Source organism: Carassius gibelio, chromosome B23 (assembly GCF_023724105.1).
Source record: "Carassius gibelio isolate Cgi1373 ecotype wild population from Czech Republic chromosome B23, carGib1.2-hapl.c, whole genome shotgun sequence".
In the NCBI taxonomy this organism is placed as follows: domain Eukaryota; kingdom Metazoa; phylum Chordata; class Actinopteri; order Cypriniformes; family Cyprinidae; genus Carassius; species Carassius gibelio.
In genome coordinates, this window is record NC_068418.1 from 17,768,288 (window position 1) to 17,912,466 (window position 144,179).

Sequence of the window (144,179 nt, forward strand, 5' to 3'; positions counted from 1 at the left end):
CAGCTGAAGTGCTCATAAGTGAAATGTGCACTAGTTGGAAAATATAGGCAAAAATGTTCCGCCTCAAATCTAAGGTCAACTGGTTTCTTTTTCAGGTTATAAGTTTAGAGGTAAAGGCTACAGTAAACCAGCAATATAAATAAATAAACATTGCGTATATAAGAGGTCATCACTAATGTAGCTTCTAAGTTTTCTACTGGATGTGTTTGTGCTAAAACAGGTGAGGGAATATCACACATATGGGATGTTTCACACATTCCCCCTGCTGACACTAAAGATGTTTAATTGCTTCATGTTGTGTAAACACACACTACCAGCCACAGGTTTGGACACACTTGACTGACTTCAAGGTTCTCATGAATAAATAAATTAAAAAATACTGTAGGATATCATTTTGTTTGTATATGAATTCCTTCAAGAATGTATAATTTTAAATAAAATATGTAATAATAAATATTCTTTCTTATGAAAGAAAAGCGGACAACAGGTGTTCAGCATGATATTCATTTAATACTGTTTAAAAGTTGACTTGAGAAGCCAAGTGTATGCAGAGCTACAATCTAGGTAAAGGGTGGCTATGTTTATGAAGCTAAAATCGAAGTAGTTGGAATTTGTGTTTTTATATTGTAAGGTTAAAAATAGTACAAATAAAGAATGAGTAGGTGTGTCCCAACGGTTGACTGGTGGTGTATGTTTTTCATCAGAATAATTACATGACAGTACATGACAAGCAGACTACCTTTTAAAGTGGTTGTTCTGGACAGTGTTTTCTTTCTGTTTTGCTTTGTGAAGCTCCTTTGTGAGGCTTGCCTGAGGATTCAACGCTGATTAAAACAATATGTGCTTGTCCATGCTTATGTGTGTGTGACTGGTTAGTGGCCCCACTATGCAAATAAAGCTTTATTTGTTCTGCTTACAGAACACATAACCTTTGAGTGCAGTTTGGTCTCCTTGTCAGAGCTGATGCTTTAGGGTTTTATCTGTTTTTACTGAGGCAGATTTCACACATCAAATACCACTTTCAAGTTAACGTGATTCATTTACAACCATAAGCTTATTTTTTTTAATCGGACTCATAAACAGACAATAGTCAAATATAAACACATTTATTTTTCCCCCCTGATTGTGGGAAACCTTTTGCACTGACAACAACCAGATGTTGAAAAATCTATTTACTACCCAAGTTTTCATTTACAATACAGATTTTCATGATTTAAATGAAAACTACCACCTTTTGTGAGAGGGTCTGACCATCCAACAATCAAATAAACATGTACCAGGCTTCCTACAGTAATGGAAAAATGGAAATATCCAGGAAATACAGATTTGCCGGCCTGGGAAACATGCAGATTATTTTCTTTACATGGCATTTTTATAGTAAATATGCCTTTCTCCTTATTTTCCGTGTTTACATGTTAAAATTCAGTAGGCAACATTTGAAGTGGATCAAATAAGTTCATCAGAGTTGTCCTAAGATAAGAACGCATTTTGGTTTTAGGTTTAAGGACAACATTGATAAAGGTTTTGATCCACTTAAAGTGTTGACTAGTGTATAATAATGCTATTGAATAATATAATATAATTTTGTGAGTGAAATCTATGTAGGATAAGAATTGCTTGGTCAAAAGATGAGGGAAACTTAAAATATATTGTTCCTCAGTGTCCTATGACATTACAAGTACAAAATGATAAGACAGATAACAATAATTAGAGACAAAGTCCAAAATGTGTAAAATCATTCTAATACTCTGCAATATAAACATATGATAAAACTAAAAAAAAAAAACCACTCTGCATGTTTGAATGTGCAAATACTCCAAAATGTCACTTTAAATAAACACTTCCTCCCATAACAGTAAAGTAGCAACCACCCAGCTCAATAACTGCTCACACAAACACACACCACTTTACCTTTCAAATAAACCTTTAGCCCACTTTTACAACAAGAATGAAAATATTTTCAAATATGAACTTTGAGTTATAGGAGCTGGGCTTGGGCCTTCCACACCAGCTCCCACACTAGTTTCCCTGCACTTTATTTTCCTCTGACTCCTGCTTCAAGCACATTTACCTTCTGCAAGCCTGTGTTCTGACTCGATTCTGTCTGAAGTTTTAATTTCCTGTCTTAAATCTTCAGCAGCCCCAAGCAAAGCATGGAATTGGAGGTCAGAGGAAAAACTACACTTGTCTTTCTACAGATTCTATCGATGACAAAACATCAGCTTTAAAATAGTCTTATTCCAGTGTTTTATGTGTAGTTTGTCTCTGTTTTGCTTCAGTAGTCTAGTTGACATTTAATGGATTTGTCCTATAATAACCACACATCTTATCACATGCCTCCTCTCACCCAGTTGTGCTGCTATTAAATAGTCAATGGTTGTCTCTTACTGTTGATTTTTCCAATAATTAATGCCACACTGTGATAGCACACTATGTTCATCCAACAATATTTTACATCTATAAAGATGATAAATCGGCATTCCATGGGGAAAATGCAGCAAAGGGAATGCAGTTTAATTTAGCAGATCTGATAATACATCATTATTAAATTTAACAGGAAACAAAACTTTTATAATAAAGTTATAGACTTATACCACATTGAATAATACATGGCATTTTTAAGGCAGAACATATGAAGTAGTATTTATTGTAGAACTTCAATAATCTTTGTTTCATTTTCCACCTTTTTTTTATTTTTATTTATTTATTTATTTTTACATTTTTTGCAGTGTACTGCCATCTAGGGGTTAATAAAAATCCTACAGCTTCCCCATTTAGATTACTAAAACTTCAGATTTGTCGAAATTCACTATATAATTATTATTTACAGTTTGCTCCTCTCAGGTTAAACGTAGTGTGTTTTATACATAAGTAGGATTGGATTCATTTAACCGATTCATTTTTTTTTTCATAATTTGATTGAGTGCTTGCGAATTTGATTTGAGTTTTCCCACAAGTTTCATGAAGCCTTTATTCGAGAAGCACAAACAAATAATAGTACAGAGTTTGAGGTTATTACTTATATGCAAATAAATAAATAAATGAAATGGCTCTCCATTTAATTCTAATAATTAATCTATATCGATTTTATGTCGTATTAATTGCACATTTGCAGTGTTTTAAAATGTTCGCCAGAGGGCAGCAATAACTAAATCTTCCCTGGTGTTCATGGCGTCATGAAAAATCCGTTCTCGCTTACCCTGATTTCATTAAAAGAGAGTTTTCCTCACATAATACAGTATGTTCCAAATGTGCACAAATCTCATCTATTATGTTTTAGGAACATGACATTCTGTACATATTACAAAATATGTAAATATGTAAAATATATGTAGGCTGCAGGATTTATTTTATTTTATTTTTGTCATACAAATCCACCTGAAAATTGGTAAGAGGAATAGAGTGTGTATGTGTGTGAGAGCGACAGCTTATAAAACTCCTTTGTCTATTTGACATTGATATAACCTCCTTCAGAAGTCAATAGTTCAATCTAAAATAGACAGCACTGCAAGTCGTGATCCTATCCAAAGTGCCAGATCAGTGAAAAAGGAGAGGAGCTACAGGATCCTTGTGCCTGCACAACCAAAGATACTTACTCTATCTGTCACTGAAGCATCATGGGAAACAGACTGCAAGAGGTTGTTAATTATTGCTCTTTGTTCTTTTGTAGCACAAAATGTGAGTGATGCCTCGTAGTACCATCAGAGAGAGGCTCAAAATCACTTTCCAGAACATTCTCATTCACTATTCCTGGCTGGTGGAATGATCTTCCCACCCCTATCCGAAATACTGAATCCCTGACAATTTTCAAGCACCAGCTGAATACTCATCTCTTTCGAAGCTACATGACTTTATCATAAAAAAAAAAAAAATTGAAAAAACGATTTTTATTTTTTCCTTCTATTTCCAGCTTGTACTTATTTGAACAATATCTAAAACTTAATAATTTGCTTGTAATGTTAAACTTAGACAAATTTAATGTTACATCGCTTGTTTATCAATGGATCCTCTGCAGTGAATGGGTGCCATCAAAATGAGGGTCCAAACAGTTGATAAAAACATCACAATAATCCACAATTAATCCACACATCTACAGTCTGTCATTTGCTTAAGCAAAAAAAGCTGCATGTTTGTAAGGAACAGTTCCAATCCTTAAGATATTTTTGACTTAAAACTGCTATTTTCAGATAATATCCACTATATCCATTATATAGTCCTATCCAAAATATTGCTTTCTCTAGTAAAAGATAAATAAAAATAATAATAATTTTCTTAATGCACTGTCCAAGCATCATTTACAAGCAAAAACAGCCCAAAATCTCTCTTAACCAATATGACCGTGGGTAATGGACTGTTCTGATGAAGAACCAAACTTGTCTGCATGGATGGCCTGAAGAAATGTTACTTTTGGGTTAACTTTTCCTTTAATAAATGTGTACCTTGAAAAATGTGAATGTCTATGTTATTTGTTAACTATAATTTTGCTTCTAGACCTACTACACACTTGACGACTATTTTCTAGATTGACAGACAATCTTAACTCCGCAAATACCGGTTGAAAGGCACCTGTTTCAGTGTAGTGACGCACATTCGCACATTTTTCAAATCGTGTACACGTTCATGAATTGCACTGGGCCTTGTTCGTTAGTTAGTGTGTGTGTGGGGCGTGAAATGCTGAAAACTGCGAAAATGAAGTCTCAAAATCCAAATGAACCGAACAAGATCGATTCGAACTAGACTTCAATTAATGCACGCGTCAGCGTCACCCGATCCACATATGCTGCCATGGATTCCTTTTTGCATGTGCAATTTATGATATGTTAATGCAGAACAGAACATTTTTATTCGCAAACATGTATGTATATGTACAAATTGCTGCACAATCATTTAATCCCGCATCAAATTGAAAGGCATTTGTTTGTGGTTCGTAAAATACATGCATAAAATTGATGTAGTACATTGATATTTTTGCGTGCATCTATTAATCATTTTGCGTCTAATTTCATCCCATAGATAGATAGATAGATAGATAGATAGATAGATAGATAGATAGATAGATAGATAGATAGATAGATAGATAGATAGATAGATAGATAGATAGTTGAACTGAATCAGCTCATATTAGATCGAACCATCTTTATCTCTATGAGTCCTAAAGGACAAAGTGAAAAGTGCTGTTCCATTATTTATGAGGAATAGGGTAATCTAATCCTTCCTTTCACCAGTGCATTGTGTTTGCTGTCAATGATGAATTCACACGAGTCTGATTCAAACCTGTAACATTAAAAATGCAGTCTATGGGCGTTTATTCAGAAAGAATGGATGCATGGCCATGATGCTTGCAATGCAATTAAACAAAGTAAAAGTCGCAAGTGATGTTCAAAAATGGAGTCTATGTAGGCCAGTGGCTAGAGATACAGCCGAGCTGTTTAGTAGTGAAGTTTGATGATTTTTATCACTAAAAATCCTTGTCTGTTTATCGATCTTTTTGTCAGCATCCCCATCATCACACTTCCAGTTTTGTCCAGACACTGTTAGTCCCTCATCCATAAGAAGTGAGTGTTTAGAACCTGAACAGTGTTAAGTTGTAGAGGCTTTATGCAATTAAGATCAGTCTACCTTCCACTGAGAAAGAACAGTCCAGCCGTTGCTTTTTTGTGTAGTGTTCTCTGTTAATTCCCAACTGTTTACCATGTGTTTGCTCCCTTGAGAGACAGTAGAACAACACAAACACGTTATGCAACACAGACTCAGTCCACATTATGTCTTCTGCTTCTTTGTAGAGTTTATGTTAGTTTAGACAGCAGCGTTTCTCTTGATATTACTATAAAGAGTAAAATATACATTTTCCTGTTCATTTTCTATAGTTTGAGACTGCAGAACAGATGATTCTCTTTATATTACTCTCTCTCTCTATGTATGCTATTTGAGACAACAACATGAATAGCATGTTTTTTTTCTATTGCTCAAACCCTTTTTCTGATTTGCCATTCATTCATTCATTCATTTTTCAGAATCATTTTAAATGGAAATATGAAGGTTTTCCTCCCTGGGATCTTTGTGGTCTTATGGCTTTTATAATGACTAAGGAGAACAGTTACCACAGCCCGCAGTTTCGAAAAAGTTTTAAACTCCAAACTCAAGCTCTTAAGAGGTTTCATACATAATGCATGCCAGAGGGTTCAACCCAGTGAGCAAGTCCATGGGACAGACTTTAGGGCAGAGCTTATAGGGCTGCCAACATCCTGCCAGAAATTTAGCCTTCTCTCTCTTTCCGTCTCTGCTCTGATAACATTGTGGATTTCAAGCCTCTATTCATGTTTTATTCACATGCACCACTCATATGGAACTCAAATTGATGGGCCCCCTCCTTGGCTCTCCATGCCTGACTGTTCAGAGCAACATGTCCTCATCTATTATGGATCTTAGATCTACTGGACAGTGGAAATTAAAAGTTATATGAGAACCACCATCTGCTATCTACTGCTTCTCGTTATACTGTAGGTCACTGTTGTCATTGTATAAGTTTATATATTTGTTTATATAGGTATGTTTTTTATTATATATAAAGTACATATATATATTATATATATATACATACATATTATATATGGTTAATTTTATATAGACTTATGCTTCATTATCCCTCCTTTAAAATTAGCTTACAATATTTCAGTATTTTTAACAATCATGATAGAATATTATAACAGTATTATCAGAATCATTACTTATAAATTGGATCATTACATTGTTTGAAATTCTTCAAAAAACTACATTTTCTGTTTATTTTCAGATTTAATAACACAATGTCCTGTAAGTCATTTTTGTATTTATTGACCAGGACAATGATGTGACTTTTTGTAACTGCAGTGCTTGTCTAACTCTTTTCCAAACCTGTGCATGTGTGTGTGTGTGTGTTTGTGTTACAGTGTATTCCCGAGCTGTGTATTTGTGATTCCTCTGCTTTCTGAGTATTGCTTTGGAGCCACAGTTTGATCAGAATTGTTCTGCCATGCATTTCTTGGCTCAGCAGCGCAGAGAGCATTTAAGACATCCCCGTCTCACTGCAATAGACCACACATGGGACATGTTCACATCTTTGACATAAACACAGAAAAAAAGAGACACCTGACAGCCCAGCATTCTCTCCCAAACCACAGCACTGTCACTGGATCAAACCTGTTTTCCAGAAAAAAAAAAATCTTATAAATTTACTGAAAGCAGAATTTCTTATGACAGTAATATTTTTAGGAAAACATTTTTCCTATACCATTGATTTTTCCTGCAACCACACACACACACACACAAATCAATGTACTGTATTCATTTGAAGGGATATTCCATATTGATTTTTACAGGTATTTTACCTGTATTTTTTATTTTACACTGCTCTGAAATTTCAGTAAAATGCCAAATTAGCAGTTACTTTTTAAATACAGTATGTTTTGTTGATGTTAGAAACATTTACTCTATTCCTATGTACATTATGTGCAAATTTTTTTTATTTCTAAACAAGATAAATATTAAGAAAATTATTATTTCACAGCTAAATTGGCATATTGTACATTTAAATAAATAAGAATGTTTATCTAAGAAGTTTCAACATATGTTGGAGGATGAATGTTAATATGTAAATTTAATGTAGCTACATGAATATGACTTTCCATATCAAAAATGAAATTTTAATAGCTTCGCAATATGATTATTTTATGATCTCTATTCACCAAGGCGTTCTTGGCCTTAAAAAGGTTGAAGACACTTGCTATAGAGCTACAAAATGACTGTGTTCTTGGATATATTATATATATATATATATATATATCTTTATATATATATATATATATATATATATATATATATATATCTTTATATATATATATATATATATATATATATATATATATATATATATATATATATATATATATATATATATATATGATATTATATATATGATTTTTAATTATAAACTTTAATATCTCTGGGAATCCTAAAATAAACAATAGCATAGATCTGATATATAACCTTCATAACATGAATGAACTCTGAGTCAGTGTGGTGCGAGAAACATGAGAGAACACAGAGGCATAAAGTGGGGTGAAAGAGAGAGAGAGAAGGGGAGGGAGCTGTGAAAGGAATAAGACAGAGAAAATATGAGATAGATACTGCCTAATGTGCAGGGGGAGGGGGAATAAGAGAGGGAACTGGAGTTTGATGCTACAGTAGACTTGACTTGTACACACCGAGCGCATCATGACCAGCTAGCTGTGAGAGTATGCACTCTCTCCACACCTCCAACTGAGTGAGTACAGCCACTTCTCTAACCTTCAGCACAACCAGAAACGCTTAAAGTGTGTGTTTAGTGGATGTTTCACAGACTTTGAGATGAATGTTCAGTTTGGTGTAGCAGTGTGGTCTGAAAAAAATCTTAAAATATGAAATATTCAATGCAATAAAAACTGGTGGGAAAATAACAGCTTGTTTTAGCAGAAATAAAGCAGCTTGACGTCACTTATTGAGGCCAGAATGTTATTTTGACTCTGCTGAGGTTGTCACTCTTTCTCTCAGTCTCTCCATCCAAAGAAAATATGTTTGTTATGCAGAACATATTTTAGATTCATGTGGAGGATGCATAGGTTTCTGTTTTATGGTGGTGTCTGTGGAGCTGTTGGCATACTTGCAGGCACTCCTGGTGTTTCTTTTGTGTTGGGGGAAGGAGTGCATTTGGAACCGCTGGGCTTCCTGTGTGGGGTCAATTAAATACTGCATGAGACTAGAGCACTAAAAGCCTGTCCCGTGAGGAGAGGAGTGCTTGTGTGTGTGTGTGTGTGTGTGTGTGTGTGTGTGTGTGTGTGTGTGTGTGTGTGCAGTGGAGCATCAACGCGCAAAGCCTTGATTAAATTTGATAAACCAGCAAAGTTTTTAAAGGTGAAGACATTATTTATTATTATTATTATTATTATTTAACAGGAAGCAGGAATCAAAGTTAGAATGAAGTTGCATGGAATAATGTAGTAGTGTTGTTTGCTACCGTACTGTACAATATGCAGTTTAAATTTGTATAATATTTTCTTAAGTCTGTTATTATCAGACAAATTATGTATGTACTAGACATTTCTGTTTTTATTATTATGGGTTTATCTGTATAGCGACAATACAAAAACATAATTTTAATTTACAAGCATTTAACACAGAGATTATGTGAAACTCTGGCCTCCAGAAAGGCTTTAAATAAATAATAAATTGTCTTTAATAATAATATAGTAAATAAAATAAAAAAAATTTGTAAACACATTTGTAAACAAAAATGTAATTATCAGCTACACATTGTTAAGAATGCTAAAAGTGATTTTGTGTTTGTTTTTTTGTTTTTTTTTGGTGGGGGGGTTGGTTGTTGTGAAATCTGTTTTCTTTTTTTCCCTTTTTTGACCAGCACTTAATCGTTGTTACTTTGTGACTTCAAATCATTATATAAGAATAATCATCATCATCATCATCATAATATATAATATTAATAATAATAATATAATTATTATTATTATTTTAATCTTACGGAAATTCTTGATCTAAACCTCACCCTCTGAACTTCTCCACAATCAAAAGCTGAAGTTGGTTGCTTGCATTTACATTTGTTTTTTTTTTTTACTTATATACTTACACATACATACAGAGCTTATATATATATATATATATATATATATATATATATATATATATATATATATACACACACACACACACACACACACACACACACACACACACACACACACAGACACACACATTATATCAGTTCATGCATCCTCAGTGAAACAAAGTCATTGCTAGCACCCTGCTTTTCTGTTTTTGCACTTATAAATGAACTCATTTAGCCTCATTTCATTACAAATCTTTCTCCACTCTTCAGCACATACAGTACTGTACTCTTATGCTTTACCGCTGTGCAATTCTAACACTCCTTTGAAATTTGGTAAGGGTGGCCTATATAGACTACAGCATCTGCTAAATGAATAAATGCAAATGTAAGCATGGGTACTGTAGATCAGTTTTTCTTTTATTACCTTTCTTGCCATCTTGATACAGTTGCTCAGTCATGTCATTTGATCAGTAGGCGTCAATGCCATGGTGCTGCTATTCTGTGTGTTGTGTGGCCAAAGTACATCTATAACTCTCATATGCTTCTGTCATCTCATTTTGGTGACTTGCATCATTCTGGTGTCCATATTCCACTTTCACTGCTTGCGGTTGAAATACAAGATGCTGTTTCTATTTTTATCACCTTGCGCAGATATCAGCAGGAACTCATCTTCGATAGGATTCGTGTCCTTGGTACAATAACAAGGCGTGTGGGAATTCAGGATATACTGTGTAATTAAGAGAGAGAGAGTAAGATAAGCTGTGAGCTCTTTTTTTAAAAAAGAAAGACGAAACTTTGCAAGATAACACGAGGACAGGAAGGTCTCACCTGGATAGGATGAGGTATCAGTCTATTTGCTGCTGGTATTGATTTATCCAGTTGTAATCTAACGAGAGGTTACCAAATTTAAGTCCTCTCTGGAACTGGTTTTCACGAAGTATCATCAAACACACGTGAAGTCATTTCAGCTGCTATAGTGAGCTTACAGGGATAGTTCACCCCAAGTTGTTCCTGACCTGTAAAGAAGATATTTTGAAGGATGTTCATAACCAAATAGCTGACAGTGGCCATTGACTACTATAGTATGGAACAATTGGGTACCATCGGCTGCTTTGTTACCAAAAATAGCTTCTTTTGTGTTCAGCAGAAAAAAGAAAACCCAAAAAGGTTTGGTAAAACTTCAGGGTGTGTAAATGAACTGAGTTTAGTCAAAGGATATTGTCAAGGATGTTTGGATACAGTAGCAGAGTTTAGCCCCTGAGAGTGCTTCTACCTTACCCAGCCCACCCTTCTGTTCCTCGTGGGTCATCTCTCTACATCCAGGCTGCTTTCTGTATGCACCCAGCAGAAGAAAAGCAAGTAGAGTGGAAGAAAAGCTATATTTAGATCAACAGCACACACACAAAAACATGTACCGTCTTTCTCCATTGCTTAGGCAGAGATGGAGTGAGATCCTCACTTTCTGTCCCTCCACTGACCCTCATGATTTTCTTCACCTCAAGCTCTATCGCTTTTTTCCTCTCACTTTTTTCTCCCTCTAAGCTGTTCTCTTGTTCAGGCGATACCTGATTTACTTCTGATATCTATAAGCTGCTTTTACTTAGATGGAACTTAAATATATGAAAATAATATGAACCAGTATTAATTAATTCGGCTCGATTATAATATTTTTTTAATATATATATTTAATTTTATTTAATTCTTACATTTTATTTTTGTTTTGTTTTTGAATTTTTAAATAGATGGGTTTTTTTTTAAGTTATGGCCTTTATTTTTGTTTTAGTTGTTTTAGTAGGTTAACATAAATTAAAACTGAGAAATATTTTCCTCGCAACAGCTGAAATAAAATATGTTTAGATTTTATAGTTTTACAGTTTATATCCCTAAAGGGCACCATAACTCTGAAACTGGAAAATTGCTCTGTTAAAAAAATAATCTAATTAAGCCAATTTCCCCCCATAATAAATGATACAATTTCTTAACTTGATATTTCCGTGTTTTTTTTTGTGTGTGTGTGTGTCAGACCTGTGTGAAACAGGTGATAATGCTCCTGTATTTTTTGCATTTTTCAAAATCATAAAAACATTTATTACTGTAAATATCTGCTCTATATTGTAATTTTTTAAACCCTAGATCACTGCTCCGGGTGTGTGTGTTGTTCACTACTCACTGTGTGTGCACTTGAATGGAGGGAATGCAGAACACAGATTCTGGGTCTGGGACACCATACTTTATTACACGTCACATTTTTTCCTTTCCTTAAAATTATAAGAGCTGAGGTATGCCAGTGGCTTTCTGTTTGTTTTCAAGCTCACCTACTTGCAAGCATGTGTATAAAGTGTATAAAAGAAAGCACAGCAGTAACATAGCCTCAAGATACACAGCTCTAAAAGCCACAGCGGACAAAGTTGAATTAAGAAAGAGCACAAGCTTCCAGTAGCTATAACGGAGTCCAGAAAGAGGTCCAAACAACCTGGGGCAGCCTCAGGCCTCTGTTAGCCTGCTGATTTAATACAACCTGAAGAGGAAAAGGGTCCGTATTCATGATTCATTTTCGGTGGTACCGCCCCATTATGAGTGTGTGTGCAGGCTGACTCACCTTGTGTTCGTGGGGTGTTCTGCATCATGCTATTGTCAGGACAGTAACGCTGCTGTGAAGGCATCCATCCCCAACCTCATTGGGCGGAACAGATTTACTCTCAGTTGGATCAGGCCTGGAGAGATTAGCAGACTGAGAGTGGTTTTTGAGATCAAGACTCCCAGGGAGTTTGTGTGAAAATCTCACAGTGCTGTGAGGGATACAATACAATGCAATCGTAACGGACCGCTAAATCCTTTTAGTGCCATAACAAAAGCAATACAGTGTGAATTCAATAACCAATAGAATCAACTGTATAATTAGGGTGACTATATTTTAGTTTTCCAAAAAGAGGACAGTGAGTGTGATTTTTTTTGGGGGGGGGGTGATTAAGAAATTGCATTATTTAAGGTCCAAAAAGAGGACATGTCCAGGGTAAAGAGGACGTATAGTCACCCTAGTTATGATGTCATGAGAAACGAACAGTACAATAAACGAAGTGAACATTAAATAACATAGATTCTGATTGTTACTGATTATATAACACACAAAATCAATGTTCTGAATGAATCGGTTGACTGAATGATTCAAAGATTCTCTGCCACTTACTTGCTCTATAAAATCTATTGCTAGGTTAGTGTTGCAAAACCATGGGTATAGTTTTAGATTATCATGGTTTAACATCGATAACCTTTTTACAGTAAAACATGGGAGATTTCTGTAAGGGAATTTTAAAAAATCTAACTGGAACCATTGCATTTGAGTGGTCTCTGCTGTTTCTACAATAATTTATTGATGCTGGGGTCAAAACACTGATTGGTCTTTTTTAAGTATTATCATCCATTTACATAGGATTTAGAAAACACTTAATTCCCTGTTATAGGGCACCTAATGCATTAGTGCAATTGGTTTCCCAGCTGTTTCTCAACAGGCAGTGTTTGTTTGCATTGTTAATTCATGCACAAGTGAGCTTTCAGTGCCTGGTCCTGATTATTTGCATTAGCATTTGGAGTCTTCTGCTGGTGTCAGAGTCTTCTGCTGGTGTCAGAGTCTTCTGCTCATTGAAATAAGCAGGAAATTAAATGATTAGAATATTCAGTGAAATTCTACATGGTACATTAGTGCAGTAATCAGATTAATCCACAAAAGGTTTTGCATTAATTAAGTGATTTAACAATGGTGAAGCAAAGTGTCCGTGCATTTAAAAACTATGATCACTGAGTGGTGCACATTAACAGACTGTTTGGCATATTCAAACTTCTTGAAAAAATAAAAAAAGAACTGGCATGGAATCCAGTTAGTATGACAGAGCAGACATACAGATTAATTATATTATTAATATTTTTTTTATGTACATCATATATAGAGAAGATCAAATTTGCATATTTAAATTCACTTGGAATACATTTTTCTGGAAAAATTAGATGGGTCTTTTAAAACTGACCAGCATAAATTTGAGGTCCAAAACAAAGATGCTGTAATTGTGGATAGCTGGATATTTTAAAGAAGATCAAATTTATTAAAATAATTAAACAATTTCTTTGGCATACAGAATGGTTAGTAAAATATTTTATTTTATATTTTTAAATATAGCTTTTTTTATATTGATTATTGTATCAATATATAATAGATACCAAATATATGGGTAGATATAAAAAATAAATCAATAAAAATGTATTTAACAATTTACATTTGTGACTTTTGGACCACAAAAACAGTCATAAGTAGCACTGGTATATTTATAACAATAGCCACAAATACATTGTATGGGTCAAACTTATAGAGTTTTCTTTTATGCCAAAAATCAGGATAGGATATTAAGAAAAGATCATGTTCTGTGAAGATATTTTGTAAACTTATCACTGTAAATATTAAAACTAAATTTTTTATTAATAATATGAATAGACAAAAACTTCATGTGGACAACTTTAAAGCCAGTTTTCTCAATATTTTGAATATTTCAGATATGGTTGACGCAAACCAACTTACAAATGAGGAATATCATAATTTTATCCTTCAAGACAATAGCCAACAATACTAACAAAATATTCTGCCTGTCCTTAATAGTTTACCAAATATGTTGCAGAATGCTTTGTTAACATATTTAACATGAATATTATCTACCAGTTTTTACTGAGATGTACAAGGAATAAGAGAGAGAGGTCATGCCAGAGCATGTAAAATAAATTCAATTTAATTTAAAACTTAATAATGTTTTTCAGTTAGTTTTACATTTCCAGTCCTGCTTTCCACAATAAAGTGACGGATCCGGGAGTTTGACTCCACACATCATCACACTTGCATAGCACCTGTTCTTCCTGCTGCATGAGAATGAGATGTGAGCGCGTGTAAACATCTCCTCCCCCGCTGCACTGGCTGCAGAACCGCATCTCCAGTGTGTGGAGCGGGACAAAATGGACCCTGATTGAACGTGAGAGCAGGCGGAAGAAAGGCAGCAGCGGCAGAGGGAGGGCGTTTGCTCTCAGTGAACAGCACAACTCAGCTGCTGCAGTCAGGGCATCAATTTTGTATAGGCGTTGAGTGCGGTACCAGAGCGTTCCCCTCTCTTTACCGCTGAGCATGGAGAGCAGCTCGCGCCTCGCTCGACCACAGAGAGAGTGATGGAGGGCGATACGAGCCGTCTATATAGGCATGTCCGCGTCCGATTCTAGCGCAGCCCTGCTCAGCTGCAAGGTAGGGATAGTTTGCTCTCTCTCTCTCTCTCTCTCTCTCTCTCTCTCTCTCTCTCTCGCACTGATTTTTCCCCCGCGCGCTCCCTCTATTACATTTTCACTCCGTGTGATTCTGTAATCAATCAGCGCTGCTTTGGTGGAGTGAATGAATTTTGCATGCATTCTGCCTGGGTCATACTCTATTAATATACTCGTGTAAGCCTTTTTTATGAATAAATTATTCTCAGTCGAGATGCACGTCTTGGCTTTTCAACAAGCAGACTCATCAGATGCATTCAGCTGCATTGATTGTTTAATTGACAATGTGTAGGCCTATTGCCCGACTAAGATTGTTAATATCTCTTTCACTTTCTCATATCTTTCTGGGTGTAAGTATCGTTTCAGATAGAATTGCAAGTTGTTGATATGTCATCTGTATTAGGGGGGAAAAGGCATATGGATTGGTTGTGTTGCAATAGTCAGAAAAGGCTGGAGTAATTTTTTATAACCAGCCAACAACCATGGTCAGAATTTCACTGGTTTCAGGAAAAAATACCACTGAAAAGTGACACGCACACACAAACAATGCACAGATATTTATATAAATGTATATGTTTATATTCAAGAGTGTAATGAGCTATGTATCTTTACATATATTCAGGCCTATATTTTTAAGTCATATGTTCTTGATTTTATCAATTCATAATTATATTTCAGGACATTTATAGGTCTTTATAGGTTTTGGACACTATTCAGTTGACATAAACAGGGCAAAAGTATTATATTATATAAAACTACCCCATACTAAAAATCCATTTGAAAATCTTCCTTTTGAAAATATATAATTGCACCCAGTATAGTTCAACCTTCTTTCTGATACTGATTACTGATTTAATATAATGCAAAATTTGCACCAGTGCATGTGTTTATTTTATATTCTAGATGTGTGGCATGTTGTTGATTCCTATGGTCTCTGATCCTTGTCTTCGTCAGGACAAGTTTTGCCATGGTGAGCATCAAATCCATGCTGCTCTATACAGGAGACTGGGAATCAGATTCTGACAATCTGAATGAAAATAGGGCACAACACTGAGTGAAATATAGGTGAAAGAATGACTGTTACCTAACAAGCCTTGTGGATGTAGAGAGGTTCGCCCCCTGTTGGCTGTGCTGCTTATTGCACAACAAAATTGTGAATCTCACAATTCTGAGTTTATATCTCAGGTTTCTGACATTTTTCTCATTGTGAGAAAATTCTAATTCAGATGGCCAAATTCCTGCTTCCATTTGAAGCTCAAGATGGATCATTCTTAAATCATTCTGGAGAACATTAGTTTTATGCAAACTTGCGGAGTTTAACACAGCTCTAACACTGCTGTCATTAAAGCAAAAGGAAGATAAACAGAATAATAAGACTTAAATTCTATAAAAAACCTATTAAAGCTTTATTTAAGCTACATACTGTAAACATTCTACCCAGCCTTTTCTGGGAATGTCTGATGGTTATAATGTGTGTTGTAAGTGGAATATGGGGTGAGGTGTTGTGGAAACACTCTTAGCGGATGAGGTTGTGATGCATTGTGTCTTTTAAAGGATTACATTACTCTATCGATCCAGGTACTGAGCGAAAAATTGCTTAGTCTGTCGGATCATCTGAAAACGACTCTTAAGTTAATGCACACTGCATGGATGAAACACAAAATGTGTGTCACAGCCTGTCACAGCCACAGTGATGTTTATGTGGGCGACCCTGCATCACTATTACCTCCTACTGATAAAAGTGGCATCAGTAAAAAAATAAAAAGAAACCTTTGATATAGAGTGTTGTTGTACTTCAATGCCCTACCCTATCTTACTTTTCATTTATTTCTAAGCCGAACACATGAAAGAGATGAACACAGTGTAGATCATCCAACAGTTGGTTCAGGACAGCTCTGTGATGGAGATGCCTCCCATAGCAGGGCTGGCTTTTAATTAACACGTTCATTTAGATGAGAGATATGTTTTAATCGCACATAAGAATCTTATCTTAGTCAGCGTCTGCATAATTATGCTTCATCTCTTTCGACGGTAGGTGTCGCGCCCTGCGGCTGCCTTTGATATTTAAATCATATCCTCAGTGTGTTCCGGATTTTGGAGGGAAAAAAGACAGAGGGAAAGGCTAGTCTGGAGGGTAGATCAGAGGACTGCAGGAGATGGTAGAGGAAAGGTTTTTGCAATGCTTGTTTACAGTCACTACGTCTTTTGTTATCAGTGCATTTGGTGATTTAGTTTTCAGTTTTAATTTTTCTTTTTTCAATTTTTGGTTTGCTGCAATTGCTGTGTGCAGTTGAAATTGTGCAAAATAGAATATCGCAAAACTACAGAAAAAAAATAAAAAACATTATTCAAAACGTTCTGGCTAATTCACAACACACGTGCACCTTCATGAATTTGATTTTAACCTCAAATAGTTGCAAATTGTAATTTGCTGAACATTTGCTCACCCTCAAGCCATCCAAGATGTAGATGATTTGATCTTATAAAAAAATGTAACATTAAAAGTTTTTTCAAACCATTGCTTCTGGCTCAGCAACCTCGAAAAATGCCAAGTGTGCCATCCTCAAAACCAGTTCAAACACAATAAATACTTTTAATACAGACCCAGATAACAGACATCTCATTAGCCAGCTGTTCAAATGTGTATATGTGACCCTGGACCACAAAACCTGTCTTAAGGGTCAATTTTTCAAAAGACAAAGTTTGGCAGAGATTCAACTATTTGAAAATCTGGAATCTGAGGGTGCAAATAAAAAATTAAATAATGAGAAAATCACTTTTAAAGTTCTTAGCTATGCATATTGTTAATAAAAAAAATATGTTTTTATATAATTAGGGTAGGAAATTTGATGTTTACTTAAAGGGTTTGTTCAGCCAAAAATGAAAATGAAGCCATAAATTACTCACCCTGAAGTCTTCCTAGGTGTATATGACTTTCTTCTTTCAGATGAATTCATTTGGAGTTATTTGAAAAATTGTCTTTGATCTTTCAAGCTGTTGGATGCAACTCAGTGGATGTTCCACTGCATCGGTCCTTGAGAACAAGCAATAGTGAGCGCAAGCTAGATTAAAGTGATTATTAGTTTTGAATATGGAAATTTTTCGTAAACCTTTGTTCACCCACCGGAGCCATGTGAGAGACTTTTTTTTTTTAAGATGTGCTTTCTATTAAACTTCTCATGGACCGATGGAGTGCAACACCAACAGCTTGAAAGATCAAATAAATGTTTTTCTAATGACTCTGACTGTATTCATCTGAAAGAAGAAAGTCATATACACCTAGGACGACTTCAATGTGAGGGATTTATGGGCTAATTTTAGTTTTGGGTAAACTAACCCTTTAATATCGATAGAAAAATTGATCATTTTGACCAATACAATGTTTTTGGGGGATTTTGCTACAAATATACCCAAGTGACTTAAGACTTGATCCAGGGTCAAATATATCTCCATATGATTTTGATATGATATGATAGTATGCAGATTCCAAGCAGAAATGTGTTGCTTAGTGAATAAGACCCACTGTAATTGACAAAGAAGTAGAAAGGACATTAAACATTCCAATGGATAAAAGTAATTATAATAAAACAAATTGAAAGAGCACCTCTCATATTGGATTCTTATCCTTTTTGCAGAGTTCTGCTGATTCCTGCACGAGTAGACCATCGGATTCCGACCTGTCCCTGGAGGAGGACAAGGAGGCGTCTCGGCGTGAGGCCGAGCGCCAGGCCCTGCTCCAGCTCGAGAGAGCCAAGGTTCATTTTCTCAGATGGATACACTGTCAATAACCTTACCTCTAAACATAATGTGATCTGGTTTCATTGTTTTCTGGTAGACCAAACCTGTGGCGTTTGCAGTGAGAACCAATGTCAGCTACTGCGGGGCTCTCGATGAAGACTGTCCGGTTCAGGGTGCCGCCATCAACTTTGAAACCAAAGATTTTCTGCACATAAAAGAGGTGGGAAGCGACTAATGAACTGAAGTTAACAGTTAGCTTATGTTTCAGTGTGATATTTTTGAGCACATTGTCTCCTGTCCTACAGAAGTATAATAATGACTGGTGGATCGGGAGGCTGGTGAAGGAGGGGGCAGATATTGCCTTCATCCCCAGCCCTGTTAAACTGGAGGCCATGCGGATCAAGCAGGAACAGAAAGCAGCTCAGAGGTCCACAGTTGCATCTCATCATATCTATATAGTTGTTCTTCAGTACTGTATTAATTAGCATTAAAAGGAACAGTTTCCCCCAAAGATGAAAATTTGCAGAAAATGTATCCACTCTCAGATGTAGATTAGTGTGTTTCTTAATCAGAAAAGATTTGGAGAAAATTAGCATTATTTTCAGGCACACCAACAGATCCTCTGCAGTGAATGGGTGCCGTCAGAATGAGAGTTCAAACAGCTGATAAATATGTCACAATAATCCACAAGTAATCCTCACGACTCCAGTCCATCAAATAACATACTGTGAAGTGAAAAATTGTGTGTTTGTAAGAAACAAATCCGTCATTAAGATGTTTTTAACTTCAAACTCTTGCTTCCATATAAAATACCATAATCCATAATAATGCTCCAGTGAAAAAGTCTGTCAACTGTTGCCCTCTCACATCAAAATACGTGTACTGGACGTGTCACTGGAGAGCAAATTATTTTAGAAAGAGGACTTGTGTATTAGGTACCTTTAATTATAGATAGAGGTATTTTTTTTCCACATACTGTTTTTTTTTTTTTTTTTGCCTGCCATATAGTAGCGAATTATGCATGTTCAATTGAACTGTGTTAGAACAAATAATTTGAATGGCATTTAAATCCCCACTATTAATACGCAGCAATACAGTGCACAAAGACAAGCAAAATGATTTTTTTGTGTGTTGTTAACAGGAAAATGGGTGGAAATGCTTCATCTGGAGGCTGGAGGTCTACTCCTCCTTCTGCAGGTGAGAGGTATTTAAATACTATCACACATTACTCTCTTATTGTAACACTAGTAATGTTGAGCCACTACCATTCAGGATTTATGCTGATTTTATATGTCAAGATTCACAATATTTCAGTATAAAATCGTTTTACCATTATGAACACCAAAAACCTGTTTAGATTTCCTCAAACACATCTCTCTTGTTTTAAACAAGCCAAACAGAAGCAGAAGCAGGTAGGTGGCTAAAGTTGCTTCTTTGCTTCCATAATGCAACACAGTCCCTCAAAAAGTGCTATTAAATATTCACAGTTTTTGTCTGGCCTCTCAGACAATTCTCTGTGAGAGATTTTAATGCTGTGTTATTGAAACTGCATCCCTTGAGGCTACTCATTAGATGTTGGGAAATGTTAGTTAAGGTTCATAGCTTGTGTGTGTGTGTGTGTGTTGTAGACAGAGCACGTTCCACCCTATGATGTAGTTCCATCCATGAGGCCTGTTGTTCTGGTCGGCCCCTCGCTGAAAGGCTATGAGGTAAATAATATTAAATTTGATCATCATGGCAGTTAAGAGACAGGCCAGTTGTTCTATGTATGCAGGGTCCAAAATTGACAACCATCAAGCACGTGAAAGTGGAGTTTGAGGAGTAAATAAACTGAATCAAATCAAGGACATGCAAACCATTTACTAAAGAAAACATCATCACTCACCCATGTGACTTTTCTGCCTTTTAATTCGCACCACTATTGGAAAAGTTACCAACAGTAATAATGTCTTTTTTCTCCAGAACTCAATGTGACAACGTATATATTCAGCTACCAAAATTTGACTAACCAGCATTTTATTTTATTATTATTTATATAATATTATAGTTTTAGTCATTTTTGAATACATTACGTTAAGTAATTTGTGTAATATTTGTATTTGTGTGTGTGTGTGTGTGTGTGTGTGTTACGGGAAAAACAAGAAGCAATATATGCAAACAATACTCAGCATCTTCAGTAGGAGCTGAGTGAATGTTATATAGTTTATGTAATAGCTTTTAGGTTAGTGTGACTTGTTACAGCTGTGTGCAATCAGTGCAATGGATGATGGGAAGTGCAGTCCAGGCATATAGGGTAGGGTAACAGTCTGTGTAGTGTGAGAGTCCATGTAGCGAGCGGGTGACCTCTGGTGGTAAGTGAACGGAAGTTCATTGACCAGATTTGTGACCCTATGATGTGATATACAAGTTATATATTTACTAAACAATATTTAGATAATTATATTTATTATAATTATATTTTATAAAATAATGCACAATACAGTTTCATGCATGGCCTAAGAAAAGTAATCACAGTCTGTAAATTCTTATAATTCACTCTCTGTGGGCAGGCATGGCAAAAAGCTCATTTTGGATCCTGTTGTATGTGACTGCTCAGGCAGTTTTGGTGTGCGAGAGGATTCACGAACATGAAATATTGAAATCCTGCTGTGGCACGGTGCTCTGGACACATTTGTCAGTCAGCTCTTTAACAGAGACACCAGAGACCAGCTTCCCCTGCTGACTCTCTACCCTCTATTTCTGGAGTCATTCATTTTTCACCCCGTGTCTAAATGAAACCACGTCACCTCATCCAAACCATATTAGCCTTATACACCACTCTTCTTCCGAATCCCCTGCTTAGGATTCCTTATTTTCCCCCACGATCCTTAGACAACAAAATCACTGGGTGGATGTTAACACTATTAATAGCTCAGGACCTAAACTACCTCAGATTGACAGGTTAATTACATATGAAACGTTTCTGGTTGAATGTAGAATAATCGTTTTCTCACAATCTTCTGATGCAGGTGACTGATATGATGCAGAAAGCCTTGTTTGACTTCCTGAAACACAGGTTTGATGGGAGGTCAGTGCAGAAACTGCTTTTTTCACTGGTTTAGAGCTTTAATGTGAAAGCGTTACTCTTAAAGGAACAGTTCACCCCAAAATAAATCATTTATCTACCTTTTTTCTTCTGTAAAGTATCATAAAAGTGGTCCATACTTCTTGTATGCTATGTTATTTTCTGTTTTGTGGTGTGGTTTCATGGCAGGATTTCTATCACACGGGTGACTGCAGATCTGTCTCTGGCCAAGAGGTCTGTACTGAACAAGAAAGCTATCATGGAGAGGTCAAACACACGTTCCAGTCTGGGTGAGTGACAGCATACAAGAGTTAAGCTAAATAGTACATTAATACAAAATATGATCAGGTATTTTTTAATGAAGGACCTAATATGGCATCATTTGTTGTCTCATTATTAATGTGGCTCTTGCTATCGTGCCTGTCTCTCTCTCAGCCGAGGTGCAGAGTGAGATTGAGAGAATATTTGAACTGGCTAAAAGCCTGCAGTTGGTGGTCTTGGATGCAGATACTATCAACCACCCCGCACAGCTTCTCAAGACCTCCCTCGCCCCCATCATTGTCTACGTCAAAGTGTCCTCTCCAAAGGTACATCAATATTTAACCAGGCAATAAATCACTTATTCTTAAAAAGCTATAAATGGGTGTTTCTCAAATTACAGATGTATATTAAAACTAACCTCACTTTTCTGTTGTTGTATGAAGGTAACATTATTGTAAAATGGCCTCGGAAACCCTTTAACTTGTATTTTTATGTTGTTTTATGTATTTTATTATTTAACTCCTGTCCCAGACTATGGATTTTCATCTAATATAGAAATCCATAATAAAAAAATAAAATGTATCTAAAATTATGAAAAGTAAATTAATCAAATTGTTATTAGAAAATTATTTATATAATTTTTAGATCAATTTTGTCCCTCTATCATTTCCACCACAACCAGAATTCTTTCTGCAGTTATTATTTAAATATTCTTCAAATATAAGTCTAAAAATAGTGTTTTAGCATGACCAATGAGTGTTTAAAATCAGAGACAACAAAATGCATTATTACAGTATTACATTTGCTGGTTAAGAAAAACTAGTTTTTCTGTGATGCATGTACAGTATGTCTACTCTTGAATATCGATGATAGACTAATTAAAAGGATAGTTCACCCAAAAATGAAAATTACTCACCCTCATGTCATTCTAAACCTGTAAGATTGTCATCACAAATTAAATTTGTTTTGATGAAATCCGAGAGCTTTCTGACCCTGCATAGACAAGCAGTGCAACTACCATGTTCAAGGCCCAGAAAGGTAGTAAGGACATTGTTAAAATAGTCCATGTGACATTTATGAAGATACAATAATATTTTTTTTCTGTCCAAAGAAAACAAAAATAACTTTATTCAACAATTCTTCTCTTCTGTGTCTTTGACACGTGGTGGTACTTTTATTAATGCATGCTGAAGACTGATACATAAGAGAAGAAATTGATGAATAAAGTCGTTATTTTTGTTTTCTTTGCACACAAAAAGTATTCTCGTAGCTTCATAAAATTATAGTTGAACCACTGATGTCACATGGACTATTTAAAAAATGTCTTTAGTATCTTTCTGGGCAGAAAGCTCTCGGATTTCATCCAGAAATGTCTCAATTTGTGTTCTGAAGACGAACAAAGGTCTTACGAGTTTGGAATGCCATTATGGTGAGTAGTTAATGACAGAAATTAATTTTTTGGGGTGAACTATCCCTTTAAATATGAATTTGAAAAGTGTTTATTTATAAGTTAAGCAGCCAAAGCCAAAAAATCTGCACACCAAATGAAATGCAAAGGTCCTGAAGTTTTACATGAAGGTGAAGACAAAAACTGCACTAATTGCACTAACAAAAAAAGTGACTGTCCACGCACACAAAAAAGCAGTGCTATTTAAAGGTCCACAGAACTAAAAGTGTTGTTGTGCTTATTTAAATGATTAAGTAATATAGGTAGGTTCACTCATTACTCATTTTACCCCAGGTTCTTCAAAGACTCATTAAGTCCAGAGGAAAATCTCAAAGCAAACATCTCAATGTGCAAATGATGGCTGGAGATAAACTAGCACAGTGCCCACCAGTGAGACCCATTACTGCACACTTTCAGCTCCTGTTAACATACTGAAGCAACACTAATACTGGCACTAATACTGTTTGTCTTCACTGCATTAATCTTGCATCAGGAAATGTTTGATGTCATACTGGATGAGAATCAGTTAGAGGATGCCTGTGAACACCTGGCTGAATACTTAGATATATACTGGCGTGCCACTCACCTGCCAGGCTCCGCCCCCTTGAACCCTCTAGTGGAGCAAAATGTAGTTACACCACCCTCAGCCAACTCTAGCCAACAGGTGAGTGTTTAAATGTTACCTGCTTGGGCTTCCCTTGATGTGATGAAGCTTAAATGATCTTAAACACTCCCTCATCTTCTTTCTCTAGTTCTCAGAGACGCATGAGCTAATTGAATGAGTACAACCACAAATTAGGGTGAGTGTTGGATTGATTTTCATCTGCCAGTTAAACGTATTATTGTGAATGTGTATTTTCTTCTCACGGCATATTGATAATAAATATTAATAATAACAATCAAAATCAAATGTGCATTTGCTTATTTCAAATGACAAATATTTAATTTAATTTAAGTTTAAGTTGGCTTTAGTAACCGTATTTTGTTACCGTATATGCTTTTGTCTGTTTTATTATATATATAAGTGTGTGTGTGTGCACCTTAAATATTGACTGACAGAAAGCTTTTGTCCCGGGTGTTTAACCATAATGATCACTCACTCTACTGCTCTCTGGTTGTTATAGAGTGACATAGAACATTCCAGAAAGACCCCCAGAATATTCCTCAAAGGCCAGCCCCTTCACTGCCCCAGAATGAGACGGGGCTCAGAGCAGCTGGCCCCCCCTGCCCCCCGATGAGAAAGAGGAGATGAAGGCCAGCGGAGAAGTGGACCAATCCCAGCCTCACTGTCAGTGACAACACACACCCTCTACTTAACCTGCACTAACACATGTGTCGTCCTTTACATCTCAGAACCACTCTGCTGCAGGCCTTCAGCCAACACACACACAGGTATACACACATTCAACTGGTCTGAAAGTCCCCACTGAGCCCCGCTGACAACAACAGGGGTCTCCCTAACCCCTTGGTGGTGCCGTCTGTCTGCAGGTTCTGCCAGCCTGACTCTGGCACTGTGATCAGAGCATCCATACCATGCCCTCACAAAGAAGGGCACCACATGCCACTCACATCCCGCTCACTCACTCTCCACCTCATGCATCACTTTTGGTTTGTTTTCAAGGCCATACCTTTTTCACAATACATTTTATTTCAATCAATCATCAAATGCAGTTCACTCATAATTAATAACCCAAATGGCTTTATGTAGCACAGCCCTCAAATCACTAATTCATATACTGAATCCACACTTGGGACTTTTTAACTGAAAACGTTTTTATTTTTGTGTTATATCCCGTTTCATTTTTCCTGTGTCTTTTTATCCACTGGAAACATTAGGTTTATGTCAACCAGGGCAAATTAACAAGTAACTCATCAGTATGTCCAAACACACTGCACTAGTATCACCCTTTCAGATTCATGAAAAGCAGACCACATGAATGTTTGTACATCTTTTTGCCTAGATCTTAGTATTGCACTAAAAAACCTAACATATTATTTATTTTGTCAGTGGTTCTCAACTGAGATCTTACAATTCTGTTCTGATTGGACAAGTGATAAACTATGCTAAATGCACGGAATAAAATGCAACTTATATTATAATTATGCATAGTAAGGATGATAAGACTTGTTCAGTTTTAAAAGGAAAAAATTATATGGCATTTTGATGCAAATTAATCTATAACAGTAAATTAGGCAGATATAAATTGTATGACATGCTCTCATCTTTAAAATCATGAACAAGCTGAGAAAATATTTCTCAAAATATATTCAACTTAATTTGTAGTTAAGTAAAAAAGGTTTGTGCCCCAATATTTTATGAACTATTTTAGTTTATTATTTATTTATAACTATATTTGAATTCATATTGTTAGGATTTTATTTTTTAATGTAAATGCATTTTAATATTTGATTTTAAGAATTTATTTTTATTTCTTTTGTGCAATAATCTTTTGTGTTCCTGTGTTGGCCAAAGTTCTATACTAATGTTTGCATTACAGTGACATCTAGTGGTTTTGTTTGAAACCACAAATGTGAGACCCTTGCAAGCCTCTTTGTTTCCACAAAAGTATAACTATACATAATCATACCATTAATTCAAAAACAACTGTGTAACGGTATGATGATGTATTGCATTTTGAGAATCACGAAACACTGATAACAGTTCCTGATAGTTTTGTTTTCATCAACACTTATTTGCATGATTAGTGATGATTTTGCTGACATATCTGCTGCTGTAATTGTTGAGTTTTACTTGCTGCTGTTCTTCCATGCAATAACAAAACCACTTACAAAGATTATCACATTTAACGGAATGACATATGTCTTATTTGCAAGACAATCTCTTCACTAAATTATCACTAATTTTAGTCTTTGCATACATGCATATGCGATCCCATTGTACATTCAAGCTAATCATGACTATGCATGACACAATCAGGCATTTGTAGAAATAAGCAGCACTGTAAACTGAATAGGGAGATGCAATGGACAGAAACCATCACAAACATCTGCTTGAGTATATACAGTTTGCACATTAAAATTCATTGCCCTCATCTATATATAAATTGCACAAACAAATGGCTTTCTGTCTATTTAAGGTGTACATAAATAATATTATTTACATATATTGAACAAAAATGTTATTTGGGACCATGTTGAATCTTCTGTCAATTTTTAAAATGACTGCATATGAAAAGCAACAAGCTAGAGAAACAGGCTTGAAAGCACAATGAGCTCTTCCCAATTGAAAACATGCTTGATATCTTTCCAGGTGATTTGTACATAGTCCATAACTATGTCTTTGGGTCTCCAAAGTATATTTTCAAGGCTAATTTTTTATTTTATTAGATATTTATGTTGTTCTCTATCACAAGATACTGTACTGTATGCAAAACTGGTGGAAGGAGGAAGACAATGGATTGGACTGGTAAATGTCTATCACTGAATAAAGGGAAAATCAATATGATTGCACTATTTTGGTTTTGTGTTTGAGGTTTTCTTTTGGTTTAAAATGCAATAAATGAACTATGTAATTGTGTAAACCCTCTTCCAGTAGTTAGCCCATCATAATGTACTAATGTGACAACACTGACCCAGCACTAAGTCTGAAAAGAAAGAAAAAATTATAAAAAGTGTACTATCTGATGCTGAGCAGAACTATTGTGCTCTGGGGAAGAAAAAGAATGTAAAAGAAAATAAAACAGAAAAAGAATGGTCTCTGCATGGTTTCTGTCGCTTTAGCTTGTGCTTTTGATGCATAATGTGTTTTTAAAACAATACTTTTTTCTGTCAAGTTTTATGAATTTATTTTAAAGTTTTATGATCTTGCGGTGTAACAATTACATTATCAAATATATTCTCTAAGTTAACATGAAGTCAGAAAAGCTACATGCACAGTTACTATAAAAGAATCAAAAGTGATGACGAATATTTTTCAAAAATACCTGTATGAAGTAACCAAACACGTAGAATGATTGAGCAATCACACAAATAAATTCCAAAATTTCCACTAGATGTCAGTGCAGGAGCAACAAAAAAGCCAAAACCAACTGCTTCTGATCTCTTAGTGTAAATGCTTTTCCTAAAACATTTTGTTATTTCCCAAGTTATTTCATATTTATAAAAGTAAAAAAGAAAGGAGTAATTGTTAATTGTTAAGGGACTATTTATGAGCCTATTTAGTGTAATTCAATTTAGTCAGGTTGATTCAGTGATATTAAATTATATTTTTGACTTTAATAGAATTACTTTTTGATTACCTGCTAAAAACCTTTATAATGACTGCGGGCCTAACTCAGATTTGTGCTATATAGCACTCAATCCATGAAGATATATGTCAGATCTCATTTCCACCATGTTGCCATGAGTTTAACAAGAATATAGCTAGCGAGAAAGTGATTTGTCTGTAAACACTGCAAGAGTGAGTGTTCTACTTAATACCAGTTTTCTGTGTCTGTCATTTAGAATAAATATCTGCTTTGATATTAATTTTTTTTCTGTCAAATTTTCAGTTCAGCAAGTTGTTCTCATACATTTATGAATATGTTTAGCTTTTTATTTTCAGTATTAAACAATGAAGAACTTTAAGTGTACATTTGTATAAGGACTCTAATTGATAGAGTCACTGAACTCTCCTGAGACTTAACTTGAGCTTTAAATGTAAGTTTAGAATCAATAAGTATCCACAGATATTAATATTGGGGCACTACCTGCAGCCTCACCCCTGACACGTAAACATCCAACTCTTTAATAATACTGTTAGATTTAGAGAAAAACATACATACTGTTTTGGACACGTTTAGTTGTAAGCAATTCTCTTTTAACTATGCTGACATATTTACCATAGAATTTTTTCATTAATTTGCAACTTGTGCTAGACTATTACCATATATATAAATTACTGTATCATCCGTATACATTTATCATATATATATATATATATATATATATATATATATATATATATATATATATATATATGTATATATATGTATATATTGTCAGACACAGATGAGGACACAGAGGATTCAGTGATAAGGTAGTTTAATGTGAATCAGAGGTTTCAGACACAGGTGAATCTTGACACGTGGATAAAATGGTGACAACACAATTTCCCATATGGAGAACGGTGATCCAGATGGTGCTCAGATGAAGACGATGGGGACAGGAAGACTGACGAGGATGAAGAGGGTTCAAGAGTTCAGGTAGGTTTAATAATGGCGTTCAGGCAAGTGAGGAGATCGGTGCAAGACCAGACGATGAGTGATGGTGACTGATGGCTTTATATGTGGTTCTGGTGATGATGCACAGGAGTTCAGAATTCGGGTGATTGGGGACGATTCCGGGAGTGTAGAAGGTGTGGCTGTGACAGTACCCCCTCCTCCACGGGCGGCTCCTGACGGCTGGGATCTTGTACGGCATCATCACCAGGTTCTGTGGATGGAGGAGACAAAGGTTCAGTGAAGGGTTTGAGGAGTGAGACATGGAATGAAGGTGAGATACGGTACTGTGCAGGGAGTTGGAGTCTATAGGTCACTTCGTTCAGTTGCCGTTCAATAGTGAATGGTCCGATGTATCGGGGACTCAGCTTACGGCAGGGCAGTCGGAGGCGGATGTCCCTCGTCGAGAGCCAGACTTGTTGTCCAGGTTGGTATTGCGGCGTGGGTCCTCGACGAGCGTCCGCTTGCTCCTTATGCCTCCGCACTGCCCGCTGGAGATGCACGTGAGCCGAGTCCCAGACCCTTTCGCTCCTGTCGGAACCAGTGATCTACCGCTGGGACCTGCGAGGGCTCACCTGACCATGGGAAGAGCGGAGGTTGGTATCCAAGGACACATTGGAAGGGGGTGAGCCCGGTGGTAGATTGCTGGAGGGAGTTCTGAGCGTATTCGGCCCAGGGTAGGTACTGGCTCCAACAGTCCTGGTTACGGTGGCAGTAAATCCTCAGGAACCTCCCCAGCTCCTGAATCTTACGCTCCGTCTGGCCGTTGGTCTGAGGATGGTATCCCGAGGAGAGACTGACGGACACCCCTAGAAGACGGAAGAAAGCTGACCAGACTCTAGAGATGAATTGGGGGCCTCTGTCGGAGACGATATCTTCTGGGATGCCAAAGTGACGGAAGACGTTGTGGAATAGTGCCTCTGCCGCTTCGAACGCAGTGGGGAGTCCTTTGAGAGGGATGAGTTTACATGATTTTGAAAACCTGCCGACCACTACCAGTACACAGGTGTAGCCTTGAGAGAGAGGGAGGTCAGTCATTAAATCAATGCCGATATGGGTCCATGGACGTTCAGGAATGGGCAGAGGCACCAGTTTACCTTCCGGGAGTCTTCTAGGGGTGTCTGCTATGGCGCAGACGGAGCATCCTTTGAGGTAGCGGACCGTATCCAGAGCCATCGATGGCCACCAGTAACGCTGTTGTAGGAGCGAGAGGGTCCGCCTCCTGCCTGGGTGTCCAGAGCCCGGAGAGGTGTGAGCTAAGTCCAGGAGGGTAATCCGATGTTGAGGGGGGACGAAGAGTTTCCCTTCTGGACCTCCCGGCGGAGCAGGGTGTTGAAGGTTTTCCTGTGCAATCAGATGATCAATACTCCACTGGATAGGACTAACTATCATGGCTGGAGGGAGGATTGGTTCTGGAGATTCGGGTTCGGGATCTGCTTGATGAAGACGGGAGAGGGCGTCGGCTCTATTGTTCTGGGAGCCAGGGCGATAGGTGACCTTGAAGTTGAATCTCGTGAAGAACAAGGCCCATCTAGCTTGGCGATGATTCAGTCTTTTGGCTTCACGGAGGTATTCCAGGTTCCGGTGGTCGGTTACCACCTCGAAAGGGAACTGGGCTCCCTCCAGCCAGTGACGCCATTCTTCCAGAGCCAGCTTAATGGCCAGTAGTTCACGGTTACCGATGTCATAATTCTGCTCCGCCGGGGATAGCTTCTTCGAGAAGAAGGCACATGGATGGAGTCGTGGTGGATTCCCCTGCCGCTGGGAGAGGACTGCTCCGACCCCGGTTGATGAGGCGTCCACTTCCACGATGAACTGGTGGCTGGGATCAGGGTGGATGAGGATTGGAGCGGTCTTGAAGGCTTGTTTGAGCAGGTGGAAAGCTTCAGTGGCCTCGGGGTTCCAGGACAGAGACTTGTGCCGGTCCTGGAGGAGAGAAGTTAGAGGGGAGCTGAGTAAACTGTAGTCCTTGATGAATCTTCGATAAAAGTTGGCAAAGCCCAGGAAGCGTTGAAGTTCTTTTATGGAGCCGGGTTGAGGCCAGTGTGTGATGGCGTCCACCTTCCCCTGGTCCATCTTCACGCCACATGGGTCGATGATGTAACCTAGGAACTGGACTGAGGGCGTATGGAACTCACATTTTTCGGATTTGAGGTAAAGGTGGTGTTCCCGGAGTTTTCGGAGTACGAGGATGACATGATGGATATGTTCTTGCTTGGATGTGGAGTAGATGAGGATGTCGTCGATGTAGACAATTACGACTTGTTAAGGTAATCTCTGAAGACTTCATTCATGTAGTTTTGGAAGACGGATGGACTGTTGGATAACCCATACGGCATGACCCGGTATTCATAGTGCCCGGAAGGAGTGATGAAAGCGGTCTTCCATTCGTCCCCCTTCCGGATGCGGATTAGGTTGTAGGCGCTCCTCAAGTCCAGTTTCGTGAAGATCCTGGCTCCGCGTAGTTGTTCCAACGCCGCTGGGACCAGGGGAAGAGGATAACTGAATTTGACGGTTTGTGAATTGAGGTGGCGATAATCGATGCACGGCCTCAAGCCTCCGTCCTTCTTGGCCACGAAGAAGAAGCTGGAAGCGGCAGGGGAAGTAGATGGTCGGATGAACTCCTGAGCGAGGGCTTCCTGTATATACTCCTCCATGGCCTTCTGCTCCGGGATGGACAGGGGATAGATTCATCCTTTAGGAAGGGTTGCTCCAGGCAGGAGGTCAATGGCGTTGAGACGAGTTAAGGTTTGACGGTTGATGAAGTTCCCCGCCGAACCGGAGTCGATGAGGGCTTGTACTGAAACAGAAGAGCAAAGGTGTCTTAGAGTAACCCAGGTCTTAGTTAGATGAGCAGTTTGAGGAGGTATATGGATGGTACTCACCGCTGGGCGTGGAGGTCGAACTGGACAGGATGGTAAGAGGTGTCCATCTCCCCCACAATAGAGACATAGCCCGGCGTTGATCCTCTGCTGACGTTCCGATGCGGACAGATGGTGAGAGTCCACTTGCATGGGTTCAGGTGCTGGAGGAGCGACAGATGGTATAGCGGGCGGAGGAAGTACAGCGGGAGTGAGCGGATGACAGGCAGTGAGTCTCTGGGCAACTCGAATGGATTTCTGAATGAGATTCTCTAGTCCTAGTGAGTCTTCGTACACAACTATCAAACTTTGTATCTTGTCATTCAATCCGTGGCGATATGCTGTAATTAAGGCAGTTTCATTCCAGCCGCTTATGTAAGCGAGAGTACGGAAGCGTATGGCATAATCACTCACAGATTCATCTCTCTGTTGGTGAATGGTAAATAATTGGTCATGGACAGACAATGCAGAAGTTTGATGGCCAAAGACGGATTTTAACTGGGAACAGAAGTTAGTGACGGATCCAAGGGCAGGTGAGTTCGAGTCCCAGAGAGATTCAGCCCATTGGAGGGCCTTACCTGAGAGTAGGTTGATGATGAAGGCTACTCGACTGCGTTCGGAGGTGAATAAATGAGAGTTGGATTCCATATAGAGGGAACACTGTAGCAGGAACCCGCTGCAATCCTCCGCCGTGCCGCTGTATGTCGCTGGTTTGGCCATGGGACTCGCAGGGGCAACTGAAGAAGTGACCGGAGTTGTAGCGGTGTTTGAGTTGTTGACAGCCGGTGAAGAAGGGGGAGTTTGTTGCATCAGTGAGGACTGTACAGCGTGAACCAGTTGCGTGAAGGGATCCGCGGTGCGGTCCTCGCCCGTGTCCGAAGAGCTCTGCATGCGGTCTGGTCTTCTGTCAGACACAGACGAGGACACAGAGGATTCAGTGATAAGGTAGTTTAATGTGAATCAGAGGACTCAGACACAGGTGAATCTTGACACGTGGATAGAACGGTGACAACACAACTTCCCTTATGGTGAACGGTGATCCAGATGGTGCTCAGATGAAGACGATGGGGACAGGAAGACTGACGAGGATGAAGAGGGTTCAAGAGTTCAGGTAGGTTTAATAATGGCGTTCAGGCAAGTGAGGAGATCGGTGCAAGACCAGACGATGAGTGATGGTGACTGATGGCTTTATATGTGGTTCTGGTGATGATGCACAGGAGTTCAGAATTCGGGTGATTGGGGATATATATATATAGCAATCAGCAATGGACCCAAGATAGATCCTTGCGGAACACCAGTTGATGTACCTAAATCATTGGATTGGTGATTTTGTACTCTAACACACTGAGATCTATATCTTTTAGATATGACTCTATCAAGTTAAGTGTATGTAATGAACAATTAAAACAAGATAACTTAAACATAAGGATTATATGATTAACAGTGTCAAATGCTTTCTTTAAATCAAGGAACACAGCTCCAACTACACAATATTTTCATATTTTCTATTAAAAAAAAAAAACGGTTTCCGTTGAGTATTTTTTTTTTTTTTTAGTCAAATTAGTTATTCGAGTAGGTCCACTAATTAAATTAAAAAATTATTTTTTACATATTTGTTAAACCTGTCATTATGTCCTGACAGTAAAATATGAGACAGATAATCTGTGAAAAAATCAAGCTCCTCTGGCTCCTCCCAGTGGTCCTATTGCCATTTGCAGAAATACATCGCTCCCGTTAAGAAACAACCAATCAGAGCTGGGGTCCGTAACTTTGTTTGTGTTCAAAATGTAGAAAAATGTATATAATAAGCAAGTACACCATGAATCCATTTTCCAGACCGTGTTTTCAGCTTGTCCTGAATCACTAGGGTGCACCTATAATAAGTATTTATATTCTGACTATTTTAGATTGCTTCAGGGGTACCGCGGCGGAGTAACCCAGTACCTTTGTGATTCTTCATAGACATAAACAGGGAGAAGTAGTTCCGGCTACGATGTTCTTCCGCAAGACGCAAGCAGTTCTGTTTATTAACCGCTAGAGCGTCAAAAGTTACCAACTGCAGCTTTAATTGTTTAAGATCAAAACTATCAGTTATCTACTTTATAAGATTTTTCCTAGTAGATTTATCTTCTAAATTAAAGTAAAAATCACCCATGATAATTACCTCTTTGTTAAAATTACATTCTTTCAATAAAGTCTTCAACTACAGTTAGAAGAAGGTGGACAATAAATTACACAGAGAGTAAACAACATTTGTGGTGATAAGACAATGTTTAAACCAATGCATTCCTGCTTTAAGTAAACCCATTAATTAATTAAAGAAAAAGTGTGTGTGTGTGTGCGCGCACCATTTGTGGACCATGTGTTTATTGCAGTATGCTAAAAAATATAAACACTACTTTCCCATATATGGAAAATGTTATTTATTATATATCAAATTCTATTTTCCAGTATACCCCCACCCCCCCACCTTTTTTTTGTAAAGGTGCAGCAAACCAGTGGCAGTGAATCGCATTACCAAACCCTTGCAGACTGTATGAATCAGATAGATTTGCAGTTCCAAAGTATGTCAGGCTTGTTTGTAAATGTGTTTACAAGCACCGTGAAGCAAACACACCATACCTCCGCACTTTTCCAACACTACTGAGTGGGTCACCCTGGCATAGGAACTCATTAACACATGCTAATTAGCTGCCTGCTGGGCCTCTGTCTGCTGCAAGTGGGCGGTTGTGGGTCAGAGGGTGTTGTTGGAGTTTTTCTCTTTCTCTCTCAGTTGGTGTTCTAGTAGCAAGAGCTGATTACTGGTGTGGCCTGATACGCTCAGTATCACATTCCCTGTCATCAGAGCATAATGGGGCTGGTAGCAAAGCTCAAAGAGAGATTTGGCTAATGAGAAAGCTGAAGAAAAACAGACAGAGGTAGTCTGGATTGGCTGACTAGGACGTAAAGTTCGACGGAGAGCAGTTCCACTGATCCTCTTGACCTCGTTGCACTATTCATCAGATCCACACATAACCTAGAACACAAATGGGATTTGCCATTTCCATATGCTGCTCCTCTGCATTTCGCTATGCTCCATTTCCCTCCTGAGAGGCTGACACTGAAAATGCTTTCATTTTTATTTGCAAATGACACAGCCATCTGTCACACGTGAGGGTTTTTCTTTATCTCTGGTGCTGTGAACAAATGCTAAACGTCCATCTACGGAAGTTACATGCATGAAATGGCACAAATATACATGAGTACATGAATGTGTTTAAACTGACGTATAACATCCCAGCACTTTTTTATGGCACAGCTGAAACAAATGTCTTTCTTTCTTGCCTTAAGAGGTAGATGGGTAATACAGATTTTTCACTGCAAAGAATCAGACTGTGGATAAGACAATAAAGGACAGTTGTTTAAACAGTTATAGATGCACCAATGCACCAAAATGAAGGCAATCACAATATTTGAAATCCTCTCAGAAGGAAATTAGGGGATTCACAGATCATTAAAGGTTCGAGTCGTTAGGAGGAGGGACGAGAATGTGTGAACAGTCCTATATTGTCCTCATTTCTGAGGCTGTTGATACTGAAAGAAAAACAGTTAAATTGATTATTTTGAACACACACACACAAGCATTTCAGAATATGCAGGAAATCTGGAAAAAGGCCTAATTAGAAGTGAAAAAGTGACATTCATTCAGCCAAGTATGGTGACCCATACTCAGATTTGTGCTCTGCATTTAACCCATCCAAAGTGCACACACAGCAGTGAACACACACACAAAGCACCTGGGGAACAGTTGGGGGTTCAGTGCCTTGCTCAAGGGCACCTAATTCATGATATTGCCGGCCCGGGACTCAAACCCACAACCCTAGGGTTAGGAGTCATAGGACTCTCTAACCACTAGGCCACGACTTCCCCGGAAGTAAAGAGACCCTGAGTATAATAAAGTAAAAGCTATTATGACCAAGTAATAAAATGTTCTTTTGTGTTCATATTCAAAATAAAACATTAGTTTGAATGTCTGCTGAGGAAAGTGATATCTTTGTCGTTATATCTTTCATCTTTTAAGGGTGATTTCTGATGACAGCGCTGCTCAGTGCATTTGTGCAATGCATATATTTAAGATGTTATTAAAAGTAAAAATTACTTCCGTGTCAGTCTCTTTCAATATATAAGTCTTTTGTCACCATCTAAAGGTGGAACAATGTCACTTGAATCACCATCACAAACACACACACACTTTCTCAATACTAAATACTAATATGAATATAAATTAGTATTTATTGAATAATAAATAAAAACAACAACAGCCATTATAAAAGTTGTTAGGCAATTCAGTCAAAAGTAAAAAGGTAGCACTCTAGTATTAAAGTTACATAATATATAACGTGACAAGGATTTGCCCTCAACTAAAACTATTTGCTCTGGAACATATAATAGATTAATGAGACCGAAGACTGGCCTTTAGAATTACCAAAAATGAATTATATCTCATGTTTAATCACTACAGAGACATCAGAGTCTGCAGTAAATTCCAGAAGATCTGGCGGAGGTGAGGCTGCTCACTGCGGGTTCAGATGTCTCTGAAAACATCAAAGAAAAGTTTCAAATAGACGTTATGAACAAACCACATATCTGAAGTACATTCTCTTCTAAAAACCTTTTGATACTTAATTCCGTGACACAAAAACAGCATTATTTTATTTCATTTTAGTGGATATGGCTGTCCGCCATGACACTTGTTGTGAGAAATATGGGAAGTGGAGTGATACAAATGGTGAATGGGCATTCCTGTAGACACAATATCTCACGGTTCGTATATATATATATATATATATATATATATATATATATATATATATATAGTAGAAGTTAATTTATTAAAGGTATTAATTATCACAGTACTTTGACATTCAACACTATTTTGTCTTGATAATTATCTGCAAAAGATGTCAAGTGACCATGAACCACGGAGGTTAAACAGTGATAGGGACCTAACTCCCACCTTATGACACCTCTTTCCTCTGTCTCCAACAGCAGCTTGTGTTGTGACACACGGGGCTGTTGATTATTCAGTTCCACCTGCTTTCCTGTGCTTTGTGTCCTGCTGTTACAGCTGGGGAATTCTCCTCTCATACATACTTCATGTGATCTACTCTTGCTGATCTACTACCAGCCTCGTCCATGATACCACTGCTTCAGTAAACTGAATTCCACATATGAAAAGATGACATGGGTTTTGAAAATATTGTAAGTACAGCACACAATTTTATCCTAAATGGTATCTGAAGTGTGACGGGACAAGCGTAGGGACAAAAGCAATTTTGGGACACAAAATAGGTCTACTTGATAAAGCTCAATGTACTGCACATTTAACATAGGCTACTGCTCTGAAAACATTCAATGATGTGAAGACGAAGAATTCCAGTTTAGAGAATAAATTAATTTGCAAGTAGGGGAGAAGAGGGAAGTGTTTACATTAGGTCTCAGTCTCTAAGGTCTTTAACATACAAATATGACCTTGATAGTGTCTCTGTGTTCCTGTTGTCTATCAGACCACTTTAGCCTTCTGAGACTCCCTGAGGGTTGAGATTTTGATCTGCCCCATCAGGCCAATAAACTTCTGACCTCCCACCCACCATTAATCAAACTACCATGTGTCCAAAACAAACAGAAATGGGGATCAAAGAGTAATTTGTCCAATAATCCAGTCAGTTAGTACTGTAAACAAACCTTTCCATGGTTTTAGTCAAGGGGATTTTTATGAGGAGTCATGCGAGACTTTACTGTAAAATGACTTCAAACCTGAAAAAAAATCAAACATGCATGCCAAAACAGATACATTAATCACCACTATGGGATTAGGGCAGAAAATGTAATAGTTTAAGATTTAGCCATTTAAATTTTGGGAGATGCATTATCTGTGGGGAGGATTTTATCATGTATGCTTTATAAAGACTTTGGGAAATGAAAGTAAAACACAAATCTTCCCCTAAAGAAAGCAGGTAATTCACAGATCATTAAAGGTGAAAGTAAAGTCACTAGGCGGAGGGACAAGGAAGTGTGAACAGCCCTATTGACCTCATGTCTGTGGCTATTGAAGGGCATATAATCTGATTAATTACTCTGGAGACAATGAAGATGCCAGAATATGCAGGAAAAGCTGGCTTGTTTGTTTGTGTCAGACAGTCAGTGTTCTAGGCTACTAAGTATAACATAATATCTCATAATGTGATTTATAATAGCCTATACATATATAAAGTCTTTTGTAATCAAATAACAAGTCTAGTGTGGACATTTTGGACAACTCGTGTATAAAATTAGCGTTTTACTGGAATTTTTTATTCGGTAAGGATGAGACAAAAGTTTCCCAAAAGGCTGAGTCGTCGGGGAATTACGTTTCTGGACGGAGAGGAAGCAACAAGAGAAAAGAAGAATGTGAAACGTCACGAGAGTCGCGCAAGCTGATTGGTTGTTATGGGTCATATATAAACCCCCAGTCCATACACACGTTCAGTCACTTGGGTTGAGGCAATTCGTGTTTTGTATGTACGGGAACGCTTGTGCTCTCGCGCATCCTCGTGTTGGTCTATTTTAGGTGTTTTTGATTTTTGGTTTCTTTTGTTCGCTTATAGGATATCGCGAAATCATGAAAGAGAGAAGAAACGCACAGCCACTGGTGGTCAGATGTAAACTGGTGCTGGTTGGGGATGTTCAATGCGGGAAAACTGCGATGTTGCAGGTTTTGGCAAAGGATTGTTATCCAGAGGTCAGTAGCTTACAGCGTCTCTGAAAGACGCCCATTTATTAAATTAATTCTAAAAGTAGAGCATTAGAGCCAATGGTTTTGCCGAATAACAAACTGTTGTTTCTCTCATACATGTTAGTTTCTTTGTAACATGCTTTGGTTACCAAACGAGTTAGTGCGTATAACTCAGTTTACTGATATAACAATAAAGCATGCATTAAATCGTTTTTCGTAGTGATAAAGAACGATATGTACGCATTTAAAGTGCCCCCCCCCCTCCACCCCCCCGGAGCATCACATGAGACATTCAGCATCACATGCGTTGATCGGTGTTAATATGTTGCATTTCCTCCACAGACGTATGTGCCCACAGTATTTGAGAACTACACAGCCTGTCTGGAGCTCGATGACCAGCGTGTTGAATTGAGTTTATGGGACACATCAGGTAAGACCAAACGGGTGATTCGGTTACTAAATACTGAAATGGATCAAAATGGATAGTAACATTTTTATTTGTGCATATTATGCAACTGGGATGGTACATTTAATGTAATAAAGCAGTATCAACAAAATTAAATGTCACGTTAAAGGGGAAGAAGACAGTATATCAGTTCTGGTATTGTATATATAAAATATTAAATTGAAATATATTAAGAATACATTTATATTCATGCAGTTTTGCGTTTCAGTGCATTCATAGTCCATTTGCAATTGTTTGGAGAATGCATTAGAAATTGGAAACCACAGTGATTGACTTTAAAAATACGCCATTGTCTTGACAATTTGTTGTCACGGCTCTGTTAGTGTTATAAATTGTGGCTGTTTTAAATTCTGTTCATGGCAACAGTCTGGCTCGTTTTGAACTGTGTTGGGGCTAATCCAGTCAGGCTGATTACTAAACAACCTGATTAGAATATTGAATTTAAATGCAAATATAATTATTTATGCAACTGCTGAAGCAGTGCAGGAAGATGCAAATGCAGAATAATTACAACAGATGTTTGCAATGAAACAATCCATAAAACAAACTTCTACATGCTTTATATTGATTTGATGTTTAAAATCAATGTCACCAATTCAAAACCGTGTCCACTGGACATAATTCAGCGTGATCAGAACTTCTGAAGTTTCAGAAGTAATAAGTACAGATGATTGTATTATTATTATTATTTTACTGTACTGCTCTGGTATCTAGTTAACTTGAATATTGAACAAATAAAAGTAAATCCTGTCATTTTCTAAATTACTTAACTAATTACCTAACATGATTTTCAGATGGATGTAAATTATGATAAAAAAAAAACTCTCTGTGCCCTTAATACCGGAAGTTGCGTAAAGTCGGCCAATAAGATTAGTGCTTGCCAAATCAACAAAGTGTTATCTAGTTTTCTGTGCAATATGCATCTGGCATATGAGACTAGACGTCTGTCTTTCTATCAGCTGCCATACATAGTCAGCAGACTAACGAGGGAGTACGTGGTCACTGAGGCAGTTCACATCTGCCCACGGCTTCCTATTGTAGCCTATTGACCTGATTACAATGTGCTATTTGTCTGCTCCACACTGCTCATTTCTGAATCCCTAGTAAATAACAGACATGATAATCTCATATCTCTTTGGATGTGTGCTTAACACACGCCAACAGAAGCATCATAATTAGCACCCAGAAACGTCTGGCCGTCCACTGACTCTGGAGTGTGGGTGATAGGACTAGGATTCTGTGACGTTTGTTTGTTTGTTTGTATGCATACAGTAGAGATTGACAGACAGTGGGTGAGAAAACAAGAGAGGATTATGATTTCATGTACAGATTGTTGAATGAAATATGTGCTGTATATTTGCCTCAGTCCTTTGCTTGTGCTTTTTGATCTGATTTAGTCTGCTTGGAGACAAGCCAACTGAAACTCAGAGTACAGTTTAAGGGGATGAGTCCCGGCTTGCATGAGGATGAGAGGGCAAACCAGAGTTTTATCCATTTTTTTTAGCCGGTAATCATGGCTAAGGCTGTAGATTTTGAACTGTATTACCATCAAGTCATACAGATATTCCAAGTCAAAGTACTCCCAAATCTAAAACGAATTTGCTGTATCCATGGGGTGATAAATGGGTTCAGTGATCGTGACAAATTGATTTAGCAAAGAAAAGTTAAAGCGATATTCTGATATTCTCACACCAAGTGAAAAATATACTGTAGCATTACATGAACGCAGAATTATTTCTATAGTGGTTCTGATTTTAAAAAATAAATAGCTTTGTGCTTTAATACATTTAAAATAAAAAATGTTCTATGGTATTTCTATTCAGATCGATAAGATCTTGAAACTCTTAGGAACTTTTTTTATAAAGCCTCTTATCCAAGGCTGCAACTATTTGATCAAAAGTAAAAATTAAAACAGTAATATTGTGAATTATTTATGACAACTTAAAACAATTGAATTATTTTTTTAGTTTAAAATGTCATTTATTCCTGTGATGGCAAAGCTGATTTTTCAGCATCATTACTCTAGTCTTCAGTGTCACATGATCATACAAAAATCATTATAATATGCTGATTTTTTGCTCAAGTAACCCTCTTTTTTTATGTTAAAAACAGTTGTGCTGACGTTTGTGGACTTTCAATATTCTTTGAATATAAAGTTCAAAAGAACAGCATTTATTTGAAATCGACATCTTCTTTAACATTATAAATGTATTTACTGTTGATTTTGATAAATTTGATGCAACCTTGCATAAAAGTAATTCTGTTAAAAAAAAAAAAATCCTGGGTCCCAAACTTTTCAGTGTGTATGTGTATATTCATAAAAAACTGCTAAATTATATTCCATTACATTCAGTGCACCGTAAAAGTTGAATTGCTGCTTTAGTTTTGTGCTTACAATCAAAACGGTGCCAAAGTCATAAACTACAGTAATGAGTTCATTGCACTTTTTCAATCACTTTGAGTTAAATTTCTACTGAAGTCAGTTTAGATCGAACAAGTAGAAATTACATTTAAATGAATGGAAACAAAGATGTTATGACATGATGAATAATTTCACAGCGTGGCAGTTGTGATATGCATGTTGTTTATGGGCTGTAAGATAGTACTCTGTAGCTGCTGGTTGGTAATGTTCTAGAATTTTCCTGTGTGCTGTTTATATCAGCTCTGTGATGCTGCTCAATGTGAATGAGGTTTCTTATTAGTCTTTTCCTCATTGACTGATCTGACCTCATCATTCGGTTTCAAATGGCATGTTTTAAGGTCCAGAAAGGCTTTACAGGTGAAAATCAATCCTCACATTTAATCACAACAGCCAATTGGACCTACAGCAGGCTCTTAGAAGATGGCCTTCTGTATTTCAAACATGGAGGCTATGTTTAATTTGCATTGAGGTATTCGCAATGGATTAGGTGGCATTTGCCGTTATACTGATGGATGTACATTTCTGCGAATATGAATTCTGCTGCTTCGGTATGAGATGACTAGACAAGATTGTGTGCATAAAAATAGTGGTCCATTAGCACATTAAAACGGCCAGTAGATTAATGGGCTCTCCAGTGGCCATTGGCAGTTGATGACAGGCACCAATGAGGAAACTCCACCGTAGCTCTGAGATGGTATTCCCTGAGGGGGTCATGGCCAGCCCCTCGCAGTGAGAGAGAGGGGGATTCTTTGTTGGGCCCCCCCATCATGCTCTGTGATGGAATCTCTGGGATCTTAAGGAAAGGGGGGAGGGGGGATATGGAGAACGCTCTAGGTTTTGTTCTCATCTCTACTGGGAAGACGGACAGGGGCTTTCATTTGCTTCTAGCTCCTTTGTGAAGGTTGACCTCTCTCAGCCCTCTGCTCACATTTACATGAGTCTGAGAGTGCTGATTAATTCCCACGGATTCCTCTGCGTTGAAGTTTACTCTAGTCAGCTTTTTCATTCCGTGCCACATTTCAAGTGTCAACTACTATGCAATATTTATGTACTGTTAAAATATTTATTATTTTGATAATTTGCTTTTATTTAATTTAATTTTATGAATAAATTTGTGTAATTTTGTGTTGATATATATTTAGCTTGGTCTTCAGTTAGTTGCCAAGTTAACGTTTTACAACTTAAGTTTTTCATTTAATTTTTGCTTTTCATTTAGTCACTGCAAATTGAGAGTAGAGTAGCGGGAAACAGTGGCATATTATTTTTGTTACATGACACCATCTTATTCACACTGATATTTTTTTGCTTTATTAATGGCAGATATGGCATTAAGCAATAATAATTGAGCGGATCTGTGATCGCTGTATTATTGAGACTGTCAGAGATGGCTTAGTCATGAGAGATGATAACTTCTTTAATAAGTACTGAATGAATCATTCTTAAATTAAAAGTAATGTTTCCACTAAAAAAAAACATGACATTGAGCACACTCATGTGCGCACCGAAATGTATGTATTTAACAATTTTATTATGTTTCAGAATGATGCAACTTGCCAGTTACACTCGTAGTTCAAAGTCATTGGTAAAACAGCTAAATTATTTGTTGAAAGAGTAAGCGGGTTCAGCAGATGGAATTCGGTGCGGTGCACAAAAGCAGCCCACTCCACCTCCATCTGTTCTCTTCACAAGACTGACTCTTCCTGCGCCCAAGGAAAAGGCCGTCTCATATCAATCACATGCACACGTTGGCCCACTTTTCAGCTAAGCTAGTTTTGCTCCAGGCATGGCGTCACAACAAAAACATTTATTCTGATTGTATCAACTCTGCTCTTTTTTTTTTTTTTCACTCTTCACAACCCCTCCGTCTGTTAATACGAAGACAGCATAACGTCCTCTTCTTGTTCAGCCGAGGAAACATGTGGCCCAGGGTTGAGAGCTGAGCTGTGGTTTGTTAACTGTGTGCAGGGTTGTTCAGTAGAGCAGTTCTGTGATCCAAGACTGCGGGTGGTACAGGATTCAAGTTAGATAATGTCCTGTTTCAGATTTCAAAGAGGACTGAGTGAGTTTTGGTAAGCTCATCATATGGAGGTCTTTGTCTCTGACTGCTGGGATGTCATTTTGTCAAGTTTAATTGAAATTGCTCCTCAGTCCCTAGGTGTACATCTACATCGATCGCTGCATTAGGATCAGCAGCAGTTGAATGCAGCCTCACGCTCCGGTTTATGTGCTCGTGATGTCTTGGTAGGAGAGAGAAAATGGGGAGTGATCTATGCTTCAGAATGAAGATGGTCTGCAGTGGTCCTTTCAGCTAGTCATCTGATTGATCAAATTGGTTTTATACATTTAAATTCATGTTGATATTAGGTTATTTAAAACTTAAAACATTACTCTTATGAGCAATTCTTTCAACAGATGTTTAAAGATGCAAGTTTGTGTGAGTTTGATGAATCCTTAACCGAATGTGATTTAAAAAAAAAAAAAAATTATTGCAAGCAACATGATATAAGTCGGTGAAGGATTCATCAGACAACTCACGAGTCTTTGTAAGTGATTAACTGAAAGAATTGTTCAAGCATCGTGTTTTAATTGGCTTAAAATCAACATGATATATAAAATGTTAAATTACTTGCTTCATTATTGTACTTAATGTTTAGGGATTGTAAATTACTTACTGCTTGTGAGAAGTTAATATTTGGAAAAAGAATTGTAATGTCATTGCCAAATAATGAGAATTTAATTAATGCATGAATTTAAACACTTCTTGCAATATGGGTGTTTAGACTCTTTAGATGCTTTGAAAGATAGCACATAACTGATCAAATGTGTTTGATTCACTAAAAAGATCCGGCAGCTCATGGGAGTCATTTGTTTGGGAATTTAGATTTTGTTAGTTGTATTGAACGTGTTAGATAAAAAAAAAAACATAATCCGCTCATAAGAATCATTTTGTTTCGGAATCATATAAACTACACCCATAAGAATAATATTTGATTCACTACAAAGAACTAGCTCATCATGGGAGTAATTTGTTCGAGAAACGGTTAGACTATACTGTTTGCTGGTCTAATAAGAATCAAGTCAGTTGTTTAGGAACCAGCCGATCTTACTGTGGGCATGCTTGATCGATTTATTATTTAGAAAAAACCTGAATCAATTCATAACCATAATTTGTTTGGGAATCACTTGGGCTACACTGAAATGCTTCTTTTGAGTAGTAATCTCCATTTTCAATGGCAAGTTAATCAATATTACTAACTTCGAGGCTTCTACAGTGCATGGCCTAACCGTTGTATCATTGACTCATGCCAAGACCTGAATACCATTACATGTGAGGTTCAGGGGGAGACTGAGGTTAAATTATTCCAGAAAAGGAGACTCCGCAATATTGAGGTGTGTGTACATATAAGGCTGTTTAAACCACCCCAGCATCTCCTCCGTACCAAGTGGGTGGGCACTGCTCTGTATCAAAAGATTGATAGGCAGTTAAAGGAGGCCTTTTGGAAGACGGCGCTCTGCAGATGGTTGACTCCAAGGCTGTTGCTGTGGAAACAGGGGGACTGGAGGTATTGGGTACGTAGGGGTGGGTGGCTTACTTAAGGATTCTGAGCAAGAGTGAGAGAAAGTGCCTACCCCAGCCCCATCGCTCCAGTTGCATAATCTACTGGAAAAAAGAAATCGAGGGAGAGCGTGAGACACATGGATCAATGAGGATTTAGAGCTCAGTTGTCATTTTCTTCTCCTTTAAAATGCCAATATGGCAAGCAGTGAGAGAAAGAGGGCTTTCACAATATGTATGCTGACTGGAAATGAAGTGATGACCAGGGGAGCTCAACCTCCGGCCTTTGTTTGATTCTGCTGCAGATTTATAATACCCATCAGATCTGCTTTTCAATTCTAGCTAGAAGACTCCTATACAAGTACTCCGTAGTCAAAGCTATGATTGATCTTTAAAATATAAATATATTTAGACTAACTTTTTTTTTTTTATAAATAAAATGTAGGCAACTTTTTAATATATTACACTATTCAAACAATATTAGATTATTGGATAATGTCAAGTTGTAACTAGGGTTTAAATTGTGTAAAATTTAGTTTCATCAGTCGTTTATTGATTGTTGTTTTTTTTTGTGTGATTTCAGAATGCAGGGTCATGATACATATTTTTAAAAGCATTTGAAATCATCTTAAATGTTCTTTTAATTTATCCAAACTAATGTATTGAAAACTAAAATTGACTATTTTGTGAATGATCCTTGTTTACAGTGAGATTTTATCAAAGAATGTTATTCTAAAAAATGCTTGCCTTCTGTAACGAGATGCGAGACGTGCGGATCCATTTGCAAGCTTTTATCGGACAGAGACGTGGTCATAACAGGCATGCGTCGAGCAATGGCAAACGGGTATAAAGAGGGCAAGACACAAGAATAATCCAGAGGGGTAATTAATAATAATATCCAGAGGGGTAGACAAGAGTGTCAATCCAGTATCAGGAGCAAACGGGTCAAAACACGAGAAAGCGGACAGGGCGAGGAAAAGACTAGACCATGAAAACAATAAAAGGACACAAGTCTATTGAAAAAAAAAAAAAAAACACGGAATGGCTTGGTATCGCAAGGAGAGGGATCTATGCAGAACAATACTCAGCCGTGTGTGAAAGGAAGTCCAATGCTTATAAAGCGTGTCTGATGATTGCGCTGTGTGTGTGTAATTGATGGCAGCTGTGTGTGATGGTAAACAGGTGAATGTGATTGGTGCAGTAGAGCATTGGGAAATGTAGTCGAGGGTGTACTGTGTAGTTTGAGAGTGTGTTGTGGATGATGACCTCTGGTGGTGAATAAACAGAAGTTCAATGACCCCTTGATCATGATGATAATGACATCTTCATAACTTTGTATTAGAATGTAACATTTATATTCCACAGCTGAAATGACATTTTGGTTTCTGCGTGTTGTGAAACCAGGTTGTTGTGTTCTCATCTGTCTTGGGCATTTTGTTATTTTAACTATGTCAAGGACACACAAACGGCACTTGAGGCTCAACAGAAAGAACATTTGATCATGTTTTCTTTTAAAGAATTGCATATTTAAAAGGAATAAAGCATTCTTCTCTCATCCCTGAATTGTGCTTTCCTATTCAGTAGCATCTCTCTCTCTCTTGTTTCAGGATCTCCATACTATGATAATGTGAGACCCCTCTGCTACAGTGACTCTGATGCAGTGCTCCTTTGTTTTGACATCAGTCGCCCAGATATCTTTGACAGTGGACTTAAGAAGGTAACTAAATATTCCTATTAATATTCAGTACCAGCACTGCTGTAATTAGTTTTGTTGGGTATCTTTAAAGTAAGTCTGTTTAATTTAGATGTTATGAATGATTCATTTGCTTTTGTTTTCTTATGGTACTTCACTTTTGGGCTGCAATATTTATCACATTATACTTGCCAGAAGTGCTTGGCACTCAAAAACCAAGATTACTATGATCGCTGTTATGCAACCCCCTAGTTATACAGAACAATATATGTTTTGCCAGAAATGATTCATCTTAGAATTGCATATTTCTGTCTTTGCAGTGGAGGGCTGAGATCCTCGACTTCTGCCCCAGTACTCGTATTCTCCTTGTTGGCTGCAAGACGGACCTTCGGACAGATGTCTGCACACTGATGGAGCTGTCCAATCAGAAACAAACACCCATCACTCATGAGCAGGTACAGCCACAAGTTGTTTTTTAGCACGGTCACATTGATCTTGCTTGCTTTAAGGCAATATTTTCAACATTGATAATAAGAAATGTTTCTTCAGCACCAAATCCAATTCTTAGAATAATTTCTGAAGGCTCATGCAACACTGGAGTCATGAATGCTAACAGTTCAGCTTTTGCCATCACAGGAACTAATTACATTTGAGAAGATATTCAAATAGAACCAGTTATTTTAAATTGTAGTAATATTTTACAATATTACTGTTTTTACTGCATGTTTGCTGAAATAAATCCAGTCTTGGTTAGCATTTTTCAAAAATATTTAATAAAAATCTAACCAACCAACCAAATGTTTGAACTGTGTGTTTATATTGAAATCTTATCATACAAATAGTTTATTATTAAAATAATATGCACATTTACTGATGGATAATATAAAAAAAAATTGCAATGGCTTCAGTACAGTGACAATTTAATACAATGTTGTTGTGATTCTGCTCAATGTTTATGCATCTCTTGTTATAAATGGTTACTTGTAAACATATAGTTGTCTTTTATATTTTATGAAGGAAGTACATCATAAATTGCTGTTTTAAATCATTAAATCAGATAATTATTTTACTTGAGGCACTGAATTAATATTTAACTGCCTATTGAAGACATGAATACAGCTTTTGAAACACTGGAGGTTTTTTAAGACTGTGAAACTATGGCAAACTGAGTTTGTGCATCTTCCATCACAGGGCTCTGCCATGGCCAAACAGTTGGGAGCTGAGGCTTATCTGGAGTGTTCAGCCTTCACCTCTGAGAAGAGCATCCACAGCGTGTTCCGCACAGCTGCGCTGGCTTGCACAAACAAGCTACAGCTGCTCGCCAAACCCAGTCCGACCCGCCGGCTGTCCAAACGCCTGCTTCACCTGCCCAGCAAGTCCGAGCTCCTCTCCTCCACCTTCAAGAAGGAGAAGGCCAAGAGCTGCTCCGTAATGTGAACGCTACACCATTCCCTGCGCTTTGGTCTGGGGAAGGGGGGTGGGCTCCGATTGCCACATCACTGACGTGTGGAATCCTTCCTCACCCCCCAAAGAAACACCTTTCAGAACAAGTGGACACCTCGCTGTCCTCCTTGTCCTGAGCTCTTCAACAGTGCATATGTATTTTCAGTTTACTTTTAAACGAGATTCGATCATCAGCCTCATCTATTCACTCCTTGTTATCAAGAGATTTGCTGTGGTGCAGGTTGAAGCTCGGAATGATTCAACTGAGTAAAACTTCAAATTAGTTTTAAGAAAAGGTTCAATGTAAGCTATTCGATGTATTAATACAGGCTCTCTAGTGCAAGTCTCAAAATAAATACCTACAGTATGCACTAAAATTGTGAAAGTGGGAGCCGCCCATATTTGAACGCCAAGATGGAGGAATAGAGGGAAACGGGCCAAAAATATTTGTAAAAAGACAATTTATGATGCTACCAAAGTAAATTTTCCCTTCTTTCCTCTACTAGAACACTGTATGATATATACACGCTTCAATTTTTAGAGGCAATAGCTATCTGAGAAATGGGATGGGTGTGACTGGGGTACATATTACAGTGATTATTCTGTATCTTAACGTCTCCTGCTGCTTTCTAGTGTAGGCAAACATGAATTTGCAAAGGAATCCCTGCACTAGTTGTGCGAGGGCTCAATCGGATCGAATTCGGCATGATGAATAAGCTTTCATTCCTGAAAATGACCTCCAGAGATACCGTAGCACTATGCTGAGGATTTCTGAAACCAAAATGTATGCAAGAAGATTTTAAAGTCACTTGGTTTGAGATGTTTAGGATCCGACCAGCTTGGGTTTAGTTGGTCATGCATCTTATGTAGCATTCTGTCATCGAGCAGCAGAATCTCCCGTCTCATTGCCTCCATGCTCATTTGCAGCACTAGCAGCTGAAATATTTGTGGGTAATATGTGTTTGGCAAAAAAACATGCTTTCTTGTGCAAAGTGCTAATCTTGAAGTCTGCTTTCCACCACAAAGCAATAATTATGGTTCAAGTGCTTATAATGCAAAGTGTTTACAGTGGCAATAATTAAAACAAAAAAGGCTATTATAGATTCATGCTACGGCTTTGTGGACATACGTATATTTATGTGGATAAACATCACCACTGCTGTAAAAACAAGCCAATATATTGTGACTCTGTTCAGACTTTGTTAAAGTAATTAGATGAAAATATGACCATTGGAGTGCAACACTTTTTTTTTTTTTCCAACCAAATAAGAATATTAGTGTTCTGTTCATGAGCATGAGGGAGGTTAATGCATGAGGAGCAGATGGACTGGAGGGAAATTCAGACTGGACCTTTTAAATCTGTGGATCAGCTGACCTGATAAGAACTTGAAAAGGAAGCCGACTTTTGGAATAAAACCGAACAGGCTGGTCCTGTTTAATGAAAGATATTTTTCCATTTGAACTGTTGTTCAAATAATTGTTTTTGCTTTGTGTATACTTGAAGTCAATATTTTTCTCATTTTGTTCAATCATCAGTGGTGGAAGGGAAAATGCGAGCAGGCGTCGTGGCTGTTTACCAGTTCTGCCACTGTGATCACACACCAAATTCATTTTTGCATTGTCTAGTGACTGCGTAAATAAAGAAACTGAAGATGAATTTTGGGTGCTAGGGACTATAAACGGCATGTAACGTGGCTGGTCAGACATTGTAGCTGCTGATTTACTTGTTTAAGTTTTGGGTAAAGCAAGTGTCCCAGATGGAGATGGACATTCAGTCATTATGCTGCCATTGCACAATATTGGGAACAAAAACACTTCAAGCATGTCCTCTAGTTCTTCAGTTGTACATATCCTGTTTTGTAATCTTTGTTAGACATTTAAAAGAATGTCACAAGATTAAATATTTGTTCTTGTTGTGAATTGACAAAGATGTGCTTGATGTAAAATTGCTTGGTCCTATTTATTTGGGTTCATTTTTGAGACTTCTGTTTTGTGTTTCACAGTTTTATTTCAAAATGTTATTTTTAAAATGACTTCTCCCTTTTGTCTTTACAGTAATAAAGCTTGCCTTTGTGTGGCACAAATGACTTTAGTGTATGAGAGTATTTTATTTGAGTCTTATTTTAAACCCTTTGCTGTGAAGGCAAATTAGAAAAATGCCTATTGGCATTATTAACAAGTATAAAAGCCCCCAGTGAACCCCAGTTATGGTGCTATTTTTATTTTATTTTATTTTTTCTACTCTAGTATTAATACTTTTTACATTTTTAAAAATATTTAATTTAATTTCCAGCCGAGGAAAACCAAAAATCTGCCCCAAAAAATGATTATTTGACTAAGAAAGCCATATGCTTAATTTGTCTTTTTCTTTTTAAATAGAAACATTTTTATTAATTGTGCTCAAACTGAAAAATCGGGTAATCAGAAAAAGTCTTTTTAAAAGTCTTGCCCACCTGCTTCATTTACACAATAAAAGGTACATAATTATAATTATTTTAATTGGATATATTCATCATTTAATGAAAGCTGAGTTTTTTAGCAGCCATTACTAGTCTTCTCACATGATCCTTAAGAAATCATTCTAATATTTAGTTTTAAGAGAGTAGGTAAATGTATCAATTAATGAGATTACTTGTCTTCCATTTAGAAAATATTGTGGCATTTTTACAGTTGACACAAATCCACCAATAAAATACAAGCTGTCCTTCTGTTAGCGTTCCTTATCGACTGTTTGGATGCCAGGAGGACTGTCGTGTTGGCACGTTCCTCTCTTTCATCAGCCAGTATAAGACATCTCCTGCCTTAACAGCATATTACTTTCCTAGATTCCTTCTAGAACATCTGTCTCAAGACACATCATCTGGGAGGGATGTGGGGAGCAAGCTGTTGCCAGTGTCCAAAAGAGGAGTGCTGCCAGGAGCTGGAGACCCCGACTCACAGCAGACACATCCACACAGTCCAGCTTCCAATCTCACTGGGAATCGGCTCTACAAAGACAAGCATAATGAAGTTACTCATTGGGTGCATGTAAAATGAGCTTTCCATTATGAAAGCACCATCTCTCTCAAGGCTTATCCAACAAAGCAGAACATTAGATTAAAGAAGCGCTAGTATGAGCGTGATGTTTGTTTATAGTGGAGCTATTTGTAGACGTTAAGTCCCTTGACCATCTGTGAAATTACTTTTTGTGCATTATAATGTTTTAATCTAGTGTGCTACAGAGGACTAGCATGACTTTATAAATGGTAAACATTCTACAAAATACATTTTCACTCAGAAAATGCTAGTAAATTTCCTACAAAAAAAAGCAAGTAACATTATTAGCCCCTTTTACACATTAAACCTGGTAAATTGCCATATAATTGCCCGATTTACCCTTATGGGAAAATACACTAATGTGCTATTTACACAAGTGACGGTGTTTAATCTTTTTACCAATAAGAGGCCATTACAGGTGTACAGAACTTGTTTTATATTCTTAAAAACACAAGAGTCATTTATTGATAAAAAGAATATGCTAAAAAGGCTCAGTGCACTTTATTATTCATAAATGGGAAGAAGTGCAACTCACAATAACACTACTGTCTTCTAATTTCATCATGTTACTGCTGTTAGAAGCTCTGTTTTGCTTAAGAAATAGTCACTGTGCGCCCGATATCACATACTGTCCTAGTATTTAAACAAAAGTCTATTTGAATTTGAAGAAAGATTTGCGACCATTAAAAGTGTTTTATATAGTATGAATATGGTTAGTATGAATTCGTACTACATCCACAGTGTTGTTACCATCACATGACCTTCCAGCATCAGTTGCATCGCTTCACTGCCATTCATATATCAATCCTTTCCCATGGGATAGTAAAGTGTCCATTAACTGCACACCCTGATAGCATATGTAGGCCTACGTCACAGAAACGGCTATTTGATGTCTGCATTTACATCTGAGACATATTTTTTAGTGTTTATTCCTCTGCAATAGGTCTATAAGACATTTCCTATCAGATGTCAAATAGACATTTATTAGCTGTCTTACAGACATCTGTCAGATGTTTGTACCAGATGCTTTCCAGATCAAGCGATCTTTAAAAGACATCTTGCAGACATACGTGTGCTATCTGGGGCACTTCAGTAACTCTCTAGGAATAATAGGGCATCCTGGTACTGTTTGCCTACTGTTTATTTTTATATACTAATGTAGCCCCGCCCCTTTTCAGTGTTTCTGCTTTGAACATAAGAATGCACAGCACATGATAACTTTCTTTAACTTTACAGTAGGATTTTGACTCCCCTGTTATACAGCTACAGCAAAAACAGAAGTTCAGAGACAGAATTCTAAAGTTGGTGCTCATTTCTCTGGCGAATAATAAGGTCTTTATACAGTAGGTTAATATTCGACTTCAGACTGAACATGCATATTGGCTGGTCTAGCCTTAAAAATAAGCTTTTTCAATACTATTTGAGCAGAAGAAACTAAATTGTAGAGACAGGTGTTATCAGATTTCATTGGTGATTCCAAATATGAAATGTAGGCTAATTGTAACCCCAGGATCAGACAGATCTATATGTTTCCTCATTCAAAGAGATAGAAGCTATACTTGACTGAAATAGCTGCCTGCAAGGCGTTTCAGAGATGGCCACTGAGTAAAGTCCCTTAAAGGAACTTTGACAGGGTCTTATGTGAAATATGAGGTGCAATGGTCAGATGTCCGTCTAGCTCATGTTTACATAGACATTTTTTTTTTTACATCTGTAAACATCTTTGACAGAGCACTGTGAGTCTGTGATTGACTCAAAACAGACTTCTTACATCAGAACAATCTTTTTTTCCTCTTCATATATGATCTCTATTTCCGAGTAAAGACTGTATGAAAGGGCCATTGAATTAAACATTAACATTTTTTAAATAGAAAAATTTAAATAGAATTGTAAAATGTATTCCAGTCATTTTTATTTACAACTTTGAAAATCTTCAGTGATGTCAGTGTGGGAGTTTATCAAAAGCACTGCCCTCCTGCTTCAAATCAGTGAGTTTACAGGGTCTCTGACCTCTTGAACACCTGCGGTGCTTTTGAGTCACTCAACAGTGCTTATGAAAGCATGCTAGAAGGATCGAGGTTAGTGTTAAATGCCATGCTAGACACATGCAGTGAAAGTACAAGCACCTAAGGGTCCAGTCTCACCTTGGACCTCTCTAGTGTCTGCTAGCACAAAACAGGAGCAGATACTTACATGTACGCATGGAGAGGGAGCTTACTGCATACATAGATAGTCACAGTAAATTAGGCCAACATCTGGACAGACACAGGGAAAGGAATTGCTCACTCAGCTATGAACAGATATGGTTTAGGGCCACAGGCATTATGACACAGTCCAAGAACCAAAAATGTTAGGGAGTAAACAGATTTGTTTCCATTTGAGCTTATTTGAAATCGTTTGCTTGTTGCAATGACATTGCCCTCATAAGTTATATTTATAGTTATATAATGATGAGGATTATTATTATTATTAATATTGAATCATTATAAGTAGGCTATGCAGAAATTTGAGTATATAAGATATGAAAGTAAATCACAAAGATGGTTAGAAAAATGTGACTATTTCTGTCAAAAATAATTTTTCTAGCAAATATTTTCTAGCAATAAAACAATCATTCAAATTAAATAGATTTTTTAATTATATATATATATATATATATATATATATATATATATATATATATATATATATATATTTAATTTAATTTAATTAAAAATGTATTGAATTTAAATTTATGCATTTAGCAGACACTTTTATCCAAAGCAACTTATTTTGTAATGGGTAAAATCAGGTGATAGCTGGATTTGATTTTTTTTTTTTTTTTTTTTTGCCATTAATATGAATGAATAGTTTTAAAATAGTTAGACAAAAAAATATATTTAATGTTTTATTTTATAAAAATATTTTACATTTCTCTTTTGTGCACCTCAAGTGTTCATAAAAACAGCAGGAAAAAAAATGTGATAATATGATAATGTGAAAAATATGACTTTGGTGTATGATTTTAATTGTTAGATACAGTCAACAAGGTCTAAATCTCTAAGGTATATGGCCAAAAGCATAGTTTTAGTTGATTTAGCCTATTGACATGATCTTGTTCTTCTGACAGGTGGGTCTTGTGTAAAAACATCTCAGCATCCCACAATTCACCTTTTCTCAAAGTGTCTCTGAATGAACGGGAGAGCTGTAATCCTAAAAACCAGATCAGTGTTTCGGTTAGGGTTTCTTATTCTTGTCTGAATGTGTGTGAACACACACCTCCTGAGGAGGGAAAGCGAGCATCGCTCTCTGATTACTGATGAGCCGTCTGCCTCTGCAGCAGACCCACAGACACTTCACACACAGTCTCTGCCGCAGTGCAGGGCCCAGCCAGATCATCAGCAGCCATCACTACTGCCTCTCTTCTGTGCCCTCTCGGGGTTGAGGGTGACTGATGTTTTTATATTGGGCCAAAACATTTCAGCGGTGTATGTAAATATATGTTTTTTCGCGCAGTGATAATGTGACATATTTGATCTGACACTCCATTTGTGAAGGTCTGTGTGCTCTGGGCAGACTAATGAAGCACACATGACGAGCGGCAAGGGTAACATGTGCCCCGCATTTACCACAGTAACAAAAATCATTCAAAACCTCAGAGAGCAACTATTACCCTGCAATACTGAAGAATCATACAAACATCTAAATGAAATAGACATTAAGAATATTGAAAATAAAAACATAATAAAAAGTTAAAATAAGTATAATAATATCTATTGATACATTTCTCATAAATACTAGAACATTTTTCTAAATATTTGTTTCTTACAGTAACTTGGGTAAAACTGAGAAAATGAAATTGTTCATGATTTAATACAATATAAAATTAAATTAATATTATGAATTAACTGTCGTCTTGTCTTAACATGTTTCACGTATGAATGACAAATTTGAGGAATGTTTTTGTAAGGGGGAAAATCATGCGGTAACATGATTCCTTGGACATTCTAATGAACTAGTAATTAAAAATAGTTTTAGAATTAAATATGAACTCTACCGATTTTCAACCATCATTCATGATTTTAATGGTTGTATAGGGTTAAGAAGGAGTCGGCCTCTGAGAAAACAATATTTTTATTTGGGATATTGACATTTTTTATATTATTATAAAAAAAAACTAATTTAATGCAACATTTTTCATTACAAAAGAATATGTAAACATTTCTCAAGTTGATGTTTAAACTGGACTGGTTATTTAGAAATAATGCAGAATATATTTATTTTACATCATAATATTATAATTTGTAATTAATTTATTTATGCACTTGTTGTTTTTTAAAACCCGTTCTGTTTTTAGATCCTAAAACTTTGTTCATTTCCATGTTTAAAATATATTTTGAATTCCAGATATTTGGACCCCAGTATAATTCAAATTTAACACAAATCATCAATATTGAGTTACAAAATTAACAAATTAGCGTTGCATTAACATTCTAGGTTTTGTGCCCGATTTGTTAATTTTCTATCCAAATTTTCTTTTCATAATTACCCTTATCCTCTCTTAATGGCTCAGAATTATTCATGGAATGTCAACAAACATTATAAACTATTTTGTTTACCCAAGCAAAATGTCTTTTCCATGTGTGTGCTCTTTTAATCATCCTGCAACCAGCTGACAGAAGTCTTATCCTGTGGTCTCCCATGAGCACCCAGTCCACCCACTCGCTCTCTATAGGGCAAATGCAGACATGATCAATTGTTCAACCTGAGGCTCTGCCAGGCTCGCTTTCTTCCGTTGTTTTGCAACAGAAGCACTAAAATCTTCCTTGTGTTTCTAGGACACGTCCAAACACATTAAATGGTATGTCCTGTCCCACAATTCAGTCGAGCAAGTCAAGTGTTTCCGTTTTTCCTGTCTGGATGAGTAATTGTAAATTTAGCTGTGATTCTTTTCATGTGTGTGTATTTATTTGGGTGATTCATACCGCCGCTCATTTAATTGTCTAATTAAATATTGGTTCCGATTATAACAATATCCGCATGCCTGCTCTGCAAAACCCGAAACAGGATATTGAGCAACCTGAAGAAAAGATACACAAACATGCAAAGATATGTATACACTTGCATTGTGCTTTCCCTCATGCCATCACTAGGCAACGGTGCACACAAAGGCTGCGGCATTGCCAGCGAGGTCTGATGTTCAGAATGTGACAGTGTTGAATGCACTGAGTGGGGCAGCCGGAGCAAAGCCGTGTATTCAAGCCACACAAGTCAGGTTTACTGACATTGTTCTCATTACCTCCAAGTAAAAGAGAAAGAAAGAAATACAGGCGAGCACTCAAGCGATGACCGACCGTGTCCTGCAAGTAAATCTACCAAACAACAAGGAGGAGGGTAAACCACTGTGTACTGAACACGGCCAGGATGATTCATCCCTGTCAAACCCAGACAACTCACCCAAATGCACAAATACGCTTTTTCAGTTCAAGTGCCATGATGGGATTAAATGTAAGTTACGTTTGCTCTGCGTTGGGGTCACCCTGTCTGGGTTTATCTTGCAGTGATGACCGGCTTAATGTACATTATCCCACATAAGGGCCCGTTCAAACAAAATCTGTTTTTGTGTTTAAAAATGTGAGATGCATGGCAGTCGAATTAAAAAAAGTGTAGCAATGCAAAAGTTTGCACCAGAAAGAACACTGTAAAGCATTTTTTTTAAAAGTGAAACTTATTTTAACTTAAGCGATGTGGTTTTAAAACATGTCATGTGCAACGCAAGTGCAATGGTCAAAGGGGCCGTTCACACAGAACACATTCCTCAGTGGTCCTTTTCTACTGTTATCCCATGTAAATGGACCAGATGGATGTCTTTGATTGCCTTTGATACCTTGAAATATGTTTTTTTTTTTACAATGGAAAATCAGTGCAGTGGAATACAAAATTCTGCATGAACGGCACCTAACAAGGGCTCCTTGCCCTTGAAATATTTGATTGAATTTAAATTATTTTAGGTTCTCCTACTAAGAAATCTCAAGACCTTGCATTATTTCTATTCAATTGCCCTGCGTCTTACATTTTTAAAAGCTGAGATGTGTTGTGTGTAAACCACCCTAAACACATCAATCAATTTCCAATAAGATAAAATTAAGTGTCACAGAATTCATTTTTGCAGTCCCTGTTGTTTTCAGCCATCGTTTTGCTATTGAGATGGATTTCTTTGACTGTTGTGATTGTGACCTGCATCATTTGCAGAGTCTTAAACATAACATAGTGTGTCGGTCAGATTACAATAAACTGTTTTTTAAACAATTTAATCATGGAAACATGTTCTGTGTGAATGGCCCCTTAAAATGTACAAAACAATCATTCTGGCAACAAGATAGTTATGTTGATAACAAAATCCTCTAAGGTTTAAAGTTCTGCAATTTGCATTCGCATGAAATGTCAGAGCAAGTCTGTGGTGTGAACTTAGCTGCAGTTCTAGTTTCCAGAAAAGTGACAATAGATAAAATTAGGAATTAACTGACTACCGAATATTGTGATTGTTACTGAACAGAGCTGTGTAATAATTGTTTTTAAAAACCCAATCTGGCTACAGCTCAGAACAGGATGTGTGGTGTGAAGAACCATGAGATTTTATCACCTCAAGGTTCCTAAATTACCTCTGTGCCATAAAGTAAAAAGGTGTCCAACTCAGAAAACATTAGACACACTGTGGGAAACTATTGTGTTGTGTCAGACCTTCACTTCCACCTTGTCAGCTGATTGTCTGACCCATCCAGTTCAAAGCATAAAAATAGCTGCTGTTATTGTTGGACTGAGGTTGGCTCTCAAAGGCACAGCTCTTATGGAAAAGCTGAGGATTTATGAACTGGACTGAGTGAGAATTGATGTTAAAGCCCAATGACAGAGCTGCGATCAGGAATCACACTCCCTGAACAAGAACTTGGAGGATGTTTCTTCTCCATGTACTCACAAGGACTACATAGGAAGTGAAGCCCAAAGTGAGCTCGAAGGAGGTTATGTAAGTAACACAGAGTGACTTTATGTTCCATGCTGCTGACGGGATCCAAAAACAAGTCATGTTCTTGGTATTTGGGAGTTGAAGAAGCTTTCATGCATACTTCACTGCTGCTTTTCACTTCACAGTTGTTCCTTTGATAGTGAGGTAAACATACCATACTTTGGTTTGGTCTTACAAAAAAGACTGTGTTTTTTAGACAGTGGTAATAATAATCATCATTATTACATTTATGCATTTAGCAGACGCTTTTATCCAAAGCGACTTACAGTGCATTCAGGATATAAATTATTTATTTATTTATTTATGGACATAATGATGATTAAAAATTATTTTGGAAAAAAAAAAAAAAAAGATGTAAAATTAAAAAAAGATATTTGTCATATCTAATATTCACTATTAGATATGACAACTACAGAATATAGCACTATTATGATTAAAGAAAAACAATATTTGGAAATTCATGTTAATTTGTATCATTTAAAATTCTTATTTTCACTTAAATATTTCTGCTGATAATATCACTTGTAATGATAAAAATTGTTGCATAAAATATAAGCGTCTCACCCCTCAGACTTGTGGACTCTACATATCAAAGTATACCACAGTAAGTGTAGTTTCCGTGAAATATTCATCATCTCAACCTGCAGCAAGGTCTGTTTTGGCTTTGTGTCTGTGTGAACATCCTCTGTATTTTTATGAACACGCCATCTTTCTCAACGAAGTATTGACACAGACCAAATAACCAAGAGCTTCTTACTTTGTAGATTTGTTTTTCCCTACGAACAGATATAATCCTTGTCTTCATGCGTTTTCACAGCGGTAAGCCTGTTGTCATGGGAACATGAAGACGTACACAGGGAGAACGTTTCCCCTTGTTCCAATGTCTTTATCCAACAAGATACAGACAATCACTCAGACTGTGCATCCATGCACGGTGTGAATATTAACACTGATGTGAAGAGCTCCTCTAATACATTTTTCATACGCTGAAAGGCTAACAATAACAAAGAAATGATGCAAAGGAAATCAGAGAAGAAATGCCTTACATACACTGGATTCAGTCTGATCATGAGGCTAAACAATGTGTTCAACCCAGAACATCTAGTTTACCTAAACAAGGCTAGATGACATTTATATGTCCTGGCTGCATAGGTCATGGCATTTGCATTGTCTGTAGCTGTAAGTCTTCCAGTCTGACCTATCTCTGTTTAAACTATAGTCTGAAACCCACTATAGATTCAACAGACACACAACAAAACATATTTACTATGTGGGCAAATGTGAGATGATGTGCCTTTTCAGGTGACTGGTATTGCCAAAACTAACAGTACATCAATGGTAAATGCTTCTATAGATATAGTGAATTTGTTTACAATCCCATCCATCCAGCTCCATGGGCCATCACTGCAATCGTCTGCATGACTCATTAGGCTTAAGGCCCTGCTAATATTGGCCGTGTAATTGGAGTCATAAATAAGGAAGCTCCATTCAGACAATCACCAGACAAAAAAAAAAAAAAAAAAAAAAGATAAAAATGCCTGCAGGAGAAAAAAAGAGGCCAATGCCAAAAACTGCAGGAGAAAAAAAGAGGCCAATGCCAAAAACAGGCAGCTTGAAGTGAGGAGAAATTCTCATATTTTGCTCATATGAATCCAAAATATGAACTATTGCACCATTCTCAATTTATCGCTGAGCAATCCATATATACATACAGTATATATATAAAAAACTGCTGTACAGGATTAGTTTACACAAAACATTTTATTTGCAGAATGTTTACTCATCATCAGGCCATCAGAACAGATTTGGAGAAATGTAACATAATTCCTTAACTTGTTCACAAATGTAACAAAAGGGTTACAAAATGTAACCAAAAACTGTACACATGCAATGCTCAGTTGCTTCAAAGATGCAGGAACCATCAAATCTCCCTCCAGCAATCATATCATTCTTGAAAATATTATAACTCAGACTATCTCAGTGGCTCTGACACAAAAGGTGTGGACAGAAACATATCTGCTTGAGTTTGTGGAATATTATAGATGCTTCTTATAACATTGGCATTGATTTAAACATATGACATTTGCAGTGATGTGCAGCCTATGCCTCTGCAGTAAATAAATTATGGAAAAACAATGTTTGTTGTCCTGATGCCAGCACTGAAAATGATATGCTAGGCCAAACTAATGAAGTGAAACACATTGGAGCCCCCAAAAGTGTCATCCCTATTCTATATCCCCATAAAACTGAATCTAATTGGCTTTACTGAATTTAATATACAATTTATAGTATTAAAATCCATAAATGCTGTAATTCAGTATTTCTTTTCTCAGTAACATCACAGCTTCATCATCCTGCAAGCAAACGCTACCTCTGTGTCTTATTTTCCCTCTAATGATATCCACTCTGTGGACATTATATAGCCTTCTATAGCTCTAAGAATAGGTTTGACTGTAATTACAGATCATCATTTTAATTTCTTATGCTCACAAAGGAATGAAGATCCCTTTTTAACTCTCACAAGTGGTAACACTTGCTTTTGCTAATTATTAACATTTTAAACCAGAGGCTTCCAATCTGTCTTCTGGAAATGCAGCCAACAGTCCTTGCCAGAGCTGCTCTCGTGCCCTAATGGTGAAGTCTGTCTGTGAATCTCTCAGGAATCTAAGGGCCTTCTCTGCAGAATCCATACAGAAACCACACATGGCCCTGATTTAGATGGTGCATTTACTTATGCATTACATTCTTTGACACTTATACAATGGTGTCATGACACAATTAAATTAACCCATACAAATGCCACCAGAATCTATGCTAGAAGACAGATACGCCAAAAACAAATGTACAAAAACACTCATCATTGTCAAATAAACTGCCGGAGGTGAAATGCTCATACACTGTCATTAGAGAGAGGGGGGAAATTAAGATCAGCCTTTTTTTTTTTAAAAGTGTTATTCTCTGATCACTTGAACAAAATTAAATAAATACAAAATCTTTCAATAGTAAGTAAGCGGTTTCTCACTGTATATTCAGTAGCGTTGTTGCGACTGCTGTTCAATAGTGCAAAAAACACAAACATTGTCTGCCAGAGCCGCTAGGAAGAATGCACACGTAAGAACCGAACGGATCTGCATCTCACTCATTTTTTTTTTTTTTTTTATGTGAACAGTTTCTTGGTTTCTAGCCCTAGGCCCATTGTTAGTTAAATGAACGTGTATCATATTGACGCCTGTGCTACAGAGAGGTGTGCTGGGATTAGAAAATAGACAGCGACATATAGAGAGACAATCAGAGAGAGAAAGAGAGAGAGAGAAGCAGCATGCCAGGGCTGTCAGAGCCCAGATCCTGTCTAATTAAAGAGCACAGTGGGAAGGGCCACAACTCTGAGTCTGTGGACAGGACAACTCCAGTAAAATTTGTACAAATCTCAGTGCCTGAGACTCATAAAAGCACAGAATTTATCTACCAGATTGTTAAGACTCCTAAAGTTTCAAACACTCAATAGGGATGTTTTCTAAATACAATAGGGATGCTCAGGGCCGTGCAGAGACCTTTGGAGGGGCAGGTGCTCAAAGTATAAAAGAGGCACATGGAACAAGGCTTTAAAAAGCGCGGTTCAAAATATCAATACAGCAATATATTGTGATGCATTCCTTGCCGATTTGCGTATTGATATGGATGATTATGTATTGATACGGCAGCCAATGCTGTGATGCAGTTTTGAAAAAGAAAAAGATTAGAAGAGACAATTTTAAGTTTAAAAGTAAAAAAGTCTACATTTGCCTCTTTTTATTCCTCTATCTACATCTCCTCATCTGATCTATTACTTTCCAGTCTCTGTCCATCTAGGAACAAGGCACAATCTACTATTTCATTATCAATCTATTATTTTAACCATCACTACTACTCTTGCACCTAATCAATAAGTCTACCTTAAATATTGATACAAAACAATAAACAACTGAGTCATGCTATGAAAGCACTGTATAACTTATATAGGCTAATGTTTTATTTATTTTTCCTTTTTATTCAAAACAACTCCAAACATTCTTAATATATCAGGAAATATCTCGATTCTCAAACGTATAAGTAAACGCGTTTTGCACATTTATAGATTGTTATTTGATCAATAAATGGAAAGGTAGTGTAATCTATTAACTAAACATAAAACCCCGACTTTTTACTTAAGTGCCATATCATGCCATAAAATATTTTTAATACGACTGAATTTGCATTTAACGTAAATTTTAATAACAATATTGTAAGTTACTTATTTTAACTCTTTCATTTTACAGAGAGTAAAGAACATAAACATTATCAAATTACATTTACATTCAGTCTAGCCAGAGTTCAGGCACTCTCAAAAACTCCCATTAAAATCACTGAAGCACTTTTATGCACATCAGGATTGTTTTTAGTTTTTACTCTCTCTCTCTCTCTCTCTCTCTCTCTCTCTCTGAAGAAAGAATTCGCTAAATAATTCAGTGCAAGTGAACAAAAACACCGCGTTTCATGATGACTCTTCTGCACGTATCCGATTGGCCATTGCATTCGCGCAACAGAACCGTTGATTGGTTATCATCATGAAGCGTTGTTAGAACGTCTCTGGCTCAGCGCCAGCCAGCGAACACAGATTTGAATTTAGCAGCTGATGCTGAACGATCTAATCACAACAGTGTGATGAGATCAAATATATAAAAAATATTATTCTGCTGTTTTTTTTTTTTTTTTTGTCGTTTGGAAGCTGCATTTAAAATCAACTTGGCTCAGAAATCTTTGAAGGAGCATGACGCCTCTGCCCCTCGATGCCTGTGAAACGTTTCTCCCTCAAACAGCACGCTAACGTTACTCTACACTACAGGCTACACACCGCAATATAAACAACATATCTGCATGTTCTCACATCACGTCGTTCTTGTAAAATAATAATAAGTAAATAAATATCAAAATCACTTCGCTGAGAATGAAACACCACTTACCAGCTTCCGCGGTAATGAAAATATCCTCTGACAATTAAAAAATGCGCGTGCGGCGTGACGAATCGTCCCGGTTGGATGAGGAGGTTGTCGTCGTCAGGTCAAAGGTCATCATGTTCGTCATCTTATTGACGGCTAAATTATTATTCAAAATTTGACTAATATTTAGATTGGGCATGAACAGGCATTCACAAAAGGAAACGTTATGACAAAAAAAAAAAAAATTAGAGGAAATTTTGCTTTGACAAAAGGGCACTTTGGGCACCAAAGGGCAAAGGGGCAGGTCAGGTGCTCAAGCACCCAACGCCCCCCCCTCTGCACGTGCCTGGGGATGCTCATGCTTACATATTTCACCATTTTTGCATTTTGGCTTTATTTCAATGTTTCCCTGCCCTTTGCAACTCCCAACCCTTCATGCAGCCAGATGGATAATGACATGAGTGAGATGCCCAGGGAAATAAACGGTACAAAGACTAACAAAATCACTGAACACACAGTCTGTCTTGTTTAATGCACCATTTCACAATTTCAAAATATCAAGGATAATTGTTTAAATTACACACTCTTAAAAAATGTTTAAAAATAGAGGACAATGTACTGTATTAATATGAAGGAAATTTCCATATTGATTTTTATTAACCATTTTTTTATCTTGCACTGTACTGCATTGTCCTTTAGTGTTAACATGTCTATAAAATTAATGGATAATGTTCTGGCAGAAAATTAGCAGTAGGCTATATTTTCTGTTTATTTCGTTTTTATATTTCTTTATGTATATTTTTACTATATAAAATACATAGGCTATAAAATGAATATAATAAATCGCAAATTATCAGCTCCCCCAAAAAGAACATAAGGTCATTTTCCATAAATGTGTTACTCAGGCAAACGAGGAGTACAAATATTAAGTTCTGTCAATCCTGACACAGAGTGACAGAAAAACAATTTTTTTTGTGGAGAGGAAAGCCTGGCTGAGCCAGATGGGCAGGCCTGTGATATGGAAGAACAGCAGATGTCCAAAAAAGCATCGACATGGCACTCATACAAATGCAAAGCCTCATGGTCCTGTCTGCACATGGGCATCACACACCTGAGCCACTCCAGATCTTTCCCACTAATTACATTCATGGCATTACAAAGCTCTAACCCGTAGCAGAGACAAGAGTAGGACTACTTGGTTACCCGTGCCAAGTGTTATTTCCATACTCTTACCTAACACACAGATGCAGAGAGTGGTCAGGGCACTATTGTAGAGCAGACAGTGATTCAGTGCATTGCTCAAAGGCACACTGGCATAATCAGAGGAAATGAGACACATTACATCACGGGTTTTCCCATTTACAGCACAGTGCTTTTATCATTGCACTACACTTCACTGCATTTCGCCAAAATACCCCTCAAGTATTACAAATATTGGGTGCAGACAATTGAATGTGTTATGATAAATAAATGGCTTTTTATGGAATGGAAAGTATATTTTTTGTTGTCTTTTAACGTCAAAATCTGTGTCCAATTAATCTCTACTTACTTGCATAAAATCATTTGTCGTTTTGTAAAAACTGGCGAAATTAGAGAAATTCCTACATGGACAGGTTGCGTAGCATCTCCTCTTTCTCAGAAACCATGAGTAAAACAATGCAAGGTGAAAGATAATAAGACCCAGACTGCATTAAATACATAGTTACCAAGGTTTTATCCCTCCAGGTGTTCTGTAGAATGAATTATTAGCTGCAGAGGTTAATATTTAGTACTATAGTGTGGTATAGTATGTTTACTACGTACTATTCACTGTTCTGAGTGTCATTCCAGATGGTGAAGCAGAGATGCTGTGGATACTAATGCATACGGTGCCTTTACCATGGTTGAGATTAGTACGTTAGCATAATACTGTTAAAATATGAATTTTCAGAACGAAAAGTGAAGTAGCGCCCTCTGATGGGCATCTCAGAGCAGCGCACCGAACTGGTTTTAGGTGCTCTGCCATTTCCTCTCCTGATTGTTGTTTATAAATTTACGCCAATTCCATCATTATTACTTTTGCATATTTTGTAATAATGTGCAACAACAACAGTGGGGCATGTTAACAGGAACCCATCTTTAGGGCTTTACAGACTAATTTAATGAAGAAGAAAAAATATAAAACAGAATATACAAAGATATAAAACCCTTACTGAATCAATTTCTATGTAATATTTTTAAAATTGGTTTTATTCTTCCAGAAATGACTTGTTTTCCAAGCACAACACATCCCTTTAGTAAGCAATTATTACTAATATCAAGGTTTTCTTGTAAAACATGCTCAAATCATAATTTTACAGTGTAGTTCGTTCTGAGAAAAATGCATTTAGTCTGACAAGCATGACAGCTGCAGTTTCTGGCAGGTCATAGCTAGTTCATATTTACAGAACACTTTCATATTGTCATTTACAGAGATAAGGAGACTACCTTGAGAAAGTTGAATTTGATAAAAACCCAACACAGTGTAACAGAACAGAATCCCTTTATTCAAGTATGAAAATTTAAAGCACAATTTAATTGTAGCATACAATTCAATATGTAATACAAATCAACACAACTATAAAGGTAAATTATTTAATTTGAACAATCAGTCATCTGAAGAGGTCCATTTCATAAATCAGATTTTGAAGTGCATAGAATTTTGCATGACAGAAACACTTACGGTAAGTCTTACAAATCCTGATTGAATTGGTCCTTTGTAACATAAAGGTGAGAGTAAAAGAATATGGTAGCAAAACAAAACTTAAATCTGATACTATTTTCTGTTAAGTGTTACTGTAAAACATAAGTAACCTCTAACAACACACACACACAAAAAAACATAACAAGTAAATGTTTTGGTTTGCACAAAACAATCTGTGACCTGATCAACGCTTTCGAAATTATGATGCATTTTGCGTAAAGCTTAAAGACTGCTATAAGGTTAATGCTTCATATTGATCAAACACAGTTGTACCAATACAAACAAGTAATGAGTACCGTTAGTTTATAACAGGCTGTGACCTTTAGCAGAAGGCACAATAACATTTCAATGAGAGAAATATAAATCAAATTCGATAAATCTGCTTCATGGACCACAGCAGCCTAGCATACAGTACATTTAAGATATCTGGATGAATCTCACAAAGCCTAGGTCATATCTCACATCAAATCCAAAAGAAAACAATATGGTACATTGGGCTCAAAGAAAGCCATTTTGTGGGTTTTGTATGGTGTCATTTATTATAGATTTCAAAATTTTATTTGTAGATATTTCAAATGAATTGCAATTATTTCAATTAAGTCTTTCATTTGTGCTAAAAATAAAAAAATAACTGCATTACTGTTTTACTGTAATATGTGTTATAGTTATGAAAACTGTAATTGAGAATAACAGATATAACAAAAAATTATTGAAATATGGAGGGAAATGTATCCAAATTGAGAAAAATATTCAGAAAATAATGTTATGCATTGGAAAAAAAAATCGTATTACAATCTAAATGCGAAATATAATTTCTTCTATTTCTTTTTGATTTGGGGGTTAAATGTGACCTGGACATATTTTTGTGATTTTGTGAATTATTTTCTACTTCAACACATTTTGTACGGACAAGTCTGCTGATTCATCCAAATAAACTGAGTGCTAGGCTTGGCTCCAAGTCTGAGACATAAACATGATGGTTACAGCAAAGTTTAGGGCTATTACATTTTAGTTTGGTTTAAGTGGTTTAAACGCCCTTTCGGTTTGACATCATTTTTTTTTATATATATATGGGACCAAAGTTATAAAAAGACAAACTAGGGAAAACTGAACCTAACAAACATAAAGCAAAACATATTACTTTTTATGCACATCATATTGGAATGAACAACAAAAACATAGGATATAAGTGATGAAAGCTAGGACAAACTGAAATCGACTTGCATCTCTTTTACTAGGACCTTATAATTAGAAAGGCCCACAAATAACCTCTCTAGATCCTGCACTCTGGAAGATCAGGCAGAATCCACTTTAAATTCTCTTAATAAAAAGATTACCTCCATCGAAAAAGTGCCTCTTAGTGCTTTGAAAAAAAGGTTGTATGGGATTTTCCCAGCTGTACCCATTAAACTGTGCTTATGCCATTTGTCTTACCATCAGTTGTTCTAAAGGATAGTTTGGATGGAACAAACAGAGTTAGAAGAGGGAGGCCAGCAGTCTAGTGATTCTGAAACAGGAAAGAGGAGGTTTGTACTGTAGATGAGGAATCGTGTACACCTTCAGTCCAGTGGGTATCTTAAACTCAGCTGACTACACTGAACAATCAGTCTCAGTAAAGTGCACTCCAGGTTTGTACCAAAGAAAATAGTGTATGTGAAACTATACTAAAACCAAAGCTAAACATAAAGACTGAAATGAAACATTGTGAAACAGCGTCCTGACCAAATCAATGCTGCAGCAGATGACTGTGACTTGACTCGACACAGTGTGTTTGTGAAGAGACTGGTCAAGTGCACACGTTTGCCATCCTTTTGAAACTTGTCAAGTGCTCGACACAAATCAATCAGCTGTTATTCCTTTCTCTCGCAGTTCCTCTGTCACCCGGACAAGGTATGTAGGATCTGGATAACCAAAGCTGAAAAAAAAAACGAAAAAAAAAAAACAAAACATAAGTTAAAACGAAAGTTGAAGTTCAGAAAATTGTTTCTCTGGCCTTTTCATATTAAATGGTATTAAATAAATGTATAGAATAATGTACGAGTATACGATACGAAAGGTTTAGGGTCAGTAAAATATATATATATATATACTGTATATATATATATATTTTATAGCAAGGCAATTCAATTGATCAAAAGTGGCTGTACTATAGATTTTTATTCCAAATAAATGCTGTTCTTTTGAACTTCCTTTGAAATTCCATCAATAAAAATGGCTTCCACAAAAATATTAAACAGCTGTTTTGAGTACTGATAATCAGAAATGTTTCTTGAGCAACAAATCGAATGATTTCTGAAGCATCATGTGACACTGCAGACTGACTGCTAAAAATTCAACTTTGCCATCATAGCAATAAATGACATTTTAAAATGCATTCAAATAAAAAACAGAGATCTACAATTTTTATTATATTTCACAGTATTACTGTTTTTACTGTATTTCTATCATGGAAGATTTGGAATATACAATGTTAATGTATTTGGCCTAGGAGGAATAGATCTGCTACACTGCTGCTGCTGTTGTTATTGCTGTAGATTGTTGCTGTTGCAAGCAAGTACAGGAACTGCTACTACATACGGTGATACGCTGCTGTGAGTATTTAAGACACTGCTGCTGCACAAATAGCCGGAACTACTTCTCTCTGTTTATGTCTATGAAGAATCACAAAGGTACTGGGTTACTGGGTTACTCCGTTACTCCTGGGTTACTTTTTTTCACAGATTATCTGTCTCATATTCTACTGTCAGGACATAATGACAGGTTTAACAAATATGTAAAAAATATATTTTTACAAAAGTTACCTACTGCAGCTTTAAGAAACAATCAGCCAGCACCATCTGGAGTTTTATGAAAGAACTTGACTTTTTTGATCAATTAATGTATCACCCAAACCAACGGCTTTAAGTTTTTACGTTTTATGGATAAGTCAAAAAGTAATTCCAGGGAAAATATGCTTGTGGGATCACTGATTCCCCAGATCTAATTTAGCAAGCAAATATCAAAATGCATACCAACGTGGTCCGCCCCATATGGAGGTCTTGTGGTGGATATCATTCCAGGTAATAACATCATGCATGCCGGTGGTCATGGAGGTGCCTATGGTGAAGATGAGGCGCTGCTCAAAGGCCCGCCGCAGCATTCGGAGGACACGGTTTCCCTCAGGGCTGTCTGGCAGGTATGCCACTCGGTCTGTGCCTGGATACCTCACCCCAGGGTTTGGATGCTCTTGCTGAAAGAATTTTAAAACATAACAGTGTGCGATTAATAGATTCTGTGTGGAATTTTTATGCGGTATATAATGAAAGCTGGTCTGTGGTTATCTGAATGCAAAACACGCTGCTGTTATCTGCCTATAAGCAGTACTTACCGCTTGCAAACCGGGAGGGAAACTGTAAATGATGCATATGCACCCATAACCTTCATGGCCAGGCAACTCAAGGTCTGGGTCTCTTTCAACCATCATGGTCCCACTGGCTGGTTGGTTACCGATAAGCTGCCCATATACCAGCCTGCACACAGGACATGCTTTTTTGATTTGAAATGCCTGTTCTAAGCAGGACCGACAGAAAGAGTGGCCACACTTGTCCAGAGTTGTCTTTTCCACCATTTCACCCATGCAGATGGAGCAAACGGTACTCTCTTCTTCACGAGTGATGGCTAACTCGGTGCCGGTCCTTGCTGCGGCCTCATGTTGCATGGGTAAAACCACACAGGTGTCCATGTCTGCATTTTTCCTGTATTTCTGCTGTTGCCTCTGCGAGCGCCGTGGTTGAGGGGGAGGAGGGGGCAACAAGCTCCCTTCCCCGTCGGGTTCCATTGCCGTCATGCATGGTAACAGAGAACGTTTCCTTTTAGGAGCTGCTTCTTGTTTGGTCATCTCTTTCCGGGCACAACGGCATAAGTCTATGAAAGCTTTCCGTGTAACAGGAGAAACCGGCCCCTCCATCATTCCAGCCCTGGCCCTGCTGCTGCCTTCCACCGGGGAGAGCCGCACGGCACAGCAGCCGCCACGCTCCCCACGCCGGATGATGTCCGCACTCAGTCCCTGCTTGTCCTCAAAGTCGACCAACCAGGGTCGTCCTGCGGCTGCAAGGTAATCCCACACCGCCTGCGACACCAGCACCTCGTCACTGCCCTGCCCCGCTCGCACGCTCATCTCATCAGATGAAACTGTGAGGAAAAAGAGATCCGTTTGTAAGAGTCATCATGAGGCCACCATGAACATTAAAAACGGTGCAATTATTTAGTGTTTTGCTCATTTTCTTGTGGTAAACATATGCTACATTTGACACTATACCAAACCAAAAAAAGAAATAAAAATTAAAATAAAAGTTAGTTGAATTATTTATTTCCAGTATTTTAGTTAAGAAACACACAGTGTAAAAAGTAAATAAATTTAAAGTAAATAATTACAATTTTAAATTGTTAAAAATTATATATATATATATATATATATAAATCTACATATCTATCTATCTATCTTTTTTGAAGAAAAGTGTATATTTTAGGTTATTTTAGGAGATTATTTCCTCAGATTTTGTACCATTTTCAATATCCATTTAATAATATCCATATCTTTTTAATTACTTTGCAGTCTTCAAAACAGCATAATAATTATACAAAAAATATAAGAATTATATATGATATATAGCTAAATATATTATAATAATAATCATATATACTACCAGTACTTTTTTTAAAGAATTATTTTCTGCTCACCAAGCTCACATTTATTAGATCTAAGATACAGATACAGTTATATTGTGAATATATTAACAAATTTAAATTTGGTGGGGTGAGGTTTGTGTGTGTGTGTTTTTTTTGTTGTGTTTTTTTTTTTGGGGGGGGGGGGGCGTTGAGTAATTCTACTCAGCTGTTTTCAACATAATAATAATAAAAATAAAAATAATAATAAGTAGAAATCAGAATATTAAAATGTGACTAGAGTAGTGATGCTAAAAATTCAGCTTTGAAATCCATTACAATATATTACATTTTAAAATATATTCAAAAACAAAACATTTGTTATCCTTATTTTACTTTATTTTAAACTTTTAACTGATAGTATATAATTACAGATAAAACATACAAATGACTTTTATTTCAAAAAATCTAATATTTGCCATTTCTGTTTACATTTATTTTGTCTCTATGCATTCATTTTTTAAATAAATTTATGTAGTTTCTCAGTTAATATGAGGTCTTAAGAACAGGGTAATAATTATAAAATAAAAAAAATAATTTAAAATGTGGATTAAACTAGTTTTAGCTTAAATATAGCCTGTCACACTACAGGAGACTGCTGTGACTGACTGGTGTCATATGAACTAACCAATTACAGTGCTGGTAAACCTTTTACCTTATTACAATTTTTTAGATTAAATATAAGCTTGCGCTTGTTATCAGTTCACCCTTTTCTTGTCTGGACAAACATATGATGAATAATACTCGTGTAATGACTCAACCCGCATAAATTCACAATACTCTTCACACCTGACAAGAGCTGCAGGATGGCATGCAAATTCTTCTCAGCCAGATCTTATGAGCTCCTTGTGCTTAAGCTCTTATAAAAAGGATTATAGTATTAGGTTTAATCATCATAATGTAATTTACCCTTTCACAATCCAATCGATTTGTGGCTGTGCAGCAGAAGGGTGGAATATTCTAGACAATGAAGTTTCTTGCATGAATAGGCTGTGCTGAGTATTGCACCTTCAACACCAACAGGCAGCTGTGTAAAATCACATCAGCTGCTCTGAAATGTGTTCACTGTATAAACAAAGGATCCTTCTGTTTCTCTACCTGCTCATGAATGTCACTTGATGCTTGCAGTGATTACGTTATTGAAGCTAAATTACCTTGTGATCCCATAAATTCTCGTTTATTGCAGTAACAGGCCTATTTCCCTGTTTTAGAGAAAATAAATATACAAGTTAGATCAACACATTGTTTATTTTGCGGATCGTCCAGCAAGCTGATAGATGAAGAAAAGGATGGCAGTTGCCTTAACCTAAGCGTTTGCTAAATAGGAATAACAATAATGTAAAAACACATTGAGATGAAGCCTATTGTGCTCGTGTAATAAATGAATTCACCTTCTGTAGTGACTTTGCCGGAAGAGGTGAATGTAAAGGGAACCTACTGCAGCAGCTGGAGAATGCCTTCTTCCACTCGACGAAGAAGTCAACAGACGACCGCTGCATTGAACGTGCCTTAAAACTACGACAACCCTGGCGAATTAATGCTTGGGATATCCTATTCAAGTTCGGATGACACTTCTCTCGATCAACACACCAGCTCAGTCTCTTTGTGGTTTTCCAATTCCCCGTCCTTGGCCACAGGAAGACAACAAGCATACAAAGAACATCGCTGACTGTCACGACGAAACTGATTCGCCTTGAACTCCTTCGCGACACTAACTCGGCGTCTCTATGTCATATTTCGTTATCAGTTAGTTCGCTTTTAGTCATTACAGTGAAAGATCCCCTGAATACAAGATAATGTAGGCAGGAAGTTCGTCATTCTAGTCTTTTGGCTGAGCCGGATTAGAGATTACGGGATGTGACCATTGTGTGGCGCTCTTTAAAAAAACATAGACTGTATAAAAAAGACATCATCAAACATCATGTAATTTATTGTATTTTTTTAACCCCGTCTGAATATATGAACGGGAGAGATAGATATATTAAATTCATACGAATTAGCAATTATCTGTTTATTTACTTTGCTATCTGTTATTATTATTTTTATTTATTTAATTTTAATTTATTTTGATGACACTTTTTTGTATTGATGCTTTGACCATATTGTGTGCAAATCATCATGCCAAAGTACTTAGATAGATAGATACATAGATTAAATAATTTGTCACTTTAAATTTAACTTAAATTATCACTTTAACATTACTGCCATTTCTTCTTCTTATTATTATTTATTCCTTTTGTCTTCAGTCGTTTAATTTATTTACTTCGCCTTCTTTATTTTCAGTACTACGCTTTGGCTATATTCTATTGTAATTGTTGAGAAACTTGACAATACATTTTATTTTGACTCTAAATAAGAGAAAAGTAACGAAAGAAAAAATAATACAATAAAAAAAAAGTTTATTATATATCACATTATTATAAATACGTATGATTCCTGCATCAGCTGACATCCTGCATCCTACAACAGTCGAGGTGGAGCGATGCCTTTGCTCTGTTACTATGGAGACGCATTTGCTCAGGGCGCGCGCGTGGCCCGGGCTCGGAGCGCGCAGCAGAAGTCGCTAGAAACGTTGAGATGATGCGTCACTGCGCGCGGCGCCAGAGAGTAGACACGCGCGGATCCTGTGCAGGTTGACAGAGCGGAGCATAAACAGCTAGCTTCTGTCTTTATGCATTCGCTTTGATCTGACAGCGCTGTTTCCAAACACTACAGCAGGCGAGAGGACGCGAGTGGCAACGCAGATTTTGGTGAAAACTGAAAGAAGATATCGACATGTGAGTTTAGCCACCAGTGGTTAAGGATGCACTAACTTACTAGCTATTTAGCAAGTGTGTTCATAACCTCTATCAGACAAACGCGATTTTCTCACATAAGGCTGTTATTTGACATGGACATTGAGGACAGTACTAGTCATTCTCGGGAAGACGGTTTCAAATTGTGTTTTAAAAAAAATCGTAATCGGTGAGGAAAATAGCGCACATTGATCCCACAGCAGAGCTTAGCTAGCTGGTTAGCCGCTAACTTAGTTTAGGCCTGTAGTTACTGCACAGCTAACATCAGAGCTGCTGCTCAGTTTACTATTATTATTACATATTTTGTTTAAGCTTTTATCTGAATAACAGGAAAATGTAACGTTACTAGCGTTATTTAGGACCTTGATTAAGCCTTACACAGATCAGGACATGCAGGGTGTTTCCTGCTGGGAAAAAATACACATGCTTAATCCAGCCTAAGTTTGCTGGTTTAGGTGGTCTTAAAACCTGGTTATGCTAGTCTTCCAATCTGGTGCTCAATTGGCCAGTTGTTCAACTGAAGAGTCTTCGTTTGCTGTCCAGGCCTAATCAGGGTGGTATGTTGGATGGTTTTAAAAGGGTTTGGGGTACCACCCATCATACTGGGTGACCACCATAGACTGTATAAAACCTTCAGGATAAACCACCTGAGCATCAGCTTGGCTAGCCAGAGAGACCGTCTTTATCCAACATAAAATTTGCTGATCCAACTTGTTTTAAGATTGCAGCAGGAATTAATCATGATGATTTGAATTAAAATGAGCAGTAATACCGCAAATCTAAACAAAACATGCATTGAAAACAGCTTGACATATTAATTGGTGTATGATTTAAATTAAAGTCATTTTAAGACATTAAACATTTAAACATAAGACATTTAAGTCATGTCACTTGGTGGCCATCTTTGAAATACCTCTCGGGCAACACCTATCTCTTTGAATTGGGAAACATCAAATACTCCAAAACTGTTCACCAAGCTTATGCTTAAATTTAATATTGAAAATCACCAAATAAATCTGACAACCGTAGATTGCTTAGAGGCAATGCATGAACCTGCCTATGGATACCAATTGGTTGTCATGTTAACGTAATTGTTGCTCCACCCCTGCCAAGGCCTCCAGCTGGCACATCTTTATTGACCCTTCGCTAAGCCACGCCCGAAAACAGCCAAAGGCCAATCGTGGCTAAGCAACCGTAACTAGGCTCGGGAGGTCTGGCAAGCTTTTGAGCGAGGGAAACATGTCGAAGCGTTGTGCAAATCTGATACCCGGTATCTGAAGAGTTTGGATGGGGTGGTGGAATTTTTTTCCCTTCCCGAAACCTAAAGCCCAAGGGGAGAAATGCCAGGCATGGATCAAGCAGTGTGGGAGGAACTACATGTCGACAGGATTAACAAAAACTTTTTATTTGTATGTCACTTTGGACAAAAGCATTTGCCAAATCCCATAACTATAACCATAAACCTAATTTTCAACTTACCTGCTTCCTGACGTGCGAGAAGTAGCCTGGCACACTAAAAATATAAGCGGGAGAATGTTATCATTACAAAGGGAGTGGTCAGGCTGATGTCTTGTGTTTATTCCACAAGATTACAAAATGCACTTAGCTGGTTGCTTAGTTCACCATGTTCCCCATTAGTACTAAATGCTTTTTTTTTTAAATGTCATATTGAAGTCTATTTTGATGTTCTGCATGTTTTTTTCAAATATATTTTAATTCCAGATATTTTCTAATGTTTTTATTCCATTCGTTTTGCAGGCAGCCAGCAACTGCCAAGTGGTATGACAGACGGGAGGCCGTCTTCATTGAATTCTGTATAGAAGACAGCAAAGATGTCCAAGTTAAATTTGACAAAACAAAGCTTGACTTCAGGTACATCTTATTTCAATCAGACGGTGCGTTTACATGGACACTTTTTGCTTCCATCGGAATTAATTAATTCTGATTGATGAATCCAATCATAGTGTTTACATGAATGCTAAATAAAGTGATCGGGTTGATATGCACGTATATGTCAAAAGCTTCTGATCAGATTTACTCTTTTGACATCCGCACACTCATAAATATACAGAGTTTTCCACTGTTTTCGCATGCTGTTTTAAAAAGCGCATATAATCTTTATCTGCTTCGGGTTCTAATTAGGCTACAAACCTGCACATGAACTGTGGAAAAAAAAAAAAAACCTGTAGTAAAAGGCCCCCCTCATATGTCATTATGCTATTTCTTCGTCAGTGCACATACGCAGTACTTCCCAGTTTCAGTTTTCGATCCAGTTAAGTGTTTACATGTCCTCTCGCTCGGATTAAAAAAGGAATAAACCACCCCTTACAATCCGAGTAAAATTTTAGTCGGATCTGGCAAATTGTGTTTACATATGACTTTTTTAAAATTCTGATTGTGCTTCTAGTCCTATTACGATCAGATTAGTAGGGTCCATCTAAATGCAGCTATTGTTAAAAGTGTTAAATTTAGTCGTTATTAAATTGTCATTATAAAATATAATTATTCCATGTGCTGCCATGAACTGATGTTTAATATGTGCATTATTAAAGTATTTGATGCTATAATGTTAATGCAATATAGAACTATAGTAGTTCTTTCTGAATTGTAATATGCTATATTGTTTTGCTTTAGTTGTGTTGGAGGAACAGATAACATGAAACACCATAATGAAGTAGAACTATTTGAGTCCATTGACCCAAATGTAAGTACACCACCTGATGGTTTCTGTTCTAATTCAGGTTGTAAGAGCTCTATCTGCAGGGCTCACATTTTTTTTGTGTCACAGAGAACGCTGTTATTCTTTTGCAGGAGTCTAAACACAAACGCACAGACAGGTCTGTGTTTTGCTGTCTAAAAAAAGCTGAACCTGGCAAGTCTTGGCCAAGGTTAACAAAAGAAAAAGCAAAGGTAAGTGTTTGGTCGGTTTAAATTATGTACCTTCATTTAGTAATAAGAGCATGTGTTAATTAATGTTTCTCAATGTACAGCTAAATTGGCTCAGTGTTGACTTCAATAACTGGAAGGACTGGGAGGATGACTCCGATGAAGACCTGTCCAGTTTTGACCGTTTTTCAGAGGTTCGTGGCTGTTTATATTAATATTCATAATATAGAATTGGAATTTTGTGAAGGGAAAATAAATAATACTTAATTGTTTTTATTTTGTTTTCCTAAAGATGATGAACAACATGGGCGGGGAAGATGACCTACCAGATGTGGATGGTGCAGATGATGTGAGAGAATTATTCAAGCCATAATGTTGTTAAATTGAAGAATATAGTTATTTTTGCCATATTATCCGCTCATTAGGCATCCCATTATTTAACTATTAATTCATTAGTTATTTTTTAGTTAACAAAGTTTAGTGACTTAATAAATGCAATGCTAAAATTTTTTTTTTTTTATCTCATTCCAGGAGTCTGCAGATAGCGATGATGAAAGTATGTTTTCTTAAATTATCTGACCTCCTCTGTGTGATGTTTGTTTGTTATATTATTTTGAAAATCAATACATGTGAACCAAATATATGTTAGCCGTTATAATTGTATATAGTAATAATGAACAGTATTCTTAAAAAAACTTGACTAAAACTTGACTGACGTTTGTTAAAAAAATACACGTAATTAAAATATTTATTTATTCATTAATTTACTATTAATCCCCCCCCTCCAGAAATGCCAGACCTTGAGTAAAGGAAGAGCAAACCGTCATGCAGAAGAAAGCAAGAATTTTCACTTAACGCTTAAATGAAGAGAGAGACTAAGTTTGAGTTGGTAGCCATTTAAAAACTGCATTGTTTTTGAAACCGTTTTATTGCAGAAAGTCACAAGGGATGAATTTTTACTGTTGTGTTGATGGCGATGTCAGCCCCTTGACAATACACTCTTTACTTTTCTGTTCTGCATGGACAATTACGAGCTCTCGATGATGCATTGTGGACACCATTTATGCTCCGTTTACTCAATGGCTTTTACAGTCTTGGGCTTTTCCCTCAATGTCAGTGGGGTTATTGCACCCATGTAATGTATACATTGTAATTTGTAGTAATGGAAAAGGGACATGAATGACTTTATCGACATATTCCGCCTTCTCCCTCTGATTCAAACTGTACATTTTATTTAATTATATTATTTTGTTTTGTTGTGTTGAGGTTACGATTTCCTTGTGTGTGAGCGAAGGAAGTATTGGCACATGCTGCTTCATTGCAAATGCCAGCCGAGACATTTGATTTTCACTAGTGCTGCATTTGAAATCAGAATGGCATATTCAAAGCCCTTGCACTGATTCATTGCTAAACCCCTGTTTTATGTGTTTTAGCTGCAGTTTTGCCCCTCGGATAGGTTTTTGTGTTAATTCAACATGTTCAAAATACATAGTCCTGTCTGTACACACTGCTTTATGAAATGATTTCCGATTGGCAGTTAGTATTTGTTGTTTTGTATCACACTTAGAAGTGTAGCAGGCAACTGTACACTGGTTTCTTCCATATATGTAAACATAAGTGATTAAAAAAAGCATATGCCTCACAGCTGTACAGAACAAAGGGTAACTTATCAATAGATGACCAGTTTGTGTTTGCACTCTTAGTATCAGTGCAGGTGTGACTAAAAGATGAAAACAATGTTGTGACCTGTCAGTTCAGGTTTATAAATTTAAGTTTGTTAAAAGCAGTGAGGTTTTTGTCTACATATTTCTAATAAACTGTCTCTAAACAACACTTTGAATTCTTTGTCCTTTATTTGAACATCTGAATCAAGGATCATTTGCAGTAAGTGGGTGTTATTTCAGACGATATTTAGGTTTATGAAATTAATGGAAGCAAAATAAAAAAAAATAATAAAAAAAAAGTTAACTATTGGTTAAGATTTAATTACAGTTAAATTCTTAACCACCTTTTCTATTTTACAATATAGTGTTTTTACTTTCCAATTCGCAGTAAGCATGTAAAATTAATACAATTCTAAATATGAGATTGATCGTGAACACTTAAAGCTGACATTGCATTAGGAAATATGGATTTATCAAATCGATGACAGGACAACATCTGTCGATGCGTACCTAAAAAAAAAAAAAAAAAACGGGCAGCGGAAATTCCGGAACATTCTGTCACGTCAAGAGAAGAACAGCCCTTCCGCCACAAGAGAGCGCTGTAGTTCCATTTCCGCTGAACATACCTGGCAAGAATGAATTTGCCCTTTGAGTTTTCGAGAAGTGATACCACATTGGAGGAGACAACATTATTCAAAAGTCAGTTAAATGCCTCTTTGGTAAGAGTAATAACTTCAGCACAATATCGTGTATGCTAACTTAAGGTTTATGAAAGAATCAACAATTTTCAAACTGCTAGAAGAATTCCTTACCAAAATTAGCCATGATTTTATAATGCAAAACTGTAGTAACCAGTTGTTTTTTTTTGTTGTTGTTTTTTTGCGTATTGACTATCATTTACATAACCACAATTTTACAAAAACGACCATAGTTACACTTTGGTTAGTGGAGCGTAACCATGGTTAAATTGTGGTTAACATGGTTTAACTAGACTGTACAAAATGCCTAAACTTATTTACCCCACTGAGAGTTCTTTAAGGTTTTGCTCATATTGAAAACATTCACTATTGATCATTCACCACATATTCAGTATTCATCCCAGAATGAAGAAAAGCACTTTTTCACCAGATGTGCTCATTTTGTTCAGCCACTTTAGGTGTGAGGAGTCCATGGATTCCAGCACTGATCTACATATCATCCTGATGGTTTGAGCTCTGGGTTCTGATTGAACAATTCTAATTGTTCAAGGTAAGAAAGGTAAGGGTTCCACTGAGCAGACCCTATTCCAGAACAATGTTCCCTCAAAAGGTTAAGTAAGTCCCTCAGAGAACTGCCCTTTCTTAATCCAGATTTCATTTATATATTTTTTTTCTGAGGAGATGATGTCTTGGAAGCTCCAAAAAGAAGCAATAAACAGTGACGTGACCTACAGCCAAGTATGGTGACCCATACTCTGAATTCGTGCTCTGCATTTAACCCATCCAACAGAAGTAACCCAGCCATTTGTGCTGCGGTGCCCGGGGAGCAGCTGGGGGCTCGGTGCCTTGCTCAAGGGCAGCTCAGTCGTGGTATTGAGGGTGGAGAGAGTGCTGAACATTCACTCCCCCCACCTACAATTCCTGCTGGCACGAGACTCGAACCCGCAAACTTTGGGTTACGAGTCTGAATCTCTAACCATTAGGCCGCGACTTCCTGAAGCCAAGTGTTTCCATGATACAGCTACTTAATACAGCAGGATGGATGAATAGTATCTGGAGGGACTGTATGTTTTGATCAATAGTTGACAGGATGTGAGGCCTGGTATATTTTAGGGGGTTGAGTTCCCTTAGCTAGTGTTTTGTTTAAGACAGTGGCGGTATGGGAGGTCAATGAGGGTTGTGTTGGAGTCAGCAGTCTGTCCTAGAGGTAATAGAAAAATCCTCACGCAAGCGGTTTTAAGCTATCTCTCTTCTGCAACAAATGGCGGCTTATGGACACATGAGCAAGCAATGGTGTGGAGTAATCCTGCCCACAATGGACACACAAAAGTTGGTTACTCTGAGCCTACTTTGCAGAGTTAACACGACTCTTAACGCAACTAAAAACACCTGCTTCCAAGCAAATCCATATGGCCTTGTCAGTTATCTTGCCAAAAATGAAACTGGAGAGAGGCAATGACAGATATTTGATACCTAATTTATTTAGGAGGTGCTTCACCTTAAATTACCTTATTTAGGGTGAAGAACGATTGTCGATTCAAGAAAGATTACAATTCAATGTTGTTATTATCTGAAACTGTTTTTAAGCCTAGAATTAGTATAGAAAGAGTTAACACTTGCCTGGTAATTCTCACCTAAAATTCTTGACTAAACAAAATTAGAGTATGTTTTCCATGACTTATCCTTCAGATTAGTTATCATGCTCATTTCAGACAACAACCAAACCCCACCATAACAATTTTAATCAAAGAAGGCAACAGAAACTGTTGCTGCCAGCATTTTGGTTTATCCCAGATGAAAGAGCAAAAAACACAAGCGAAGCAGTATTCTTTCACTAGTCTATAGCTCACCATGATTGCCCAGAGAAGAGGCTCAGTGTTGCCCCCACCCCACTATCACCTCCTGCATCCAAACATGGATTTTCCAGAGCTTTATTGGGCCTCAGGCCAGCAGTCCTGCCAGCACACACAATGTAAAACTCTGCCTAATCAGTTCTGCACAGAACCAGCTGGATCTGTCCTGACCAGGGTAGGGGGCTGGAAATAATAATAACTAACACTTTGCATTCAGTATTTTGTTTTAGATAAAAGCATCTACCTTCTATTAAATTATTTACATTATTATGTACATTTATGCATTTGCATGCACAATCATATCTAATTTTTCATTTCATTCATTTATTATAGATTTTTCTTAATGTTTTACTAAAAGACCTATGGGTCAGTATCACTTTAAATTTTTATATACATAACAAAAGCATTGGCACCTGGCTCTTTAGATACATTTTTAGTTTTGTGTAAAAGGATCTGTGTTATTTTGCTATGTCCCATGCACTGCTCATTCAATTTGAATGATAGTTGAATATTGTCAAATCATAAAATAAAAAAATAAATAAAATAAAAATATCCTATTCATATTTTATTAAATAAGAGATTACTCAATTTGAGTGTATTGAAACTATAAACTATTTTTTATTTAATAAAAAATAAGAGTTTGTCCATGTCCCTTGAATGGTTGTCCCCCCTGTTGTATTGGGGAATCCGCTCCTTTAAGTAAAGGCCATCCCCTTCAGTGACATCAAGACTACAGATTTGTTTTTTGTCTCTTCAGTGGCTGAGGTGAATAAGTTACACATTTTCTTCGTGTGAGTTTGCTAACTTGCCAAAGCTAAACATGTCCACCCTGTCGGCACAAAATATGCCAGAAGTGATTTGAATATAATATATTCAAAATATGTAAGTTGAAATATACCAAATTCTCCTGAACAACCATACTAAACAGTTTGGTCAGCTAATATGCTAATTGAAGCTCAAAGTTTCCACCCTATCGTTGTTAAAAAAATCATTTGTTGTTAATATTGCTAAAAAATAAAATGATATGGTGTGTGTGGGGGGGGGGGGGGGGGTATTTGTTAATGTGATTGAGGATGTAATTAATATATTATTTAATGTTATTATATAATTTGTTTAATAACCATTTATTAAAGGGACATCATACCTTTCAGAAAGTATAATTTGCATCTTATTATTGCAATGAAAACATATTTAAGAGTAATATATGTCCATGACAAGGTGGACATATCATATAGTTTATGCTTCGAATAATGGCCCTTAATTATCTGAAAAAGTCATTATCAAAAATATGTGGGAGATCAGCTAATATTTCTATAGCACTTGAGTGTCCTCTATTTATGATATAACATAAAGCGAATGGGAAATTAAAACCAGTGTTTTGAGTATTGAGCGTTGAAAGGCACTCTGTGGTGATATTGACCCCTATATATTTTCTGTCCTGTGCATGTGGGGTGTCAGTTATGATTCATTACATCCGTGTGAGGCCTCCTTCTGTTGTACGAGAGGTATTGTTTCTTTGTGTCAGCACTTAATCCACACTGTGAAGGGGCCCTGGTGTTGTAGCCGGGGCTAGAGAAGAGACAGTTCCTAAACACTGTTTCCTATCGTGAGCTGGAGTGGGAAAGTTGTCCTCTGGGGCTGTACTTTGAAATGTCATCATATTCCCACATCTGATTAACATGCTAGTTCCCCTTTTGCTTCTTTTATGACCTTTTTCCTAAAGTTTGAGACAGGATTCATTTGTTATTTTTTTAGCAAAACAAAAGTTTTATGATTAGAAAAATGTCCCACCAAGTTAGTGTTTAACATTTTAACACCACTCAATTGCAAATTTGCAGGCAGTATTTTAAGCTTTAGTTTGACAACCATAAGCTAAAAGCGGGAGAGTAATGGGTAAAGATTTTTTTTTAATTTGATTTGTTGTATTGTCTGCAGCCCCCTCCCACAATTCTGCCAAAGGATTATAGTGTCACTGAGGGTCACAGTCGTTATAAATACCCCTCTGGCCTCTCGCTTTCCCATCAGAGAGGTTGAATGTCTGCTGGACATGCTCATCATTTGTCTATCCGTGTTCTTCTATTCAACATCATCTAGAACTTTTACATAGATGCAGACATCACCTGCCAGAATCACACTGAAGGTTTTATGACTAAAACCACAGGTTAGAAATCAATGGGACAGATGATTTCAGACTTGTGAACAAGGGCTGCTTTTGGCGCAAACTCTCTAGGTTTATAGAAGCATTTATGCTTGGTTTTTCATAGTTTCTACTCATTTTGTTTTTTGTGTCCATCCACAAAAAAGTCAAAGGGATCACATCCAAGAAGCTCTTTTTTTGGTTCTTTTGGAGGTTCTTCTCCCTCTCACACTCACATCCCTCCATTTCTTGGCATCGCCTCTGAGTTATCGCAGCCATGTGGGAGTTCCGGTCCATGTCTTTTTGGCGGGCTGTGTTTGCCGAGTTCTATGGCACCATGTTCTTTGTGTTTTTCGGGCTGGGATCAGCTCTGCGTTGGACCACCGGACCACACAACGTGCTCCAAGTTGCTTTCTGCTTCGGTCTGGCTGCTGCCACACTCATCCAGTCTATCGGTCACATCAGCGGCGGCCACATCAACCCGGCTGTCACGTTTGCCTACCTGATTGGCTCTCAGATGTCCCTGTTTCGTGCATTCTTCTACATCTGTGCTCAGTGCTTGGGAGCTCTAGCTGGAGCCGCTGTGCTGTATGGGGTCACGCCAAGCAATATGAGGGGCAATCTTGGCCTGAACACAGTAAGAGAGTGTATTTGTTTTAGTGAGCTCATTAGATGAAATGATGGATCGTTAACTAGTGATGCAAAATGATTGAGCAATGCTTGAAACCATCAGGGGACCCGCTAAAGGAAGCCTACTTCACATAAATAAAATAGTGGACAGTAAATGTATTTGGATAACTATTTTTACTGTCATTTGTAAAGTGTGTGTTTATATATGCTTTCAGCTTCAGCCAGGCATCAGTGTGGGAATGGCCACCACTATAGAGATATTCCTGACTCTGCAACTTGTGGTTGTGGTCTTCGCTGTGATGGATGAGAGGCGAAATGGTCGACTTGGGTCTGCTGCCCTGTCCATTGGCTTCTCAGTGCTTGTGGGCCACCTGCTGGGGGTAAGATCCCATTCAAAAGGCTTAAAATCAATGGTTTTCTATTGGCCCTGATTTTACTAAGCAAAAAGCACTAAAATGTCAACAAAAACTCCTGCAAATAAACACTGCTTGCTTACTTGCTAACTTACTTGCCTAACATGTGGAACAGAAACACTAGGCAAAACAAGCATCAAGTAATTAGCTGTTTTAAATAAATAGTTCACCTAAAAATGGAAATGTCATTATTTATTCACCATCATGTGACGTTATGACTTTATTCTGTCAGTGTCAGTGGGGTCCAGGGTTGTTTTGTTACTTCTATTGTATGGACAAAAAATAGCAGAAATTCTTCAAAATATCTCCTTACGTGTTCTGCAGAAGTCGTCATCCAGGTTAGGAATGACATGTTGGTGAATAAATTATGACCATAACATTTTTCTCTTCAAGTAACGGATGTGTAATGAGATCTTTGAACATTTTCTCCCTTTTAAAAAAAGTTAATAAGTCTATTTCAATGTTTTATTTATATAAACCCATATAGACCCACCAGTTAAAAGAGTTCTGACACTATTAGTTATGTAATGCTATTTGAAAAAGATTTTTTCTTGATAATTTTTTGTTTATGGCAAAATGTAAGTATATTATTGCCTGGCTCCTTATAAATTAAAACATCTATAAATCTGCATATATAAACATGACCAACTTTGGTATATATATATATATATATATATATATATATATATATATATATATATATATATATATATATATATTAAATAGCACATCTCTACTGCTTCATTGCTTATATCAGTGATCCTCAAATCTGGCTCGCGAGATCCACTTTCATGCGAAGTTTAGCTCTAACCCTAATCAAACACGCATGAGTTTGCAAATCAGTGTCTTCAGGATCAGCAGAAAATCACAGGCAGGTGTGTTTAATTAGAGTCGGAGCTAAACTCTGCAGGAAACTGGATCTCGCGAGCCAGATTTGAGGATCACTGGCATATATCATTGTAAAAAAGAAACTACATTATCGACCAGTTCTAATCTGCTAAACTGCTTGGAAACAATGTGTATTGTGAAAATACAAATAAATTTGACTTGACATTAATCTCTGCAGATGTATTACACTGGAGCTGGAATGAACCCTGCCAGGTCTTTTGCCCCTGCTGTGCTTTTCAGGAACTTTATTAACCACTGGGTGAGGCAAATTTCCACTGTATTTAGATGAAGGCACATTTTGCTAACTAATTCATAGATACAACTATTTTCTATCTGTTGTCTCACTTTCCGATAGGTGTACTGGGTGGGCCCTATGATCGGCAGTGCTATTGGTGCTCTGCTCTACGACTTCTTGCTCTTTCCCCGGATGCGCGGCCTGTCTGAGAGACTCGCTGTTCTCAAGGGCAACCGATCTCCCGAGGCCGAAGCCCAGCAGGAGACCCGAGGAGAGTCGATTGAGATCAAAACACAAGCCTTATAAACACTGCCAGGAAACTTTGGATCCCTGATGCGTCACATACATACGTACTATCATTTCTCACACCTCATCCTCACACACCTCTTACATACCAACAGAGTTTTCTGTAGGGAGAATCACACACAATTCCAAAGGCAATCGAGACACTATAACCTCTGCCCAAGGACTATGAATGAGGGTAAGAAGAGGACTTCCTGTTGAGGATTGCGCTCTGTACCGCCAGGTATAGGGAGCGAGATCAGGTGGCTAACGCCGCTCAGGGGCACCTCTGTCGTTTCTAGTCTACTAAGAGTGAAATACACTAGAAGTGGACTTCTGCATGCTTTCCAGTTTCACAGGGTTTAAATCTCTTTCATTTCAGTTCATTTTTTCTTTGATATTTCAGAGATGTGACACATGTACTATATTATTTGCATTATGCAACCGATTTCTTTACATTCTATTTACAGTCAACATTATTCAGTTGTGCGTGGTGTGTGTGTGTGTGTGTGTTTTCCGAGAGTTTTCAGTTTGGCTCTTCCATTTCCACCATTCGCCATGTGTTTGTATTCATGCAATGTTATTTTTTCTATCTCCAAAAATTTAACCTTGGTTTAGGTGGATGTTAATTCACGACTAAAACCTTTATAAATCCTTTGGGATTTTGGATCCCTCTTTGAGTCTGCTTTCAACTGTTGTATTGTTTAACCGTGGCCTAATGGCCCAGCATGTGTTTCTTTAAAAGAAGCACAGTCACACCATCATTCATATAAAATAATAAACACGCAAAATGCAACTATTGTGATATCCTAACTTTTAGCTTTTACCTGATAAAAGCACTTAATTTTCTTCCCATTGTGTGATTTACAAAACTTCTAGAGTCTATACTTCCAAAAGTATTATGGAGTACTTTTTATCTGATTCATACAGTTTCAGGCATTTTCATTGAACTTTTTCTGCCATAAATGCATGCATAGATGTCTTGTTTAGATTAGGGGCTTTGACATTATTTTTGTGTAAATAGCTAACCTAGAGAAAAGCAATAATTTGTCTCAATCAAGAGAATATACAGTATGTGTAATTCATTGTAAAATAAATTAAGCCACTAATGTGAGCAGACCTGGTTCCAAACATCATAGACATATTATGATACAATGGCTATTCCTGTTTTACACAGTTGAAGAGGGCTTTGCGAAGGTAATTCAGTCAACTCTTTTTGTTGGATTAGATGATTGCTGAGCGATTGGGATGTTCTTGTAGCATTTGGATCTGATGGAATGAAAAGGTGATCGCTACATCCACCCTGTCCCTTTCTGCACTCTTTCCACTAGTGTCCTCTTATCTGAAGGGAGACCAGAGTCACATGAAAGGTCTTCAAACCTCACCATTTTGCTCTGTAAGCAAACTTTTATTTAAACCATTTAATTAAATGGACTCTCTACATATGAACATCAGGGTTTACGTGAAAATCAGACATCATAGTGTTCTCAAAGTCTTGCGTAAATTGTAAAGATTAGCTTTTTTTAATTTCAAATGTTAAAGCTGGTCGAGTATAATCATTTTAAGTTAGTGAATGTCTTTTATTTGGTAGTTCGATGAGGACTATGGAGTGTGAAATAATGCCACATTGCTTAAATATCATCAATAATAGTCATTTTTTATCATCTCTAAATTAACACTTACATTTGTTAATTGCCATATAACTTTTTTTTTTAATCTATTGAAATGTGTGAGAATCATATATTCTGGACAAATCCTTAACTATTTAATACGCAGGCAAGGGAATCTGTCACAAATGGATTTTGACTTTATTAATCAGATTTAAAACTTTGAAATATGAACATTTCTCTCTTTTCTTTTTTAAATCTCATACCTGCTTTACATATTTGTCACATGTATTAAAAAAAGAAAAATGGCAACTTTTACATTTTTCATTGACAAATGCATAAGTGCTTTACACTTCTCTGTGGCTGGAAACAGAAATATGACGAGATTTCCGGTTATCGATCAGGCAGGTGCATATCTAGCTCATTCATCAGTTAGTGCTACAGAAAGAACATCTGAATAGACAACAGAAACACAACTCTGTGGAACTTCCCTTCTAGACTAAATACATACAGACAGTTACTCATTACACCTTTGAATAATATCCCATTCGATATACTTTCATATTCTAAGCACTTAGATGAAAGCTTTATATTTTACAAGATATAGAACAGTATTTGTTGGACGGCAAAAATCACAGTTTACAGAATAGAAACTGTATATTACATTTCCATTTCAAGAGCGTTGACGACTTGTAGCACTAAAGATTAAGCACAGAAAAGGTGCACACAGAACACTGTAGAGTAAACAGGAACAGTATTGTCTACATCTGACATAAAACATTACTGTTATTTTGTGCACATGATATGTATTTTACATGATTTATACTCATCAATGATGTAAAGAGAGGTTTGCAGGCCTGCAGCTGAAGGAACAAATGATAAATGACAGAGTAAAGCAAAACTCACTAGTGATGTAATTTTAAAAACTTTAATTTTAGCATTAATGGCCAAACCTGACTGTAGAGTGTAGATGAATACTGAATATTGAATATGCAATCACACACAAGTCATGCAAATCCCACAACCGAATATGGCACAAAACATATTATTTCTAAAAGGTCTAAAAGTATCATTGTCTGTCTGTGCACACAATACATTGCATTAAGGACATTGAGAGTAAAATGTCACTAATCTACTCTGGTCCCTGGATATGTTTTTCTGCATCAGATTTAAAGGGAAAAAATCTTCTGGCAGACAAAAATGTGTATTATGTTCAATCTATTTGGTCTCTCTTGATAAAACCACCTGATAGCAAATAATTTCCTGTTCCACTTGTCAGTTATAATACTACTTTCAAGAGCAGTCATAAGACCGAAACAGGGAACCACTTGTGTGTTTATGTGCTGCATTCTAATAAGACTCTTAAGCCAGAGGTTCACCTTCTCATAGAAATTTCATTCAAATGTTGCTAGCAAGCATTCACTATGATTGAGTGAAACACACTGTTTCTTTAAACTGCATGTTTAGTGTGTTTATGCAAGAGAAAGCGAATGTGACGTCAAGATGAAAACAATCCATGTGATAAAAACACCCACCACCCAATGATTCATGGAAATTAATTTAAGAAAAGTGCATTACTACTTATACACTTGTTATGGGAAAAATGGGTAATGTGTCCCTTGGGATGTGCGAGTTGTGCTGGATGTCCTTAGAGCACCAAGCCATCCAAAAGCCTTTGTCCAAGAAGAACTGTGGGCCTGTACCTCTAATGAAGATCTTTGTTAGTCTTTTTGACAAATTGATGACAAAATTCCCTCCAGTGCTTCCATGTCTATTTCTTCACTTGAGGGAGCTTGTGGCCTGTTAAAAGATAAACAAAGTTGATGGACAGAAAGTGAAGCTGATACATCAAATATACCCTAATTTACAGGAAACCTTACTGTGGCTGTGACTCACATGGGTGATTGGAAGAGTGGTCCTTGAACAGGTATTTGCTCTGGCATATATGGGGGTGTAGATTGAGGAAGTCTGGGAAAGGGCAACAGAATCACAATAGTCAGTGGTTAAACAGTCATTTATCCGGGTGCATTTGCTCTGTACTGAATTCTAGTGAACTGCCTTCCTACTATAGAGAGCCAACTCAAACTATGCTAGCACATGTGGCCCCAGTGGTTAAGCCACTTCCAGGATGGAAAACATACTTGAGGCTTGGAATATTGGAATCTTAGCTTAGCGACATGTGCTAATGTCTGACTTTACTGGAATCAGCAACTAGTGTCAACTTGTAGAACATTGTCTCGTGTACTTAATGTGCCATTTATCAATGTTTCAAGAAACTATGTTGGTTAGGATGTTGCCTCAAGTAGTGCATAGTGCATCTCCTGTCCTACTTTTTCCATATGAGCATATTTACCATATATAAATTATAATTGTACTTACGGGGAGAACATTTCCTGTCTTCTGTGGAGGGAAAAGACGTTTTTTATATAACACATAATAAAGACTTGTAAAATACTGTGACAGTGTGACTTAAATAATGATTAATATGTTTACCCATAGACACTCATAGGTTGCCCAAATATATCCATAGGAGTGTCAGGTGGTATGCTGGCGGTGGAGGAACCCTGGTCTCCTCTGAACATCAAAAGATAAAATACAATTATGTTACAGACATTGTCAATGACTAGAATACATTTTCCTGTCATACTCAATGTAGAAACAATTCTTTTTATATACCCTGAGTTATTTTAACATAACGGCTCTGTGTGTTAATAAAATTATGCTTTAGTATATAATATCTTCAAGGTTTCTTTATTAATACCTCAGGGTAAATTTAATGACATCTTGAAAAGTGATATCAATTTACAGCAAAATAATTGTACTTACGGATTGACTACTGTTGTTAGTTTGAATGGCAGGTATCCATCAGGATTAGGGGGAGAAGGTACTGTTTCAGGACACAAGAAAACATATGCATCATTTTTTTATGTTTTTCTTATATTTAGCACAAAATACATCTTATTTTTTAATATTACATCAAATTACAGATTTTTTTTAAACCCTTAGTGAAACCTCAGTATACAGCCACCGTCTTTAAAAGATCTGGTTACATACCTGTAAAGAATTTCTTAAATACTTCATCCTTTGGTAAGTCTGGATACACGTGAGTGATGCAGATAATGTCCCGTATGCGGTCGCCAAGGCCAGCTGAGTCCAGATCCTTCTTGGTGAAGGGTTGGATATTCTGGATTTTTCTGCCTCCATCTGAGAAGAAAAGAGTGACACAGAACAAACATTTTACTGCAAATCCTCAATGGATCAATACATTTGAATTAATCTTACTGACCTATATTACATGGACATATATAAATCTGACTATAATAAAAATAATAAATAAACTTAAGGTAAGAGAAACCTTTTCCTTACTCCAAAAGCTCTTTAAAGGTGTCAGGACACAAGAAATCTAATTTGCTTTTATCATTTGGCATATAAGAGATCTTTATACCATTAAAACATCCTGCAAGTTTCATAGCTTAAAATGTCCTCGTCATTATAAACAAAGCATTTATTTAATCGAGCTACAAAAATGACTCGTTTTGATCGGAGTTGTCAGATGACATTGTCTAAACACTGTCTCCAGAGCAAGACTTTGACGAACAGTCATCTTCTCAGGCCCCGCCAACAGAGTTCAGTCGCTTAACAGCTGACACATGATTACATTAAATAGGAGTGATGTGTTGCATCAAAAGCAAATTGAAATTACAATCACTGCTGCTATATTGTCTAAACTGGATATAGTATACAGATGTGCTTTCGCTTTCTGACACAGTCCACACAGTTAAGTCTGTCATCAATAGGACAAATGGAGTGAAAGAATTTCATTCTTTTAACAGATATCAGAATAATCCAAGCATTAGGAACAAGTGGGTAGTTTATCTTTAATGACAACCCGGATCATGTCAGAGCATTTTGTTTTGCATCTTTGCCAAGGGGTGCCTCGATCAGGGAGTACCACAACCAGAAATGGATCAACTCTGACTAAGCAAAGAGGTCCACCTGTGCCGAACCAACTCCAAATCAGCTGAACAGTTTGGGGGTGAAGCATCCACTCGCCCCTGAGTGAGACCTGTCGCAAGAGGAGATCCACTACACTATTGAGGTTGCCCGGGATATGAGTGGCATGCAGAGACCTGAGTCTGTGCTTGCTCCAAAGTAAGAGATGGTGGGCGAGTTGTGACATGCAATGGGAGCGAACACCATTCTGGTGGTTGATGTATGCAACCGTTGATGTGCTTTCTGTCCAGACCAACAGATGCTTGTCTTAGATTAAAGGTCATAACCTCTACAAGGCCAAAAACACTGTCAAAAACTCCAGACAACTGATATGCCCAATGCAGCCGAGGGCCTGTCCAGACCCCTGATGCTGAATGTCCGTTGCACATGGCACCCCAACCTGTCCTGGAAGCTTCTGTTGTAACAACAATGTGTCTGGACACCTGTTCTAGGGGCACTCCTGCCCATAGAAAAGACATATCCTCCCAAGGACCAAAGGTACAGTGATACAATGGTGTGATGTTCACACAGTGTGAGCCATGACGGCATCTTTAGTCTCGGGTATGAAGCCAGTGCTGAAGCAGTCTCATATGCATCAGTCCCAGTGGTGTGTCCATGACTGAGGACACCATATGCCCCAGGATCCTCTGAAAGTTTTTGAGAGGGCCATCAAGCATTTCAACACCAACTGAGCATGATCCTGAGAGAGGTGTGCAGTCATTGTAACAGAGTCTAATTCTGCACAGAAAAAAGATAATCTGCACAGGGGAGAGATTGCTCTTTTCCCAGTTGGCTCGAAGCCCCATTCAGGCTAGGTGGTCAAGGACCATGTCCCTGTGTCCGCAAACCAATTTTTGTGAGTGAGCTAGGATAAGCCAGTTGTCGAGTTAATTGAGAAGGCGAATGCCCACTTCCCGAAGATGGGCAAGGGCAGCCTCCACAATCTTTGTAAAGATGCGAGGAGACAGGGACAGCCCGAAGGGGAAGAACTTTGTACTGATATGCCCATCCTTCAAAGGCAAACCGAGGAAATGGCCTGTGCCTTGGTAGGATTGAAACATGAAAGCACACATCCTTCAGGTCTGTTGCCATAAACCAAGTGCTTGAGCATTAACATTCTGAATGGAAGCTCAGAATGCACATCGCAACATGCCAATGAGAAGTGCCTCATAAGTGGGGCAAGATCCATCCACCAGTGCTGCCTTAGCGAGAGTACGGCCTAAACGCTGAATACAACGCTCCTGCCAGTCGCCTTACGAAACGTGCCACATGCAAACAGAAACACACAAGAAACGATGTATTCGGTGCCAAAAAAAGAGAAAGAGTGAGCAGATACCATGCTGGCCTATTTACACCTGGATGTCCGGGGCGTGGCCACCTATGCAAATTCGGCAAACCCAATTTCACTGGCCTTTTCACAAAGATGTCAGAGGTGTTGGACCTCCCAAGAGCGACGCCTAGTGTCGTACACTCGACCATACTTCGGTGTGAAAGGAATTAAGTAAACTTTATTAACATTAAAGATAAACCTTAAAGGGGGGTTGAAATGCTATTTCATGTATACTGAGTTTTTTACACTGTTAAAGAGTTAGATTCCCATGCTAAACATGGACAAAGTTTCAAAAATTAAGTTGTACGTTTGAAGGAGTATTTTTGTTCCAAAAAAACCTCTTCCGGTTTGTCACAAGTTTCGAAAAGTTTTTTTTCGAGTATGGCTCTGTGTGACGTTAGATGGAGCGGAATTTCCTTATATGGGTCCTAAGTGCGCGCTCTTCTGCCGGAAGAGCGCGCGTTCCCGTATAGCAGAGCAGAGAGAGGCTGAGCACAGCCTGATCAGAGCAAGAGCGTCGCGAAAAGTCACAAAAGGAGTGTGTTTTTGGTTGCCAGGGCAAGACAAGCCTGCACAGATTACCAAAAGAGAAATAGCATTAAGGGACCAGTGAATGGAGTTTATTTTTACAGAGCATCAACGGAGTTGTGCAAGTGTTTTTGTTTGTTCCCTGCATTTCGGATTGCACATCGTTTATTTCTTAAGGATAATGCAGTCCCAACGGAAAAGGGTCACAATTGTGTGTTGGAACCACATGCGGTGAGTAAAACTGCTTCAAATATCTCTGTGTTGTTAACTTAGCTATCAGCGCGTAAGCACATCAAGTAAACAACATGCGATGTTGTCATCAAACTGCACTTTCCATATGTACAGCTTAAAAAAAAAAAAAAGACGACATAAAGTGGAACTTAGTCATTTTCCAAAACCGCTAAGCAAATATATACAGTTTCAGTACATACCACATAGCATACCGCCTTCGCTGATGCTGCTCTTGTTAAATTTCAGCCTCTGGATCTGTGTCACAGCTTCCACATGCTCTCAACTCAAAAGCCTACTGGCGCTCGCGATTCTTTAGCTCCGCCCACAAGTCACGCCTCTAGGCGCTCATGTTTTTCCGGGAAAAATCGGTACAGACTATCTTTCTCTTATAAATATAATAAAAATAAAGACTTTTTGGAGTTATGAAGGATGCAGTACTACTCTATAGGTACTCAAGATTAACAGGATATTGAGTGAAAACGAGCATTTCACCCCCCCTTTAAGAAACATTAAAACTAAAAATCTATGTCATGAACCCATTAAAATTAACTTTCTTTGTTCCATAACTGTTTAAGATACATACAGACAAACTGTATATATCATCATTCAAATTTTTGGGAGTCAGTAAGATTTTTTTATATAATTAATTATTTTATTTAGCAAGGAAATTTAAATTCATCAAAGGTGACAATGTTTTTACATTGTTAAAGAACTTCATTTAAAATAAATGACTTTTTTATTTAGAACTTTCTATTCATCAAAGAATCCTGAAATATATATCACGGTTTCCACAAAAATATTAAGCAGCACAGCTATTTTCAGTAATGTTTCTTGAGCAGCAAATCAACTTAGAATGATTTCTGAAGGATTATGGGACACTGAATACCTGGAGTAATGGCTGCTGAAAATTCAGCTTTGTCATCACAGGGATACATTATATTTGAAAAAATATATTAAAATAGAAACAGTTACTTTAAAGTTGCAATGAAAGAAGTAGCAAATGGTCCAAGTGTAACAGTCTATTGAAAAATAAAAAATGTAGGGCAGGGACTATGGTCTATGCATTGAATATCGATTGGATTTTGAGACATTGGTATTGCATTGAAAAATGGATGAAGATAAACCCAAAATGATCCTTTATACGTCACCAGACATTTACAAGACATTTACATTTCATGCCAACTTTAATTAGTCATAATATTTCTCACTATTACTACCAATAAATGCAGTCTTGGTAAGAAAAATAAACTTATAATTTCCCAATTCCAAACTTTTGAACAATAGTGCATCATGCACGGTAGTATAAATATTTGATACTTACTTTCAGCGGGACCCACATAAGCGATGGTGATGCCACCAATCTCTGAGTCACTAAAGCGCAAAAGAAAGGTGCCACTGGGTTTGTTTTGCAGGATGACATGGAGATGCTGTTTTCCAATGAAGCCAAAGATGAGTCTAGAGGGGGAATCAGAGACAAATATCTAGTTCTCATCATTTCTTTACTGCTCAAGTCTTTTGAAGTTCTCTATAAAGTGAATAACAAACTGCGGAACTGGAACTGTACCCATCAGTCCAATAGTCTCTCAGACATTTCTTTGTAAGATCCATCACCCCTTCAAACCACTGCCAGAAGGTGAAGTTTCGACCAGGCAGAACTTCCTGTGTTAAAACAGACACAGAAATAATCATTCACACTATTTTGCAAGTCAAACCCTTAGTGAATGTTACGTTAATTGCGCTAGGGTCTCTATAAACATATTTTTACAGGTCTTGAGACATGGACATTTTTTATAAATTGCAATGAATTTAAAGACACAACAGTATGTAAATGTTATGCTACTAGTCAGCTGTTACACAACACATGCTCATAATATTGTATATTAATGCACAACAAATGCATGTTAGTGGTACCTTGTTGAACTGAGCCCAGGACACTGGCATATTGCTTAAATCTTCAGAGATGTCTGGTTGGTCAAAGATCTTCTGGGCGAGAAAGTGAAGATTGTATCTGTCCAAGCACCGGTGCGTCTGCACTTCAGACATGAACTTACTGCTAAGAGCTTCACACATCTGCTTCCAGGGCACACGATCCGGAACGACGAAAGGTATCCTGTTCTGAAATCATCACAGCACAGAGCACACATCGCCGACTTGTTTACAAAACACTGAAAATGGTCGTCAACAGGAAAAAGAGGTGTGATGGGGTCTTTCCACGTTACTCACAGGTTCAGAAAAGGCACAGTCCCATATGATGGTTGCCATAGCATTGATTTCCTGACTACCATGTACAATTACAACCACAGGAAGAGAGATTGCCTGTAGGATGAAGAAGCCAATGAGTTACAGTTGTAAAAATTACTACACACCAACATTCACAATTTTTATGCGATAGTCCCTCCAGGATTTTGCAGTTGCTGAATTCAGTGCAAACTCTGCATTATTTATGGCAATTTTCTGGTAAATAAAAGTTACCTTAGGGGGATGTCAACTCATTATAATCCATAATTCAGAATCAAAACAAATAAATCAATACATGCTCAACTGTCTTGTTGCTGTGCTGCAGTAAATGCCTTCATAAAGTGAGCAGGGATGGAATGACCATATGGAACACTGAGACTTAATCATAGTCAGGTTTGTACACGAGTGTTTAAAAGGAAATAAAAGTTTAAATATTTCATATTTTCAAGTGTTTTTTTTTATCATTGTGGCATCATCAGGTTTCTATACAAAAGTCTAACAGGAAATAAAAGTTACAAAATGTGCAACGGAGAGGGTAATGTTACATATATCACTGCAAAACAAATTGTGTACATAATTTTGTCAAATTCAGTCACTTTGGGTGGCAAAAAAATCATTAAAAAAAGTTCTGTAAATGAATTTAATATTTTCAATATAATGACATCTAATTAAACTGCATGTCCTGATGACTAAATAATCAACTGAACCAATCCACTGGATTAAAACAAATGAGTAAAGCAGGCACCTGAATGCTATAAGGGCTCTCACAGCCCGTGATGGTTATTTCTGTGGTAAACAACAAAGCAAACTTTTCCTCCGTCACTGACTCAGAGCCCTTCCTGTCAGCTCGTTTGATCCTTCTTATGGACTAAAGAGGAAGAAACACATTTTATTAAAGCGATAGCATTCTTGAAACCATTAAGGTAACATGACAATATTGGGATGTATCAAAAATCAACATTCTCAAAGAGCTGTTTGTGGCAAGACCCACCATGTTTCTAAAGGTAGCACATGTGCTCTTGCTTGAAGTGTTGTGCTCTAATATGGCTGTGCTGTTGATAAGTTCTCCTACATTTTCACTAAGTGGAGAAAAATAGAGAGAACGATTATGAAACATTTGCATATTTTATAAGTGCATGTGAGACCTCTAAAATGTTGCATCGCCACTGTATGGTTAACAGCTCAACTGAAACCCTGATTCTGTTTGCTTATCTTGTTGTGCCTCCACTTCCTCTTTATGTCTGAGAACAGCAACAAAGGTTGTCAAATGTATGACATGTATAAAAGCTTGTACAGGCAGATTTCAACACGAGGCGCATAAGTGGAATTACAACATAACGACACTTAAGTTGTAGATCAAAGATGATATTGCACACATGCAGCATTCTTCAGCATCATATTTCATGTTCAACTTTGGTTTCTTTGGCATGTAATTGTAAAATGACTTTTAATCTGAGTTAAAAGATAATAAATTCAATATTTCATCACCATCAAAAGTGCATAAGTGAAAAACACTTTGCAATTGTTTGTTTATGATATACAGTCTATAAAACAGTCTATGAACTAACAATGCACAATACAGCATTTGTTAATTGTTAACAAATGTTAATCATCAATTAATCAATATTAATTTACAAAAACACTATTGTTCACTGTTAATATGTTTGTTCATAAGTTAATAAATTAATTTATATTTATCTTGAAATGTTTAAAAATTTTAATTTAAAATCTGTAAGTATACACTACCTTTCAATAGTTTGATTAAAATGTAAGAAATATTGTGAAATATTATAGTAATACTCTTTTTTAAATGTGATTTATTTATCTGTGATGGCAAAGCTGGATTTTTTTCCTTTAGAAATCTTTTTAATATGCTGATTTGATCAAAGTTGAAAACATCATGCTGCTAAATATTTTAGTGGAAACTGAGATTTAGTTAGGCTTATTATATGAATATAAAGAACAGCATTAATTTGAAATAGACTTTTTGTAACATTATAAATGAATTTACTTTTGATCAATGTAATTCATCTTTGCTGAATGCGGTAGTGTGTGTAAAAATGAACATTTATTATAATTTATTTGTATTAATAAAAATCTGTAAGAGTATTAATTCAAGATACCTAATGCATTTTTGCAAAACACCTTTTTTAACTTTATTGCAAAGTGATTTTAATCAAACCATTATTACAAAAAATATTAAATAATTAATTATAAATTTAAACTAAATTAAAAAAAAAATGATTTGACAAAATAATAAAATAAATGTTTTTTTTTTCCTGAAAATATGCTACTTAATAGAGACTTGTATATGCATATTAAAAAACAACAACAGCATGCTTACTTGTGTACAACACCTTGTTGACCCAGGTTTCTCGCTTGAGCCTCAGTAATAATCTGAGCCTTCAACAGGACGGGTTTCCCGGGGGCCATCTTCTCTCCGAGCAGATACCGTACAGTGGTGGAAAACTTGGATTGGGTTTTGATGACCTGGGGAGGCTGCTTATCTACTACCAATGAACTGAGTTGCCAAGACAAAAAAGTACATTATCAGAAAGCCAGAAGAAAAAGCACTGACATTTTTCAAATGATTGCATAATCATCTGTTGTGATTGCATGATGTCTAAGTATGTTGCAATATTATCTTTCTCAGATCTGAAATAGGCCTGCATACCTCTGTATGAGAGTCTGGAGCAGATGTGCCAGGCTTTCCTGCAATTTGTGAAACTCAGCCCCTCCGTGGTCTCGGTTCACCAACATGAGCTCCTGCCTCAGGTTACCATTCACTATAAGCAACTGCTCACACCTGCCAACGAAAAAATGAAAAAAAGAGAATGTGGAAGACATTTAGCCAAAAAGGTTGCATGACATGCATGACATCAAAAGTGTGAATTAAATCAGTCAAAGCAGTAGAAAATATGCTCCACAGTACATTAAATATGATTGCAGTTGCAGAAAGGATCAACAAAGGTAGTGCCGCAATTAGTTTAATTATTGTTTGTCAGTCTGCTGAAATTCAAGAGCCACAAACCTAACTGTCAAACAATGAAGATAAGCCTGTTGAGTTTTTAAAAGAAACATGTTTTAACCCTCCTCTTGTGCTCAAAAACAACTTTTGTGAATGGGTTCAAAATCCCCATATCTATTGTAGTTCGTCAGAGACTTTCAAATATAAAATTTGTAAGAAATGTAATAATTCCTATCTATTTTTATTGTGTTATTTATATTCTATTATATAAATACAGTATATAATAAAAAGTTATCTGTTTTTGCAAATAAACTCTTCATATATATATATATAAGGGATGTAACAGTAAAAGTATTCGTCTCGAACTGTCACGGTATGGACGTCACGGTTTGATTCATGAAGTTGGACGACGAATACAGTCAGTCACAGGTGATCAATCCAAATCCAAATTCAATGAAACACTAACCGTCAAAACAGGAAAGAGCAGAAGAAGAGACGATCTACGCACCAGCCCAAAACTAGAACAGTGAGTTCAGATAGCATGCTGACTATAAATCAGATTTTAGTTTTATTTTGGCTGATCTCTATTCCATAATTGCACACAAACTGCATTGCAATCATTTCCCAAAATGTAATCTGTGTGTAATTTTTATGAGGTCTGTAAAGAGGAGAAAATACTATATCCGGCTCACTGTTCACGATGCTCAAAATTTAGGAAGACAAATATGTGGGGGTTTATATGAATGTATCTCTGAGAGGAACCAAAGTCCCTTTAAGACAAGTCATGTCACTTGGCGGCCATCTTTGAAATGCCCCTCGGGCATGCAAGTGCAACTCTTATCTCTTTGAAAGAGGAAACATCAAGTTCTCCAAAACTTTTCACCAAGCTTACGATTAAATTTCATATCTGAAATCAACAAAAGAAATCTGACAACAACTGTCATAAATGTTGTTTATTTTCCACAAATAGCGTTATAAAAAGCTTATTTTTATGGTTAAGGTCAGCCAGTGCGCATGCGCAGTCCTCAAGCACACATCTCGAAATGCTGACTGTTTCTATATGGTACATGTCTTGGGTATTCTATAGTCTTGGAGGAACTGACCATTTTCAGAAATACTTCAGTGGCATTTTCTTTTCCTCTTACTGCCATAATATAAAATCTAATTCAAATCAAAAACAACTGTTCATGCTACAGTATGCGTGTCTTTAAAAAAAAAAAAATTATAATAATAATTTCCTGTTATACCGAATTCATATCGAACTGTGACTCCAAAACCAAGGTACGTACCGATCCGTGATTTCTGTGTACTATTACATCCCTTATATATACAGTACAGATCAAAAGTTTGGACACATCTTCTCATTCAAAGAGTTTTCTTTATTTTCATGACTATGAAAATTGTAGAGTCTGAAGTCATCAAGGGCTATTTGACCAAGAAGGAGAGTGATGGGGCGCTGCGCCAGATGACCTGGCCTCCACAGTCACCGGACCTGAACCCAATCGAGATGGTTTAGGGGTGAGCTGGACCGCAGACAGAAGGCAAAAGGGCCAACAAGTGCTAAGCATCTCTCGGGGAACTCCTTCAAGACTGTTGGAAGACCATTTCAGGTGACTACCTCTTGAAGCTCATCAGGAGAATGCCAAGAGTGTGCAAAGCAGTAATCAAAGCAAAAGGTGGCTACTTTGAAGAACCTACAATATGACATACTTTCAGTTGTTTCACACTTTTTTGTTATGTATATAATTCCACATGTGTTAATTCATAGTTTTGATGCCTTCAGTGTGACTCTACAATTTTCATAGTCATGAAAATAAAGAAAACTCTTTGAATGAGAAGGTGTGTCCAAACTTTTGGTCTGTACTGTATGTATATATATATATATATATTTCTGCTAGTCAATTTCTTATATAAAAAAAAAACACTAGTTACTCGAATACTAGTGGTGCATGTTACTGTAAATAAATAGACATAGCCTAGTTTTTATCAATAAATGTTTATTTATTAATTAATTAATAGCCTAATTCAACAATTAAATAACAAACGTTAACTGTCTAAACCTACTTTTCTCTTAATAGAGAGAGCTGGTTTCATTTTTGAGAGACTGAGAGGGGCAACACGGCTGTTTGATTGGTGAGCGCACTGTGTTTATTCCATTCATTCATGTATCATTTCGTAGCCTAAGGTTTAAATCATAGCCTTTTAAATATATACAAATAATAGACTGTGTATGATGTATTATTATGGGTGATATTACTCTTGCCAAGCTCTGCTTTCTGAGAGATGCACGGACGACCAGTCTATTTAACCTCTAATATATACCTATTTATATAATCTAACATAAGTTGTACTTCCTCTGCCTTTTCTCAAATCCTTGTCTAATAGTCTAGTAATTGAGATTCAAAACAAATTACAAAACCTTTTTGACTGTTAAACTCAAATAGATGAAGAATTTTAGAAGACAAGTTTCAATTACAAGTAAACTTTATATGCTTTTTAAGGTCTCCTGTATTTTATATTTTAAGAGTTTGAGAAAATTGAGTTCACCACTATCCAATCTGAATCCAAAACTAGTTTAGAAACACTGATCTCTAGGCTTTCTATTAGACACAGTTCTCTTCATGCTCCACATTTCAAAAAGGGTTGACTGAATTATTCAAACACTGTTTAATAATACATAAAATAAGTGGAAAGCGGGTCAATAGGTAGATAACATTCAAGAAGAGACAAAAAAAGCAGTGATAGAAATCATATTAAGATTCATATTTTGATTGTCACATACACGATTATATAGAGAATATATAAACAGCAGTGAAATGTGAGTGCAACTCCTATCTCTCTGAATGGGGAAACATAAAGTTCTTCAAAACTGTTCACTAAGATTACGATGTTTGTTCAGGGGAAAGATTTAGCTGATAACATTAACACAAATGAAACAAAAATGTCACCATGTCTGAAGAGGGCCAAGGTTGTCATCGAAGTGCATGCCAATGGTTGCTCGATGCTGTTCCCATCTCCAGGACTTAATTCTGAGAATAAGACAGGACTGGCACTGCTCCAGAGCACACAAGGCCGCGTGAAGGAGCTGAACGCGCTTCTGTATACACAAACAGACACATACAAACTGTGAAGAACAGCTCAACTGAACACAACTCAATCTTTATTTATAAAGCACTTTCAACACCTAGACTGGAACCAAAGTGCTGTACAGAGAAAACACAATATAAAAACAAAAGAAAAATAATAATAGCAAAATAAAAGGAAAAATGTATATAAAAAAAACAGGTCCATTGCTACTGCTTTTTCTTCACCTTTCTTCCATCTCATTCCCTCTTTATGATGCATTTGAGTATTTACCTTTGCACAGACTGAATAGTTGTATTCAAGCTGTTGTATGCGAGTCTGTCTAGCTACTTGATCTGAATGCTGTGGATCCAGTTCATTTTGACCTGTAGGCAGACAAGGAAAAATTTATTAGATATACTGATATGCATGTTTGCCTGTGTGCATATCTATTAAATCGTTATGTGAATGTTATTGTTATGTTATGCTCATTTGTGTTGCGGCTCTAAAATTTTATGTTCACAAATTTATGTAAATGAATAATCTCTGGTTCTCACCTACTACAGAGTACAGTTTAAAATGCTGTTTGCTTACTATATCTGTTTTTGTACGACTTTGGCTGTGTTTCACTAACCACTTGGCCCTGGGGGAATCCCTGCTGCCATTTTCAAGTGTGTTCCACTACAAAGTGGACGAGGGAAGTTTATATGAACAGACCCTCGACCCCTCGATTTTGACAGAGTGAGCGAGTCTGCTTCATATGCACACTTCAGGTCGCACCATAGACCACAATGCAACACGACTTTGACATCATCGCATATTGCGTTTAATTTATGCCTACCCCAAATAAGTCTATTATTTATATATATATATATATATATATATATATATATATATATATATATATATATATATATATATATATATATATATATATATATATATATATAAAAATCACGGCATTACAAATTAAAATTATTTGTTTTTCCTGACCACAAAATGACTCTAATTTGCATTGGAATTTAAAACCTTCCTATTTTAACCATAAATACTACACTAATTGTAATATACATATAAGAAAATCATAATAATTGCACAAATAGTATTTAGTACCAAAATATCTCTTCAAAATATTAAAATATTATGAATTATATTAATTAATAAATATTAAATAAATATTATTGAACTAAAATATACAACACTTATTTAAATGAAAAAAAAAATTAAATAGCTGTATGGTCACATAAGTAAGCAATACCTGAGGGTTAAGAAAACCATATTAATGTTGCCTCTTCATCACTCTCCAGAATAAAATGATACTGTAAATGCGATCGTTGTAATAATCAATGCATAATATGCTGTAATGTTTACCAAAAATTGCTGCAAATAATACCTGTATAATGAAGCTGTCGTCTATCCTACTTAAACCCATTCAAATGTACAGGTGTATCTTAATAAATTAGAATGTCGTGGAAAAGTTCATTTATTTCAGTAAATTAACTCAAACTGTGAAACTTGTGTATTAAATAAATTCAATGCACACAGACTGAAGTATTTTAAGTCTTAACTTCTTAAGGTTCTTTTAATTTTGATGATTTTGGCACACATTTAACAAAAACCCACCAATTCATTATCTCAACAAATTAGAATACTTCATACAGTAAGACCAGTAAAAAATAATGTTTTAGTGAATTGTTGGCCTTCTGTAAAGTATGTTCATTTACTGTACATGTACTCAATACTTGGTAGGGGCTCCTTTTGATTTAATTACTGCCTCCTCCTGATTTAATCTGACTTTTTTTGGTCTCTTGTTTCTCATTTTCCTCTTGACAGTACCACATGGATTATCTTTGGGGTTCAGGTCTGGTAAGTTTGCTGGCCAGTCAAGCACACCAACACCATGGCCATTTAACCAACTTTTGGTGCTTTTGGCAGTGTGGGCAGGTGCCAAATCCTGTTGGAAAATGAAATCAGCATCTTCAAAAAGCTGGTCAGCAGAAGGAAGCATGAAGTGCTCCAAAATTTCTTGGTAAACGGGTGCAGTGACTTTGGATTTCAAAAAACACTATAGACCAACACCAGCAGATGACATTGATTCAATTCAAGTTTATTTGTATAGCGCTTTTTACGATACAATTCATTACAAAGCAATTTTACAGAAAATTACGTTTCTACAATATTTTGTAGTAGCTTATAAGCGGTGACTGTCAGTTTGTGTGCATATGACAGGATTTTTCAGAAAAATTAATACAAGACGTAGTCAGACAGACGATGAACATTATTAACAGCAATTATTATATGATGCAATCACACTTGTAGCAATATTTGTTAGTTCTGTTTGTTGATTCAGGGTTAGCATTATCTGAGGTCCTCCGAGGGGTTGGCATCATCTCTTCTGAGGTGTTCTGGATCCAGACTGGAGCTTGTGTATATCCTAGTTACCATTACATTACATTGCACCCCAAATCATCACAGACTGTGGAAACTTAACACTTGACTTTAAGCAACTTGGGCTATGAGTTTCTCCACCCTTCCTCCAGACTCTGGACTGTTTCCCAGTGGACTTTGGACCACTGGGCAACAGTCCAGTTCTTCTTCTCCTTAGCCCAGGTAAGATGCCTCTGATGTTGCCTGTGGTATAACAGAGGCTTAACAAAAGGAATACGACAACTGTAACCAAATTCCTTCAGACGTCTGTGTGTGGTGGCTCTTGATGCCTTGACCCCAGCCTCAGTCCATGCCTTGTGAAGTTCACTCAAATTGTTGAATCGATTTTGCTTGACAATTATCATAAGGCTGCAGTTCTCTCAGTTGGTTGTGCATCTTTTTCTTCCAAACTTTTTCTTTCCACTCAACTTTCTGTTAACATGCTTGGATACAGCACTCTGTGAACAGCCAGCTTCTTTGGCATTGAATTTCTGGTCAGATCAGTCTTACACATGATTGTATAGCATACTGAACCAAACTGAAAGACCATTTTGAAGGCTCAGGAAACCTTTGCAGGTGTTTTGAGTCGATTAGCTAATTGGCATGTCACCATATTTTTAATTTGTTGAGATATTATAATTGGTGGGTTTTTGTTAAATGTGTGCCAAAATCATCACAATTAAAATAACCAAAGACTTAAACTACTTGAGTATGTCTGCACTGAATTGATTTAATACACAAGTTTCACAATTTGAGTTGAATTACTTAAATGAACTTTTCCATAACATTCTTATTTATTGAGATGCATCTGTATTGTCAACACTGGTTTGTTTGGAGAGCGCTATGGATCATGTGACCACACGGCACATTGGCGAAATCAAAACTTGTCGCAACTGTTTTTTTCAGTGCTTTGGCTTTAACTGAAGCGCTACATTTTATGATTTACATCATATTAAGTGTGCTAAAACTATTTATTGTTAGAATTTAGTATTAAAATTTGTAAAATGTGTAATCTGAGACTTTATTTCATATCGCAAACTGGGTTGACACTTTGGCATGAGATTTACATAGGCAGAGTGAGAGCATGAAACAGAGCCTGGAAGCGTGCAAGAGTTGGCAAAAGTCTCATTCATTTGGGAAGGTGCGTGCACAGTCAGTGGAGGCTCGTGAAGTCAATCAATAATTAAACAGACAATGCGCGTGTGGCGAGTGGGGCGGGGCCGAGGGACGTGGGAACAAGGAGTGAGGCCGGCGGAATGATTGGGAAATCAGCGACACCTGCGCCCCACCGCCGGTCTCGAGTCCCACGTAGGACATGGAAGGATATAAAACTGGAGCGACAATAGTGAAGGACGAGAGAGGACCAGGCCTGGGCCTTATTTTATGTTTTGTAGTATATGTTTTTATTTGAGCGCACCAGTCGTCCGTGAGGGGCTGGTGCGCTGTTTTGTGTTTATTTTGAATTATTAAAATGTTATTTGATTGTCCGCCGGTTCCCACCTCCTTCTTCCGGATGAATATGGAGATTTTATTATTACAGCGCACTACATTAATAGAGCGTTAAACAAAATTAGTGAAGTTTAAATTAATTTGCGTTAATGCGTTATTAATAGGGTTAGGAATCATTCGAAATTTTTCATTTACTATTCTGGTTCCATTAAAATCATTAAACAACTATTGAAAAAATTGTGGTAAGGGAAAATACTCAACTACTCAATGCTCAACACTGTATATTACCTATTGCCAGCTTAATTTAAAGGTTGGCAATGTGAAAATTCAACATATATTACAGTACTCAAATTTTCTGAGGTTCCGATTCCGGTCCCATTTAAATGAACTATTATTTTGTTTTTGTTTTATTTTTACATGCATATAACCATGTATACACACTTCATAAAGCCCTTATTTTACAAATAATAATGCAGTCAGGAGATGGTGTGATCCAATGAGTGGTTTTCACATTTTTAAACATTTAAAATACATGAAAATAAATATATTTTTTTATCACTCTTGAAATGACCTGTACACCAAGTACTTTAACCCTCATACTTGCATAACAATAGCAGTGTATTTATTTAGTGGTCCAAGTTGAAGTCAATACAATATACATATTGTATTACGCCCGCACAGCGAGTCTGTGGAGTGCGAGTCATTGGAAACAATGTGCTCAGTAATTAAAGAGGCAGGCGTTTCTGTTATTTGGTTTGTGACATCCTTTATGGGGAACGCCGAATCATCAGAACACCGGTGAAAGGCTGCTCACAGTGTTGCAACAGAACCATAACTTGCTCGGTTGCACGGTTGCTCACGGTTCCGGTTCTTTTTAAAAAACAGTAACTCGGTTTCTAACCCTAGTTATTAACGCATTAATATTGACAGCCCTAATTATGAATACATTTTAAACAAATTAATTAATTAAATGTAAGATAATAAATCATGTTAATCTAATTTTTTCAAGAGTACCAAATTATGAAATTTTAAGAGTTGCAAGATCTGCATAATGGATTGCATATATTTCAAATACTGATGGCTATACAGACTTCCAATTCCAAATAACTGAAATTGCAGTTTTTCCAGTACGGTGACTTTCACATATATGCACATTTAATCTGTTTTCAGTGCATTTCATTCAAAGACTACTAAGCAAAGACAAAAAAGTTAAATTGATCATTCATATAAATTAACTCTAACTTTTGAGCCTATGCTTTATGTATTTTGCATTACTGTGCTGTGCCAATACTCATCAAAAAATTCAAATCAAGGCTAGACTTGTTGGAGCCCTTATGACGGAAACTACTATTTACACATCTGCTGCTCTAGGGCTTGTCTTATTGTATTTCTTGCTGCATAGCTATGTGTTAACCGTATCAAAGCAGCTATGTAGACAGAACCATTGCATGGACTGTGCCAAGTGTGCAACTATAAAGTGCCTAATGCATGGCCTGAAATACTTCAGATTTTTTAACATATCATTTCTATGATAAATAAAGACAACTGTGTGCTCGCTCGATCTAATCACAAAAAAGAAGGCGTCACAAGTGCATAACCAGTTTTGTAACCATAACTCATGAGGAAAAATTTAAAAGAAAAAATTCAAAACAAGGAAGAAATTCCAAAAGTTGACGAACACAGCACCCCCCCATGTCGGACCTGTATGAAGACATGCACATGCATGTGTAGGGGTGTTTAGGTCTGTATAGTTACTGCTTCCTAAAAGCTGTCAGAGAAAACAAACTTTAGTTGAAAACTTTACACATAGTTTGCATTCTGCCCTCTAGATTTGGCACAGTTTACATTCTCCCCCATAAACCTTTTCTGGTGTTATCAATACAAAACTTGCGAAAGGGAAAGCATTACGTTGCTTTTCTTTTTAAAGGTGCATTGGAATAATATGTATTGTAAAAAAACTACATATGAATACTACAAAAGTATGATGATTAGTAGTTCACAAATATCTTGATCATAATAATTGAATGTGCTTTGGGAGAAGGAACCAATGAAAAGAGGAAAACATGTTAAAAACTGAAAAGATTTTTCTACATATGGAATTAATGACTGGCGAGCAGCACTTCCTCCTCTGTTTTCATTTAAAGAAATGCTTTTTAAAAGATGTGGGTTTGAAAAAGTATTTCACCCCCTTTGTGCTTTGAAGAAGGTAAATTTGACCTAGTGGAACTCCCAATGGATTATTTTCTAATGTTTTAGACTATTTTCATCTTCATAATGGACAGAAATTCATTCAGTCAAATGTGAAACACTACTCTGATAAAAAAAATGATTTCGATCTCTAACCTTGAATCGACTCCAGTTCCTGCTTTTCCCAGTTCAAATCCTCCTGAAGCTGATGGAGTGTTTGACGGAGGTTCTGAATTTCCAGAACTTGGACCACCAGATTTTCCACATCAGTCTTCCCATCCTCCCTTGCAGGTTGGGGGGTGCCATTGATAGCTGGAGGACCCTGAGGAATTTGCTGGAAGGGTGGGAAGTTAGGATGCATACTCTACAGACAAGCACAAAAACACCAAGAACAATGACATATTGAAAATTAACATTATGCATAACTTTACTCATAAATTAAGATTACTGTTGCATTTTCCCAACAAATGTAAAATATTGCCGAATAAAGGGTTTTGTACTTACCGCCTGCGCTAATAAGTGTCTTTCTTTCCTTAGAATATCTCGAACTGTCCTCACAAGTTGCATGGGTCGTTGCTGGAACACACTCTGATAAGCAGTTACACAAAGTTAAATAGTAAATAGGCAGAAATACAAACAGTGTGCTTTGTCACAACATGAGTCAACATGGCAGGCTTCCAAGAGTGAGAAAAGCAGAAATATAAAAGTAAGAAAGAGATACATGTGTTCACAGTGCCAAAGAAATGTAACTCAAGATGAGGTTATATAACATACAATACACAATGACTCTTGGTCACAATTTATCTATGACATTTTACTATGATTTTTGCCTCAACAAACTCCTAATTTGCTGCTTTTCAATAGTGAGGTAGTTTTTAAGTTAGGGTATTGGGTAGGAGTAGGGATGTAGAAGGGTTAGTTCACCCAAAAATCTAAATCATGTCATTAATAACTCACCCTCATGTTGTTCCTAACCCGTAAGACCTCCATTTATCTTCGGAACACAGTTTAAGATATTTTAGATTTAGTCCGAGAGCTATCAGTCCCTCCATTGAAACTGTGTGTACGGTATACTGTCCATGTCCAGAAAGATTATGTGTATTTCATAAATACATTTTGGTCTAAAAATAGCAAAAACTATGACTTTATTCAGCATTGTCTTCTCTTCCGTGTCTGTTGTGAGATTTCAAAACACTGTAGTTTGTGATATCCAGTTCACGAACTAATCATTCAATGTAATCAGATATTCTTGAAACAGTTCACCAAATCGAACTCAATCGTTTGAAACTGTTCGTGTCTCCAATAATCATTAATCCACAAATGACTTAAGCTGTTAACTTTTTTAACGTGGCTGACACTCCCTCTGAGTTAAAATAAACCAATATCCCTGAGTAATTCATTTACTCAAACAGTACACTGACTGAACTGCTGTAAAGAGAGAGCTGAAGATGAACACCAAGCCGAGCCAGATAATGAATGAAAGATTAACTCCTTCTCGAGTCAAGAACCAGTTGCATCGGTTTTCGGATCACCAGTTGTTCTTTCGGACAGTTCGATTCAATAAACTGGTTGAAGAAAACGATTCACCGGTTCTTTTGCGCTCAAAGTAATGACATCATTTGCGATGATTGCCCTTGAGTCAAGCCTTCGGTTTACTCGCGCTCATAACATTAGCACAGAATCAGTTCAGAATCAATCACCAAAAGAACCAGTTCGGTTCAGACGGTCTGTGTGTCAGTCTGCTTCACGCTGAATCACACATGTGCAGTATCATCAGCTCCTCATCAGTCATTTGTGGATTAATGCTTATTGGAGACGAGAACCATTTTAAACGATTCAGTTCGATTTGGTGAACTGGTTCAAGAAGATCAGGTTACATCGAATTATTTGTTCCCAAACTTGATATCACTAAACTGCAGTGTTTTGAAATCTCACAACAGACCGGAGGGACTGAGAGCCCTTGGACTACAGTAAATCGAAGTCATAAATGACAGATTTTAGATTTTTGGGTGAACTAACCCTTTAATTGTGGCCAATGTGTATTAGAGAAAAACATTTATTTCATAAATTATATTTTCCCCCATTTTAAATTCTTATCCAATGAAAGGTTAGATTTTTGTGATTTCTTTTTTCATAAAAGATCAAAAGGATCAATAATGCAGATTCATTTTCACAGCTTTCTTTGTTCATATTTACCAAGGGTGTCCATATTTTTGGGCATGACTGCATATATATAAGTGTTTGTAAAATGGCATTTCTTAGATATCTGAAAGTACACTCTTAACATCAGTCAGTCAAGCATTATAATAATCAAGTATTGTTTAATAATATAACTTTAGTAATTAGAAAAACTTGATAACCATGTTTGAATGCATATTAGTAATTTTAACTCAACATTTTATCTGGACTGGTGTTGGTGCTTTTTTTGGTCATTCAGTGTTTCTGTATAAAAAATAAAAATAAAAACTTAATATAAAAAAACTAAAATACTGATGAGATATTAATGATACAAATTCTACTAATAAGAACTATAAGAAGCACTAAGGACTACTAAGGATTAATGAGCTGCTGAATTCATGAATAGTAATCAAGTTTTGTGCCTTCTCTCGAACTGATTTGCTGAAATCAAAACCGGGTCGATAATAGATGAGTGCCAGCCAATAAGATCCGAGCCAGCCGTTTGCGCGTTAGCTCCGCCCACTACCAGAAAACTGTCTGAGGTTACGTATGTAACCCTGGTTCCTCGAGGGAACGAGACGCTGCGTCGAGAACGAATGGAAGAACACGTCCAGCGTGACGTCTCTGAATAACGTGTATAATCAGTCCACTGGAAGGGCGAGACGTCATAGGCGGGTGATGTCAGAGACCAGGAAGCATGAAAGCATGAGCAGCAAAGCCGGTAATCATCCAATCAAGCAAGCACCGGCCAGAGATGACGGAAGTGTGGCACTGCGACGCAGTGTCTCGTTCCCTCGAGAAACCAGGGTTACATACGTAACCTCAGATGTTCCTATTCAGGAACTCGAGCTGCGTCAAGAATGAATGGGGAACAAGAATGCCCACGTCGCCAGACTTTCAAATCTCTGCCTAGTGTGGAAGAGCATAGCTAAAGCAAGAGAAGGAGAAGGAGCCTGACAGAAATCGGGGACAACCCGTCCAATGGCTAAACTTCAGAAGGAGACCGCATGCACATACACACTCCTCGGAGCGTGCCCGGCAAGAGCGGAGCGCTTAACAGTGAGAAAAGCACAATCAGCCCCCCAAGAGCTGACTGCGCGAGCTCCACTCTTCATTAATGCTGCTTATGTTAATATTAGGCATAATATGCTTGTGTGACTGGTGCTTGTGCAACTGGCGAGCTCATCGACGCCTTTACAAATCAATCTCCTCAGAGAAAGACAGGCAGTGCGTCAAACCCTCTCATCGGGAGAAAGTACAGCAAACGCAGGTTTCCGACCCACGAGAGCGGGCGCCTGATCTGGTGGCTAAGAAAGAAGATCGGGACCTGCCCGTCTTAAATTCCTTCCAGCAGATCTGAAAATGAATCCCGCGAGCACAACCACCGGTCCGCCTCGGCGAAAGCAGGGCTGGCACCGCGAGAAACGCCAGTGAAAGCTCTCTCCTCAAAGAGAGCCTTCTGAGAGTGAAGCAAAGGCTCGCATCTCAGCCGTCAACTCCCTTGAGAGCTGACACTGCACGCTTCATTCTCAAGCAGACAACACACGAGCTGTGTGTGTCCCTACCTTTTTTTTTTTTTTGGCAGGGAAAACACACAGTCTGAACGCTGCCTGCTCTCGCCCCAAAACTTCTCTCGATTGAAGCTTTGACAATGGAGTATATCAGTGGACAAACGACACTAAATAAGACTCACAAACAGATAGTGACAGACACACACACACAGAGCGCTTGCTGAAGACACAAGGCTGATTACCGGCTTCGCCGCTCATGCTTTTATGCTTCCTGGTCTCTGACGTCACCCGCCTATGACATCTCGCCCTTCCATTGGACTGATTATACACGTTATTCAGAGATGTCATGCTGGACGCGTCCCCCCATTCGTTCTCGACGCAGCTCGAGTTCCTGAAGAGGAACGTAATTATTTTAACCGGAAAATACAACAAAGAATATGGATTAGCGCGTCAATTTACTCGCTCTCTCTCGCTCTACGTGTGTGAGAGACAAAGGGGCGGCGAGTCGTGCGCCTTCACACTAGAGTTTACGTTACGTCAAATACAGGTGCGTTTGCTCTTCCATTCAGATGAACTAAGAAACAGCACAGATCGCTTTACAGAGAGTGAAACTCTAAAGCGCACAGTCTAGTCGCCCGAAGTGAAAATAAGTGGCATATGCGAGTGATTTAGTCGCAATGTAGAGGGTTGATTGTTGCTTGTAAATTAAATAATGAGCTTTTATATTGTTACTGTTTAAACCATCTCGGGGTCCCCAGCACCCCACTTTACAAACCCTGTATTAAAAGTCATTAGTTTAACCGGTTAAATTTTTTTTCGGAAGAAAGACAGACATGTTTAGTGATGAAAGCCAAAATATTAAATGTCAGGGATGAACATTTATGGAGTAATCCACTATTAGTAGAGTAGAGGTGGATTAAAATGGCCATTTTCACCTGAGATTCAGAGTCAAATTACAGGGGGGTAAAATGACTTCAGAAAGATGGCAGTATCATAATGTTATATTTACACAGAAATTGCTAGGTCTGTTTGTAAAATCTGTGGACTTTAGCAATCTTTGTTGCATTATGTGCCAGGGTTGAACTTTCAAAAATGGGGAAAGTCCAAATTCTCCAAAGTTTCCATGCCTGTAACTCAGGAAGTATTAAAGATATCTTAATGCCCTTTTAGATATTGGGTCTTAACAAACGTTACTTTTAGTATCTTCATATTTAAGGCTCTATTTGGATGGGTTCCAGAGATACTGGATTTTGAATATGGCTCCAGGAGTAAATTGTTTTATTTATATGAATTTAGATTCTGGTTCCTAAGAAACTTTTCATTTGGAATTTTCCTTTTTAAGACTCTGTATGGTTTAATCCTGCAGCTCCCTGTCCAAATTATTGTATCCACCAAATGTTATTAACCCAGTAACCCAGAGTTTAGTAATGTATAGTGTGTGACACATCAGATTATGAGTGACCAGTAATAATTGTTAAATCTAGGTAAAGTATGAACAGTGTGTAATGTAAAATAAAATTACCCAGGATCCCATTTACCTGGGGTGAGATTCACCTGTGAAAGACCTTAAGGAAAGAAAGACCTTGTGGCAAAAGCAACCTGTTTTTCCTATAAGGTGTGCAATTTGTTTACATGTTACAATACTGCATGTTTGAACTCTTGGTAGATTCCGAAGCTGTTAAAATGAACCTTCTAAATAAAATTCCTTCTAAATATCCCTGAAACTACTTTAAATATTGAATCTTATGAATAGACTACTGAGAGACAGGTAATGTGCCTCAACTTGACCATTACAGGGCATTTTTAGCACTCCGACAGGTATGTTCTGTTTTGATAGAGGGAAACAAGATAAACACCTAGTTTCAACATTACTTATTCTGTAGACACTTTGTTTTAAATAGAGTAAGTATCAGCTGTATACAAAGTGACCAACATTTGGTTTTCAACCACTAAAAATAGGTAATATTTGACATTCTGGACACGGAGCCTCATTGAGATCCCCATATCTCTGGGACTGAACTGTGTAGAGCCTTGAAAATGAAGAATCCAAATGAAAAGTTTATTAAGAACTAGAATCCAAAATCATATTGCAATATCTTTAACACTTCTTGAGTTATAGGCATGCAAACTTAGGAAAAATAATATTTATGGCTCTCAGGTATGTTCAATGCAGTTCTCAATACTTGTCTAGTTTTCAACATTATTTGTTTTTTAGACATTCCTCTTTAAAAGAAAAGAAGCATTATATTTCATATACCCAATATCTAAAAGGACATTAAGATATCTTTAATACTTCTTGAGTTACAGTCATACAAACTTTGGAGAAAAAAAAACGTTAAAAGTGCAGTTTCACCATTTTTTAACTGCCACATAATGCAATGAAGATTGCTAAAGTCAACAGATTTTACTACCAGACCTATCAATCTCTGTGTAAAAATATCATTATCATGCTGCCATCTATCTGAAGTCATTTTTACCCCCCTGTAATTTGGCTCGGAGATGAAAATTGCCATTTTGACCCCCCTTCTACAAAATAGTGGATTACTCAGTAAATATTCATCCATTACATTTAAGATTTTCTTGAGAAAAAAAATATTAGCAAAATAAAAAATTTGAGCTAGGGATTTTCTTTCTATTGTTTTGGTTGATTTGACACGGAATGACCCAGTAGCTTTAAGCCAAAAGAAATCACGAAGGTTAGGAATATCTGTTATGCACACCAAGTTCCGGCTGATATGTTGTAGTTTGACCCTCTCCACCACGTTAGGGTTGAGTTGGGCCACTTCCTGCAGCAAATGCATCATCTGATCCAACAGCCTTCGAGCCTGAGGCTCTTGCTCCATGTTATCCACATCAAAGGTCTCCCTAAATAAAACATTACAAAAGCATGACATTTTTAAAGCCCTGCTGCATAGAATCATCCTTAGTAAATGTTGCAAACTGACGTAGAACAAAGCCTTTCAAGTCTAGCTTGTCCTGTGCGGTTCTCCAACCGTATTCCCTATTCTCGTTATAAGAATGACTCAGTTCCCTGTAACAGGAAATTCCTAAGCAGTGATCTACCCTAAATGTTATGCTTTAGACAACAGTCACTCACGTTTCTATTACAGTTAATTTACTCACCAGTACATGTGCACTCAACCATTTGACCTTACTGAAAAACCATTATAAGAAATTAACTTTTGAAATGTTTAATATCAGAGTGGGTCAACTCATGGAGGCCATTACTACGTCCTCTTTGTCTTTGATAGGATTTATAAATTGCCTAAAATGTCCTGATTTTAGTTTTGTTTTCCTTTCACTGTGCTCTCCACATTCCTCTCATTATATGTACCCATATTTGCTTTGCTTGGCCATTCTCTGTAGATTCCACCTTCTCACACACCATGTGATTGGCTGTTTATATACAATGCCTGCATACTATTGGTCAAACTACTTTTTAGTCATTACCTTCAGCCTAATACTACTCCCTTCTCAAATTTTCAGACACTTACTTACTAATGCTGGGTACACACCAAAAGATTTTTCAAAATCTCGTGAGACTTCAGAAAAAGCATGGCGGACGATATGCAGAAAGAAATTGAAATGATAGTGTTTGGAATGATTTTATACATGACGCGTTGTATAAACATTCGTGCTGTTGCCACAAATCAATAAGCTGATCCTCCATCTCTGCTGTCCACATCAATTTCACCCTTGTGCTGCGCCATGACTGCTTCCGTCTTCCATCATCTCGCTTTCTGATTGGATATTGTTTCGTTTCACGTGATAATCTGCAGAGCGTGCACACATCAGGATTTCTGATCGTAAATATTAAACATGTTGAATATTTATGATTCGCGATCACACCTCACACCAAGGGAAAATCTGATCAAATAATCTGTAGAATCCTCACAATAGTTGGGACATAGCTAGGATTGTCGGAAGGTGGGAAATCGGCCCAAAATCAGCCAGATCATCTTTTGGTGTGTACCCAACATTTCTACACTGCCTGTGATGATGTATTCACGCTACTACTATAAGTGTCAGATCAGCGCAAACTTCAGGTAAACAATACTTTATTTATCTTAATACAACATCAAAAGCATCCATTTAATTTGTAACAGTGATGTCATACCATCTCTGTTCCTCTATCCAGCTGGCCAGATAGTGCCTGACGTCCAGAGGGAATGTGTCCGGGTAGAGTTCATTCAGTGTCTGATTTGGTAGGTACTGTAACCGCGGGGTCATTTGCGCCCACAGCGCCATAGTATGCAAGCACTGCAACAGTTAAAAAAAAAACACAACATTAGTTGCACTGGAAAAACTACATTTTCAGTTCTTTGGAACTGGAGTTGTTCATTGAAAAACGATTACTCAACTCAACAATAGCTGTTTTCCATACAACAACATCAGTAAAAAGGGACCAAATCAGTCAAGAATTAAAAAAAAATAATGGTTTTGGCTAAGGCAAGGCAAGTTTATTTATACAGCACATTTCATACACAATGGTAATTCAAAGTGCTTTAGATAAAAGAAAGTAAAATAATAACAAAAATAAAACAAGCAAAACGTTGGAAATTATTTTAAAATTGAATTATTTAAAATGAATTTAAAACAGTTAGAAATAGAAAATGATTTTACATAAAATACAGAAAAAAAATGTAAAATTCAGTGCAATCAGTTCGGACATCGCACAGTGCTCATTCAATAAAAGCACAGCTAAACAGATGAGTTTTGAGTCTAGATTTAAAAGGGACTTATCTAAGCATTTATCATCATAAATCAGAATCAGTTTAACTCAAGTTGTGTGCAAATCATTTAACCTGGCTATCTTCAGAAGGAAATTTTAAATTGAATGGTGCTTCTTTCTGAAAAATCACTCATGAGGGTGAAAAAAGTTTTACAACATTTATATTTTTGGTTGAAATATCCCTTTAATCCTGAAATACTAGAATAGAGCTATTAATCAGACAGTTCTGTTAAGAAACAAAAATGTCAACACACTAATCCACACTAATGCCATACTTACCCATGGTTTAACACCTTTAAAGAGGGACATCGACTACTGCTGTTGCAAGGTTTATCATACAGGCTAGAAAACTATCCATGCATGTATTAAGAACAAAAAACAAAACACAATCTTTATATAAAAACAACGAAATACTGAGTTTATAACAAGTTCCTTACTCTGAACAAACTGAATTGAAAAACTGAAATCTTCAATACAAAATGAATGACATTTATAGAATCTCATTGATTAATAGCATCTGATGATCTAAAATAAGTGAAGAAAAGCCCAACCCTTTTATGCCATGTTGTATTTCAGGCTTAATAAGGGTTTGTTTTTTTTTATTTGGTGCAAAGAGCAAAGGCAGAGGCATTGGGGAGAGAGCAGGGTTTGTTATTAATGTTCAGACTTAAGACAGTATGCCTGCCTTATCTCTCACCAACATAAGGGGACAGAAGACACTGTATACCACAACACGCTTGACAACAACTGCCCGGCAACCCAACCATCACTAATATAACAAGTTTACTTATAGTTTGTAATTTTATCAATTAGCTTTATGCTGCATTGTAAGAAAGTAGAGCATATATTATGAAAATGCTGTTGACCATTTAGTTTCTTTAATGGTTCATAATGGAACTTAATTAAATGTAATTGTATTTAAGGCGTACACAGATATTTCTGTGTGTTTGGATAAACAGTGAAACAAAAAAAAATTAATTTTCAGGATCTTAAATTGAAAACCTTCTGTTAAGGAACAAACCAAGTCATAATGTCAAGTTAGGTAAATATGTTAGCTGTGTTAAATTAATGTGATGTCGATTTAAGCAGTGAAACTAAATTGCACTAAGGCATGAAAGCATGCTGGATCATGTCTTCCATAACTACTGACTATTGTGTCACTGCTCACTTCTTTCTGAAAAAAAATGTTGATTGGTCTCGAACTTAAGCTTACTTAAGTCTATAATCTTTTTCTTTTACACTAAAACGATTTGAGAAAAACAGCCTTAAGCTGTTTATATGTATATTATTATTAGAAATATATGGCTCTTCCAGTTTATTTTTATTTTTTTTTACTAAGAACTTGAAGACCCATAAAACTGACTTCCATTATAGTTACAAAAACAGATTTTTAAAAATATCTTCTTTTGTAAACAATTCCTTTAAACTATATAGGAAAACACATACGGCTAAGGAGATAACTTCAGTAGTAACCATCTAAATAATTAGTTTTTTTTTTAAAGCTTGTGATGGAGAGACTTTGACATGGTCTTTCATCACTGTTTTCACTGTTAATGTTGGATGCGTGTTTGTATTTTTTTGTCTAGCTAAGTGAGAGTCTCAATAGGAAGTGCAAACTGAGAAAAAGCGCTCAGCTCAACTAGTCTATGTAAATGCTTGTGCAAATGTTTTGGTTTATCTTGTCTCTTTTTAAATGTATTATTAATTTATTTATTGTTTTTGTATATCATAAAAAAAAGGTCAAAGGTAAGATTTTTTTTCCAATTTGGGGAGAGCGGAAAAAAAAAATAGTATTTGTATTTGTACGGCCACCACTAGAAGTTGGGGGTGGACAGATAGAGAGCTTGGACATGATTGTTGTGCTGTGTAGAAAGGGAAACTCCAGCCTCGATGTTGTAGAGGAGAGTTACTACTGTTTTTAGTATTGCAGTCTAGTTTTAGACTGTTTTTATTACAATCTTTGTTTTAGGCTCTTATACCTATTTATTTGCACATTTTGCACATCTGCTCCAAATAAACAACCCTTTGGATCTAAACTTCGCTATTGATCCTCCTTTGTGACTGCTTGGGTCACTTTTTTTATTATTATTTTTTTAATCAAATATCAATTTAGCAGAAAAACAGGATGTTTTTCCATAGGAACTACACTTGAACCAAGAAAACTGGAGTGTAATACCATGTCATTTTAGTTATTAGTTTTAATAACCACCTAAACTCACTCTCCAAGAGCTGTCAGGGTTCAATAACCAGCTTCAAAATATGTAGGTTAGTAATTAAACTGTACAATTGAGCAGAGGTTTCTATAGTAAATTGTAACATACAAATCCATAGTTTACTCTCTAGTTTCAATTTACACATTCACTGTAAAATCACAGGGTGTAATCATAGGATTTTTAAAGTATTTTATATTATCAAAGATAAGAAAATTGCCAAAAAAGTTTTTAAAGTTATTCCTAGATAACTAATTAGTTTGAGTCTATAGCTCATGACTCATCCTGTATTTGTGAATCCCTCTGTTCCAAATAATATTTCCAATTTTCTTTCGGGCTAATCTGCACCATTCCTATTTTAAAGGTATACCTGCACTAATGTTTAACAAAGGAATTGAAGCAGCGTAGGTGAAAAAGACCACACCTATGTGCAGACATAATATCTGAAGATAAACCATTCAAGGGAAAAACGTCATGTTACACTTACACACATGGAAAACCAATGAATCATGGAAATTCAAGACTATGCTTAAAGTATATAATAACGTCATTTTTCATATAAGTGACAACAGTCTGTTAAACTTGACCACTGTGTTGATCAGGTTAGTTAGATTGCTATTGTGTGAACACCAGAAGCTGTGCAGGAAAAACAGGTCTGGTAAAAACCCAGTGCTTATTTCTGTAGCACGCACACTGGTGAAAAAACAACAACATTGTAACATCTAAATTAACCTGTTTACTTCAAGTGTACAATATTACTTAACATCACTAAATAAGCCTAAATGCATTGATTTATATTTAAATCACATATAAATCAGGTTCCCGCTTTCTATGATGTAGAACAACCCAAATAAAATATAAGAGGATCCTGATTAAAGAGGATGGCATATTCATGAAAGGGTTTTATGGCCCCAAAATATTTGTACATCAATATAAATTTGTTTTATAGCTTTGCTTTTTTACTGCTTCAACCCAGCAGGTCATTGACAAAAGGTCAGAGGTACATTTTCTAACAACTCGACATTATCTGAAGAACTTGAACTGTTTCTCTCAATTCAATTCATGTTGCTTTACTGGTATGACAATCTTGGGTATATTATATATATATATATATATATATATATATATATATAGAGAGAGAGAGAGAGAGAGAGAGAGAGAGAGAGAGAGAGATTAAAAACAAACAAAACAAAAATATGTGTAAAATACATCCGTGTGTGTGTGTGTGTGTATATATTAGTGGTGGGCCGTTATCGTTGTTAACGTGCTGCGTTAACACGAGACTCTTATCGGGCGCTAAAAAAAATATAGCCGTTAATCTATTCTCAAAGTTGGGTTGGGAGCTGGGTCTATACTAAGCAAGCTATGATGACTTTCACCTTGATATTTTATATAACTGACTGGCTGAGGACAGCCTAAAAAGATGCTCAGGACAGTTGACGGGCCACTACTGCTCATCGTCACGAAAGCTGATCTTTTTCTTATGTTTTTACGCCTTACCGCTTGTCGATTAAAACATTAACGATCCAAACACAAGACGCGGAAAAGCTGAACGGAGTAGCTGGTCACTTGCTTACAGTGTTCGGTGCATAGAGAGAGAGAGAGCCGCATATCACGGACAGCGACACTGAACCGAGCTCTCTTCTGCGAAGAGAAAGGCGTCTCAAAACACTTGAGCATCAAATTTGCTTATTTTTGCTCGTGTGCCGACAAATACATACAAAATATGTCAAAATATCCACCTCGGAAATTATGCTCGAAAAAACTGTCAGTTATTTCTAAAGTGAAAGTAACAGTTGAGGGAAAAAATGGGATGTGTATTATATTGGATGCGTTCATCGTATCTTAAAGTGACCGCGCCTAATTTAGCAAGAAAATGAAAATGAAATTCACTCACTGCTCTTGACTGAATTACTTTGTAGTTTTAACAGTCTACCCAAAAATTATTCAGACACCAGATATATTTTTTGATATATATAGCAAAACTGTAATAATGTGAGAAATGTTAAAGGTATCTCAATAAATGTAGGTTTAATTGTATATTTCATTTTTACATTGATGACTATCCAGTGCTATTTTACATTTAATTATTTGGTTTCTGTACCTTGACACCTACAAACTTGAAAAAAACATTTTAAACTTGAAAAAAACGTAAATGTTTTAATGCATGAATTATGCTAACCTTTGGTAAAATAACTTTGGTAATACTAATAATAATTTATTAAAGGATATATGGCATTACAACACGCATAATCAATATCTTAATAATGAATGGTGTTGGCACAGTGGATAAGACACATGCCTTTGGTGTGAGAGACCCAGGTTCGAATCCACTGTGAGACACCAATTTGTCCCTGAGCAAGACACTTAACCCCTAGTTGTTCCAGAGGTGTTGCGACCTCTGACATATATAGCAATTGTAAGTCGCTTTAGATAAAAGCATGAATAAATGTAAGTAAAGTATTACTTAACTATTTTGCTCATTATTATCTCTTAGCATTTTATTGCATAAAATCATTTTCTTTTCCAGCACTGCGCTGATCCTTATGCTCTAAGGGCTGCAAAGCAAGTTCATATTCTCTGAATCTTATTTAAGGAAAAACCATGTGCAAATTCATCGGCCACTGCTTAGCATTTTTCTCCTTAAAAGTGCATTGTCTCAAAAATCTCTATGGTCTCAAAAATGTGTTTTGAAACAGCCCACAAACATTGTAACCAATCCCATCAACTTGCAAGATATGGCATTTTATATCCTTAGCTGCCTCAAATAGAAAACAGGAACATGGTTTGTATAACATTATCAATGGATTATAAGCTCTTTGATAACATAGTTAAGCCAAAGACTTATTACTTCTACATGTTCAACATGGTAGAGAGCAATACATAAAATCTATTACCATTCTGATACATCAAACTTGTAGGCTCCCGTGTACAATCCATGTACAATCTTCCTTTTCTTCTTCTGCCTCAGACATATATCTGATTTAATCCAATATTGCCACTTGCCATTGTATAGTGTTTACAGCTTCGGTTAACCGATGAGGTAAAGGTGTAGTCAATCCATTTCAAGACATGAAAAAAATATTTTCATGGGAAACAATTTTAAAATGTTACTTTTATTATTAAAGATACATTTAAGGGATTAAATTAGTGACTGTAGGTGGACTTTATAGAACAATGCTCTATGTAATGCTTTATGTATTTGCAGAGAAGACATTTTATTTCAAACATTTAGTTTAAAGGTCAATTCACAGCATTTTGTTTTATCAGTGTGTCTTTTAGTCTGTTGGCATCTGTCAAAGCTTGTTTTCACCAGTTAAACATGCTGAATTAGTATTTTTCAGGTCTTGGAATGTCTAAGGGGTAATGTATTGTAATCTAGTGATTGTCTGCACTGGTCTGTGTCTGTCTGTGCAGTGTGAGTTGGACTTAATTATCGCAAAGACTGCTCTTTCATAGTCCTGTCTTGTTAAGGTGTCATCCAGGTCTTAGTTGTCCTAAAATACACTGAAGGAAATAAAAAAGAAATTGAACAATTGTACGGTAAGCATCTAAAATAAATATGTAAGAGATAGCTCTGATCATTTGGGTTAGGAGAAATCTGTTCATATTGAAATCTCTGATGTTTGATTTGTGTATTTTCTTTCCTATAAAGTGAATTCTCTGTGATGGAAAACAGAAAGCCATCTCTCAACATCAAACCTGCCAAACACTGAAACTTAGATAGCAGTTGGCACCTGACACATGATCCACTTTACCACTCATCCACTTTATTTGATCTATTTTCATTGAATGGATGACTGCATTCATAATGTTCATGTCATACTGCAGAAATGAACAAACTCATAGGCTTTTACACTCATCTAATTACTGTTGATACAACTTGAAATTATGTGACTAATAACAAAAAGGATTTAAGCAAATTAAACAATCTACAAACTGATATACAAAATGTAATTCTATTTTTTTTTTTTTTTTTGCACAGAGGTTTGCATACAATCACTTTTTTCCCTAATTAACCTTTATAATTGACTGAATCATTGTAATTAATAATTGCATTACATTCTTGATATGTCCACATCCATGACAAAAAACTACCCATTGACAAATAGCATAAAATAATGCTTGACATATAGATATACTGATTGATTTACATCAACTAATCTACTTTGCACTGAAATAAACACTTCACTAAGCCTTTTTAGTGCATTTTAAAAGGCCACAGCAAAGCCAACCATTAGTATTCATATAATATTTATGACAAATAACAGCATGAGGGTGTTACATCCCAAAGTATGATGCTGACACAAGCAATGTCACAACAACAGTGAAGAGGGTTTACAAAGAACAGACCACTCTCCAGTGTACACACACAAAAAAGCGTAACAAACCAATGCCACAAACAGCCTATGGGGAACAGAAAGTAGGGCGTGAATTCGTGTAGGCGCTCGTGCTAAACACTTAAGTATTTTCCACTTTCAAACGAAAATATATATAACGTGGCATTTAGCACAATCATGGACGTCGGCTACGTTTAAGTCATATAGGCCTTACGCTCCTGCTATTTCCAGTGCAGTGAGTCAAATACAGGAAACTTGTTGAATATGTGAATTCACATGAAGACATATCCCTCGCGTATCTTGACATGGAGTATCCAGGCTAAAAAATATGGTTATGTCATTTGGTATCGTTTATGTAGGTTAGTATATAATGGCCTAACTAAACAGACTTCACAATCATAACGAGATTAAATTATTATAAAGTGAGATTTTTATTCGTCAGAGAGCTCTTTGATGGCTTTTTAGTCAGTTTTTGCTCGCTCGCTCCGCACGATTGGTAATTTTCGTACAGCAGTTACAGTAGAGAAAAGTAGGCTGTTACAAAACTCATGTTTCCTCCTTACAACAACACCAAGCGATAAACAAATTCAGTTCGCGATAAACTCACCGTTCGCAGTTTATATAGCAAAAATACAATACTGATAGAATATAACTTACCTGATTTCGACGCCAGCTCTTTAACACACGTAAGGAGATATAAGTCTGCGCCTTCCGTGTGCGTTTGTTGTTTTTTTTCTTTCTATCCACCTACTTTCACTTTACAATGACACTAAAGCTGCTGCCTATTGGCCGCCCTGATGCAGATCTTCTACCAGGTGAATGAGAAACTTTATCCGGCTGGACATTATTATATATTTAGATTTTATTTTTATATACCCAGAACATTAGATATGTAATCGTTTTTAAATCCAGTTTTATGTGTGCCAGAAAGTGCTTTATTATTTTAGGCTATGTTCAAACTTTTATCTTCATACATAAAGGGAGTATCTTCACACTTTTGTAACTAGGCCTATCTTGGTTTTGTCTTCCTACTTTAGCATTTTCCTTTCTAACGTCGTACATGTGAGCCTGAATATTTTATTAAATTCATATTGTTTGTCCGTACGACGTCTTAATGGTCATTCATTTCTTGCTCAAAGTTCATAATGTATTGTATTTATTTTTTCAACATTATATGGCACCTTATATTTTATTTGTTTTAAATCTGCATTTAACCCCATTCTCTCACTGGGTTGTGTATGTATTACATTTTAGCATCGCAAAACAATAATGCTAAAAAAGAACTTAAGAAAGTGAAAGAGAGAGAAAATGCTCTTCTTAAACTCCTAGGAAATAATTATTTACCAACAACGAATATATTGTAAATATAGGTATTATAAATTACAAATATGGGCCTAAAATTCTCACTATAAATTCTAACTCGACTGAAAATAATAATAAAAATATATATATTTAGCCTATATTAAAAAAGGAAAACGTATTCAAATTGTTGTAGGTAATATATTTAATGAACCAGGCTGCGCCACTGAAACTGTGCTGGAAATCAGTGAATCGTTGATAACTACAGAAGGGCAAATTCAGCTGTGTGATCTTCACCTACGAGCACAACGCAGACTAATATATCTACACATTCTCATTGGCTGTGAAACTAAATCTAGAGAGCTAGCAAGACATAACAAAACATTTTACGCATCACGCTTGTTCATAAGAGGTAACTTTCTATTTATCAAGACAAAACGTCACCTTGTAGGCGGGGAAACAACGCCATTTCAGCTCGAATCGCTTGATTTCCAGTAAGAAGTTTCGAAAGAGGTTTCCGTTTTCTCAAATAAGACCGATTTCTTTTGGGTTTTCATTATTCTGGTTTCTTATCTAAAAACAACAACAACAACAACCACAACGGAGGAGATATTATATATTTAATGCACTCTAATGCATCAAAAAGCCGGCAGTTCAGCTACAAATAATTAAGAATCCAGTAGGCTGTTACATTTTTTCATTAAATAAAATAAATGTAATGTTTACGACTTTAAAACAGTTAAATGCAACAGTGAATGTATGTAACAATATAGGCTACCTCTTACTTAATAATGAATGAACATTGGAAATCTCGTGAGGTGTTGCCTTGCCAGCGGTTTAGGATATAAGCTACTTTGTACGTGCAAGTTTCTTGATATTTTTTCTACTCTTTTCTCTAGAAGCATAGAAATATACAATTTGACGTGTTCACTATTATTGTTTTGTGAAGAAAGTCGCTCATTTCATCAGTCTAGTTTGCTTGATTTGAAGTGGATCTGGCAGCACATCATCATTTACATCAGGAAATGTTGAAGTCAGGAAACTGCATAGTCATTAGTACGACTATAGAATTATTTCTAATCTCACACTCACACTCAGAATAACATTTTCTTTTGCACGCTGATATCTTTGAGAAATGACTAGGATAGTGTAGGCGCATAGAACATTAATAAAACAAGATTTTTACTCCTCCTCCTAAAAATAATTATTTTGTGCCACCACTAGAGGGCAATGAGTCACTATTTGAAAAGGGAGCTGACCTGCGTAGGTCACGTTAAGTTTAAGTTATGCAATAAAACTACAACGTTCCAAAATTAAAAATTGTAAATGTTAAATAATTCTATATTTACAAGTTTTAAAGATTAGATTTAATCAAACTCGTCCCATATGGTCCATGTTCATGCAGTGAAGTTTGTTTCAAGCTTCAGGCATTCCTCATATCAAAGCCCATTTCCTGACCGGTCATGATACATGTGGCCTGGCTGAGGGCTGTTGAAAATGCTGTATGAGCTTCAGGGGTTGTTTTCATGTCCAGTCTTAATTTAAACAAAGTCAGAGTTGACTTGATCAATCTCCCGCTGATAGAGTTTGACAGGCCCGAAACGAAATTCTGAAGTAACAAGTGTTATCAATAAAAATTCCATAATAGTTGTGCAAAGTGTTTAATTTCTATCTCAACAAACCATTTGCAGCTTTTTAAAAAAGTAACAACTGTGAAAATAAACATAGGCCTATGGAAACTTTAGAAGACATTATCAGAAATTGTTCAAAAACATGAATACATGAATGATGCGAGTTGATATTTTTATTTTTGTGAGCCAATTGCAACTTAAGAATTGACAGTATAAGAAACTGATAGAATATGTTTTTCTTTTTGTTTTTGTTTTTTGTTTTTTCTGGTAACACTTTAGTTGCCTATTCTCCCTGTCAATTAGTTGCTTTATTAGCATGCATGTTACTAGAATATTTGCTGTTTATTTGCTGTTTATTAGCACTTTATGTTTATCAGCACATATTAATGACGTCAATATCTTAGCTCCCTCAAGCATAGCCCATACCTAAACTTAACAACTACCTTGCTAACTAGTAATAAGCAGCAAGTTAGGAGTTTATTGAGGAAATGTCATAGTAAATATTGATTTAGTTGTGATACATATTTATATATATATATATATAGAGAGAGAGAGAGAGAGAGAGAGAGAGAGAGAGAGAGCACAATTATAAATACAATGATTCCTATTTTAAATGGAAGGCAAAAATCAGCAAATTGTTGAAGGATTGACCTCTTGTTTGTTTACTCTAATTTCTTTTCTCCCCTCATTCACAGCTTTTCATTATTTTGGGGTACTCTTTGTTAAAGGCCTAGTGCTGAGTAGCACCAATGGCAGCACATCTGGAATCAATACAGCTGAACTGGGTAACTAGAGGGTTTTGGGGGGAGTTAGAGCTAAGGATTGGGCTAGTTATGGTTTTGGTCCTGGGGGTCCATGTGTCCCTGACTCCTAAATAGACTTGATTGCTACCAGCTGGCAGCCTTAACTCACCCTGTGTCAGGGATCTCCTCTGATGTCAACCTTGTCAGTATCAAGGCTAGACAGGACAAAGGAGAGTAAGACACGAGCAGTTACGAAGAGAGGAGTAGTCAGGGTCTGTGCTATGGGAAATCTTGCTGCACTGCATGTGAACTCTCTGGTTTGCATCACAAAAAATTCTGCCTCTGTAAAAAAAATTGAGGACAAATTCCATTTAAAAGATGTAATGCATGGTAAGCTTTTTGTGTGGACCTTAAAGCATAATATGTTCTTAAAAGACTAAAATATATTAATATAACAGCTCAAATCACTGAGACTAACTGCAGAAGACATGACATTTAAAATGTGTTTGCATTTGCAAATATCAGGAAAGTTTTTTTTTTTTAATCTTTAAAAATGCCAAGACCCCTCTTTGATGTAATATGCTGCTTTGCTGTATGTTTTGGGTCATCGTCCATTTGTACTATGATGCACCGCCCAATCAACTTTGCTCCATTTGACTGAATCTGGGCAGACAGTATATGCCTGTACATTTCAGAATTCTTCTGGCAGCTTCTGTACTTTGTCATGTCATCATTAAACACCAGTAACCCAGTGCCACTGGAAGCCATGCCTGCTAATGCCAACGCACTGCTCCACTATGCTTCACAGATGATGTTGTATGCTTTGTTCCAAGCCTTCTCCATACCCCTTTACAATATTGTCATCAAAACATTTCAAAGGTCAAAAAAATGCCTTTCCAGAAGTATTCTGGCATTTTTAGATGTTTTTTTAGGCAAAGTCTAATCTGGCCTTGTTTGCACCTTGTGGTGAACCCTCTGTATTTGCTCTTGTGAAGTCTTCTCTTGATTGTAGACTTTAACAGTGACATGTCTGCCTCCTGGAGAGTGTTCTTCTCTTGGCTGGATGCTGTAAAAGGGTTATTCTTTACCATGGAGAGGATCATCCGATCTTCTACGACTGTTGTCCTCTGTGAGTGTCCATTGCTTTTTATGTTTCTGAGCTCACCTGTGTGTTCTTTTTTTCTCAGAATGCACCAAACAGTTGATTTGGCCACTCCTAATGTTCATACCATCTCTCTGATGAATTTGTTTTGTTTTTGAAGCCTAACAATTGCCTGTTTCACTTGTATGGATTCATCCTTTGACTGCATGATTCATTATATAACTGTAACTTGGATGAGTGTGTGTGTGTACTGTGTATTCTGTACATTCATTTTATATAATATATACTGTATATTAAATCTAAAGTAAATATAATAATATAACATTATATATAACTTTGATGGATTATAATATACTTTAGGGGATGCAATATTCTTTAAAATTATTTTTACAACTTTTATATATTATTTACAGCTTTCATCTTTGAGAATCTTGTTGCTCGCCTCCACATCCATTCCACTTAAATACAAAATACGTTTAGCAATAATCATGAATATCATTTGAGAAATTCTAGGGAGGGTCTTATGAAAGGTGTAAATTAGACTAGTTATGTAGGTCCAACTGAGGGATTTTACGATATACATTGAGGTATTCATATTAAGAATTATATTATCTTCATTGTTTTTATGATACACATGTACCATTGTGTATTAGCACATATGAATGTGTTTATTTTGTAACTTAACAGTTTGTTTCATGCTAAACTTAACAATAGTCATTTTTTAGCTTTTCCTTAACGCTGAATCTGAACACTTTATCATTCTGTTATTTAGATTCTGCTGTAGCTCTGGAGTCAGAGAGGTCGAATTCAAGCTGACCAGGTCACATCACTCAGAGTGCACCAGCATGGATGGTTGCCATGGTGAGGGAAGAGATATGGGGATCAATGAAGAATTTTTGCTTGCTCATGTACATTTTCAAATATCCTCAACAGGAAACAAAATATACACTTTCTTTGTTCGCTTGTTTAAATTAAGTAAAAATATAAATAGGAACTTCCAGAATTGTCCATCTATATGTGATAGATGGACAACTCTATCACATATAGACCCTCTGATCAACTCAGTAAATGAAATTTTGGTGCTAATTTACATTATGAAAACAAACTGATGTGGAATTATAGCTCATGAAACTGATATTGAACAATCTCTCTTCACAGTCTGAGATGTACAACTTTTTAACACTAAAAACATCTTGTAATTTAAAATGAAAAGATTTAGTTTCAGTGGAAAGGTAATTATTGACCTTCACATTCATATTATTAACCATTAGTGCCACCACAATTGAATGTATGATTTGAGGGATGTTATTTTATTCTATTGGTAGCTGGGGATTAATTATCCTTTAGATAGCGACTGGAGGGCAAGGACTGTGTATAACCCTGCATTATTCATCTTAATCATCTTAGTCTTAATCATCGGAGACTTAATCATCAGCATCCATCAGCACTTTACATTAAATATGAAATTAATCTCCATACTATAAAAATACATTGGACTTAATGAGAGTTATGTTGAGGGTCAATGTTTTGACGCATATCCTAAGTTAAGACAATGCTTGCAATCACTCATAAGTAGTTAAGTCAATTTCCATCATATCTGTATGGACTATATTTCATGCAGACATAAGATAAATTATCTAGCTTTTCTTTTTGTACTATATTTTGATCACAGAGCACCTTAATTTGACACTCCACCCTGAAGCCGATCCTGATCATTGGGCAGTGTTTAAAGGTGGGGTATGTTTTTTTTTCAAAAACGCTTTAGAAATTGCCGAGTACCAAAACAAACTTGTAGCCAATCAGCAGTAAGGGGCGTGTGTACTCATGATGGGGATGAGAGAGCGCTCTGTGAACATGACGGTCATTAGCCAAGCCGAGCGACAGAAAGATAGAGATGGCGGATAAAAAACTAAAGAGGAAAACCTCTGTGGAACAAAAGAAGACTTACAATTAGGCAAGAAGTAGGTCCCGTGTAAATATTAGATCAGCTTTCAAGCGCTGGAGAGAGCTCAAGGAGCGGAAGTCCTGCTATCGGATGCCAAGGTTGCTTTGTTTCTTCTAGATCGGTGAGAAACAGTGTCTACACCTGATGCCACAGGTGTCCAGCTCGAACTGTCTTATATGGAAGCTTAAGTGAATATTATTCACTTATTTTTTTATATGCGCACTCTCAGAAACAAAAGCTTTCAATCTGGTAGATCCATTTTGAAAGGTTCACTTTTGTACCTAAAGGGTCTGTATTGGTATCTAAAAGGTACAAAAGTGTCTATTTGAAAAGGTAGTTTCTCAGTGACAGCTTTTTTCTGAGAGTGTAGAATAGCCACTTGACCCTCAACATTCCACAAAACTTAGTTTTAATACATTACTCGATGATCTCACTGATAATTTGAAATCATGTGCATGTAAAGTGAAGCCAATTTACCAATTGACCTGTACGGGAAGATAAGCCATTAAAGTTTTTCAACATATTCTCTTTAATATTGTGTAATACTTTTTTTTTCTTCTTAAAATACAGTCTTTTCTGAGGTAGACCATTACAGTTCAAGAACATTATCATTTTTATAACAGACATCAAAAAAAGACATGAAATAAATATTTTCATGTACAATATGCTGCAAAAATGAGGTAGAAATGGTTACAGAAAATGTACAAGAACAAGATCCAAGAACAAATTTACTGTACTAATAGATTCAAAACAGCTAATTAATGACAATTTTGTTGGACAAACTGTTAAACTGCTCAGTAACTTTGTGTTCCTGTTTTAAAATCAGCAAAATATCTGTATTGGCCTATGATATCTTAGTAAAAATGGCATATCTCAGTTTGAATGAATGGAAATTGGTGCTGAGTTTTTCTACACAAGATTATGTATTTGTGCATGTTGGATCTTGGTGTCCCTAAGTCTGTCAGGTTCTGTAGGTTTTTGCCAATTCGGGACTGATCGATATGTGCTCTTGGCGTCATTCTTATTGACCTGTGTAGCATGAGTAAAGCCACCAGCTGTACTTGAAGAGCCGAACAGTGCTATAGGGTTACTAGACATCAGTCAGAATATGGCTTCTCCAAAAGGCCTTGTGTAAGATAGAGGAACGGGGGATGGGAAAACAGCTCACCACATGGCTATACAGGGCCAGCAACCAAGGAGACAAACCATTGTGCTAAGAGCATGGGGTGTGCTGGGGGTAAAGGAGTGATCAGCGGCTGTTAACTTTAATAATAAACGTAATAATCTCCGTTTCTTCAGCAGTGGTGATTTGAAGACATCTGATCACTTCATGCAACTTTTATGTACCTTATAAACCAAAAAAGATTAACATTTTAAACATTGGTAGAGGCTGCTCCAACTTTATACATTACACATGATGGTATAACACAATTTATGATTAGACATGATTAGCTGCCAATTATATATATTCTGATTTTCTGATCTTTGGGTTATTTCTTTTTTGCTCCTCAAGTACTTAGATTGGTTGTTTTAAAAGGGCACTGACATATGCTTTGTACCTTGGTTTCTGAAAACAGTTGTCCAACAAAATCAAACGTCTTGTTTGCCATCTACAATAACACTTCATGAAGACAATCATCACTCCATCCAAAATCTACATCAAAAATAAAGGGTAAGGATAAGGGAAAACTTTTCAATATAGAGTTAAAAACATGTATTTATGGCATCAGATATTCTCTGAAATACCTGAATTACATTCATTGTTCGTCTTTGTAGCATTTTCAAGTTTCACCTAAGAGGTAACAGCACAGATGCAGTGTGTATACAGGTCTGTGTTAGGTCTGTTGCTCACCTCCAACCTCAATGCTTACTACTAAGACCCTAAGATTACATACATTCTTTATTTATCATTTCTGAGGTAAAGAAATTCTTCCTGAGTATTTCAAACAAGACTACATACACTAATAAAATAAACTGAGTAAAGAGGAAGAGAGAAAATTGTCATTCTCGGGCCCTTGCTTGTTTTTTTGTGTTTGAGGGTCCTGCGCAAAGGCTCTCACAAGATTGTGAGGAATTTGATGGGTTGTTTACATATTGTTGTATTTGAGGAAATATTTATTATCTTCAACAAAGTGTTCTGAAATAAGTGTATCAACAGTAAAAGTCTGTCTTTCTATTATCTGAGTTTCTATGGATTAGCATTTTAATACTTTTTGGGTAGCAATGCATACTCTTTTGGTAAAATGACCATTTTGACAAAAAGTGCACAAGATCTGACAATGGCCTAACAATCAACTTTGTAAAATACTGTTGCTTTCTTCCCTTAGAGGTTGCATAACAGTAAATACATTTTGGTGAATGCTGTGACTCTGACATTATATTGTTGGTGAGAATTTTTGGTACAAACAAAGTAGTTTTGATATATCCTAAGCCCTTTAACACCAAAAGATCTTTAAAGTAAATCAACACAAATTAAACAACACCACTGGAGTGGACTGGCAATAAATAGGATCCTGAGAATTATAATTAATGGGGGTTTTTTTTTCAGGAAAAGTCAAGTTACATATAACCTCCAGGTTTAATCCAGGATCAAGGCTAATTGGAATTCCAGTCAAATTCCAAAATATAATTCAGACTTTCTATCAGATATGCCAAGCAACTAATAAATGCCCCTTCAAGAAAGGCCTAATATTTAATTTCTTTGGGAAAAAAATAAAGTATATGTATATTTATAGAAAAACAACACACCATGGTATGTTTCCTAGATTAAATGCAAAATGCCTCCCCACCATAAACTGTAATTTCAAGTCCAACACTTTTGGCTGCAAAAAGTAGTTAAAAAAGAAAGATAAACATATAGCAGTCCCAAACCAGTGGCTGACTAGGTTCTCAGTGACTATAAACCTTGCTCCACTCCATACAAGTGGCCAGTTCTTTGGGGGTGCTGTGAGGTCGTACCTTGCAGAAAGCATTTTCAAAGTCTTGGAAGGTAGGGGAAGAAAGGGATGAAGGGAGGCCGTGCAAGGGCATGGGTGCAGAGGCAGAAGCTGATGCCAGAGCCTGCTGGCAGAGCTGCAGCAGCTCCCAAATGGAGAAGCCTTCTGAACGCTGCAGTACTGCTGACATCTCCCTTTCGCCTAGACTGCAGCCTTGGGGTGCCAGCGCCTGCAGAAGCACATGTCTGCGTGTGTTTCCATCTGGCAGGCCTATGTGGTAACGCTTGGCGAAGCAGCGCATAAGGGGATCTTTGATCAAATCAGGCCGTCTCGTGGTGCACACAACAAGAACCAGGTTGCTCTGACCATGTTGAATCTTCTCTAACTGGGCCTGCAGTTGCTGTCTGAGACTTTCCCCCTCAATGGCCTCCACTTCACTGAGCAGCACCACTGCAGGTTGTCGAGCTGTTTCTATCAAGAACAGAGTGGCAAGAAGTTGCTCTGCTTCTCCTTTCGGTTTAGAGGCCAAAGTTGCACAACTCAGCCTATAGAAGGTAGCACCCAGTTGAGATGCCATGGATCGTACCAGTGTGGTTTTACCCCCTCCTTGAGGACCAAACAGCAGGACGGTTCTGGGTGGGCGGATGGCAGGGTTGGGTCGAAGGACAGGCCACAGCACATCTTCCTCCAGCGCTGCTTTGATGTGACTGTTCCCAGCCAGTTCACTCCAAAGCAAAGCCGGACGGCAATCTTGCAGTTCCTGGCTTACTAGCTCCAGCATTTGGGGCTCCATGCTTTTCATGGGATCGGAGCGCTTCTGAGACCGATGCTGGGAGAAGCCTTGCTCCGCACTTCCGTTCTTCCCAGTCATGGCTGCCGGTGGACTGTAGTCCCCTGCAGCTCCATACGTTGGGGAAACCAAGGGCTTTAGCCCACTGTACTTTCCCACTTCATCCCCTTCCAGGTTCGACTGAGATAAAGGTTTACTAGGCTTAAAGGCTTGAGGATCTGTGTCGCCTGTTCCAAAGCCATTTCCATGACAGTCAGCTTTATCAGGGACCCCATATGGAGAATCTCCCCCAGCTTTTATGGGGTCATAGCTATATTTCCTATAGCGTGAATTGTCTCCATCTTCCTCTTCCAGGGTCATCTCAAATGCTTTTCTCTTCAGAGAGCCACCTGGCTCTGAGCCCCCTAGACTGCTGTTCTGATAACCATAACTGCCACCAACCACTGTGGGTCTCGATGGAAGTGGAGAAGGGGTGGCTATGCCTGAAGGGATGTAAGGGCCTGTTGGATGGGTGTAGCTAGGAGCAAGGCTAGTCTGGTGAGGGTAGGTGTTAGGGGGGTAGTTGTAAATGGGGGTAGAAGGTGTGTAACTGGGGAGAAGTGTGGGGCTAGGCTGAAGGGCATGTAATGAAGCTGGTGGAAGTGCTGAACTGGGTTGGGTGCAGTACCCTGATGAAAGGTAGGTGCCATTATAACTGGGTGGGTAGTCACTGGAATGGGGCCCACTGCAGGAGCTGCTCCCACTGTATCCCGAGTCTGAAAGGTTAACTGCTGACACATTCCCAGAGCCTGGTGGACCTGCTGATGTGGGAACCACCTTTGTTCCCGACAAACCATCATGAGAAGGAGGCGCTAAGGGATACCCCCCGTCAGTGCTGTGCGTTAGAGGCCAAGGTTCCAGTTCGCTTTTCTGGCCTCCATTAAGGGCCCCAAAGGCTCCAGGCTCAGGGTATGTGCCCACAGCAGGACGTTCGTATGGTGAGTCTAGCATTCCAGAGTATTTCTCAGCATAGCGCTTCAGCAGGTTGGAGGCAGTAAGCGCTGAAATGTCATCATTTGCCCAGGCATAGCTGTAGGGGCTGCGGCTGGGGTAGAGCTCAGACTTGTGGGCAGGGGATGAGGTGGTGGAGGACACGTCCAAATGCTGCTCAGGCCACTGGCTCAGGGGCTGTGCATGCTCCGGGTTCCAGTGCATCTTCAATAGGCCTGCCGGAGACAGCAATTTGTTAGACTATGCAAGAACTTATATGTATATATCAACAGCATGTGTTCATATCCTTCACAAATGAATCTTAGATCCGGTTAATTTTTTTCATATCAAAGAATTATAAGAATAGGTAAAATGACTAAAGACACATTATGGCTGCTAGCAGGGCTTTTTTTTTTTTTTTGCTTGGTAACAGGACTCTTTTGGTATTGTGCATGCATGCAGAGAGAGTCTTTCTTTTTCTGCATAATGTATAAAAGAAAAGGGCTGTGAATTTGTTCCTTTCAAGCCCTCAGCCATGTAGCAGCCTTGTGTTGCCATCTGCAATTCTCCCAGAGGAGAAACTGTTATCAGCCTGTGGATGTTTCCCTCAATACATCCCCTCCCACCACCACAGTCCATCCACAAAGCAATTCTCCAAAAGGCATCTGTGGCCAGCTTGACAGAGGGAGGGAAAAAGAGGGAAGAAGGAACAGAGGGGGAGATGGAGGGGACCATTTGGGGGAAAAATGGGGGGGGGGGACTGGTGGACAAAATAGTTGTGCTATTCATTGGCCACTTCCCATAAGCACTGGGAATGTGGAATGTCCTTTCCTCTGGCTATCCTGTGATTAATTATGCTGATCTAATATGAAGGAGATCTTAATGGACATGAGGAAAAATAAATCTGAATCAAAAATAAAACATTTTCTTTTCTACATTCAGTCTCAACCCTCAAATTAGCTTTTCTGAGCTTCTAAAAGTGCAATACACTTGACAGCATTGAAGTTCAAAGTTATTAACTTTAATAAACCATCACAATGAATCAAATTGCATCTTAACAGCATAAGAAATATACTTTTTTTTTAGAAGTATGCATAATTTATGTTATAATAGTAAAAAGATTGAAATCCTTTATAATGAAATAAAAAAAAATCTTGTTCTTGGGAATTTCAGGGAGCAGAGAATAGTTTTAAAACCAGTCATTTCATGAGGGTCTGCAACTGCTCCTTCCAGAGGCATTAGCTAGCCTAAATTCCATACATAGCTTGGCATTATTGAACTGTCAGGAATCAGCCTGGGGTGAGGGCGACAGGGGGAAATGAGGTGGTAAAAGGAATAAACTGCAAATCTTCATCGTAGGCTGCAGTCTGAGAAGAAAGTGATGATAAGTTATTCACTCTTCTGTGTGTGCAAGCTGCTGCTTTATTGCAATTTAAATCAAGTTTCAGTCGTGTGCTATGTTCCACCTCACTCCTTTTCTCCCAAAAAATCAGCCCTCCCCCTTTGTGTGCTCTTTCTGTTTCTCGAACTCTCGCTCCTCCCTTTGGCAAACCTTCCCATGTGTGTCTTCAGATTATGCCAGCTATTTATTCCAAAAGATCACATCAACAGACCAGATGGCCATTGGATTACCATGTCCTTCATATTCATTTCTAGAGGCTTAAATTCCCCACATACAAATTAGCACCTTACTGCTATAGCTGATTTAAAATATAACTACAAGATAAAAACCAAATAATCTTCTGAATTTGTAAACAAGATGGAACACAGGTAAAGCATTTGCTCATTGTAAAGTCAGTAGATACAGTATATGTCCAGCAGGACAATCCCATCTGCAGACTGGTTTGTGAGGTGCTGTTTGGAGCACAATAATGGGGCCAGTGTGTGACAGAGATGGATGGCAGCCCAGGGGAGCAAATAAAACCTGGAACGGGTAGAGAATGAGGAGGGGAAATGGACAGCAGGCACTCCGGCCACTGTGTGTGCATGTGCATGCACACACACGAGTCTATCTGAGAGGATATGGCTTGACATTAGGGAAGTCATTCAGGCGGCCACACTGCTGTCCACTCCATCAATTTACATAAGAGTACATGCACCAAGACACATGGGAAAGCACTGCCAAACTGAACATGGAAGTGCCATTTGGGGCAGGCTGCTTCAAGAAGAAAGATCTAACATTTATTTCCCAATACCCGGCTAAAAATGATATCCATTAGCATTAAATAAACCACAGATGAGCTGGTCTGCAATTAGAGCTACGCCTCAGCAGGGACTCTAATAATCTAGATGTGATTTAATCTGTGTTTCTATTTAAATCACAACAGCTGCTGAGATTAACTCATTCTGGGCATTTGAGAATAGATGGTCCCATTACACCAGTAGAAGTGCAGATGACCACTGAAGGCCATTTATTTCTGTGAATAAATGACAGAATCAAGCCAAGGAATCATTCATTAAGTATGTCAATAAAGAGTTATATGATACGTTTTGTGAAATATAGCTGCAGTCACATCAGAACAAAAAATATTCTATTAAAAAAAAGATCTCTTAAATTCTCTCCGTTTACACTTTAAGGTTTTTTATTGGCATTACATTTGTCTTGCCCAAGCATGTGCAGCATAAATATATGCACTGTAAAATAAAGTAGAATTCTGTTTATACTACTGATTATAATAACACATTTTAATGTGAATATGAATAAAAAACATTTAAGTAGTGCAAAACATTTTTTTTTTATTTATATATTTTATGCAAAGAATGTAGCAATTAACTAATCAAAAGTTTGTTTTAGGGTTGGTCAATATAGCAGTATAATTAAAAAAAATTTTTTATCAAAACTTTCTAGTTTCAATAAGCCATAACAATCTCATTCTGTTTGAACCTAAACAATGACTGAAAAATTATGAAGTGCATATTTAAACAAAAATAAATCATTGGAGAAAAGAGAGATTTCATTGAATTAAGACAGATAAACAAAATGGCTAAGTATGTTATGAGTTTAATTGTTATGCTGGATACATGCTGGAGAGTGCAGCTTTGTCTCAACATGGTTTCATTCTCAAGGGCCATATAAACAAAACTTCATTGTCTGCATGGGAGCTCCTGGCCAGTGCTTTGTGTGAACCGCGACAAGTGGTTTGCCGTGGTGGCTCTATGCGGGTCCGAGGCTGGCAGGGAGACAGATGTTTCCACTGGTCGTCTTACTGTCTGTGTGTCCATTGTTGCACAGCCCATCCAGTGGACGTCCTCCTGGCCTGACAATCCTGTTGGTCCTGAGACAAAAGCTGAGGGATCCTATTGTCAGTGGCCTGCCTAATTATGGAAATCTTATTAATCTATTCAGCAGCAGTGCGCTGACAGCCTTTGTGCCGTCCTGGGATTTATTGAGGGTTCTTTTGTAAATGTGCGCGTGTGTTTGTTTGTGCGTGCCATCTTGAGTTCACAGATGTGATCTGAATAAAATTAATAATCAGTATATATCAGCAGATTACAATAAAGTGCTGCTAGGAAGTCAGGATAACCAAAATATTAGTTTTGATTTTGACTCGACCACTATGTTACTACAAGCAGGTTGCGGGAGCAGGATGCTCAGTTTTTCACAGCTCCCCAGGGGTCCGTGTGCACTTTCAGGCAGCGTCACTTTTGTTTTCACAAAACCTACATGGATGCAACAAGCCTTCTGGGACACGGGGCCATTAAACCAGGCAGATTGCACAGGGTCCAGTTGTAAACAGGAGCAGCCTGAATCAATCCAATCAGGCATTATTGTGGGCACCCACTCCCTAAACCCCACACATTGATTTAAGTAGGTTTATCTACAAAAAGACCCCCCCCCCCCCCCATTGCATATTCAAATATAAATCTACAAACACTGTTTGCAACAGACAGAAAAGTGTGTACTTGCATTTATCTGCCCTAAAACTGTTGAAATAGGGGACAACTTTAAAAGGCAAGCAACAGAAAATAATCGCGCACACACACACACACATAAGAATTCGATTAATTAGGATCCATCTTTGGTAATAAAACATCAAAACAACATAAAAGAGGTAGTTGTACGGTTGAACAGTGAGCATTCTGTTAGGAATTATGTCCCGAAACTTTACCCCACAGTTCTGGTATGTGTGGAACTCCCTTTGAAGGACGCAGATGCCGCAAAAGAAGGGCTCTTTCAAGATAGAATAAAGATGAAGGAGGGAGAGAGGGGGGGGGGGGGGGTGAGTAGATCTTGTTGAAAAGAGTGCAGAGGGATTCTTCGTGAATTAATCACCTCACTGCAGATAAGATGGCACCCTGTGTTCTAATCATCAGCTGATTTGTATTCTGTAAACAGACGTCTCTAAATCAATGCTTTAGTCAGAGGGACTGCAAAATGTCGATGATGATGAAGCCTATCGGACACTTTAAAGTCATGCAGATCCTTTACAGTAGTTATTGAAAATCAAATGCAGGGTTTATTTGTATGCTTTTTAAGGATAATTACAATTCTAAATAAATGAATAGCATTGAGATATACAATATTTACACATTTCAATATACTGAACAGAAATTGTAATAAAAAAATTCACAAAAAATGGGTTTGAATATCCAGTTGAATATCCAGAAAATAATAAAGAAACAAGTGTGAGATCCTTCCTCAAAAATCCTGACAACATGTCCTCATAATTTACAAGGCATGCATAATAGGCCATAACTATGATAATATATATAAAGCGATGCATTAGTTACAGAAGTGTGGTTAACATGATCTCTCTGTCTTTTTCTGTTGCTCTTTCTTTCTGCTCATCTGTTCCCTTTTCATGGGCCTAAAAAGATATAATGGCAGAAGAGGCGGTGGGTCTTACGAGTTTTCACACCTGCTCCTCAGCGCACTGCCAGACACCATGGCTCTTTTCAGCCAGGCCCTGTGGGGTCCCTAGAGGAAGAAGCCTATCTGCTAGAGTGGCAGTGAAGGATCTGATTCTCTCTCTCTCTCTCTCTGAGCAGCAGTCCATAATCTCTGAGCTTTGAAGTTGTTATTACTTAGCCTTTTGGGACACTGTAAGTGTTGCAATCTGTGGGTTCATGTTGATGATGCCTACAGTAAATATTGAGTCTAACAGCATAAGAAGGATGACAAATCAGCAATGTGACGAGTGTATTACGTAATGTAGGCTATTACTCATGATAAAATGATTCAAAATATTGAATATTTGCACATTTTAGATTGTATAAACATTTTCCTTTAAGTCTGAAATCAAAACAATTATATAGGCACATTAGGGGGAAAATGAAAGTGCATGTTGTCAAGCACAATATCTGTAATCCATATGTATCATTACTCATATTGAGCTAAAAATGAGACAGACACAACCTTGGTGGTTTGAATGAATGAATAGATGCTTATAATTTTAGAAACAACATCCCCATCCCCCTGACCAGCTAATTCTTGTCCACAAATGGCCAAATGCCTTGCACCCCTCCCCTTTAGGAAAAAATGGGTTCCTATTTTCTGTGTCCGCAGGCCAGGTTTAGGTCATTGTGTCCACTAATATATCAAAGAACAGCTGTCCTAAGGCTCTGTGATGACCAATCACCCCCTTCCATCTGTCTCTCTTACCCAATCTCTCCTCCATCTCCCCCGTTCTCCTCCATCCCCTTCTTCCAATCTCTCTCTTTCTCCCCTCTCCCTCCTTCCTTTCCACCCTGCCCCCTTAAGGAGTTCCCGGATTGCGTTGTTTATTGAATGTTGTTATTTAATGACCCTACAACCGTGTTGCCATTTTCAGTGTGCACACTCAAAAATATGACTTGGAATGGATCCGGTTTCTTATAGTTAAGTACAACTAAACACTTAAAACAATTATTACTTGAAATCAAGGTAACACATGATATTAATGTGTCCTTATTACACAGGTTACATGCACTTACAATTACAATATTAAATCATTTTGCATATTTACATGTAAGTAACTTTAAGACAAACCCTAATCCTTACCATATAGTAAGTACATGTAGTTAATTGATATTACTCAGTACTTAACTGTATAATTACACTGTAACAATGACACCTTAAATTAAAGTGTAGCAGAAATCTATATTAACTGAAATAAAATAAAACATACAAAATTAAACTTATAGTTGCCAAGTCAATGCTTCTCATTTTTGTTAGTTTAAGCTAAATTACTAAAATTTAAAAAGCATCAATGTGTTTCAACTCTTGGACCTCATTGACTTTCACAGCATGTGCAAAAAAAAAAAAAAAAATCAAGCACTGCTACATTTAACTTACTGTTCTAAAGTCATACAGGTTTGCAACAACGTACAGTAAGGGTGATGACACAGTTTTCACTTTTGAGTGAACTATATCTTAAATTAGAGAACCACGGACAAGCCCTTTGAGAGATATCTCAGAGCATAGAAGAATAACCCTCAAAAGCCCAGGACTTAATTGGAAGCGTAATTGTGGCAGCCACGAGTCTAATGAGCTGTCTTCAAGGACGGTGAGATGATGAGCAGAGGCGGGAGGTCCCAGGCAGAATGTGTATCTCTAAGCCCCTTCCGTACAGCCGCCATTTCTCCATCTCACTGCCTACACTGCAGGCTAATTAAAGTCCATTCACACCCGTCACTAATGACCCCGCACTCATTCACACAAACACTTCAGCACCTTGCCTGTTTACTCAAGGATCCGCATGCCCCTCCAGAGCTGCATTCACCCCGTCGCTCTCATTAGAATAGATGTGTTGGATGCTCGTTGTTAATCACTTCTTATGAGGCATCCAGCGCGCCCCTTCCCATAGACCCAACTCAAAGCCTTAATGACTTACCAGATGCAATTAGAGTGCTTCTTCAGCCTGGGCCTTCAGTGTGGAGAAGCAAAGAAATGAGGTCATAGCAAAGCGAGAGCTGAGGCTATGCTTGTTTCTCTTTTGGACTGCAGGGCCCCTGAGCAACAAGAGTTAGAGCACTCATGGGCTGCTGGCCTGGGACTGATTTAAGGGTGTGTTTGAAGTGCAGATTACAGATTCTTTGCACCAAATCCCTCCAGGAGTATCTATGGCCCCAGGAATCTCTCTCAGATTTCCTTGAATACTCTTCAGCTTGCGGTTCCTACTGATGTGCTCATCAGAACAACTCTTATAATTGTTTGTGGATGCAACAAGAGAGCATGCAACTGCATGTAACAGCCCTCAAACAAAATCCTCAAATGTGCATACAGAGTACAGAAATGCTTGTCTTCTCCAATCAAACATAAACACTGATGTCAGAAATGCTTCACAAAGCTGCTTCACAAAGAAAATTCTAGAATGGATGTGACACTATTCACATCTATATTGCATAAGCTGCCCTACACTCACCTGACTCTGGTGACTTATGAATGAGGAAGAATGAACAGGAAGGACATTTCAGGACTGGGAACGACTGTGAGAAAAAGGAATTTGTCTGAGTTTAAAAGCTTAAAGAGTAAACAGGAGGGATAGCTAACACCTTTGTGTGCTGTCCTAATATCACACTAGACTTTCAGGGTGAACAGTCACACGCACATTCGTACAGCCCACAAGAATCAAACTTCAGAAACAAGCAGACCAGTTCCTGAATTCGAATGCATGCTGTAGGACTTGAAAATCAGGATCTGTGACATTAGCCATGTCAAATTTGTGGCTAAAAGGTGTGTACACTAAACAACACACAAACAACTGTCCAGATCCTCAAAGAATTCAAAATATTCTGACATGGCTTTGTGACATTTTTGAAAATAAAGTGTGCAAAGAGAGACGGTCTAGACAACAAACATTTAAAAACTTACTTTAAAAAGGACTGATTCATTATACTTGGACAAGCAAATCATAACAAATTATAAATATAAATTAATACATAATTTATATACACACTAAATGTTGGAGTTCAGTAAGGTTTTTAAAATATATTGGAACATAATTTATCTGAATTAGAAATCCTTTGTAACATAATAAATGTTTTTTCAAGTCAACTGAATGCAATTTAATGCTGAATTAAGGTATTAAAAAAAAGGTATCTTAAAAAATGACTGACCCCAAACTTTTGATGCATTGTTAAATATACTATTTTAAATTTATATTTGATTTGAATATAAATTTAACTTTGGAGTTTGATACAACAAATAAACTGAATATAAAAAATTACAATATATACTGAAGGAATGTATAAAATAAAGAAAACATTGAAAAGTAAAGGTACATTGTTACTGCAGCCAAGGTAAGAATGTGGCTTTTAAACAACTGATCTTCAAGAATTTACAACCCATAAACTAAAATGGTAAAACTAAAATTTGATGAATCCCCTCATCGAACCAAGTTTTCTTCCAAATCACATTCACAGAATTCAGTTTGCATGACAAGAGGATTTTATCAAAACAAATAAAAATTAATTCCATTGGCACATCTGACAATGGTCCTCTGTATGCCTCACTAAATGGAATTATAACACCATATTAGACATCAATGGTAATTGGTTGATGCAACAACCAAGCATGCCAGCTTAAATATATTCAAGCCGGCGACTCATTAATACATGATTACATCTCAAATAGAGATGCCTTGGTCCTTTAGTTTGATTTCCCTCCCTCTTTTCATGTAACTGTCAAGCCTATAAAGCACAGAGAAGAAGAGCTAAAGAGTGGAGAAAAAAAGCATCTCTTCAGGCAGAACTGGGGGAAGAAACCCCATGCTGGCCTACAAACAATGCTGTTTTGGAGAGGGCCAGAGCGGAGCTCAAATGAAGCATGGCAGGGGGGTTAGGAATGGGGGCTAAAACTGGACACGTCAGTTATTAGGAGCAGTGAGGAGGGGGAAGAGAAGTGGAGAAACAGAGGCAGAAAAGAAGAGACAGAAAGAGATTCAGAAAAGGACAGAGCTAGAGGAAGTAACTGTGTGATTAAGCTGGACACTGGCAGTGTCATCATCTCATCATGATGGTAGAGCCATTAGCTCACCCCCCACACCTCTCATACCTGCCATGACATAGACCTAAAAACAATGTGGCTTAAATCATTGTGAAGAGGAGACATTGGAATTGTTTTTTTAAATGCACCATTGTTCAAACTGGTTTACCAACAAACTAAACAAGTAGCCGTAGGGGAATTTTTGACTAGTCATGAGTTGACAATAAGTTATTTATTGCATTTTCTGGAGCTTGATGTCAAAAATGTTTAACTTACTATAGGGAACAATGGGACTCAGCATTCTGCGGATCTGGTCTCGATTACGGTAACAGTTCTGCGGGGAAACCCAGGTTAGCGTCTATACGGCAGTAGTCCATCGCTGGCCGGTACTCACATTGGGACTCTAAAAAACGTGTTTCTGGGGAAAAAAAGAGGAGCAGCAGTGATCAGCAGGGGTGAACGGTTATCATATACTCAAACACAATTTTTACATATAAACATCGAGTTTATGATGTGATAAATGTGAATAAATTACATGCAACTAACAAACAAGAACCTCAAAGGCATCATCTCAATTTTAGACAGGATTGAAACAGGCACTCTAACTGTGGGCTGAACATACGCGGGGTATTCATTAAGAGCCCGCACACGGGCATTAAGCTGATTGTATGGCTACGTGCAGCTTCTAAAGAGGGCTTTCTAAATCTCCCTGACAAAAAGCACCATGCATACCATAGCCGTTCTCCCTGCCTCATAACAGCAGCAGAGAGCATGCTTTCACAAAATTAAGCTCATTTCATCCCTAGCCACACACTCTCCTGGTTCAATTATCTCTCTCTCTTTTTCTGACACATGCAAAAAGAAAAAAAAAAGAACAACTATATTGGCGACCACAAAAAGAATGAAAATTAAAAATTCCTAAAAAAACAAAACTATATATATCCCATATGGATTTCCATACTATCACATGAGTTTTAAAACCTATATGATAATACAATTATATTAATATATATAAATAGTCTTAGAAATTAAAATGCAAAGACACAACATTTAAAAAAATAATAATAATAATAATACAAATTCAATATCAAGTGAATTTAGTTCATTACAAAACGCAGCATGAACAATCTGCTTTGAGGACTTCAAAGGAGAACGTTGTTTCTTCTGAAGTGAGCATGTAGGAAAGCTCACACATGAATGAAAAATATTACATAATAATGCTAGTCAAACAGCATGGTTTCCAGCTCTGCTTTCAGGAAATGAAATTGCAACTGACACACGATTCATTACAAAATTAGACATTAAATAATGATACAAACAAATTTAATTTACAGAATTTATGTTTGTTGATGAGTCAAGTTTTTTAAATCACACAAGTATCAGTTTTTGAATTAACCTAAACTGGTCAGGTTAACAATAAATGAGTGAACAAAAATATGCTAAAGAACGATGTAATATAGTATATTTTAAGTTTATGTACACTTACAGTTCACGTAACTGCTGGTTTTTCAACAAAAAAATAGGAAATGAATGAAACTTCATTTAATAATATATATATTCTCTGTAGATATTCTCTTACAGTTCATGCTGACTTCATGATAAAAATGAGATATTATGTGACACTTTACTTAATATAGAATATTTTTATGTTCATATAACCTCTGGTTTAATGACAAAAAAATTACAAACTGTGTAAAACTAAAACTATCAGAATTGAGACATATATAAGCTAAGGATAGAAAAACAAATCTTCATTCCAGGATGGTGCTTTTGGAATAATTTAAACTCAAACATGGATCCTTTTACATTTGCTCAATGACCGAAAAACTATGCTAAACCAACAACCTCTAAACTTGCTGAGAATGAAGGCTGACACATCTATATACGCAACACATGCATGCACATGCAGAGCCATACGCTTATAAAGCGACACCTGCATGCAGTGTGGGGAATGCAGAAGAGGCTGTTTCACATTAAAGGAGGGAAAATGCCATGAAACAGAGAGAAGACGAGTACACGCTATCAGGAGAAGTAGAGGACAGTGCAATGCAGAGTTAAGACTTTTAATCATTTACAGCTTCAGACAAGAACACCAGCAGCAGCAGCAGCAGCAATG

At 37.1% G+C, this 144,179-nt stretch overlaps 7 protein-coding genes and 1 long non-coding RNA gene across 14 annotated transcripts in view; 4 read left to right on the forward strand and 4 right to left on the reverse strand.

The window, feature by feature from the left end:
- Positions 1 to 14,504: 14,504 nt before the first annotated feature.
- LOC128011118 (voltage-dependent L-type calcium channel subunit beta-4-like) lies at positions 14,505 to 27,153 on the forward strand. The gene is made up of 14 exons (XM_052593227.1): positions 14,505 to 14,909; positions 18,562 to 18,681; positions 18,762 to 18,884; positions 18,970 to 19,091; positions 19,806 to 19,861; positions 20,057 to 20,076; positions 20,293 to 20,373; positions 21,673 to 21,731; positions 21,918 to 22,018; positions 22,164 to 22,315; positions 23,731 to 23,826; positions 23,930 to 24,100; positions 24,189 to 24,236; positions 24,561 to 27,153. Exons 1-13 carry the CDS (start codon positions 14,868 to 14,870, stop codon positions 24,216 to 24,218), a joined length of 1,173 nt encoding a protein of 390 aa, XP_052449187.1. The 5' UTR covers positions 14,505 to 14,867; the 3' UTR covers positions 24,219 to 24,236; positions 24,561 to 27,153.
- A 10,855-nt stretch (positions 27,154 to 38,008) lies between these two features.
- On the forward strand, positions 38,009 to 49,937 carry LOC128012045 (rho-related GTP-binding protein Rho6). Its single transcript, XM_052594961.1, has 5 exons — positions 38,009 to 38,276; positions 38,613 to 38,700; positions 46,322 to 46,431; positions 46,728 to 46,862; positions 47,599 to 49,937. The coding sequence occupies exons 1-5, from the start codon at positions 38,157 to 38,159 to the stop codon at positions 47,842 to 47,844; spliced, it is 699 nt and encodes a 232-aa protein (XP_052450921.1). The 5' UTR covers positions 38,009 to 38,156; the 3' UTR covers positions 47,845 to 49,937.
- Positions 49,938 to 50,226: 289 nt separating this feature from the next.
- LOC128012116 (uncharacterized) lies at positions 50,227 to 62,957 on the reverse strand. The gene is made up of 2 exons (XR_008182706.1): positions 62,869 to 62,957; positions 50,227 to 50,837 (listed from the first exon to the last, which is right to left on the reverse strand). It is a non-coding gene; the product is annotated as an uncharacterized LOC128012116 (long non-coding RNA).
- A 2,391-nt stretch (positions 62,958 to 65,348) lies between these two features.
- Positions 65,349 to 72,458, reverse strand: LOC128011629 (probable E3 ubiquitin-protein ligase DTX3). 4 transcript variants are annotated; one of them, XM_052594269.1, is made up of 5 exons: positions 71,709 to 72,456; positions 71,425 to 71,472; positions 68,934 to 69,736; positions 68,578 to 68,795; positions 65,349 to 67,481 (listed from the first exon to the last, which is right to left on the reverse strand). In XM_052594269.1, the coding sequence occupies exons 2-5, from the start codon at positions 71,435 to 71,437 to the stop codon at positions 67,406 to 67,408; spliced, it is 1,110 nt and encodes a 369-aa protein (XP_052450229.1). In that variant the 5' UTR covers positions 71,438 to 71,472; positions 71,709 to 72,456; the 3' UTR covers positions 65,349 to 67,405. The 4 variants fall into 4 exon arrangements, with proteins under 4 accessions (XP_052450229.1, XP_052450228.1, XP_052450227.1 ...); XM_052594268.1 differs by having other exon boundaries at positions 71,662 to 72,456; XM_052594267.1 differs by lacking the exon at positions 71,425 to 71,472 and having other exon boundaries at positions 71,709 to 72,458.
- Positions 72,459 to 72,831: 373 nt separating this feature from the next.
- On the forward strand, positions 72,832 to 77,784 carry LOC128011631 (prostaglandin E synthase 3). Its single transcript, XM_052594271.1, has 8 exons — positions 72,832 to 73,047; positions 74,824 to 74,937; positions 75,700 to 75,769; positions 75,877 to 75,975; positions 76,056 to 76,145; positions 76,244 to 76,300; positions 76,483 to 76,507; positions 76,740 to 77,784. Coding segments are annotated over exons 1-8 (477 nt in total). The 5' UTR covers positions 72,832 to 73,045; the 3' UTR covers positions 76,760 to 77,784.
- Positions 77,785 to 81,915: 4,131 nt separating this feature from the next.
- On the forward strand, positions 81,916 to 85,432 carry LOC128011195 (lens fiber major intrinsic protein-like). The gene is made up of 4 exons (XM_052593359.1): positions 81,916 to 82,940; positions 83,149 to 83,313; positions 84,413 to 84,493; positions 84,590 to 85,432. The coding sequence occupies exons 1-4, from the start codon at positions 82,581 to 82,583 to the stop codon at positions 84,773 to 84,775; spliced, it is 792 nt and encodes a 263-aa protein (XP_052449319.1). The 5' UTR covers positions 81,916 to 82,580; the 3' UTR covers positions 84,776 to 85,432.
- A 1,104-nt stretch (positions 85,433 to 86,536) lies between these two features.
- LOC128011339 (signal transducer and activator of transcription 5B) lies at positions 86,537 to 122,547 on the reverse strand. Of its 3 annotated transcripts, none has more exons than XM_052593627.1 (21): positions 122,401 to 122,547; positions 114,579 to 114,721; positions 113,182 to 113,326; positions 107,277 to 107,360; positions 106,929 to 107,106; positions 101,004 to 101,095; positions 100,595 to 100,743; positions 97,353 to 97,484; positions 97,023 to 97,199; positions 95,670 to 95,757; positions 95,424 to 95,546; positions 94,664 to 94,756; positions 94,352 to 94,555; positions 94,005 to 94,099; positions 93,762 to 93,895; positions 89,413 to 89,562; positions 89,185 to 89,245; positions 88,852 to 88,932; positions 88,738 to 88,758; positions 88,255 to 88,326; positions 86,537 to 88,158 (listed from the first exon to the last, which is right to left on the reverse strand). In XM_052593627.1, the coding sequence occupies exons 2-21, from the start codon at positions 114,707 to 114,709 to the stop codon at positions 88,080 to 88,082; spliced, it is 2,289 nt and encodes a 762-aa protein (XP_052449587.1). In that variant the 5' UTR covers positions 114,710 to 114,721; positions 122,401 to 122,547; the 3' UTR covers positions 86,537 to 88,079. The 3 variants fall into 3 exon arrangements, with proteins under 3 accessions (XP_052449587.1, XP_052449586.1, XP_052449585.1); XM_052593626.1 differs by having other exon boundaries at positions 88,738 to 88,755; positions 106,929 to 107,136; XM_052593625.1 differs by having other exon boundaries at positions 106,929 to 107,136.
- Positions 122,548 to 128,968: 6,421 nt separating this feature from the next.
- Positions 128,969 to 144,179, reverse strand: part of LOC128011340 (fidgetin-like protein 2) — a 15,402-nt gene continuing 191 nt past the window's right edge. For both annotated transcript variants that reach the window (XM_052593628.1, XM_052593629.1), the window contains exons 2-3: positions 142,340 to 142,481; positions 128,969 to 133,394 (exon numbers count right to left, since the gene is read on the reverse strand). In XM_052593628.1, the coding sequence (XP_052449588.1) occupies positions 131,353 to 133,394; positions 142,340 to 142,364 (2,067 nt within the window). In that variant the 5' untranslated portion in view covers positions 142,365 to 142,481 and the 3' untranslated portion in view covers positions 128,969 to 131,352. The remainder of the gene's footprint in view (positions 133,395 to 142,339; positions 142,482 to 144,179) is intronic.

Excerpts from the sequence above, each read along its gene's own strand:
- LOC128011629 (XM_052594267.1), bottom strand. The coding sequence starts at position 71,922 with ATGCTTGTTGTCTTCCTGTGGCCAAGGACGGGGAATTGGAAAACCACA. Across the intron at positions 69,737-71,708 it reads GGCATTCTCCAGCTGCTGCA|TTTCATCTGATGAGATGAGC; the intron begins GTAGGTTCCCTT and ends TTTTCCTCACAG. Across the intron at positions 67,482-68,577 it reads ATATGGGGCGGACCACGTTG|CTTTGGTTATCCAGATCCTA; the intron begins GTATGCATTTTG and ends TTTTTTTTTCAG.
- LOC128012045 (XM_052594961.1), top strand. The coding sequence starts at position 38,157 with ATGAAAGAGAGAAGAAACGCACAGCCACTGGTGGTCAGATGTAAACTG. Across the intron at positions 38,277-38,612 it reads CAAAGGATTGTTATCCAGAG|ACGTATGTGCCCACAGTATT; the intron begins GTCAGTAGCTTA and ends TTTCCTCCACAG. Across the intron at positions 38,701-46,321 it reads GAGTTTATGGGACACATCAG|GATCTCCATACTATGATAAT; the intron begins GTAAGACCAAAC and ends CTCTTGTTTCAG.
- LOC128011118 (XM_052593227.1), top strand. The coding sequence starts at position 14,868 with ATGTCCGCGTCCGATTCTAGCGCAGCCCTGCTCAGCTGCAAG. Across the intron at positions 19,092-19,805 it reads GAACAGAAAGCAGCTCAGAG|GAAAATGGGTGGAAATGCTT; the intron begins GTCCACAGTTGC and ends TGTTGTTAACAG. Across the intron at positions 23,827-23,929 it reads AACTAGCACAGTGCCCACCA|GAAATGTTTGATGTCATACT; the intron begins GTGAGACCCATT and ends ATCTTGCATCAG.
- LOC128011631 (XM_052594271.1), top strand. Across the intron at positions 75,770-75,876 it reads TTGAGTCCATTGACCCAAAT|GAGTCTAAACACAAACGCAC; the intron begins GTAAGTACACCA and ends ATTCTTTTGCAG. Across the intron at positions 76,508-76,739 it reads TGCAGATAGCGATGATGAAA|AAATGCCAGACCTTGAGTAA; the intron begins GTATGTTTTCTT and ends CCCCCCCTCCAG.
- LOC128011339 (XM_052593625.1), bottom strand. The coding sequence starts at position 114,709 with ATGGCGCTGTGGGCGCAAATGACCCCGCGGTTACAGTACCTACCAAAT. Across the intron at positions 107,361-113,181 it reads AACATATCAGCCGGAACTTG|AGTGTGTTCCAGCAACGACC; the intron begins GTGTGCATAACA and ends ACTGCTTATCAG. Across the intron at positions 95,758-97,022 it reads CAACAAGGTGTTGTACACAA|TGAAAATGTAGGAGAACTTA; the intron begins GTAAGCATGCTG and ends TTCTCCACTTAG.
- LOC128011195 (XM_052593359.1), top strand. The coding sequence starts at position 82,581 with ATGTGGGAGTTCCGGTCCATGTCTTTTTGGCGGGCTGTGTTTGCCGAG. Across the intron at positions 82,941-83,148 it reads GCAATCTTGGCCTGAACACA|CTTCAGCCAGGCATCAGTGT; the intron begins GTAAGAGAGTGT and ends ATATGCTTTCAG. Across the intron at positions 83,314-84,412 it reads TTGTGGGCCACCTGCTGGGG|ATGTATTACACTGGAGCTGG; the intron begins GTAAGATCCCAT and ends TAATCTCTGCAG.